We start from the raw sequence: 119,861 nt of genomic DNA, 5'->3' as shown, positions 1-119,861 counted from the left end.
TGCAGGAATCACTGAAGACAGTCTTCCAATCAAACTGTTCCATGTGCTCAGAGCTGAGTCAAATGGGATGTCAATAGGAACATCAGCCGCAGTTTACCAAAGTGGCGTTCCTAATGATAAATACCTGGCCATACAATGATGATTATGAGAAACCAAAAAGTACCAGAAAGATTACAAATGCAACTGATGAGTAAGCTATGCCATCATAGCCAGTCAAACTGTGCACTAAACAATTTTAAAATTACATTATGAAACATTTCCTCCAGAAAGTGATAATCCAACGTGTGAGAAAGCCACTGTTAGCATTCATTGGAACAGTAAAATGGCTAAGACAGGTTTACATGTAACAGCTAACAGTAATATAAGGCAGATAACAGATGTGTGTGGATAATGACTCCTTGTTGATATTGGCAGATTGAAGATTTCGTGCTAGAAAAGTGTAATCTTAAGGCTTCTAAATCATTGAACAATTACAATCTGAGTGGAAATTTTACTAGCCTGCCATCCCCTTTTTTCAGACTGGGTTTAGTGCAAAAAAAACAAACAAAAAACAACTGAATGGGCACTGATTATTAACTGGAAACTCCAATTTAGTGTCCCATTTTGTAGTGCTGTCTCAAATAATACGATTTGAACATATGTAATGTACCACCATGCTTTGTGTGATAGTTGTTTCTTTATAGTGAATACGTTTCAGACACAGTGTTGGGCGACGTGGCCACTAACCTCCCATCTGAGGCCTTTTGTTGCCATTTCAACATTAATATTTAGAGGACTTTGGGGCTGCTTTAACCCAGCCCCGCTACACAACTGTGTCAGGTCAGACAGAGACAACCAACATATTGTGTTACGTGATCCTTTGATCTGTTCACAACCTCTCCCACCTTGCTCCCCCAGCTGCATGGATACAAACACTTTGATCAAACAAGACCATGACGCTTCAAGATGAGGAGACCAACAACACAGAACAAAGGAAGATGGCTTAAAATAAATACATCAGTAGTTCTACGGGGGAAAAAGAGAGAAAGACACTTCTTTCCAGTGGGTTAAAATACTTTAAACTAGACTCTGTGCCTGATTAACAATGTCAGTAATGGCTTTGAGGAGGAAAATCATCTTTCCTCACAAATTTATTGCAACAGCCATTAAGGCCAAGCGTTTTGGTCCCTTCACCAGTCATTCAAAAGAAAAGGGGTGTGGTGAATAAATACTTTAAACACAAGTGCATTTGGGAGACAGCATATACCTCATACACCTCTTCGCATATCCAACCATTTGGATATTTTTCAGTTTTTTCTCATTGGATTCAGCAGCTAGTATTTTAAGAATTTGAATTTTGTGTGCAATATGTCAGGACCACTCATGAAACAAGCTGACCAGATGAATCCAGGTGAACAGTAGGACCCCCTTACTGACTATATTGCAAAATATCTTCATTTTAATACATCACTTTGTATATTATTGAGCTATTCTTAAAATTATTATTTTTCTGCTGAGGGGTGAGATTATTTCACTTTTTTTCAATACAAAATACACTTCTTTTTTAATTTTCAAGAGATGCTAATGCAGCAACTGCTTTAAATTAGTCTTGCTTCAAGATAAATGCCTGAATTGTTAAGGGAAACTGCATTGGGAACAGGTGGAATTATCTCACCCCATTTGCATAATAAGACGTGAAGGCTGAATCCGAGATGAAATTACTTCAAACATTTCTTTTTTTTTTGCAGTGGGCTGCTTCAATCATGTATCGTGAATGAGACAACTTTGATATGGTATTGAAAAGTATACTTTTTTTTTTTTTTTTTTTACAAAGCATTCTGAAATCTTTGAACTTTTAAAAAGGAAAGGGGAAAGCTTACCTGGAGCAATGTTTAACTTAACAAGTGTCAAAAACAAAGTGATTAAATTAAAGTCATATTTGATACCTTTTACATATTTCCAACAAAATGGCTTACACTGACACTGGTTTTAACAAGGCTGGCAAAAACTATTAGTGTCTGTCATGGCAATTTGATGTGCACAGATGCTTTCCAAGGTCTCATTAGTGACTTTTTGGTTTTTTGCCTTTCCCTTGGACTTTTCACATCAACAAGACATCTCTTAAGAAATGATAACTTCCAGAGTGAAATCTGCTATTGATGTACATCATTAGTGCTCACAGAATCATCCGTGGTCCCAGCAGAAGCAGTCCGTGTTGACGTCTGCATGCAGTTTCATCCAAAACCTTTGATATCAATCTCAATGAAAACGCTTTGTTTGACACCTATGTTGTTTATGCATAAAAAAAAAATCTGATAAAGGGCAGAGCCGATGCTATGAAGAAGCCTGAGAGACATCATAGTCTATGATGAGCTGTTTGATGTAGGACAGTTTCTCGTGGAGATATTCGCAGCGTTTCTTCTCTTCCCGGTAGCCTGGGAACTTCTGTGGAGAGAGGACAAAGCATTTCAATAAAAAGGTCTCCTCATAAAGGACATTCCCTTATTCTCAACCAGCAACTGAACAGTTTGCCCTCAGCCAAGTGATGGATTATACCTGAGGATGAGAAATATGTGAAGTGATGATGCAGAGGTGGAAATAAATGGAACAAATGGACCATTGTGGAATTTACCCATTTCATTTGATCTCTTTCTAGTTCATTTTGTGCAAAAGAAGCATTTTTAATGAAGTATGTACTGACCACTGATGGTAACCCCCCCCCCCCGAAAAAACAACTACAACTTTGAATGATTTTTAAGTAGTCCTGGAGCAGTGTGTCTGGCTTTTCAAGCAGCTGATGAGCACTGATTAAAAAGAGGAGTTGTGTTTACGCTGTACTTAGGCTCAGTAGATGATTTGGTGCTGTATACAAATAGGCTTTGGCTCATCTATTATTGGGGTCTTGATGAAAGTAACTTTCCCTGTAAAACATATTTTAACATCAATCATCATGCAAAGCATGATAGATTGTATACTGGCAACCAATGTGAAGGAGGTGAGGATGTTGTCTGTACTTAAAAACATTGTGTAAATCCTTCTATAAAATAATTAATTGCAGTTAATTCAATAAATTGTTGTAATTTACTTATTTATGCAAAGGCAGTAATGACCTTTCCATCTGACCTGGGGCCATTATACATCATTAGCACGATCAATATACAAATATTGGTATAGGTTTTTAAAAACCCAGTATCACTCAGGGTTTCTGCTTAAATAAAATATAGGTCTCTTAACATGTTCCAGCACAGATGTGATATGTGTGTGATTTCTTTAAGGAGATGAAACAAATCCAGTAAACAACAAAATAACTTAAATCATTTAAATGTTTGACTTACCTTTCGATACTTGTTGTACTTTTCTAGTATTTGGTCTTCCATTATCTAAATGGTACAAAACACAAATCAATAAATGTAAATATTAAATGAGCTGCATAAAATAATCAGATCAGATCAGTTCAGATCTATTTGCATATATATACACCTTATATTGTTGCGTGCCAGGGGACAAGCTTTTGATCTTGGATCCTAGCTGAACAAACATGTGAGTTATGGTGGCGATCCGGGAGTGGAGGTCTTTGTATTCATCATACTCTGCACAGAAATCCTCTTGGTACCTCTGACGTTGCTCCAAACTCATGATGGTGCCGTATGTGCTACAAGGAGACACGCAGACAAAACACTTATAGGAGTTAATGATGATGTACCTGTGATGTTATACTGGCAAACATCACAGACAGCATTCATCCTTGCCATACTATTACTGTAACTGGTCTTATGCAACAGATTAAGTCATCAAGAACCTCCACCTGGATTTCATCCTGCAGATACATTTCAGTAGTCACATTTTTTCATGCACAATTACCGTTTAATATTTTTTAGCTTCCTAAAAGAGGCCATTTCCTCAAATCCTAATTTTATTTTATTTTGTGTAGTACCTCTTTTTGACACAAGATGGCAGCATAAGGCCAAACTGTCATGCTGTTAGGATACAGTGGTACCCCCATTCATCACCATTGGAGACTGTTCTTTATTGAATGTTTCAGCAGAACCAGTTATATATGTAAACAATAGCAATAAATATAAAGAAAAAAAGTAATGTCCGTCTACTATCTTGTTAAAAGACCAATGACTGATAGCTGAAAAGGTATGTTACATGTGCATGTTTAACCCCACAGTTTGTTCTTAATGCATATTTTAATAATTTAACCAATATATCTTTCATATGTTGAAAAGAAACTATGCCAAGTGATACCACATGGAACAATCACAGCAAATGATTTTAAAACATGTTCACACTCACAGCACATAATCTGGCTTTTCCTCAGAGGCCACAGCATTTGTGATGTCAGGATCTGGAATAAAAGCACCAGATAAAGAAAAGGACATTAGCTTGAGTCAGTACAGTCATCTACATGACACTTTATCATTGTCTGAATGTTAAGCAATGTGTTTTTGTTTTGCAAAGTGTGTGTGTGCCTGCCCGCCTCTGTGCAGACTAGCTAAAAGCTTGTGGGTATCAGGAGACATTTCAGCTTAGAGACCTAAAGCACTGCTCGAACTGTTGTTGAGTCAATCAGCCACATAACACACTGAGGACTCAAGAGAGTGAGCTTAAGGAAGCAAACACAGATAGGCTTATGATATAATAATATATAGATGCACCAGGGGGCTGTCTCTCCGAGAGACCTCCCTCACAATTACCAGTGGTCAACAGTTCAAAGTACGTGTGGTTAACCTGTTATTTTGTAGGCAACTGGAGATGGGTCCACTGCCATATAATAGATGTAATATTCAAACAAAAATAGTCCCAGAAGCAATAAAGTGATATCTCCAAACATTCTACAGGTCAGACTTTCACATGGAAGTCAAAATGACTCACAAAAGGAGGAAAGAGTTTATCCTGAAATAAAAAATGTGGTCAAAATCTATCAAGACTCACCCTCTTCTTCACTGTGTTCATTTAAGGATGTGATCAGTATAAGAGAAACAGAGGCTAATATCAGTCACAAGAAAAATCTATATAAAAAAGGGCCTTACTGTCAAGTTTGTCCGGGTTCTGCTTGAGATCAGGACTCGTCTCTAACCATGCACTGCCCTTGTTGTCTTTTAACCTCTCCCGCTCCTTGTCTTTGTGCTTTTTAGATTTCTTCTTCCTGTGCTGGCTGTTGGCGAGCTGCTGGTGAGCGCAGTCAGAGTCACCCTGCGGTGGCTGGTGGCTGCTTACTTTGGGTTCTTGCTCTCTGCTCTCTAAGACAGGTGTGTCAGAGGTGCTAGACATTTTGTGCATTAGAGGAAAGCCATTGTGGCCCCCCGGTAAGCCATTTTGGTTACCAGTATAGTTACTTGTAACTATACTGGTAACTTGAAACTCAGTCTTTGTGTGGAAAGTGGGGTTGAGGTTAGGAGCTGCAACGTCATGTCCTTTATTGTTTAAGAGTCCGTTTACTGCGGGCTGCTGTTGCAACCTCAGGTCTGCAGGTCTTTGTCTCTTAACAGCTAGCCTTTCCAGTGAGTCAAAAGGCACGGGACGTTTCTGGGAAAGGAAGAAGAAAAGGAGACAAATCAACCTTTATCACTAAAATCATGCATTAATATTTCCTTACAGAACCACAGAAATACCCTGCAACCTGTCAAACTACATACAAAATACCATTGACAACCTTTACCTTAACTTTACTGACTGACCCCTGTTAAAGTCAGCAGTCATCAAAAACCAAAGACAATGTATAATATATTACACACAATATAATAAAGAAGCACCAGGTTAAAAACAGATTAATCACTTTCACACATTCAGAGTTGAATGAAAAACAATATGGCCATTTACCACTGCAGGATTTTTCGCTGTGCTGTGATGTAGTGTCGTATCCTCTGAGGTCTTCGGCATCAACACATTTGCTTGAGGGTTCCTTGATTGGTGGCTGATGTGCGGCTGCAACTTCCTGTTGGACAGAAAGAACGAACGTGGCAATTTGCAGATGAAACAAAAAAAATGTGTCATGAAAATGACATAAATTTTTAGTGTAGCAGGTACAGGCAAGCTCTGTTTCTGAGTGTTGATTAGCACCTATAAAGACGTGTGGGACTGAGAGAAGAAGATGTGGAGGAGAGAGGAAAAGATGACAGAAAACGAATGGAGCCACTGCCTGCCTATAGCTGTGAAGTTTTTATGTCACAAACTGGACATGACCCCCCTTCGCATATTGAAAAGTGAAGAGCCACTTGTATGAATACACCAAGTCACAGAGAAATAGGCTGTATAACCAGAGAGGTAGATTTAATTTAATCATCAGCAGAGATGGCATCCCCACTTGGTTTAGCTTGTGTGTCTGACCCACCTGGCCAGCAGCCTGCTGATCAGCTGCCTCTCCTCCTCACTGTAGCCTGGCCAGTCCCTCTGCACGTACTTGTAGAAGTCATCCCTCAGCAGGTAGCTGCTGTCTTTGGGATTCACTTTTGCCACCTAAAATACAATTTACCATATGATGTTACTTTAAACTGCCATTAAAGTCTTTTAACGCCTGGGACTTACTACTAATGACCAGGGATCATACACATAAATTAAGAAACAGACAAAATGTATTTTCTTAACAGTGAACATATTGTGCTACCACTTTTCTTTCTCCAAGTGCCGTTTTAGGTAGCAAGATAGACTGATAAACACATTGTGTGGCACAATAATATATTAGAACTTGCTAAATATGCATCAGTTAGTAAATATTTTGAAGGTCCAGATATTTTGATAACAAATATCCAAAATGGTATCAAACCATTCATCAAAATAAGGTCAAAATGTTATTTAGCAATATAATTCCGATATAATAATCCCAATATAATAAAGTCCCGTTTTTCATTTCATGTACAATAAAATCCACACATATTATGTCCCAGCTTTTATTTTGTCAACCATCACATAAGGGCTGGTTCCAAACTTGTGTTATCAGAATAAATTGACCACCGCAATTATAGAAATTATAGTTGTGTCTTTTTAAAAAAAAGAGAAACACAATGTTTTTGTAATAAGTGAGTCAAATAGTAACACTGTCACTAACTGGAGTCCTGAAGTGCTGAAAATGGCACATTCCTGAAAAGTAAAACTCTTTTTCTGCGATTCTGTTCCCAACTGAGATTCTCAGGCTTCAACCTCCTCTCTAAATTCATCAGACTGCCTTTCTCAGAGGACATCTATCTTTCTGGGGCCTCCTGACAGAGCGGCCCCGCCCCACCGCAAACACAATCTCTGCAGATACAATTACTGCACCGACCTAATTACACACATGCACGGACACAAAAACTACATGCATGCACACACATCAACAAGCACAAGGGCAGTAAATACACAAACATACACACACACACATGCACACCAATGATGACAGTACAAACATACAAACATCATTTAGGAATTACTCAAAAATGTATACAGGAAAGTCGCATAAAGTAAACGTTTTTAAATTAGATTACAAGTTCAATTAAAGCACAGCTGGCCCCTGGTTTCTTTCAGTACGTGATTACATGTTTGCTCGTTGGAACGTAGACTTTTCAGATTCTGGGCCACATACACTTTAAAATCGTAATATTCAACCTTGCCAAAATGTGGCATTTTTTTGGTTTGTTGTTTTGAATGGAAAGGGTGGTGTGAAGCATTGGTACTAGTTGCTACTAACTTAGGAATGAATGCATTTCTTTGCATCCTCTCCAAGAACAATGAAAGCAATGATTTGTTTTTAATGATGCTTAATTGGGTTTTCACCCCAACACACCCACCAGAAAAGAAACGTGTGTATGTGTGTGTGCGCATGTAAACAAGTATGCTCTTATGTGTAAGGCAGTGTGCAAATGTATAGGTCAACTGTGCTCGAGCACACACACAAGCAACAGTGTCCACAATGTTTTTTTGTTTTGTTTTTTTACAAAACCTGTGTGCAAATAATTTGTGCACGGTGTGTTGTGTTATGGGTGTATATATCTATGCATGCAAGTGTTTATATATGTGTGCATGGATGCACACACACACACACACACACATTATTTCTGTGTACCTCCTCCAGTATGGCCCCCAGCTCGGCCTTGTCCTTGGGGCCGGCTCTGTCTCTTTCCAGCCACAGCAGAAGCTCTGGTTTCCTGTACGGCTTGAGAGCTAGCAGGTGGATGATACGCTCCCTCAAAGGCTTCTGGGTCGGCGTGGCCGTACTGCTGTTCCTCCGGTTGTTGGTAGACGCAGACAAAGGAGCTGGCCTCTTGTGGACCTTGACACATTTACCTGAACACACAAAAAAGTAGACAGAAAGAACAAGATTTATGTGATACTCTGTCATACAGAGTAATTCTTAAGTTGTATTTGTATTACATTGCCCCCAAACTGGTAAAAATAAATAAACATTTGTTGCTATTCATTTTACACCAAAAACACATTCTTTGCCTTCGAATGTGTCTCATTAAGTCACAAGAAATCCAATCTTAGGAATTTCCTAACATTTAGAGAGACTTAAACTCAGGCTCACTGGAACTACTTTGTAAGTGCTGAGCAAGGAAAATCTACAACAGGAACTCAGTGAAATGTGTCATGCAAGCATTTTTATGCAGGAGGTCAAACAAAAGCAGGGATATGACAAGAGTCAAAGGCAGCCAGATTTTACAACTCTCACCACTGCTTTTACCTGTTCAATGTGTGTCTATCTTGACAATTGGTTGAGTAATGGGGAAACAACCATTAAAATATCTTCTACTAACCTTTACCTCTAGATCACATGTACATGCTTGCAGGCCTGCAGCTTATTTGTCTTCAGATGTAAACACCCCATTGATCATTGCTTACATCTCCGCTGAAGACAGATGGGCATGTTAGAGCAGTGAAAGCTATCTGTGCTAATCCTGTTACAGGTTAATCTGCGCTTTGAAGGTCAGAGTTGGGCAGAGGTACAGGAAAAGAAGACTTTCCTTTCAACTGCAAAAGTATGTGCTGCCAAGTGATAATAACTCTCTGCATTATCATTACTCCACTAGCAGCCATTAATCATGATACAAATACACAGAATTATGTAACAATTATGGTGTAGGACATATGGAGTGTCAGATGCATGCTCTATAGGTTTTGGCATCCCTGATAATACGCACTGTGTTCACCTTCTGAGGCTGAAAAGGGAATATAGAGTGCAGTTATTAAATGTTTCCCTATGGGCATTTATGTTGCTAAGTCATCTTCACCTGAAGACCTGATATAACACAATCCACACAGTCTAAATTTGGTCTAAACCACCCAGAGTTTTAGCTTCCCTGGAGCTCCAGCGCTGATGCGGGGGTGTAGAATCATGTCAAGAAAGAATATTGCATAACCACGGCAAAGGTTGAAGAGAAAAAAGAGGGAAGAAAAAAAGACAGTAGCTCATGTCTCTTCTCATTTGATTAATAAGATATCCTTGATGGTTAAGATCTGAGAAAACACACACACACACACACACACACACCCACCCACCCACCCCCCTCTGGCACACGCTGCAAGAAATGCGCAACAACTTATCACCTGTGAATGTATGTATGCTTTTCAGTATCGTGGCAAACCTCTAGGTAACGTGTGGTACATTTGCAAAAACAGTGAGCTATTTCTACATAAATGTGTGGCACCACACTGCAGGAGAATTAGGTTGTTTGCTGAAAAAAATGAACTCGTTACAGCTCTATAGAGCTAATATTTCATCTTCGTAAGCAGAGTTATATAGATGCACTATAATCACTTCTTCCAAAACACTAGACTTTTCAATAGACTACACAGGAAGAACCTGGCTTGAATCTTCAAAGTGGCCTTCTACCTCCGAAAAGATGGTTAAAAGACTGATGCTGCTGACTTTGACCAATACCAAACTTCCATTTGGCCAACACTCTTTTCAAAGCCAGATGTGAGGGGAAAGACTATATAGGACAGAAGAATAAACTGGCCACCAAAAGCCAAAACAGAAAAATAGTATAAAAGAAGAAATATGAGGCACAAGAGTTAACTTTTAGTCTTATTTGTATAACCAAAAATGCGGCCTGCACATCTGGTTTCATTACACATCAAAATAGGAAAATATCTGGGTTTCAGCTTAAAGCAATGAATACAGCAATGTTTTCTCATATGAGGCAAATATTCCTATTACTTTTATAGGTGCTATTATATTTCTATTTTTGTTTTTATACGCCATCATTGTATCCACATTCAACTTGCGGATCCCTCTCCAAGCTTAAAGCTGTTTGGCCTTTCCCTGTGAAAATCTGCACATGTATCATCCTCTGATCCTCTGTTTTTGCTCCACAGAGACCTCTAGTCTGTTCTTACTTGGATGTGTGGCCCCAGGTTTTATCTCAATGGCAGAGCGGCTCCAGCTGTCCTTCTCCACCTGAGACATCCTCTCACGGGTCATCTGGTAGGAATCGTCGGTGGCACACACTGTGATCTTGTCCTGGATGATGCCTTGACCTTCCAGCTGCTCGCGGCCGTCACTGCAAAACAAAAACACAGAGCCATTACACTGCAGGGCTTTCTGCTGGCTGTACAGTCAACACTGTAAAGACATATGGTCCTATAAGCTAACTTAAAGCTGCATACCAACATGGACTCAATGCAGGATAAAGTGGCTTTGTGGTGGGAGCTGGCTAAGACAGGTCTATGGTTACTGTATATTATGTTGCAGGCCAGATATAGCTCTGCAGGCTGCTGCGTGTGAGAAAGCCACATATCCTGGGTCAAAGCAGGATAGAGCCCGTGGAAAACCACCAGGATTAGCTTGGCTCCAGCCAGCACACTTGCAAAACAAGGATCATCTTGGACAAAAGTAAAACGTTTTAATACATGAACCTGGGCTGCATTCATGCTGTAAATAAATCAAAGATTCACTGCGATGCCAAATTCATTGTTTTTAAATTTTAAAAATTAGAGCCCATTTCCCCTGATCCCATTTTCATTTTCACAACACAATTAATATATACGTGACAACCGATCATTTCTCCTCTTTATCCTCTGAATATCAAAACAAATGTGGGGGCAGAGAGAGCAGGATCTTGCCCTCTCGCTGTTACGCTATTTCTCTTGGCTCCAGCAGCTGACTGGAACCAGAACGAGTTGGAGTTCAGACCACAGTTAGCCATCTGGCAGCAGGAGGCAGCAACAGAGCATAACCCTCAGTTTCCAAGCATATCCACTCCATAAACAAGGCATCACAGGTCTCAGTAATGAGAGGGTCAGCCCAGAAATATACAGGAAATTGCCCCATCCTGTGTACAGCAAGCAGTGAGCTAACTGTCTCTCATGATGCCCTCGGAGACGTGGGCACACAGAGAGCTGAGGACTGAAAGGCCGATGACCTATGAAGAGCCACGACCAGTAGCTCAGATCAAACACTTGCATCTAAAATTGTTGTAACTGACAGATGTGGAACCTTAGCTAATTAAGCTTCACTTAAATCCTTTTTTTGCCAAAATCCTTTGCTGATCTATGTGGAAAAAAGATTTCTAAATAGTTTTCCCTGGATTTTTGAGACAGAATCTTGAATGAGGAAAACAGTAGAGTTTAGTGTCAAATTCTTAGAAGAAATAAATCAAATAGCACTTGAATAGCTCTTTAATGCAAGGACATACAGTATGCGAAAATATCAAGTTTTCGACTGATTAACTCCATACCTTGAAACATATTGATGGATGCAGTCGAAGCTGGCTTGAGGCTGGTCTTTGCTGTCACTGGATAAGTAGAAGGAGAAGACGCGGAGAGCAGAAGGTGACTCTGCTGTGGGAGCTGGGATCTTGATGTACTATGTAGAAAAACAGAAGAAAGATTTTACTAAAAACATACAGGCCAACAACCATACAGGCAGTTGACAAAAAACAACACACAAAAGTTAAATGCACCCACATATTGATGTACAGTGACTCACATGCCAAGTTTTCCAGTCTGTTTTTATAATGCTTTATGTTTGAACAGGTTGTGTGCATACGTGTGCACATAACACAAGACGTAAGAGAATGGTTATATTGTTTAACAGGCCTGGTACCAGCTAGTTGTTTCAACTTGTCAATGTTTTCCTAAGACCTCTTGAGTTCATTCATCTTTTGCTATCTTTCAAACTGTCATCTTATTGTAGGGAAAAGTAATTGTCTACTCAGCAGAATTTCAGAGACGATCTCTGATGCCAAATGCATTGTAGCCAAGAACACAGGGCCATCCAACATCAAGCTTTTGCAATCAACATAAATCAAAGTTTCTCTTTTTCACAACTTAACAGCCCACTGCAAATAACACTAAAAGTCTAAAAGTTTGCTAGTAGTTACTAGAGGCTGCACTGTTCATGACACCCGACAACACAGAAGCATTGAATGGAACAAGCAGCAGACTGGTCAAGAAAAGGTCACATGGCCACTGAAATTTAACTGATGTATCATCTTGGGAGCATGAATGTACTCAACAAAGTGAATGGCTGTTAGCCCAGTAGATTATGAGATATCTTTTGTGACGAGCTTACATTTTGGCCTGATGATGGCACGAGAGGAAAGCTCAGAGAGTTTCCAAAAACAAAAAGGGTTCATCCTCTGGGGAGCATGAATGTGCCCTTTACATTTTATGGCAATGGGACCATCAGATTTCCTGATTTCTTGGGTAGAAAGTTTGGAGATAGTTTGGACTGATGGTATCACAAGAGGAGAGGTTAATGTCCTTCTACTGAGGGACCTGAATGTCCACCGCAAAATTCATGAACATCGACACCTTGCTGTGGTCCAACGTGTTGGACTACCAGATATACCAACTGAATGAAAGCCCTCAATTGTTTATTCATCAAAGATGAGTATTGTCTGATGCTTCCCAGAGGTTTGGAAAAGCATACTGAATCCAGATGACATGCATGTGAGTCATCTATCAGAGCACAGGAAGAAAGTACACACATGACCTGATCATCGTCACTGGGGAAAATCTAGGAGATAATGACAACTTATGAATGTAGTAAAGCTGTAAGACAGGATTGGGGAACACTAACTGCAATCCACCACTTGCACATATTGTTTTCAGAGCATCTCAACGCAGTGAGTAATGCCGCATGTGTAAATACCATGTGTAACACACACACACACACACACTAAGGATCTAGAGTGAGACTTTGTGTCGCTCTGTAACTTAAAATAAATCTCCCTGGGTAAACAGTGTCCGCTCAAGAGTCCGCTCCACTGAGGCGTCCATGAGATCTCCTGGCAGACTCAGTGGAGCGCAGCAGAGCCAAGGCTACAACCTCCAGGGCAGACAAATGCACACACGAACACACACAGAGACATATAATAACAGATCAGGAAAAATGAGGATCAGAAAAAAGTCTGAATCTACGCTGATTTGACCACTGAAAAGGATGTAATTGCACGTTTAAGAAAGCAGAATTCTGAAATACTTCACTTCTTCACTTCACTACTGGTATTTTCATTTAGCTTTATGGGAAATTTGCACTACAGAAGCACTACAGGGGTTTTAGGGGACACATGAGCGAGAGAAAGAGAGAAATGGATACAGAGAGACACTCTTGCTAGTCAGGAGCTTCAGTAAATACAGTAAGTTACAGTCAGAGTGAAAAGACCCGTGCAGAGGAGATCCACACTGTCATCACAAGTATTCTTCACTGCCTCCTAACTGTTGTGGGGAGGTCAGCAGTTTCACAGCAATCCCATTCTTCATGCTGCAGGCAGCTGTGCCATCTTTTTTTGGGCTGGGAAGCAGCTTTAAGAGATAAGTTATCATGGGGGATTTCCTCGATTTTCTCCTGTTGTGTCACCTCTCCTACCACATGGCTCTGGTCTCCTTGTTTTTCAAACCCGGTCAACCATGTCCAGTATGATCTCAAATTTACCATAGCTACACAGTTTACAGTATGTTTGAATAAGACGGTGTAGTCCAGGAGTGTTCTATCGTAGAAAAGGTTTCAGTCATAGTCATCCGGAAGTCATTCTCCGGGAGAATTTTTCACAATTGAGAATGACTTCCGGATGGGAGCCGAAACGTCTTGATTCTGAAAACAGTGTCCAGATGTCTATCACTGAAACCTTTTCCACGACAGTATGTTTGAATATTTTACGGGTTGTCACTTGAAACCTTTTTTTTTTTTAAATCCCATTTTTGGGACTCAGCCTTGATACATGAGAATACATTTTTAAAAGGCTGTGAACTCAATCTGAACTCACAATTTAGTGAATGTGGGCTTGCTTCTGTGCTGTCTTTTAAAGTCACTGCAGATCGTCTGACACAAGCGTTCAACAAAGCAACACAGACAGTTGGCTCTATTCTCTTATCAGCCCGCTGCACATGTCTATACACGCAGGCTTTCACTACAGGAATTTACACAAACTATAGCCTATACGGCTGAGCTTTATAGCACTAAAATTTACAGCTTGCATGTAGCATGTTTGACGTAACCTATGTTTTAATGTGTCTAGTTCAGGATTATGTAATATTTGCCTGTGGGTAGTCCTTCAATGGTACGCTTAAAGCCTGTGAGCTAATACTGGATGTATTCATTATTTGTAAGAGACAGAGGTCAGAAAACATGTTGTGATCACACTGGAGAGCTCACCAGAGGGATTATTTCTTACCATGAGACAGTTTTGTTAACATTTCACAAGATGATACATGTACTTAATGACCACTTAGCCATACCCGTTAACTAAATGGTAAAAAAGTTTAAAGCCTTGTTATTTCAACAACCAATGTGGTGATACAAATAAAGATGGTGATATGTATACAAATGTCACAGGACAACTCCTTGCTCATCTTTGTCAATCCAAGCCATCTTACACCTACAAATCCGTCCAAGCAATCTCCCCTCTCTGATTGTGAAACTTTGAATTAGTTGTGAAACCAGAGAAACAGCTGTCAGAGCTTCATAAGCCAAGAGTTTCAGTTCTGTGCAACCTGAGGTTTGAGATAATCGAAGTGCTTAAATGATTACCCAACAGAAAATTAATCATAAACCATTTTGATAATCAATTATTCTTTTAAAGTTGCTCAAATGACTAGATGTAATGTAAAAGGTGGCGCTCATAGTGAAAGACCCACAGAGAATTATCACCAGAATGCTAGCATGCTAACAAGCTAAACTAAGATGGTGAACATTGTATACATACCTGCTAAACATCAGCATGTTAGCATTGTCATTGTGAGCATGTTAGCAGGTACAGCCTTACAGAGCTGCTGGTGTGGCTTTAGACTCATTTTGCAGTTCAGCCTCACTGCTTTAATCAGTGTTTTCAGCTGTAGCAGGCAGTAGTTTTCAGAACGTCCTAGACAGCCACTGTACGCTAGGCAGCACACAGGTACACAGACAAAATTAGCCACTAGCTTGTGAACATAGTGGAGCATTTACTAGCTAAAGAGAGATGGTGGACACCAAAAAACAGAGTTAAAAGGAGAGTGATTATTGAGCTTACATTTGTCGGGTCATCTCAAACTACGACTGCCAATGAATGCTAATGTTGCTCGATGTGTACTGTTTGCTAACAAGTTTGCCATATCTCAATGTTATGTTTACAGCTTGTTGTAAAATGTTGTTGGTCGAACAAAACAAGCAATCTGAAGAGATTACATTGACATCACCTTTATGTATAATAATAATAATAATAATAATTAGTTGTAGCTCTAATCCCCATAACAAAAGAGCACAGTATCTCATGAAGAGAAACAGGGCAAAGGCTAAGGTTGGTGTCTATTTGGCTGTTGTATTGAGAAAGAAGAAAGGTTCACTGTCCGCCTGGCAAATGCTGCTCACATGGATTACTTGAAACAGCCCAGACAGATGGTGAAGAGCCTTGTTGCTTGTTTTGAATTTCACTTCCAGTGAAATCCAACTTTCACATTAAGTGCGATTAGCATTTCCTGGCAGATATTCGGACAGCAGAAAGTTATGTATGGCTGAGTAATCTGTAAACAAGCCATTTCACAGGAACATAGTATGGGAGCCAATCTATAAAATGTAAGAACTCAACAAAGACATACAGCTGTACCGGTCTTGTTTAAACCCAACCTTGAAATCCTCTCTGAGTTTACACTAACTGAAAGTAGAAGTTATTTTTTTGCAGCAGCATTAGTTTTTGTCAGTGCTGGGAAGCCTGTGAGTTCACACATCGCTATTTGAGGATACCTGGAAGAGCTGCAGATGTAAAGGTGAAAATTCTAGGTGAAAATTAAATGATTTTTGATACAAAGCCTGTGCCACATTTCCTCCAATCTTCCTCCACACTAACATCAATGAATAATTTATGGACTCTGTGTTCACTGGATTGTGCTGTGTGCTGTCACAGGATTCCAGCTGTTGCAAATGCCCAGTCGTGCAGTGCACCCAGGAGCACTTGCTGGCATTTATCCAGCGATGGCTGCTCGTATGACCTCCACGGGCAGACTTCTAGACCCCCACTGTTCAAACTATAACAAGCACTCTCGTTCCCAGCCGCTGGGGCCCGCACCAAAGCCTAGCCCATTCTCCTGAGTGGCACACATGGCAATTCAAACCCAGAGAGGTGCTCTTACAAAGGACTTGGCACTTAAAGAATTCAACTGACCATGAATAATGAAATATTTATTGTCTTCCTTTCAAGTAAAATATTCAGGGAATCTGTGGATTGCTTCTGATCTTGAGCAAAAAGAAAACTCTACCAACAAAACAAGCGTAAATATAGTTACCAAGATGGTTAAGTATAAATACACTTGCTAGCAAGGGCCCATGCTTAAGAAATTAATGTAATACAAGTTGCCCTACACTTGGGAGTGACTTATGACCTCTGTAATGCTCAGAGACCCCCAGAGGCCAAAAGGCAAAGAGGCAAACCTAGAGAAGCCTGAATCTGACAAGTGTTTCAACATATAATTCATTCTTTTAACCCAAACCATGGCCCCTGATACCTACGAACTTCACATATTCACCCCCAGACAAACCAGTCTTATTCCTGAACCCACCTTTGTCACTCTCAACATTCTCCATTCTCATTAATATCAATAATTCCTCCTCTGTCTTTGTCAACAGAAAATATCAAGCCTTTCCCATTTTTTTCCCCGTGCTACATGTCCATCTGTCCGTCTGCCTCTGTCTCCATTAATCTCTCTTGAAGGCGTTACTCTTGGCGTATGCCTGTGTGTCCATCTGTTTTCTTCGTCTGCAAGCTTCACAACACTTTTTGCTTCAACACAGTTTTAGCCGTTTACTTGTTTCAGTTTGTCTGACAGACTCCTTTAAGTTTTATAATTTCCATCAGCATCAGCCTTTAGAGCAAAGCACATTTATCTGAACGTTGATTCTATATGCAGATGTTGGCGGTGCTCATAAAAAAAAAAAAAAATCAAGCAAATAACATAGCTCTAAACATGGAGTGAAAAAAGTATTTTTCCCCCCCTAGAAATTTCACACTTTCAAATGCTGGTGTGACCAGGCCATAAAACAATCATAAAGATGGAATTTGTCCCAACCTAACAGGTACAACCAAGCTCACAGGAGAGAGATGTCAATCAACTAAACAGTCCTGTGAAAAGGCCTAATCAGCCTAATTATGTGAGAATACCTGTGTGTGCACCTTTGCACCAACTTAAACAGTGTCCACAGTCCACAGAGGCAAATATAAGCCAAACAAAATCATACTGTCATAATAAATGGCCTACAATTTTCTTGTACAGTGGAATGTCATTTTTTGAACTTCTATTTCTCTCTATATTGACTGTGAACAGGACATCGATTCCCTCAGGCCTTCAACATTTTTGGTCATGATCTTGCTATATTAATCATGTTGGAAAATAGGAACAAATGTGAAAACATTTAAACTTTTCACCCCACCTGCTTATGTAAGAGAACACAGCAGCAGCAGCAACAGTTTAAGGTTTGGTGAGTCGTTACTTGCAGTTATTGGGTGTTTGAGCTCAATGGCACCTCTGTGCAAAAACCAGAAGTACCAGTATGCACAGTGATATCTGTGATTGTGTGTTTACACCTAATTCTGCAACTGCATGCCTGCATGCGGGTGTGTGTCCATGGTGTTGTAAATGCATTTGTATTTTGTTTTCTTTAACTCTAACCTCCCTAACAGAAGGAACAGGCAAAACAAAACAGTAAAGTAATAAAAAATCTTTCTTTGTCATCTTAACCATCCGTGTTATGTTTCAGTCTACCCAATGAATGCAGTATCATCCACTACTGTGGGAGAAACTTCATGCCAATGCTGTCATATCATGCCAACACTTGAATTTCTTAAAGATTTCTGTGATAGTCATGTCACTGCACATGTACACAATAATTGAATCTGTTTAAAGATGACAATTTAAGATACAGAGATGGAATAGTACATTTTATGAAGGCTGTGTAACCTACAGGAAACATCAGCACAACATATAAAAGAGAATGACAAGAGAAACTCAGTTAGTCTTTGTCCATTACTAGCAACTACTTGGCATCTGCCTCACTCTGACCTCTAATCACTTAATTGTTAATTTGAGTTATGGTTACGAAAACCTTGTTAATCTTTTTACATGACAGTTGCAATAATAATACATATTGCCTTAATATGGTTAAAACAAAGTATTATTGTGCATGTACGCACACTAAGTGATTGCAAATCTTACTCAATAGTAAGTCTGGACAATTTTTATTTAAAAAAAAAAAATCTCATTTCATATTACATTTACATTTATTATTCTTCTGATAAAACTGGTTCATTGTTTCTCTTCTGATCTTCCTCTTTTTTTATTATTATTTCTTATTAGACACACAAGCCTGTTGAGGTAACCTATAACCTTACAAAATAATATAGACGACGTTCGTTAGTCTATAATCACAAGACTACTCCACTGACCTGCAACAGATTTGAAATTTCCACCTGACAAGTACAAGTAACACACACAAAAAAACCACACTGCCATTTATAAAAACTTTCAGCAGCTAACATTTTGACACAATACGATTCAAGACAGTCAGTATGTGTGGCGACACTATCTTAACGAGCCACAGTTCACTCTCAACTGTCATAAATGTCTCCACACAGTGACGACGCAGGACGGGAGAGGCTCATTTTCCTGGCTTTATCAAACTATAAAGTTGATTGAACAAAAACTGTGAGAGACTGATGTCGGTGCACAGGGCTTATGTTTCCTGCTAGCTTTTGGTTGAATGTGGGGTCTGGGTGTAGATCTCATGCAGGCTATTGTTTCCACATCCTCTGCAGCCTGAGTAATGGCCTTCTGAAAACAGGCCGTCTTTTGTTCTGGCCTCCTCGGCTCCAGAGTGGGATGCCATGGCACTGCTTCCCCTTTCTGCTTGATAGGAGGAGAGGGAGGAGGTGGAGGAGGAGGAGGAGGAGGAGGAGGGAGTGAAACCTGTCGCCACCACTGCTGTCTGTTATCAGCAGGAGGCCAGTCACTCTGGGACGGGTGCTAATGCAAACTCTGTGGGTGTGTGTGTGTGTGTGTGTGTGTCTGTGTTAATCCAGCGTGAGCAATGAGAGGCTCAGCTCCAGCTCCTCTCACTACTGCCACTCATAAGGCTGAAGAGGAAGAAAGGCCAAAGTCTAGTAGCTAACACACACACACACACACACACACACAGACACACACACACAGCCAGCCACCACCCTCATCCTCCCCACACTTCAGTAAACACTACTTCTCATCATCTCATCGCAAACAAAAGAGCCGAAAATCGTTCCCAAGGCCACAAGTTGACACATGCCATTTAAGACGAGTCCCCTCCCCAATGGAGGACAGCGATACAAAATACAATGTGTGTCTGTGTCTCTGGACGAGTGGAAGAACAAAGGACGGGGGGCAGAGGGGCATACAAAGAGAGAAACTAGAGATTTTGCATGTTTTTGCGTGTGTTCATGATCCCACAGTCAATCAGTCATTGCTTGCAGCTACGCAGTGTCTTCTCTCTAGCTGAGTTCCACATGCTGGCACTGGGTGATTAATGTGGCTGCCTTGAGTAGGAGACAGTGCATGTAATCAAGCCCCAGCCTGTAATCACCTTCCACTCCTTTTCATTTGCAATTTCACAGAGGTTGCTGCCAGACCTGCAAGCTCCAGTATTGGGGGAGAGGAGGTTGGGTATGAAGGAGGAGGAGGAGGAGAGATGATAGGAAGGGTACTGTGTCACAAGCATCTCCCGAGGTTTCCCTCTCCAGTGCCAAGAACGATACGTCTCTGGCAGGTGCCTGAGGGCCAAACTGTCAACTTCAACAAATTGTGGGTCACTGTGTCTGACAAAAGCCCCTGCTTCTCTCCCCCTAGGTGGGATCTTCCACAGAGCGCCATGTTTCCAGACATGCAGAGCCATACCATGACGGGGGCTCATTAGCTCAGGGTGTGGATTTTCACATGAGGGAATTAGACGGGACACGTTCCTCAGCAAACCAAGATATGCTCCATATCTCCAAGCTGCTTAATCGGACAGAGAGCGCATTTTTCCAGATCTGCTGGATCTCAGAGGGCCGCTTGTCTTCGCCTTGCACACACACACGCGCGCGTTTGCTAAATAAATATGTAATCCGGTCGGTGCACAAGATTTTCATTCTTGGCTTTTTGGAAAAAGTAGCAAGCTATAACTACCAGCGTTTAAAACATCATAATCCCTCAACAATTTCAATTTCTTTGTAGGAACACACTGATTAATGTGATCTGAGATAAAACAACACACTTTTATATCAAGTGACATACACAACGTATACAGTATCCTGAAGAGAGAGATGACTGAAATGCAGTGAAAGCTCTTTTGCAAGGTGAAAGTACAGAGAGGCGAAGTCCCTCTCCTTCCATCCCATAAACCATTGCAAATTATACCTTTCTAACAACTTCCAACCTAACGATAGCAGTGCGCTTCTTATTGAAAAACTTTGTCATTATTATAGTGTTGTAGTGATTCTCTTAAACGCAGCACATCAGAAAGGGAAATCAGCTAGCTCCACCAATCAGAGACGTCACTATAAAACTTTAGGATTGCGGGTAGTGTAGTACTTCTCCATGGGATTGCAAATAAAACGTGTTTTTCTTAAAAGGTTATATTGATAACATTTGTATGTAGATGAATATTTAAAAGAAGTAACATAGCAACAGAGCTTTTAGAAAGGTGCAGAATTTAAAAAAAAAAAATCACTTTTCCTAAAAAAAAAAAAAAAAAAAAAAAAAGATTGTGAATGAATCATTTTATAAATTTTGACGGGTCCAAAATGAATGTTTTGTTTATCTCTTTGTGAGACGTCTGATGGTTGGTTCCTGCTTCTAACAAGGCTTGTGTGCCAATAGTATAACGACGTTGGTATCATGTGTTATAGTCAGTAGGCCAGTTAGTGTGGAAAAAGCACAGTCCGAACAACAATAACCCATAAAATTACAGTTCTGCATGTTTTATATATATATATATATATATATATATATATATATATATATATATATATATATATATATATATACAACAACAACAACAACAACTACCGACAGTTATAGTCTTAAAACCAAAAAAAAATCAGCGTCAATCCCTGAGGAGCTATGTTAGCATTAATGACAGTTGTGTCCTGTTACCTAACATTATAGTTCTCTCAAACAATGTAACGTTATAATGAAGATGCATATCAGAGGGGATTTAGAAGTGGGCCAGGGTCTGACAGAACCGATGGCCCGGGACCAGTACAAAGTTTGTGCAGGGCAACTTGATTGTGGCGGACTGGTCCGCTTATGAAAAGACGGTTGTTGTTCTTTAAAAATGGAATGGACATGGGATCCAAATATATTACTGATGTGTCATGTTGAAGGTAAATTAAAGTTCAGAACTACTGTAAATCTGCTCATTATAGTGTTTAGACCCAAAATGTGACTGTTATTAAGGGTGTCATCTCATATAGCAGTCTAACGTTAGCCCTATTATGAGACACTTTGCTGAGGATACTTGTGGCTAGCTAGCCATGTAGCCAGCTGTGTTGAGCTCCACAGCTAACTTTACAGTGCTCACGTTAATATAGAAATCTGGAAAATACTGACATGATCATACAGTCGTCCTAGTAGCCATGTGTGGCACTCAGCTGTTTTTTTTATAATCCGCTATGAGATTTGTTTTCAGCAAGAAAACACTTCAACTAGTGTTAGGTCATCACTACGCTAACACTAACGCTAGCTAACATCAACTTGTACTGTAGCTGTCTGTCTGATGTGGAGCACTGTGGGTTTTAATAGCATCCCTACAATGTACTGTACTGTACTATTTGATTGGATTAAAATGTAAATATTTACCTAATGACTTATAGTGTATGGATGATTGAAATGTCATTTTATGGTAAGTGTTGCAATATAGGGCCCCTATAATTATTAAATGATGGGGAAAAAAGGGTTACCTAAAGCTAGCTAGCCTTATCCTAAGATTACCATAGATAACGTTACATAAAACACCACCGCACAAAGTAACTAAATCTATAGCTAATGTATAGCTAGATGTTGCAAAATTAACTCATTACTCTATCACGAAAGATTCATCACTTGATATGACTGAGTCTGAGTCTCACTGCACTCGACCATGAAATATGCAGGTTGTGCAATGGACTGGCAACCACTGGAATGGAAGGGGGGAGGGGAGTGCGTCATCTAGTGGCTGGATGTTATCAATATCATCAATAGCACCTTTAAAACAAAGTTGATTTCATACAGACTTGTGGCTTCTACGGGCGCATATAACATTGTTTCACAATCTCATAGCTCATGGTAAGTCTACCTTGGATGGTTACGACATTATGGTAAATAATTAAAATCCTCCTGAATGGGATTTTCACTTCTGGAACCTCAATGTTGAGCTCTATTGCCCTACATTTTATTATTCTTACATTTTGTATTGAGCTATGTTACCTCATTTTGTTGTTTATTGTGTTTACTTTTCTATTGATATATTTTCTCTCTACTAGTGATATATATATATATATATATATATATATATATATATATATATATATATATATATATATATATATATATATATATATATATAGTGCATAGTGTAGTCCTTTACATAGTCGGACAGTTTTTATACCTATGTCTTTGATAATTCAGCTTCTACTGCAATGGAAGTAACATCAGTGTTTCCCATGTTAAAAAACCCACATATGTCAGATAAAAGTCTCGACTTTGGTCACTGTTAAATAACTAAATGTTTATGATGGAAGATGTTTGCAGTGTCCTCCATTTTAGTCTCCACTCCATTAGATCCACAGCAGGGAGGTTTCTATCATGTTGGGCACAAACAAGCCCTCAGGGCAGGCCACAACACATCTGGACTGACTGTACTCGATTCATTTTGGGTGATCCAAAGAGAGTGACAACACACAGCCTGCATTCCCCGCTCATTGTTATTCAAATCAGAGGAGACAACACACAATCAGAGGGAGACTCTGGGGATCTTAGCATAGGCAGCCTAAACACACAGACAGACAAAAAAACCTACACTCAAACATGCAGACCTTTATAGAAAAGCGAGTAATAAAAAAAATAAAAACAACAACAACAACAACAACAAAAAACACAGGCAAACCAACCAAATAAACACACACCACACACAGAGGGTCCTCAGGGGATCCACTCTGGTCCTGGCAGGCTAAAGACTGCTGCACAATGGGCAGAGGGGGCAGGACAGCAAAAAGGGAGGTGGGACATGAATAAATCATGCCTTTAGGCCACACAGGACAGTGCATAAACACACAAACATACATAAAAACAACCATTCACACCCACGTCATAGCAAACAAATATAAGCATTTAACACATTAAAATGCACAGTATATGACTCACACACACACACACACCACTTCAGCATGCAAGGTGTGTTCTCTCTCTTTCATTACACACACACACACACACACACACAAGAAGCGGGACTCCAACCTGGGAATGGGACGGGAAAATTAGCGGGCCAGAGTTCATGTCATCTGCCTAGCTATTACTGCAGCTAAAGTGTGCCAGCACTACACACACTCACACATACGAAAACACACATTCATGAATGTCTTAGTCAGGCAGACAGGGAAAGCTAATGCAAACTGAAGTCATGATGCCTTATGCTGTAATCAAGAGCATTATGGCTCCTGTAATTACCTCTAAACATTCATTTGGCTAATAACTTAAGCTCTCTGTGCCACAATACAGGGAGGGGTGTGAACTTCCCTGCAATACCTCAGCCATCACAATGACAGCAGTGGTCCAAAGATGGACTGTCATGGTGCAAAACCTCAGATACATGTTTCTAACAGTATTCAATACACCACTCTGCTACATTAAATCTCACAAGCATGAATCCAGGCTGAGAAAAACGACACTATAATCAATGTAATACAAAATCTGTTTAATTTCCTTTTTTTTTTTTTTTAAACAGGTGGTATTTCCCTCTTGCACTGGGTACAGGAGACAGCCAGTAAACCACCTATCCTAAGTGTGTCCATTTAAAAACACTTTATTTTACAGGTATTCTGGTAAAATGGGACTGAATCCAACCATAAAGCAAACTTTTGTGGCTAACTATGTCTCAGCACAAAACTCCCACAGCTTAGTGTGAGCCATGAAGCTGTGGATTGGATTTGCAGCTTTTCTTTTCCACACATATTTCTGTCAATGCCTTGTTAGGGTTGCAGTTGGGATCAACAGAGCCAGAAAAAAAAACACAAGCAAATGACCAACTGACCCCTAACCTCCAACACTTGACCCCGAGCAGAGAACTGCTTCTCAGACAGACAGTCCTACAAACTACTACAAAAACTACTAGTAATGATGGACAGAAAGTACAAATTAATTTGACTGCCCTCAATCCCTCGAGGAAAGAAAAAAGATTTCTGATTAAAAAAAGGTGCAACACACTTTCAGTTAAAACTAACTTTTAAAATGTGGCTCAAATTCAGTCTCAGTAGGAGCAACACACACTCCAACAGCACGCACGCTTACAGGTTTAATCCAGTTTGTTAACCACACAAGCCCCCTTACAAAACTAACCAACACTCAGCTTGTCATGACAGGAAGGGGGTTGCAAATCTTTCCAACCAGCCCATACAATTAGAATTGACTGAAAAGTAAAGTATTCTCCAAGGACACAGCTGCTCCTGACTTTAGTCAAAACACACATAGTTCAGGCTACATCCTGCAGATTATGGTTCACTCTCAAAAGCATAAGAGTATTACTGATGTATTAGTGTCCAAATGTATTACATACAGGGAATACACACATACTGTATATAGTATTAAAGTGTATTTTCCCAAATGAGGTCAAGGCGCACAAGGCTAATCTCTGTCACTGAAGGCTCCTCATTTGACTTATGATAACTCCTCTCCCCGCTGCTGACTCTGGCTCTGCCCATGTGTGTGTGCGCACTTCTCCCTCCCTCCCCGTCCTTTTCCCAGCGCAGATCCCTGACCTAACAAAGCCTCTCCACAGTCACCAGCCTGACCCAGTAACCTGCATGCCTCATATCTGCTGGAAACGACCAGCTATAAGCTCCCATCTGAGCTGCAGTATGGTGGGACGTGTGAGTCAACAGCAACGTGTGATGAACAAAAGCTTCTAGGTAGAATTTCAGAAGATATTTGACATGCATTCTTGTTTTAAAATATGTCACAGTGATATGTTGCCTTCTTTCCTCTTATCACTGTTGTCATCCCATTAGGCTGTTTCATCCACAACTGAGCTAAAACCTTGTGGCATGCAGATGAATATCACTTGGTGTGTTAACAGATAGGGTTTAAATAGTGATTCAGCAATCGGCAACTGTATCTGCTTATTAACATAAATGTTTAACAAGATTACACTAATGTAACACTTTAAAGTAACTTACCCCTTGGTTTCCCTTGAAACAAATCGATGGTTCACTTGGTAGAGATCCCTGAGGTTAGAGAAAGAAAGAAACAAAGAAAGACAGAAAGAAAAATAGGCATTTATTGTGGCATAGTTTGACATATTTTGAGATATCTGTAATCTAAATTAGTCCAGTAAACACAACTATGCTGTAATGTGTTTAAATGTAAGTTACACAATAAATAAATAAATATCAAAGCCTGTGTGCTGGTCTCCACTGGAGCTTTTTATGAGACAAATTAGCCTATTTGTCAATTAGATAATTAGGCAGACTGCAGGTTATCTGTTTTACTTTGAAGCAAGGGGAAGGTTTCCCAGCAAACAGCTGACGGGCTCGTCTTTCCCGACAATCAGAGGCTTCAGTCCTGGTATGCTATGCAGCCATGTAGCCAACTGATTCAGGGGTAACGCAGTTACAAGTAACTGTAAACGAGTTTGAGCGACTCTCATGTATTAATTTATACTACACAAAGACGGACTACAAGTTATTTTTTTTAAATAGAATAAGCTTTAAAAAAAAGCAATTCAATAAAGAAAACAGTGAATTTAAAAAATACAAATAAAAGCTCAGGCGACAACTTTGACAAGAGTGAATTAATCTCCAAACGCGCGCACACACACACGAGGAAAAGGTACCTTGAGGTTTTGGTAAGCCTCCAGCGCCCTGATAGCCGTGTCCGTGAGCTTGACATGGTACAGCGACCTGTTGAAGCTGTTTTTGTTATTTTTTCCAGAGGAGAGCCCATAGTGGTGCTCCTGCCTGAGCGAAGCCATCGCTGGCTTTTCTCTCTGCCCTGCAATTAAAGCTGCTTTCCTCTCAACTTAACACTCTCCCTGCTACGTCACGGTGTGGGCGGAGCCACGGTGACAACTGCACCGTGAACTGGAGGCTGTGTGAGCAAAGACTGCACACTGTATTTCTACATGGGATTTAATCTTATTAGTATAAGAGCCTATATGATTCTTTCATACTTTTTTCTTTATAATCTTCATATTTGTTTCTTCTGTAGGATTATTGTATAGGATTTATATCTGCTGTCTTTTCATGTTATAGCTGCACCAATATTTTTGTTTATATAAACAATGGGTCAAATGAATGTGTAATGTGAAAGGGCTCACTCATAAGGACAAACCGGAGCTAACAAATGCTAATTTTGCAAAGTGTTTGCTCAATGTGTAAACAGACAACTATTTGCCAACATTTGTGTTTGCCACATCAACTTTGTAAGGTGATAATATATCTATACAATAATAACAACGAGAAATGATAATATAGCTACATTGCAGCTTCTGCTGTCTGTGGCATAATTGGCAAAAAAAAAAAAAATATTATGGGTGTTATTTACACAATAAAGTTTGACAAATGTTTCATCCTATTATATAAATTCATACAGAGTACATAGCAATTATAATAACAGCTGTCTGGGTTAACTGTCAAAGGTACTTTTAAGCTGAAACCCACACTTTCCCCACGTTTTCTTCATCTACAGTGCAAACGGTCCATAGCAAAGATGTGTGTCTGGCACAGATGTGAGGCCTGCCATTTATTTGAATCTCCTTGTACAAAACCTGGAAAATACAACCAACAGATTCTGACGCATGTAGACACAAACATGGTAAGAAATGTTTCACCATATTGTGCAGGCTTTGTTTTGAACTGACTTTACTGGCAGTCACCCAGGTCAGGAACGACCTAACAAGCTGATCAACATAGCAGTGTATGTTGAATGTGCCAACCGTAATAAATGCGCCAGCTTGTGTGTTTATTACACCAACACATAATTGGACAATGAGTTATTAATTAAACAAGACTAGGCAAGGCTAGCTTTGCCAGCCTGCAAATGTGGCCTGTTAGTGAGATTGTTTATATCTTAAAGCCAAAAGAGCATTACTATGTCATTGTGTAAGTGTTACGCTCCACCAGTAGGATGGGATTACTTTTTCACATAAGCTAAATTAAATGATAAAAAAGGTTGAAGGTTGTAGGTTGAAGCAACAGAAACAGGAGCAGCTAAAACTGATACAGGACCCACTTGCTGGGTAGACATGGTTATCTGTTAAAGGTTATCTGTTACGCGAAAGGCCCTATCTAGAGCCAGTGTTTGGTTTGTCTGTTCTTGGATACTGTAGAAACATGGTGGTGCAACATGACGGCATTCGTGGAAGTGGACCCGCTCCCTATGTAGATAAAAATGGCTTATTCTAAGGTAACAAAAACACAACAATTCATATTTTCAGGCAATTATACACTAATGAAAACATACTTATAAATATAATATTCCATTTCTGCCAATAGCTCCTCCTAAATGTTACACACTGGACCTTTAAGAAAGTACATGTGTTGAATTTATGTGTCTCACAGCCCAGCAAACATGACCAAGCTGAATGACAGCAAATCTAAGCAACGCAAGTGTTAACTGTGAGAAAGCGCACAAGTGATGGTGGAAGTTTGCAAAGCAGATGAGTCTGACAAGTAAGCCTCCTTAGTTAAATTGCTAAGCTACTCCCTGAATGAAAGTACATGACAGGAGGGGTGGGATGGGTGGGGGGTGGTTACTGGAGGTCAACAGAGAACAGGTGGTTCTGAATCTTCACGTTATGCAATTCCATGAATGTGAGCTTTGGGAAAACCTTGTATCTCTATAATCCATTAAACCTTGTATTTTAACAATATATATATTAAAATTCAGCTCCTGAGATGACATACTGTGTAATAGTACTTAAAACCGCAGTTCTTCCCCCCACCCACTGATGCATGTAGGTTGCTCTTCCCTTCCAACACCCAAGCAGTGGGAGATTAATCCATTTCAGCCCCTCCCTCTTCTTTACCTGGCTCGTCTGTCTTATCTACTCATTGCCTTTGGTTTGCCATCTGCTGCATGGGAAACTGCTAATGCATACCAACCCCCTAGGAGGGACATTTCACACCTGAGGTCAGTGACTCCCAGGACACCTGTAACTGGTAAGAAGCAGTTTGTTCACATTGTATTATTGTCCCTCATGATTCCCTTTCTTTAGTGCAGAGCAGTGTGTGTAATTGGTCCATAACATCAGGTTAAAAAGTACAGATTACGTCACTGCCTCATGGAGAGAACATAATGGCCTATGGAAAATAATATGCCCTTACATGTGTACATATGGCTCTTTTTTAAGACTGTGCATATACAGTAGAACCACTTATTTGTTACCCAGTTTATTAAGGCTACAATTAATGTACACATGTTTTAAGGTATATCAATGAATCACATCCAAAAGAGAAGAACAGAGTATTGGTCTAAGATTATGCGCCGAAAGAGTTCCAAGTGAGGTTTAGCTACTTTAGTTTACTTAATTAACAAAAACTGGATGAAATAAGCTGCAGTTTGCTGCAACTGTAAAACCATTATGTGTAGAATGTGATTATAGCTAATTATTCCGATGGCACAAGTTTTTGTTAGTGGTAAAATTAGAAAATCCTAGTGAAAACTGCTGCATGTCTATGTTTTACTTTCAACCCATCTCAGCGTCTCCAGGTCGGCTCTGGAGAGGCCGGTTAGCATCATACTTTGCTCTCTGCAGCAGTGTCTTTTTTGATACCAGTACGAGTGGTCAGATACAGGAATTTTACACATACAGGCTTTAATAAGTCTTGAATGTACATAATATCAGGCACTATTTTAAAAGAATATTCCACCAATTTAGCATTGCACCCCTATAACATTGTCGGACTCATGATGGACAGTCTATAAAAAAGTATCAAAATCGATGCAGCAGAACCAGCCTACATTTCCCACAATGCATCTCAGTCGCCAACAGTTCCGTCAGAGATTCCGGTGTGTTATGCTAGTAGTGGCTAATGTAGCCTTGAGCCGCTAGCCTCAAGCAGAGATGAGGAGCAGGCTACAGAGGTCTGGTAAGCTCACTTCTTTCTAACTCCCTTTTTTAAAATTTTCAAACTTATAGTCTTAAGACCAAACCGCTTTATACAAATTTTTTCAAATATCCAGTAGTAGGTGTGACCTGACAAACCTGATCAGCATTTCTCATTAGTAGACTGTGGTGAGTATCTCCAACCACAGTAAATGTGCCGTTCCCATCACTCTCCACCAAATGCATTTAAGAATAATGTATTAGTTAAAAACATCACAGATTTCAGATTTAAAGTAGCTATATGTAAGAAGTTAGGTTTAAAACATTAAAAAAATACTACAATTATCAACAGAATGTGAAGAAATCACAGTTATGATGTTATGTCCAAGAGGTCTATCTATCATGTTGCAGAGATATCTACTGAAGTGAGCATGCTAACCAGCTAGCCCTGGCCCGTCCTGTCTCGTAATACCACTTTGTAGCTCAAGATGCGATAGTGAGTTACTGTAGCATCCAGTCTGCCCTCAGTACAACAACACCACAGTGTTTTATTTGCCGGGTTTGGCTCCTGGCACCCCTGGGGCTGAACCCGCCATAACCCCCGCTCAGGCCTCCAAAGCTCCTGTGCTAGCGGTGTAAACACCAAACACTCCCCAGCGCTCTGAACTCCCAGTCCGGGCAAGACAGCGAGCAATAAGACTGCTAGCTGCACAGCTAAATGACCTAACTAACGGCAGCTACAGTTAGCAGCAGTTAGCGGTTACTCTGGTGATATGCTGCCCCCTATTTGTCTGGAGTATGAATTCGACAGGTGGCCAATACTTACATACTATTCTTACATGTATCTTTAATGCCTTCTACATGGATTTGCTTCAGTCATTCATGTGTCATTAAGAGGAGGTAAACTTTTTCTACTTAAAATGTAAATTTATATTATAGAATATGTTGTCTTCACACATAAACATATATGACATGTGTTTTTCTGCATTCACTGATGCACATAAAAACACAAGCATGCACGCAGTACGCATCACTGAACATTTCAGAGTGAAAACCCAGTTAAATTTTCACAAACACAGTCCAAATGACTCAAAGGCTGAGGCTTATTATTATGAATTTGGGAACGGTATCAGGTTAGACACACTAACACCTTTTATGTGAGACGCTTCGCCTGGTGTCAAACTCAACAGCACATTTATGGTGTTCTGTCACAGGCTGAAAAATTAGAGTTTCTTTTTTGGGTGAGAATTTGAATGAGTAGAAATAATTGTTTTTAGTTGTGCAACATGAGGGTCAACATTACAAAGTCCAGAAAACACAGAAAACATACAGACAGTAAATATTTTGTTCACACCATTGTTGTAATAAAGAACAGAATCTCAATTCCAAGACTGAAGAAGACCAAGAATATTTAAGTTAACAATTGCATCATTCTGACCTTTAGCACATTAAAGTACTGAGGCAGCAAAAAGTTAGCATGTTCAAATAAGCTGACACATGTTATAAAGAGGGACAAGAAAAAATATTAAGTCAATGCCTCTACATGACCCTTGCACATGAATGTGCCCTCAAAGGTGAAACCCAAAGTGAAATGTTGGTTTAAGATAAAAGAAATACTATAAATCTATGTTTCTTTTTGAATTTTTACTGAACAGGTTAAAAAACATGACATAACTGATAACTGTGCTAGATGCAAATTTGTAATACTTCTGTATATGAGTAAAGTCTGAGAGTAAAAATCTGTTAGGAGTCCTAACATTGTTGCATCAAGCCACACTCAAGGCTTCTGTGTTTCAGAGGAAGAGGAATTTCAAGGCTGTGTGTTACTTGCGAGGCATGTTGGCAGTAGACGGGCCCTATGGCCTCTCCATCTCTCACTAAAAGCTGTTGTTAGTAGTCAGGGTGTCTTCCTGTGCGATCTCTATAGCCCACAGAACAAACACGAAAAATAAAGTTAATTGAAATTAACTTAATTAAGTTAATTGTTGTCTCAAGTTATAATATTTCAGCATTTTGGAAAATATAATATTTGCTTTCTTTCCAAGAGTTAGATGAGAAAATTGATGCAACTCTCATATCTGTACGATAAATATGAAGCTGGAGCCAGCAGCCTGTTAGCTTAGCTTAGCTTAGCGTAAAGACTGCAAGTCTGGCTCTGTCCAAAGGTAACAAAATCCCCCTACCAGCACCTCTGAATCTCAGTAATTATCACATTATATTTCGCTTGTTTAATGTGTACAAGAAAAACAACAATTTGCTGTTTTACCGGAGCTTATGTGCTAGGCTACCTGTTTCCCCCTGTTTCCTGTCTTTATGCTAAGCTAAGATAACTAGCTGCTTGCTCCAGCTTCATATTTACCGTACAGAAAGTGGTATCGATCCTCTCATCTAACCCTGGGCAAGAAAGAGAATAAGTGTATTTTCCAAAATATTAAACTATCACTTTAAGGAATGTGATGAGACCTTATCTTTTGCTCTGTTAAGCATAACAAAATTAGTATCATGTTTTCTTCAACTTGGGTCCAAGGACAAAGACTGCAAGTGTGCAGAAGAGACTCAAACTAGATTTAAAGCTGCTATGGTAACCCGGATCAGACTGAAAACCCACTGAAGCACCATGTAAGATAAGATTTAATCTAAACAATCTTCCTGATGATCGCACAGGCTGTAAAGTACAGTAGCTGAGCTAAAAACTGACTACTTCCTTCCTGCAAAAAGTTTGAAATAATGAATAAAAAATTCTGGATATGGTCATAGTCTACTGTAACCACAGAGATGCAGGCGTATTCAGCAAAGTCTGTGGATTATGTTCACATCTGAGATTTGCACATTTGTTTTCACTGTCTTTAAAGTGAAGGTGGGTGCAAACTTTCCCACAAAGAAACACAATCAGACTTTGAATTCAGCTTTTCATTCCCTCTGAATGTGTGTGTGTGTGTTCTTCTGTGTCATCACTCACACACATGCATGTATACACTCGTTGCTAAGCAGACCCAGGTGTTTGGTGTTTTATTGAGATCACAGGCCCTTTACAGCCACCGCTTTTACAGTGACTGTACAGGTGTGACTGATCACTCCACGCATGAAAAGAGACAGCAGTTAAACAAGAGCTGCTCTGCGTCGTCCTGACCTGGAAAACATGCTTATAACATCAGCGTTCTGCAGAGCTTTTGTGCCTCCACGTAGACAACACTTTTAAGGATTCAGACAGTTGCTGGCATCTGACAAGGTATTATTAATTGTTTGGTTTGAGCAATGGTCATGAAACAGATATTAAACCTCACAATGTCTACCTATCTATCACTTTCCTTCAACTTCCCATCCATATTCACTGTTTTTGTTCTTCAAACAGCTTTGTGCAAATGCAGTGAATACTAACCACACTTTGCTTACGGCAAAATCTCAGTAGTGGTGGGACAGTCTGTGTTTTTACAGCATAATTGGTATAATTGGACAATTTCTGATTAAAGCTTTGGCATAACCAGCTCTCTGCCACCACACACAATAGACAAAAATGAATGGCGCCTGCCACTGGAACAGGATTGTATAATTGGGAGCAGGAGCCGATTTCCCATAACCACATGGGCACAGTGACAGAGCGATCCAATAAAAGTCAGACACCAGCCTACTGAAGCATTTATATCAAGGGACCGGGAAGGGGCTGTGTCTTTGATGGAGCAGGGTAATGTAGTGACCAGACTTTTACACTCTGATGAATCTGATGTCTTTAAAATCCAAATAGGATGTGATATAACTTTAAAATGCATCTGCAGTATCCTTTTTGGTGTTTAAATGTCTCAAATGACTAATAAACTGGTTCAATCTTGGATCAGGCAAGATCTGAGCCACAATTACTTCTCATTTAAACACACGACTTGTGATTGGCTGAACTGAACTGAAACTTATCTGATTTTGAATTGTACACCAACAAGACAAAGAGTCTCAAGCCATGCTTGCAGCTCTGTGGGGCTGTACTTAGGCACAGTGGTGCTTTGAGCTAAATGCTAACATCAGCATGCTAACATGCTCACAATGACAATGCTTACGCACTGATGTTTAGTAAGTAGAGTAAAAAGGACTGCAAGACTGTGGAAGTACTGAAAACTGATCTGAGACTTTACAACAGGAATAAAAACCAATGCTACATCCATGTCATGAGTAATTTTCACTCTATGTTGATCAATAGTAATGAAGAGATGAGTATATCTAGTTATAAGACCTTGTACACCACTTGGTCAACAGCTCATGTTTCAGTACTCTTGACTCCATACCTGTCAGTATGCTTCTGAGCAAAGCCTTCTGGCTTACCGTTTCTGTGCTTTTCAACAACAAGAAAAAACAGATCAGTGTGTTCTTCTTTTGTGTGTTTGTGTTTGTGTGTTTGTGTGTGTGTAGACTCCACATGATGCCGTTCCCTTTGAAGCTTGATTAAAGTCATCACCTTGTCAAGAGCTGTATTATGTATTACGACCAGGTAATCACACTTGAAAGTCAAAGGACTAGAAACGTACAAAAGAGTTGCACAGTGTCTTATCTCAGAGTTTAATGCTACTCATTTTGTGCCTGTTGTTCAGCTGGATGATTGGAGCTGCCTCTTCCTGAGCTTTATGGGGGAAGGGGGAAGGAGGGTACAGTCATTCAGCCCTGCTATAGTTTCCTCACAGCTCTTTAGGATCTCGATGACTCACTCAGGCCACAGACGTCATCTTATTCAGGGCAGGTGCCACAGCTGCATGGCACTTCCAAAAAGGAGTGAGAGAGGGAGAGTAAAGGAGGCTAGATCGAATGTGCAAAAAAATGAAAAAGACAGTGGAAGAAAGAGGGCTGATAGAAAAAATTGTCATCCTTATATATTGCAAACATATTTCCTGCTGCTGATGAGCTAGCCAATATGCCACCAAGCACACTGGACATCATGCAGCACAACTTCATTATGTCTGCGGCTGACTGACAGCTAAAGGCTGAGGCTGAGGCTGGATGGAGCAGACACTATCTTGCCCAGGGACAACCTCTTCTTCCACAGTCAGTCAGGGACACAAATGAGCAGAAGCAGTCAAGGTTGACTTGTTTTGCACCTGAATTACAATTAAATATTGACATCAGTTCAGACAGTAAATGGTAACGTCAGGATACCGGCTTAAAAAGACAATGATAAAAGCAGACATTTTACTGTAATGGATTAATGTGCATTTCATCCATCATTAAAATAAAACTGTAGATTCCTAGAAAGTAAGAAAACTGATCCAGAAACTTAAAGCATCATGGTGTATGCTTTGGCAAGTGGTCAGCAATACAGTCAGGTATGTGTAAATGGAACTAAAAGAGCTAAATTAAAGCTGCAATAATCAATATGTTTATATTAACTGTAGGTCAACTGACTATGTGCAATGTGAAAACCGTCCCTTGTAGTGATGAACCCACAGAGAATAATCACCTGACTCTGCAGTTCACCTCCACTCTAGAGAGCGTTTTAGTGTCTGTCAGCTCATTGTTTTGGTTTTATGCCCTGCAACTTTACTGTTTTGGTTCACTCTCATCAGCAATGTTTCTAATCTTTTTCAGTGAAAAAGCTCTGAAAACCGTCTGTGCTCTACCTGCTCAGCACCAAACAACAGAGAGACTAAGTTAGCAGCTAGCTGGTGAACAAAGCTGAGCATTAAGCAGCTAAAGAGATTTTTCTTAGGAGCTGGTGAAGACCAAAATAAAGCTGAAAGGCCTAAATTTCATAATTGTCATGGGATGCAGCCAAGGTCTGGTCTGTTTAACAAAGCAATTCAAACATTACCTGTCAACTGTGAGTTGGCATTTTTATTGTTTCTTGGTGGAGAAAAAAAAACATTGCAACGGTAAATAATTTTCTTTGTTCTTTCTTTGTTGTCCCAGGCTAAATATTCTCTGTATGAATTAAAATGTATTGATAGTATATTTTTGCACTTAGGCAGGCGCATTCATGTATGTGCGTGTATGTCTAAGTACCTCCCAACCCCCACTCCTGAAAAATAGGACTCCCCGAAAGCCCGGTGTAATTCGACACTGGTTAAAGATACTATGTGCAGTTTTTAATTCATTCAACGTTTCACATCAAAATGTATTTTGTCATTAATATACTTGTAGCTTTTTCATGCCTAACATCTGCTTTGTACAATTCAAATTATGACAGTTAAAATGGCATGAAATAATCTACTCCCACACAACACAGACTGTGTTAAGTATTCATCATTATCCCCATTACACAGGCTTTTATAGCAGAAGAGCCCTGGGAGCAGGAGCAAGACTGAAGGAGCAAGCTACATCTAATACCACCCTTCATAATATTTGTCTCCATGTGTCCTCTCAGGGAAAAGGCACTGTGGATATTTGTTACACCTCGGACCAACAATAATGGGCTTTACTGTACAGAGCCCGTCTGCTGTACTCACTTCCCTCTGCTCTGGTCTCAGGAGCCCTGTCTCGAGATGGGTAAGGGGTTCCCATGTGTCCTGCCACTTAGCTGATTGAGGCCTGGTAAAGGCAAGTTGCCATGGAGGAGACTCCCACATATGGGATGCTACTTTTAGTGTCCCTCTTTTGGGAACACTGGTAAGTTCGTGCTGAACATTTTATTTCTATTTTGTGCATAGAGGAACAGTAGAAATGTTCCATTTGTTGTCTGAATGATTTCCTTTACATTATTCGCATTTTTCTTAGTACAACTAGAGAAATGCATTAAAGTTAAGAATTCTAACTTTCCACTTGTCCAAACAAATCTGTGATGACGACCATTTACCAAAAGAACAGACTAAGAAAAATCTGGACATGAATAGTATACAACCTTTTGTTTAAAAACTAAATTCTAAACAATGTTATCAATATATTGAAGACGCGTGCAACACTGTGAATGCCTTCCAGGAGAGACACTTCTCTATGACGGCTGACTTTTCACCCCACCTTCAAGTGTGGCAGATTGGAACAGCTATAAACACTTTTGCCTTCCGACTTAGTCGGACAACACGTTATACGAACTAGTTTTTTCTAGCATAATCTGCCCTTTAAGCACAGTATTGGTTTGAGCTAAATGCTAATGTCAGCATGTTAACATGCACACAATGACAATGCTAACACACGGATGCTTGGCAGGTATAATGTTTGCAATGTTTACCATCTTAGTTTAATGTGTTAGCATGCTAACATTTGCTAAGTAGCACTAAACAGGAAGTAGATCTGAAGCTGGTGAGAATGTAGTATTAGTTTTGCAGATTTTTGATCATAAACCTGACCAAAAAAATTTGGAATGATTTACCAAATTTCATGGCAATCCATCCAATAGATGTTGAGCCATTTTATTCAAAACCAGAAATGTCAACCTCATGGTGGCGCTAGAGAAAAAGTCAGGGGATCACTACAATCATGAAGGTTTATTATCTGGTAACCATGAATGTCTATACAAAATTTCATGGCAATCTAGCCAACAGTGGTTGAGATATTTCAGTTGAACCAAAGTGGTGGACTGACCAAGCAACATTTCCATCCATAGAGCCACACTGCTAGAAAACTTTGTCCCATGGAGTCTTCTGCCCAGTACAGCCACTGCCACTGGAGCAGCTGACAGTATGACAAAGCAAACTGTCAAAGCTTCGTGTGACAAGCCTGACGTCACATGCTTTTGTGTACTGCTTTTGTAGCTACTGTACAACATGTATTGGATTGGACATTAAACACATTTTGTTATGTATTCTTATAAGTTACATTCTGTCACATCACGTCCACCTAGCATATGTACTGAATACTGTGTTGGCCACAACAATTTGTTGTGGGAGACACACTGATGAGCTCAGTGGAATCAGTAACATCTCATGCATACAGAGTGTTTTCAGTGAGTCTGCACTGCACGCCTTTCAGATTTCGCAGAGATGGAATAATTCTCTGTACTTTACATGCAGAGTGGGGAGCCGTCAGTCAGATCGTCTGTTGCTGGAACCAACCAAGATGAGTCAGCCAGGAGACAGTAGTGAGCTCATCCACAGCAGCAGGATGAAGAGACAGCAATGAAAACAGAGACATCTGCAAGCAAATATGTTTTTAAAAATAAAGGAGGATGTGAACCATATTTTAACAGTTGAGGATGTTTGTGTGTGTCTACATTTGTGTCAACTGTAGTTCTGGTGCAATTATCCTATTTCCAAAATCAATTTGAAGTTGGACCCATCAACCTTGTCAGAGGCACTTGAAATGATCCAGCACACCATCCACTGTTATCTAGTCATCCATATACTCTAGGCATCATGCATTAGCTGAGAAATGGCTGTTACCTTGGCAACCATTTGAAAACACATCATCTGGACAATGTCATGATTTCATTTCATTTCATTATGAGAGCAGTCTTGACGTAAGCCCATTTTTTTCAGCATACTGACAAGAAAATCCATAAAATGGCATTATGGATTTGTCTGGAGGCTTTGTTCTTTTTAGTCAAATGCTATAAATGTAGTTCAGATTCAGTGTGCCAAGTCCCAATGTTGAGGACTTTTTAACAACAGCCTGTTGTATCTACAGCTGATTTAACACATTCCTTCATTTAATGCTTACAAACACAAGACAAACACAGTAGAAGACAGAGTGTGTGTCTGGTGTAAATGTAGAAAAATAAAGCCATAATTTTCTCTTTGGATGACTGCTATTGTTGCGTGGCAAGTGAAAGAACATTCAATTATGCTGTATCAGACAACAGGTTGTCATGTTCAGCTGCACACTACAATGTAGCTGTGCAAAATCTGAAGTTTATACGAGGAATGCCAAGTTGTGAATCAGCAGATTAAATTGAATTTGATATTTTTTTCCTGATAACCTGTCAGTGTTCACTTGGTGTCACAGCTCCTATCATGGGCTTTGTGTTTGTGACAGCACTGATTCTCAGAGAGGAGTAAAAGGGTAAGGTCCCCATTCACACCACAAAAACCTGAATATATTCATTCAAAATATTGATGATTCTCCGTGTTGCAACTCGGTCAGACAGTATCAAGCTGACAGATCAGTGCATTGCACATTAGTTCAACTCATTTGTGTTAAATGTCAAACCTTGTGCAACCACATATCTTTTAACTCTCATTGTTAAAAAAATGCGAGATTCTTTTGCTTTTTGCGGGAGCCTTTTTCACGTATTCAATTTGTTCTCCTGCACCTGACTTGACTTCTAGGAAAGAAGTCAAGTCAAGTTTCTTGACTTCTAGGAAAGAAGTCAAGAAACATTTTCTCGGTGCTTTCAGAAAGTTACATCCATAGTCCTGTCAGTGAAATTCAACCCAGCCTAATCTCCACCCCTGCTGGATTGTGTTTAGTGTTTCCACGACACAGGGTCAACCGGTGCAACATCTGCACTCCAGGAGAAATTACCTTGACGCTCACGTGCCTTCTTTTGTCCCCAAATAACTTTTGATCAAGTAGACTAGTTCCCCTCAGGCAAGACAGTTAGACCTCAGAGACAAGGTGAAACAATGGGTCTACCGAAATGGCCTCTAAATAAGGTGAGACGGGAGTGGGAATACTAAAGAGGAATGGGAGAAGGTAATTTTGTCTGGCTCCATCGCCTCAAAACAGCAAAGTCTCCCTTTTTAATCTGTGCAATTAACAGGTGGACTCTAAAGCTTCTTTGTGGTTCTGACTCGCCCAAATGAATATTTTAATGTTAATAATAGTGATGTTTGTGGCACCCGGTAGCTCACCTGGTAGAGCGCACCCACATTTCCTGTCTCTCTTCAGCTGTTCCTATCAAAATAAAGGCAAACAGTCTTAAAAAAAAGTAATAGTGATGTTTCAGTTAGGTCTTAGCCGGAAAGAGAAGAAAAGGAAAGGATTGTGTCTTGAGTTATCTAAAAGCCTAAAAGTAGATCACATGATCAAACTAAAGTATGAGAGGGTTAAATACATTCTTCTATGTAATAAGGAACTCCTTCCCTTCAGGCTGCACACCCTACACCAGCCTATCGCTATCTTGTCAACTTCCCTCATTTTGGCAGAGAAGACAACACACATGCAAACATCCCCTATTTCCCCCAACAATGTGACAAATTAACCCATTTTAAGGTTCTTTTTCAACAATGTAAACGGTATGTTGAAAGTTTTATGTTCGGTGGAGAGGAGAATAAAGGTGCGGGTGAAATGAATCACTGCATTAGAGGGTGATACCCATGAGAGCTGTACATATAACAAAATTTTTTCTGAACTCAAAAAACATCAAGTTTGAAAACCTCTTTGCGGTGACTGAACTCAGAATATGTTGTATGTAGATTATTTATTTCGTTTTGTCATATATGTGCCTATCTACAGCTTGATTACTGAGGGAGAGGAACCTAGCCAAAAAAACTGACCTATGTCTGCAACTTATGAGTTTCTTGACCCCCCCCCCCAGGATGAACTGTAGTTACTTTGTTGATCCTTAACTTTTCATCTAGCGCCACCTAGAGCTAATTAGCAAATGTTAGCATGCTAACATGCTAAACTAAGATGGTGAACATGCTAAACATTATACCTGCTAAACATCAGCATGTTAGCATCATAATTGTAAGCATGTTAGCATGCTGATGTTAGTATTTAGCTCAAAGCACTCTTAGTGTTGTTCTATCTAGCAAGTAGGTTCTTTTTCAATGACAGTATTTTGGAATGCAGAATACACAAAATATATTTTGGGATAAAAGTAATACCACCTACATTACAATTTAAATCAACATTTTAAAGGAAATGTTCACGAATGTTCACGAAAATGCTCACAGCCATGCACTTATTTTTTAACACAAAATGTTTACAAAAATCAAAATTCTGAGAACAAAGTAAGAACACTTATATTAAAGTCAGTGTTTAGAGATTAAAGTCATGTAACAATTTGGAAAGTAACACATTAGCTTGGTTAAAAAAATGCAGTAAATAATGCATGTCAAAATCAAATACAACTATACATTTGAAAAAATATGGGCACACATACCTTTCAGTTTACATAAACACAAATAAGTTCTAACAGTCAGAAAACAGGTTTTCAGTAGAGAAGAAAAATGCATGTACAGTAGTTTGCAATACAGCACGAACAACATAATAATTTCATAGGATCATGTCAAAATTAGCTCCAACAATCAGTACATGAGGGACATTAAGGCAATGCAGAAGATGGGATCAGCAAGTCCCATCAATCATTCATGACAGCAGGCAGGACTCTGGCAGCGTGATGGATGACAGCGGTGAAATGAGACAGAGAGGAATGCACCATACGTCCAGCTTGTCACACTAAGTTTATATTGCCACACATCAGTGCTTCCACCACTTCATGATCAGCGTTAACAAAGACCGCTCCAAACAGTGCAGTGTAGCCTGTGCATGAAGATGGGGCAATCAAATGTTGTTGGAGAAATGAATGGTGGTTCTCCTCACATCACAGCTTATGCATCTCACAATTCCATGATTTCATGAATCATCTATTACCTGTTTAGACTGGATAAAAAAAAAATCAGCAGTACAAACACAATTAGCCCTAAAACAGCAAATCCCGTTGCTTTTGACTCAGTACTTGTACATAATTATCCCACAGCACATACTTAATAGTCAAACATGCACGCACACATGCTGTAGGCCCAAACTGAACAGTTTACTTGCATGTAATCATGTGAAAGGGTGTCTGTCACTAAGAAGTCAGTATGGAAAAGTGCTCGAGGTAATGAGAGGGCAAGGACTCTTACTGTTAAAATTAGTATGAAATGAATGGAAAACAAAGTTTTTCCTTCCCATCATCTCCATTTGATTAAACTGGAGGCGCGACTAGCAACACGAGGAGCTGCTGAGCTGAAGCAGCAGTCACACAAGGAAAGCATGAACATTTAGAGGCTTTGTAAAGGCAGGAGCAGTCAACATTGTCAAAATTACCAGGTGGTGATGATTGCACTGGGAGACAAAAATAGTTTGCTTTAAGCAGGATGCTGTCACTGAAAGCAGCTGTGGGGAAAACAAGTCAGAGGCAGACATCCTGGGCTGTCCTGTGTCGCCAGCAGCCCAATAAACTGACCACAGTGTTCGACATGCTGTTCTACACGCTGTTAGAGTCTTCATGCTCCAGCACGTGGCATGAAAAAGCCATTGCTCTTTATCTGCTAGATTCTCTGTAGGTTTAATTTTTCTGCTAAATTCACAAAATGATGCAATTTTCATGGGTCAATCCATAAACAATCGCATTCCCAGGATGCACAAACTAAATCTTTAAAGAAAACTGAGACTATACTATACAAAAACACTTTCTCCCCTTCATTCCACTACTCTCATGCATACATGCTGGACACGAAGCCTGCCCTGCACTCCCTGTTCCCCGCTCACATGCCCCCAGACACACCTGGCAGAGAGAGATCTGCACTCTACTGAGCGCACTCGTCTAGTTAGCACGTTATGCATGCTAACACGCTAAACTAAGATGGCGAACATGGTAAACATTATACGTGCTAAACATCAGAATGTTAGCATTGGCATGGTGAGCATGTTAGCCTGCTGATGTTAGCATTTAGCTCAAAGCACAGCTGTGTCTAACAAACCCTCCAAATTAAAAGACAAAAAAAAATGTTGTTTGTAACTGCCCTTTAGAACCACACAGAGCGGGTGTAGTCCTTCAAATAATTTGGGGAACTTGTGTCAGTTGATGACTATTATTTTTATCCCTCTCAAATGAACACATAAATACTATGGCTGCTAATACGCAACTGCATTCATTACTTTTTACAACAATTTGAGCTGCATGCTCTTTGTCAGGTCAAACTTGTGTAAAATATACTGCACTTGTAGCCTACAGTAAAAGTCTGTTCACTGACAATGTGTTTATAGTGTATTCCTGTCAGTGATTTGTGACCACCTGTCACAAGGTCATGTGATAATGACCTCAAGGCTTTGATGAGAGACATGACAAAGAAAGTGTTTGGGCTCTATTTTATCAGTTAAAGCAGGTTTTTAGCCAAACATCCATCAAGAAATAATATGCAGAGAGCTGCAGACCAGAACAAACTTACAGCTTATAATTAAATTCAAAGAAGACCTTATTCTTCACCCAAATAGACTGTTGGCTAGACAATCACAGCAGTAGTTTGATGGCTCATTGTATTCAAACAGTAATTATGTCCTTAAAATACAGTATTTGTCTTTCAGCAAGAAACCCAGCCCTGTTTTCATTCTCCTCCAACAAGCTCACTTCCACCGCTATGAACACATTTTAAGATTTCTGTTCCAGATACAATATACAGTATAGCTGTTATCATCTCGACAACTATGAACTTAAGTTTCCGGTTCTTCTTTAAAACATACAACAATTCGTTTTTTTCCCCCAAAATGATCTTGTTTTAAACTTTAGAAGTTTCCCTTGAAGTAAAACAGATGCACTAACTTGGAAAATACTCCTGATGCAGTTGCTTGACAGTGACATGACCTATGGTGCATTAGGCACATGCAGGTTTAGCTGCTGTAAGTTGTCTTCTTCTATTCATAGATTCAATGTCTGGGTAGAAGTTCAGTTCTGGGCAGACATGACTCATATGTCATACCGTCATATAGCCTATTTAAATGCCAGACAGTCAATAAAATCACCCTATCAAAACTGCAAGGAAAACATTGTGTGGTTCGTGTTGGAGAAGAGAAATAAAACTTCCAATTACTATTAAGAAGATTCCATTTTGCACATTAACCCAAGGTTTTTATTATCACTGGAATCACACTGTGACGATATGATCAGATTGTTATACAAAATACTGTTGTCCAATTAATGAGTCCAAGCAATTTGTATTTCAAAGTAAGAAAATCAGTTATTCTGGTTTTTTGTTTTACATGGGAGAGTTTTGTCCACTGGAACACAGTGCGCTGATCATCTTAATCAACTTAAGTATTTTGCATGTGATCTATCTATTTAAGTATTTGATACTTTTATCATCTTACTCTAAAAATATATTTGAATGACTGGAAGCCTTTGTAGATTTCTTAATGGTCTGAGTGCCTTCATTTCCAAATTTACTTTAGCATAGTCTGCCACCTGCTGGCTCTTTTGTAGTAGGCTTTTAAGGAGATAGCTGCAGTTGTGATTGAAGTAAAGTCTCATTGAACTGAGATTACATTGCAAATGTAAGTAAAATGAGCCAAATGTACATCAGTAACTGAAGAGACACCCATGGATATCTAAAGTACATGAACTGAACCAAATTGAATGCAAATCAAATTCATTTTAAGTACATTTAAACACTAGATACAAAGCAACTGTGTGGATGATGGAAGAGGAGAAGAAAAGTCACTCTAGGACAGTGCCAGGCTCCATGCCCTTCAATCAAAGCCTCAGACTGTGGACTCTTAATAACAAAGTTGGATAAAACCTTGCTGGAGCCATGCAACACTACCAAATAAACTGCAAAACAAAACAAAGCTACCATACTGTAATTATGACAGCAGTTACTGTCATACATAATATGTAGCATAATATTTTTATTAATAAAATAGCTGAGCTTAAAGGGACAGTTCACCCCAAACTTAAAAATACATATTTTTCCTTTTACCTGTAGTGCTATTTATCCATCTAGATTGTTTCAGTGTGAGTTGCCGAGTTTTGGAGATATCAGCTGTAGAGATGTCTGCATTTTTGTAATATAATGGGACTATATGGCACTCGGCTTGTGGTGCTCAAAGCGCCAAAAATCAAAGCGTAGACATCTCTACGGCCGATATCTCCAAAACTCGGCAACTCACACCAAAACAGTCTAGATGGATAAATAGCACTAAAGGCAAGAGGAAAATATAATAATTTTAATTTTGGGGTGAACTGTCCCTTCAAAGGTTCATTCTTGAGTTGCTCAGTTGTCTAGGGTTTAGTTTGGAAGTATGTAAAATGTATTAATTCTGAATACCTATTTCGGTAAAGAAATATATTGTAGTAATATTATATTATAGCCTATTACTAATTCAATTAATATAATAAAGTGAGATAATAATAATATAATAATAAACTATTTATATAGCATCTTTCATACAAAACATGCAGCTCAAAGTGCTTTACATTTAAAAAGGGAATAAAAACAGGAAACACAAATTAAATTGAAAAAAAGCAAAAGTAAAGATAAGGTGCTTACTGTTGCAGAGAAAGCACGCCATTTGAAAGATCAAAGAAGGACATTTAAAGTCAATTAAAAACAGCATGTAGGACTCCATGTGAAACATGCACATTGTAAGAAGTGGTGCTACAATAAGGCTAGGTTTAAAAGATATGTTTTTAAGTGCCACTTCATTTCAACAGAGCCTGCCTCTCTAATATCTTTGGTCAAGCTGTTCCTCAAGTTGGGAGCATAGCTGAAGAAAGCTGCATCTCTAAATTTCTTTTTGGTGGGGTTTTGATTAACTAAAAAACCAGCATTAGGGGATTGAGGGCTCATGAAGGAACATAAAACAACAGGGAATCTGTGATGTAGGCTGGGGTTAAGCCATTGATTCAATCTTATTCTTGAATCTGAACATTGAGTCATATGGAGGACATGTTAAACACTGAGAAACACATGTCATGTCATCTCAGCATCTTTTTATGATTGAATAAAATATATTTTATCCGCATTTCACCCCTAAAATGTCAGGCCCTGTTACAGAAAAATTTGTATATGTTAGAATGGTTTCCTAATGAATTTCTTTGAAGAGTCCTAGGGTCCTAGTAGCCAGAGGATAGAAGCTCTTCCTGAGCCTTTCAGTGCTGGCCTGATGTATCCGGTACCTTCTTCCTGACCACAGCAGGGAGAAAAAGCCGTTATCTGGGTGGTTGGGATCCTCAATGATTCTCCTAGCTTTATTCTTGCAGCACCTGGTGTAAATATCCTTTAGTGGGCAGAGCACTGCTTATTGTATGTTCAGCCGAACAAACCACTCTTTGCAGGGCCTTGCGGTCCTGTTCGGTACTGTTTCCGGACCAGGCATTGATGTTCCCTGCCAGGACTCTCTCAATGGCGCAGAGGTAGAAATTCCTCAGTATTTGAGGGGATACCTGGAATTTCCTCAAGCATCTGAGATGAAACAGTCTCTGCCTTGCCTTTTTCACCACTGAGTCAGTATGCAGCACCCAGGTCAGGTCCTCTGTGATGTGGACACCAAGGTACTTGAAGCTGTCCACCATGTGTGCTGTACACCCTTCGGCCATATACTCTGGCTCGAATAAATACAGCTGAATATCTGAGTCAGCCAAAACATTGTAAAATGTATCCTCGTCCATAACATCCTCTGTACTCATATTCTGGGATGCCATTTTTGCTGTTGGAAACGTAGCTACTTTGCAATACAAGCAAAGACAACAAGTAAGTTTTGTTTTTGAGCCGCATCTAGAGCACGCCCCCTGGCTACCCAGAGGTGGAAGAAGAAGAAATCCAAGAAATCCAAGCTGAAATTGCCTGTAGTTCTTCCTTGCCTTAAAATACGTCACTGTCACATGAAATGACAGCGCTGGATAGAACTACTTGGCGAAGTCAGCTTTCTCGGTCAATATAACATGCACTGAGGAATGAATTTTCCCTTTAATGGGGGTAAGGGTTCCCTGCTTCTTCCCAAAGTCCACTATCAGCTCCTTAGTCTTGCTGACATTCAGGAGTAGGTTGTTGACAATGTCCTGACAGCAGTGGGTCAGTTCCTCTACTTCCTTCAGGTAGGCCTTTTCATTGTTATCTGTGATCAGACCCACCACAGCTGTGTCGTCAGCAAACTTGATGATGGTTTTGGAGTTGAAAGTAGTTACACAGTCATGTGTGTACAGGAAACACAGCCCTGAGGTGCTCTGGTGTTAAGGATGAGGGTGGAAGAGGTGTATCCGCCCACCCTCACTACCTGTCCATCAGGAAGTCAAGGATCCACATGCACAGTTAGGTGTTTAATCCCAGGTCCTTGAGCTTTGTGATGAGCCTGGAGGGGACTATGATGTTAAACTCTGAAGTGTAGTCAATGAACAGCAAATTAAGTTTAGCCAAGGACATATAACCCTAACTTGAGCCATCTAACTGCAGTCTGTATTAATTGAAATAATTACAGTCATTATTAATAAAAGCTAATATAAATTAGAATTATATTTATATATGTATTAAAATATCATTAATATACAAAGTGCAACCTGAAAAGCAGTGCTACACTGGCCTAGGTAAAAGAGGGACCAAATTCAAAACTTTTGTCTATGAGCATAAAAAGCTTTACAGTATAATATTTATTTATTCAAATTTTTTTATAATGGCGTTTGTTAAATACATATTATATGCAATAAAGGTAATAAAAAGGAACAATGCCATTCATTTTTAAGCCCCTGTCACAGGGCTGATGTGTCAGAGCCTGAGGTGGGCCATTATAACTGCATTTGCTCAGGGCTTGACCCTTTAGCTCGTCCTCTGCAAAGAAACATGAAAAAACAAGCTTAAAATCATACAATTCAATGACAGACCTCACCCTTGATCAGTGTCAACTCAGGGTCAACTGATGCCTCGTTCTCTGAGTCATAACCTTAAAGGTGTATTGCACACTTTTTATGTAGTGTTTATTTGTAGAATGTATGTATAATTTCATGTTTTTAATCAACTGAAATGAATGATAACAACTTATTAATTTATTAATGGTGTTTTTTTTTAGCATAACAAAACTATGAAAGATGTAGCTCCAATTTGGCTCTTTTTAAAAGTGCTTTTAATTAAGAAAAAATGATCTGAGTCAGTTTTAGACATTTTTGGATTATAGCCTACTTTTTATTCACTAACAATTCCAGGACAGATGATGTACGTTTCTGGTAGAATGTCCCATGTACACAAGTAGAAGGACTTTAAAATCAATTATAGAAGCTACAGGGAGCCGGTGCAGTGATCTGTTCTCTCTTCTTTGTTTCTGTTAGCAGTTTAGCAGCAGTTCTGGATAATACTTTTGAGCGCATGACTTTCCGTTTAATGGCTAAGTTTTACACTTAATGAGGTATTACTGCTTTTACTTATGTAAAGCATTTGAATGACCTAATCTCCATCATAGTCTTTGTTACTGTGCTGCAATCATGAATTGATCTTTCGCATTTGTGCTCTTGAATTGGTTGATTGCGTGCGCATGCGCAGTGCAATCAAGGGGAGAGACGGAATGTTCTGGTTCTCGCAGTCTCGCGCATATTTGGCAGCCACAGTGAGGCGCAATCAAAGCAGAAACAGCGACTGGAGAGACGAGAGGGGAACCAACGGCCCTTTGGCTGAGCTGATTTGGATTTTGGTCGAAAGAAGCGTCGATTAATAAAATGACCAGTGGGTATCGACATGTATTTTGACTGTAAGGCATTCATGTACTTGAGTCGATTGCATGTAGTCTGTGGTCGTTGTTTTCGCCACTCGTTAGCCTTGGCCACCGCCGACCCGGGTTCCGTCTATTTGCTGATATAGACGTAACATGTTTTTTTCCACGGAATTCATGCCACTATTGTCGCCTTGGTTTGGTAAATCACGCACACCACTGGCTTAGTAGTTGAAATGGAGTAGACGGGCGCATGCTACAGTGTGTGCCACGTAGCTGTGTGTTACATTATGTTCGTTGTACGTTTGTAAACATCGATAGGCCTGTGGATCGTTTTGTTGTCCAGCTTTTAGTCCAAGCCTGGCCTACTGTAAAGCCATTGCTATCAGACATAACACGGATATTTGGGTATCAACGCTGCTTGTAGCAGACATAATGTCAAACTCGTTGCCAGTAATTATTTGTATGTCCTCAAACGTGGCTCTGCCTTTGCATGTCTTTAATTACTCGACTGGTGTGACAATCCGCACTACGATGGAAGACGCTGTGCTGCCCTCCGTGCTGTTCAGGGCATGAAGCTGCTCCGGAGCGCCTCCCTGCCACGTCGGCCGCTTTCATATTTTGCACCATTTTATCCATGCCATCTTACAGTCGTACTTAATATGATCGGACCGTCTGTCATTTTAAAATATGACTTGTAAATACTTAGAAAATACCTCTAAATTGGTAATTCTCCCTGTTAGTTTTTTTTCTTGTAGGAGCTTATTTGGTATAACGTTAAAGGTGTAACGTTAGCTCACATACCTGACGGGTTGCTCATTAAAGTGCTATTTGTTGTGTTACATCGTTGTTTTGTCTTTGGTCTGACATGCAGGAGGAAACCAACGTGAGCTAGCACGCCAGAAGAATGCCAAAAAAAACAACGACCAGTGTAAAGGGAAGAGGAGCGACGATGGGCTGTCTGCTGCTGCTCGGAAGCAGAGGTAGGCAGCAGTCTGCATGAGTTTAAAGAAATGGGATGCACACAAACTTGCAAATAGTGCTGCAATGGCACTATAACCACAGTGTGACTTGAATGTGGGGCTCTGTGGACTATTTCACTCCTGGCTGATCATGCAGTTATGTATTTTCTGTCATGTAGAAATTAATCCCTAAAACCTTGACATGATACAGTTCAGGGGTGATTCTAGGATCAGACCTTTAGGGTGGCTCAGCCCCTAATGAGAACGTGACATAACAATCTTGATTTCACTATATGTCCATTTAGCGCTTTGTTCTTCCTGTTCTCGCTCTCTCTCCATCCTCCTCTCTTTGCACTGACAATCACACAGACATTGTATGCAGCTAGAAAATGACATATATAATCTGATAATAAATAAAGCAAACAGTATTTATGATGTAAGTAAATGTCAGAGGAGGTTGGGGAGAATCCACATTTGATAACAGTATATCAATACACCACTTAGTAATGTGAAATCATTGTGCAGTCCACTGCAATGAATGTGGGCAAAACAACAGCTGACTTGGCATTACAACTATGTGGTCTTGACTACCTGTCCACTGGCCGACTCCATCCTGCTCTCTCTCCCTCTTTGTTCTGTCAACCAAAAGGCAAACATAACTAAACAGAGTAAGATTGGGGAGAATCCATATCAATTTATAACATTATTCTAATTGAATATTGGGTTGCTGTGGGCAGTGCAGTCAGGTAACATCATTTTGACCTTACTCTCACCAGAACATTACTGTTTTGCTGAGGAAAAAATGTGTATATCCATCTATGGAAAAACAGACATTCCTTTAGGGTCATATGTGATTGGAAAAGGGCTTCAGCATAGCCAACTTCTTTACTGCCTCTGGCTGCAGCTTAAACAGAACAAAACAGAGAAATATGTGTAAGGTTCCAGCGCTTCAATTCACTGCCCATAAATGTACTGTGAATATAACATAAGGCCCAATTCTCAGAATAAGAAACATTGTGACTACTTTAACTAGAATAATAAAGTGCATCGGTTAGCTCGTTAGCTGGCAAGTGTGTAGAGCAAGCAGACTCGCTCAGAGAGCGAACATTAGCCAATCATATCTGAGCAAACAGTTAACCTTCTTTGACACAACTCACACCGTGGAACTATAACCAGAGACTTTCTAAGTCTTAAATCGACGTTGCTATAATTCTATGACCCACACAAACAACGTTAACTAACTCTAACAGTACCCACACAAGGAAGTGTAGAATGGTGCTGATTTTCAATTTACAAGCATTTAAGCCCTCAGACTGGTTCGATTCCAGCCCGGTCCCCCCCATCTCTTTTCAGCTGATCTAATAATAAAGCCAAAAAGTCACAAAAAAACCTATTTCAGTTAATTACTAATGTCTTGTGTGTGCTGCATATGTGGGGGGCATATTAGGTCTGTGTTACAGTAGAGTCTGCCCAAAAAAAGTCTATTCTCTCTTTTAAATGTTACTTTTTCTCCCCAAGGGATGCCGAGATAATGCAACAGAAGCAGAAAAAGGCAGATGGAGGGGAGAAAGGAGGCACCAAGACCAAGTAAAGAATGAAGTCGGGAGACGAATTCAACTCAGTGTTAATAACCTCCCATGTTCAGCATTCTTCCTGATGTTTATGAGAACGGATCTGTCATTTTGGTCTAGCCTCGAGAATCTAGAATCCTACATTCTTCCCTACGGCAAATGACATTGCTTGTTGGATTTGTTATTTTACTCGGTGAAATTATGTCTGAGCAAGTTAGCAGTTGTCCCACGCTGATGCTGCATGCAGAGGAGCATCAGTGGTGTAAGCAGCAGGAGAAAGATGAACAATTCTTGACACAAAGCATCCACGTAACAGTTGTGTATTTTTGTACAAAAACGTCCCCTGCTGGTTTTAAATAAAGTATCTTTTTAGTTCATGCTTGCTTGAGTTACTTAATGTTGGTGAAGACAGTTTGTGTAATATTTCACATGATCTGTATTTCTGTTGTGGGAGCACTGGTTGGCAAACATTTACTTTTTAATATGTTAGTTACATCTTGTAGCATCTTTTTGAATGGCCTCACATTCAGATGAGGAATCATCAGTAAATAAACTATTACTAGCTATTTTCCCGTGTATTCTGGTATTTGGATAATTTGACTTTGCTTTAATTCAGTTTCTCTGAATCAAATTTGGTCAAAGTCTTTGGGGGGGAAATAGGATCACAAATACACTGTGTGTGTGTGTGTGTGTGTATATATGTATATATATATATATATATATATATATATATTTTTTTTTTTTTTTCTACAAACAAAACTAAAGTGAATAATAATCCAGTGATGGAAGATAAAATATAATTTCACCCAGGCCTTTGAAACCAGTTATACCTTCCTGATGATTGTTTGCTCTTGTGGTATTTAACACACAAAATATGCAAAGTTATTACTAATCCACTAATACTGTTCCTGCTAGTATTACTGAGTAATCTAATTTTTCCTTGATTAACATGCCAGTTTCTATTAAGTGCATCATTGTCAGCTTTTATCACACAGTTTGTGGCGATGCACTCAACAACTGGACAGAAGTCAATTAACTTAAAGCCAACAACTTGTCTGTTTTATTATCTATCTTTGAGAATCCAGATATATAGTCAGGCAAATGAAGAATAATCATTTAACAGGGATTGCCACTGCATTTTGTCAGCCTTACTGTGACAGGATGCAGATACAGTCCATCAAGACTGGTATATCAGGCTCTGCAATGTGTGCATCCCAGAAAAATACAGTAAGCTATTATGGGCACAGTACTATAAACATATTCATGCCTATAAACAAATAGATATACCATGTATTCTTCCAGTATTGGGGTCAGAAGGCCAGCAAGACAACCTACAAAGTTAACCAGGCTATCAAAGATTAGTCTGCAACAGTGCCACACAACTGTACATAGTCACATTCAACAGTATTCCCTAAATGGCTACATACTGATATTATTAGCACAGAACAGCTCTTTATAGAAGTCCCATTTTCCACAAATAACACCAGATACACCATCCTGCCCACATAACTTGTGGTTAAGGAAAGCCTACATCTGTGTCCTGTCTCTGCTCTTTATTTGTTGTGTAACACTGGAGTCTGCCAAATTTACTGTAATTAAACCAAGTGTGCCAGCAGACCGAATAATACTGTAGTGGCATTCTGACCACTAGGTGGAGGCATACACCAAGGCATCTTTTCATCTGTATTCTTACGGGTGAATATTGAATTTGTCAGAATGGTAAAACAGCTACATTGTGTTTAGTAATGGTGTATTATGTGCTCTCTTTGTTTAAGCCAGTTACAAGAACACATACCGTTTGGGGTGGGGGGTTATGGGCCAATTCAAGATTTAAAACGTCTTTTGAGGTGAAAAAAGGCTTTTGATTAACACGTTATTTATACTATTTAAATGAAGCAAACGCACACACAAACATAACCTGCTCGAGTACCGCTATTGCAGAGCATTTGCATTACGGCTGCCGTCCTCCAACATACGCACAAAGTGCACATTGCTGATATTTTATAGTGTTCACCGAGCCAGAAGCTACAGCTCAGCTTATTTATAGTCAATAAACTGTGTGTCTACTTACTGAAATCCAGTGAGTTTGTACCCTCAGTTCTCAGATTACAGGGCGTATAATTAAGTCACCAGTTTAGCTTTTTTCCATCTCAGATAGCAGGGGAAGTAGCTGAAGAGCTGAATAGTGATGAGGAACAAATGCAGAATCAGCAAGTTGCTTAAATTCGAGAAAATTCTAACCTTATCCGCCATTATCCATGATACTCTGCTTACATCTTTGGGTAGATCTCACTTAAATTCAAGCATAAGGCCCGACAGCCTGAGTGTGGGTTCTGGCAAGTTTTCTTAAAACAGACCAAGAGAGGACCTCAGTGGTAATGAGAGATGCATAATGCAAAGAAAAGACGGGAGTCAGCTCATCTAATTAAATTCATACAAGAAGCCTCATCTCTTTATGCCTTCCCTGCTGAATTTGTTGAGATAGGGGAGCACTGGGTAAAATTTATTGTTGTAGCAGAGCCGTTGCTCTGCTATTTACGATGTTGAATAGTCCAGTGTCAAAGTACAAATTGGGGAGAAGATGGACAGCAATGTACTGTAGCTGCTTGGCTTTACATTAAATATGGCCTAAAAATTACCCACAGCAAAGACAAGTGTAGTCATTTAGTCTAAGTAAAGTCAAACCCTATTTATACACTAAATCCAGCCAGCTTCAGCTACGCACTGTGTGTGGGTAATGATAAAATATAGATATTATAACTTCACTGTTCTCTTCAAGATCCACTGCTTTACAGCACACAAGATCTGGTCTAGACAGGCTACCCCCTAATTACTAGGTCAGTAGCCAACAACCTAATGCTAAGGTTGTACTGGGGAGCTTAAGTGTGAGTCTCTGGATGTCAACTGTTAGAAAAAATGGCACCTGGGCTGCCCAAATACTTACCGAGTGTCCCCAGATTATACCTCCTCCAAACTGCTGCTGTGGATTTAGTTCTTTAGGGAGTCCTGTGTGGCTCAGTTAGCAAAGGTACTTACAGTAACACTATCGTTCTGGGTTTGGGACCTTTGTCACATTTCATCATCCCATTTTTATCATCATCTCAATCAAACTTAAACTTTAAAGTATCTAATAAAGCCAGACTTACCGGCTTGCCAGCTACATGCAACATTATTTTACAATGAAAGGAAGTGTATACAAGATTCTCCTTTGAGGAAATATGTAACTTTCATGTGCATCATGTGGTTGATAAATACAGCCACGGACAGGTACTCCTCTTGTTTTATTATGCCGAGGGTGAAGGCAGCACAGTGTTTTAATAATGCCTGTTTTCTGAAAAGAATAAATCTTTGACACGGCTGCAACCACTTAGATAATGACTGCACAATGAATGATGGATGTTATAAATCATGTAACTGGTTGATAGCCCCAGCATGTACACAATGCCTTATCACAGAAACTGTCTCTTCATAGTTATAATACTCTAAATAATGATGGGGCAGGAGATACATACATCAACTATAAACTATTAGATTGCTGTAATTCTCCTAAGGTATGTCTCATGCTGCTGCATTATGAATGAGTGTCACCCAACACTAATTAAACTTGATATGTCTGTAATAGTTTAATAATACAATTGTAATTTTAATATCACAGGACTACATAATTCTATAATGACACTAAAGGTTTAATAGAACAGTAGAAAGCAAACACATTTACAGTAAGTTGCTTCCATCGATTGATGTGGACAAATGGAGAAAATGTACTTTTGCTGCATTGCTTTACTTTTTTTAATGGCACCTCTTAACCCATGCACACATGACTGCTTCTTATGATGGAAATCCAGAAATGGAAGCTCATTTTACTGCTGTATGTATTTTTCTCAAACTAGAGAGTCAGCTGAGCTCCTGGACAGTAAATGCAAAAATGTCTGCATGCATGCAAACATGCAGGCGTGTATGCATGTACCATACATGTGTGTATTTGTCCACATGAAAAGTGTCATTGATCACTGATCTTTGGAGCTAAATGATTGGTCTCTGATTGGCTGAGACACGGTAGGAGATTAATAAAAAAACATACACTCAGTGGCCACTTTATTAGGTACATCTAATCTATTGCAATTCAATACAACAGCTTTGCCATAAATTCTACCTTTATGACGTTTTGATGACCTGTGTGTGAAAGTTCATACCAAAACTGTATGAGCGACCAAACAATACATTTTTCTTAATATAAATGTGTGTGTTCTTATTTTATTTCTCATCAGAGCTGAATCAGTATTTTAGTGAAAAGGATTTCTCAGCCTGTTCAGGAACGGCTCTTAACCACCCAATGTACTTTAATTTGTGAATGCATAAAGTACTTCACTAGAGTGATGATACAGCAATCAGAAATGTGTAAATTCAATTATATGTTTATTATTGAGGTCATAGTTAAAGGTGGTGTTGTCTTGGCCCACATTATATTGAGAGGTGTTTCTAATTTTACCCTCTAATAAAACTCAACATTACAGGCATCATAAAAGTAGACTTCATGGCAGAACAGTTGTTTTGGATTATGTACAGGTGTACCTAATAAAGTGGCAAATGACACACAATGCTTATAATCGTAGAGTTCATAGAATATTTAGTAACCTTCTTGCAAAACAAGAAACTAAAGTGTCTGAATTTACAATGATGGGGGTATGGATTATATGAGTGATATATTTTTGAGCTTGTAAGTGAATTTGAGCTCCATTTATCATTACATTTTAAACAGGAATTTCAACTACACTAACATTTTCAGTATATTGACACAAGCTTGTGCTTGTGTATCAAGCACACAATACTTGTGCTTGAGACACGCTGTGAAAACATATCCCCCCTCCCCCCGGAAAATAAAGTCTCCTATCCTACCATGTGACACTATACTATAACACTATACATAAACACACAAATTCCTCTTTCATTTCAGTGTGTCCACAAAATCAGTGTCCCATTCACTGAAATCAAAACTGAACCAAACTCAATGGGACCAAAGGAAACATTTTCTATTCTATTTCTGGATGAAGTTTCTCTTTAATTAGGAGATGTTTTGGGTTGTTACCAGATGAGTTCAAATCATCATCTATTCAACAATATTAACTATCATGTGTGATGTGTGACCTGGGAAGTTGGGTCTGGACTGATTTCAAAGATCTTCCAGTTCTTTTCATTGACTGTGAAAAGTAAATCTGCTTTTCAATTTTACCAACAACGAAGCGTTGCCATGAAATATGCAATGCAATCACAGCTGAAATACAAGCTGACTGTAATTGTTTTCAAGGCTGAGGCAAACAAAAGGCACTTTTCACAGCGCAGTGATTTGTTAATAATGAATAGCAAATTACCGTCTTTGCTCTTCATCAAATGGTGGGTGACAGCAGATGAGCGGCTGGTATTGAAAGTAAATGGGATGTGTCACAGAGCATCAAAAGAGAGAGAATACGTTGAGATGTAGTGGGATTCAGAGAAACAGAAAGACAGACAGACATGGGCTGAAAGTGAAAGAAAAAAGATGAGAATGGACAGGCTTCTTTTTGTCTTTATTAACCCAGAGTCATTCTGAGGAAAGATGCTGGATGAGAGTCCTCTGGACAGTCACAGTCAGCTCTATCCATGTGACCATCAGAGCTTTCACACACATGGGCAGTCTGTGAGGGAAGAGGCCTATTATCCCCGCTGGCAGCTGATCTCTGTCTCAGCAGGGGTGTTAGGACATCAATAAGGTGAGATTTATTCACAGTGCACCGTCCTGTCTGAGCAGAATTTCCTGCAGAATATTTTGTCTAGGTTTTGGGTCTGAGGCTTAACAGAATACTGACTCTGGGGTCAATTTTGGCATGTCCATGAACATGCACTTTCTCATTAGTGCATATGGTGAAATAACTTCGAATTAAATGTCCTGATGCAAGCACATAAAGGACAGACAAAGGGCTCAGTCGACATGCTTTGCGTTGTCATTTCGTAATTTCGCAGGCTTGAGTCACTACTTAGAGCCATCTTTGTAGTCAAAGTCAAAAACAAGATGGAAACTGATCTTGATGTACAATTTGACAGTGTTATTAGATATGCTTACACGGGTAAGGATATAATATTACATTTGGTGGATGCGAAAAGTGGTATCTATCATAGGGTTAAACATTTAAAATTGGATAGACAGACACTAGTCACTAGACATCTGGATGTAAATAGGAGCGGCCGTCATTTCTGATCTTTGTAAGGCGTGATTAACCCCCAGTGGTACTTTATTGGCTTATTTGCTTTCACTTTTATGTTTGTCTACTTATATTAGATGTGATCAGTGCAACTTGGTATTGTAGGTTTTGATTAATGCCCCAATCACAAAGCAGATGTGTGTAAATCCCATAGACTGTATAAAATAGGTAAATCCATACCTGTGTGTATTAATATAACTTCTGGCTGGTCTTTGAAACTTGACATTAACCACTGGAAAGACATCTATTATAAGATATAATCTGAACTTAATGCTGAATCAATTGTCCATCCGCTGTATTAAATTAAGAGACCCTATACTGAAGATTATTTGACATCCCACATTAAACCAGGATGATCTTAGTTCCCTGTTTATAGGTGTAGCAGTGCGCAGAATGATGTCCCACATGCTCAAGCTGTTGCTACACATTTAATAAAGATTTTCTGTATCTGTAAAAGTATCAACATATAAACATAAAGAAAAAACATAGAAAACTCTCTTAACTTCAGGAAATTACTTTGTTCAATAATCAGCATGTGACTTATCTCACCATGTAGGCACAGACAAAGAGAGTCTTTAGTTATGTATGTCGCATACCTGCCTGCAAATGTTGCAACATGACCATGTTGTTGGGTAATTTTATAAATGTGACAAAACTGTATTGTGTGTGGAATATTGTTTTGACCTAATGTTTTTATGTGATCATGTTTTATATAATTGCCCTTTGATTCTTAAGTCAACTAACTAACTGTTCTGTTTTCAGGGTATGTTTGTATAGGCTTTGACTGCAGCATTATTCTCGTTGCTTATAGATGATTAGTGATTATGACATTAGTAACTAATTGACACATGGGGCATTATGTGTCAATCAGTTACTAATTAATTATTATATTTAGTTTTCAATCCAATTCAATTTTATTTTAATTATATAGCGGCAATTCATAAAAGAAGTTATCTCATTGTACTTTTCCTATAGAGCAGGTCTAGACCGTACGTATATTATTATTTACAGAGACCCAACAATTCCCACCAAGAACAAGCACTTGGAGAGACAGAGAGAGAGAGAGAGCATACAGTAGCACAATGCAAATTCGACACCATTGCCCAAATGATGGGCAATGGTGTCGAATGCAGCACTAAGATCTAACAAGACAAGTACAGAGACAAGTCCATGGTCTGATGCCATTAGAAGATCATTTGTAACTTTCACCAGCGCTGTCTCTGTGATGTGATGCACTCTAAATCCTGACTGAAAATCCTCAAAAAAATTGTTGTTCTGTAGAAAGTCACACAATTGATTGGCGACTGTTTTTCTCAAGGGTCTTAGAGAGAAAGGGAAGGTTAGATATAGGTCTATAGTTCGCTAAAACCCCTGGAATAGGCTTTTTAGGAAGAGGTTTAATTACAGCTACTTAAAAAGACTATGGTACTGCCGAATCAGCGATTCCCAGCTAGTCTGGCCAGTTGTCTCATTTGCTGATTGTTGTTGACACACAGTATGTTTAGAAATTAGTGGGTCATCTTTTTTTAAACAGTGTTTTGATTATTTGTCTATGATGTCTTGGGGGATTGTATGTAATAAAATCATGTTGGTCTCATCAGCAAACAACATGGGAAAGGGAGATTGTCAAACTAATGAAAAATCATTAATATATGTAAGAAAATAGTAAAGGTCCTAAAGGAGATCCTAGTGGTATACAACATAATATATGAATTATGTTAAAATGTCAACCATTTGTTATTACATAGTGCTCCCTTTCACTCATATAGCTAGTGAAATCCCTAATCTGTTTGACAGTTCAAATTTAAAATCTTAAATGTAGCACCCAGCTATAACTCTAGAAGACTAGGTATACGCACATGTTGCTGCCACAGGAAACAGCACAATACACTAATGTATTGCATTTGACTGCATGTGTAAATATCTGTGAACAATGAGTAATAAACCTGGTTTTGATATTCTCAGGAATAGAGAATATGTTCCAATGAGAGTCTGATGTTTGTTAATGTGGCCAGATGGTCAAAATTTACAAAAACTATTCTGGTTTCTTTTAAGCACTTTGATCTGACCATTGCCTGAATGGTCAGATCACATCTGTCATTACACAACAATGACAGATGATACATTTTTCCCTCTCTCAGAAGACACCATCTGTAATGTGGCCTTAATATAATACAATAAACTGTGAGTCATCCAAACAGGCTGGATGTTTGCAGATGTCTTGTGCAAATGATGGTCAGTGATATGCAGTACACAAGTGCTGGAGGATGTGAAGAGTTGCTTAATGTTTGCAGCAGCTGTGGTCAAGAACAGATGAGGAAAACTAAATAACTGAATGTGTTTAAATGTTCCTGAAAGAATATATTTAAAGATGCACTGATGAACGTCTTGTGCTCCCGGGTTGTGAGAAAGGGCATGTACAGATCTTGTAGAGTGACCTCTTTTATGGCAAGGTCCTTGATATTCAAGTAATCGTGAAGAAATGACCCAAGAATAAGATGAAGTCTGGTTTGATAAGAGCTGCTGATGGAGAGTCCAGAGTGATTCCAGTGAGAGTCCACAGAAGAGAGACAAACTGGAAAGAAAACCAAACCCAGTATTTAGCTGTGCTGTACCTCAATCAAACAAAGCACACAGCGTCCCTGTGTCATCATCTCTCTGTCCCTACTGAGTAAACATCATTCAGTACTGGGTGGGAGCTACAGTGTCCAAAAATAACTTTATGTATTGATTCAAAAAGCTGACATTTATGACAGGGCTGCCCTCTGAAACTGTGTGTATCCATGACCAGTGTGCAGCATTAATACACTGTAACTGGGAGTGAGGAGCTCTGGCCTTGTGCATAGCCATCATTTTCAGTGCTGTGAGGAAGAGGCTCCCTCATCAGCTGGAATCAGAACTTTAGATTTTTGGTGTGACTGCATTTCAGTCAAAAACACTTAAATCCCCCACTAATAAACACATACATAAAAATTAAATCTTAGTTAAATCAACAATACAAAAAAATCTAGCACAGTGTTGGCATGAGTAGTGCCAGTAAGTGTCAGGTTTTAATAGCCACCATGTACACCTGCACGAATATGGTTGGATATTACAAGTCAGCTTAAGAATGAACCAGTTTGGCAAAAGATAAATGAAGCAGCTGATGCCAATCAGCTAATGCCAGCACGACTTCAGCGCTGAAATACAATTAATTGCCAAATTAAATGATTTAATGATTTTTTTTACAAACTTTTACGAACAAATTTTGTATACCATAATTTAAATATAAATGTACTTAATCACTTAATAATTGATTAAATTAACCACAAAATACGTAGAATTACTGAGGTGATATATATATATATATATATAGTACATCTGTATCAGTGCATGTTTCTTTTAAAAAGTGAGTTATTTTCTGAAAAAAGATGCACTGTGAGTTTTGGTTATGTTTAGTCCATATGCAATTATAATGTTTTTTTATACTCCAGCTTTGTTTTCACATCTAAAATTATATGCAAATTTGGTATTAAAGTGAGCCATTATCCCCTTCTCTCTCTCAAACATGCCATCTATGCAAAAGTCCAGGACTAAAAAGCAATTTACAGCATAAAATGGACTCACACATACATGTGTCAAAACATGTATTTTATTCATTTATCTTAAAAAATTAAAATAAAGTGCTTTTTATGTACAATATAATAAAAACAACAGTCACAATCTCAATGATACAAAAAATACAGTTCACAATGTTATTTGTACACAACAAATAAAAAAAAGAAATCATGCAGGCAAGACCACATTTGTCTAATAGTTATTCAGTCAACTAAGCTTATGGTGTTCAGTATGCTGAGGCAAAGCTGTTGCTGTGTCTCATGGCTGAGCCGATATGGAGGATTTGGAGCTGTGCTTGCATCTTACTGCAGTACTACATCGTACAGCACAAATGATTAATTACTTCTATTGTGCTGTTTCTTTGTAATATGACCGTTTAAACAAAATCCTGAAAAGATGTTGCAATGCATTGCCTATTTAAGCCGTTTTTTAGGAAAATAGACTGCTGTAGATGTTCTACAAAATGTGATATAGTTGGCTACATTCATGTCCAGTACAGTATGTTGCATTACTGAGGAGCCACTCAAAATGAAGCATCAATCACCATGGTATTATTGGCTTTTTTAGTGAAAAGCGCGTCATTAATAAATATGCGTTTATGACACAGTATTTACCTTTTTGACATTGTTAACAGGTCAAATGGTATTGTAACTTCAGCTTTTCCATATGAGATTAAGTATTATTATTCTTAAATATTGACCACTTCAGAGAGATGTTTCCTATGTGCACAGTATCACTTTTGACACATGCAAAAGCAGCAGAATGGTACAAGATTCTGAGCAGCTCCCAGTCTTATTGTTTGTAGGTTAAGTTAATGGTGGCTTGGGTGAATCTGTAAATCTACTGTTGACCCGTGTTGCATTGTGGAGTTAAGTGTGCCCACGGAGGGCTACAATCACACCATTCACCACATTTCTGTTGGTGAGGTCACTGGTGGGTGATGTACAATGTGGCACATGGCTAAAGGCAGAACAACTTGACATCTAAAAGGCATTTTGAAAATATGTTGTGAGGTTATCCACCAAGCATCTCAAAGCAGGGTATTCAGCCACCAGAGAGACATTTTACAGTTTAAAAAATCTGTCTTGGCATTGGTGACAAACAATGCTCTGTGCCAAGGCTTTTACAATCTGATTTGTTCTTGTTATACATCTGTTGGCAAGTGTTATACTCTGGTTTATTTGGTCAGTCTCAGCTTGCAAGTAAGCAAACACAATTAAAGGAATAGGTAGACCTTTTGGGAAATACACTTATTTGTTTTCTTTTCAAGAGTTAGATGAGAAGATAGATACCACTCTCATGTCTGTACTGTAAATATGAAGCTACAGCCAGCAGTTGGTTAGCTTAGCATAGACTAGAAAAAGGAGAAAAACAGTCAGGGCTCTGTCCAAAGGTAACAAAATATGCCTACCAACACCTCTAAAGCTCACTAATGAAAACGTTGCAACTTGATTTATTTTTTTATTTTTTTACTATGTACAAAAACCAAAGTGTAAAAATGCGGTTTAATGGGGGGTAATGTGCTGGACTATTAGCTTGGAGCACTGACTTCCTGGTGTTGCTGTTGGTTTCCTGGTAACCTCAAGCCGATGACAAGACCCTAGGGTGTTAGTGCACAGGTTTTGTTACATTTGATCAGAGCCAGGCTAGATTTTTCCCTGTTTTCTGTCTTTATGTTAACCTAAGATAACCAGTTGCTGGTGGTAGGTTCATATTTAGCGTGTGGACATGAGAGTGGTATTGATCTTCTTGTCTAAGTCTCGGCATGAAATTGAATAAGCCTATTTCCTACAATATCAAAATACCCCTTTAATTCAGTATGGCATGAAAATAAAAAACTGATACCTCTTCTGCTTTGACATGCTTGATAAAAACCAGCCCAGGTGCTGAACTAACAGCATGGTGAGAAATGTGCAGTATTCTGTGCAAGAGTTGAAATGTATGCTGAAGTAGGCAGTAAAGCACTATGAAAACAAAATATCAGCAGTGTTCACTCTCTAGTTTCAAGACTATCTCTACAACACATCTTGCACAAGGTCCCTTAAAAACACACAATATTAAGCACAGATACTGTATATACACAACCAAAACTAAAGAAAAAAAGGAAACACTGACCACTGTTGCGCAGTATGCTGTGCAATTACTTTGTCACCTTGTAGCAGTTACATAGCATTTCGTCATCCGCTCAGTGTTCGAAATAGCAAAATGTTTATTCTGTATGATACTGGAATATATACTGTAGGCTTATTTTATCAATACAGTGAATTGATGTATTCTAAGACATGTGGTGCCATATTGTCCCTATGGCCGCGTAAATGTTTCTCATTCAGATTTACACAACACCATCAGTGCCCTACATCTTTGGAAAATTCTGCTTGTTAAGTCTCAAAAGCCTAAGCAATGTGGGTGCAAGTGTGTTCGTAATGGCTGCACTGGTCCCTGTAATAACTGATTTCTAAAAATCATTTTCCTTAGCAGCCACACCTTCTGTCTCTCAGTAGTTGCATTTCTTAGAATTTGCTCCAATTTTACTGACATGTGCAAACCTGTGAGTATTCAAGTGCCTGATTACTTGTGCTTTCACATTAACGTCGCCTTGACATCAGAATGAGTGTGGTGAATGCCATGTATGTAAGAAATGTAACCTGGTGTGGGGGCTTATATTGAGCTAATACAGCGCTCTGTGCATCTACATCACTACATAGTGCAGCTGCAGTCTGGACAAAAGACCACTAAATATTATCTCTCCACTACAATGACAGTTGTTATTAGGTGACTTTTCATTTTGAGTGGTTTATTAGCACTTAAATTAATCAAAAGCTCAATAGTCTCAAACTAGTTGTACTTGTATGTTTCAGTGTATACTAAGAAGGCATATAACTCCTTTATGGGTAGCTGAAGGAAAACTGGAATATCTTCTCACCTGACAACCACAAGTTTTCACATGAAGTCATCTCCATGCCATATCCTTTGGCCCCAGTTCAGATTTTACACGAAAGTCAACACAGTCTGAAAAGTTCATTATGAGCTAACAGTCTTAGAGAAATTTCCAACCTTGCACTACACATTTGTTTTTTATTAGTGCCACTTTACTTTTTGTGAAACCCAACTCTGGTTCTATCACCATGTGCTCTTCGACAGTGATCAATGACAACACAAAACATGGAAGTGGTCATAACAGAATGGCACTATTGCATTTCGAGAAGACAATAAAGTTACTTTTTGTTTTTTGGCACAGTGCACATGATGACTTCAGTGCTGCCCTGAACAAGTTGTGGACGTCGCCTCTTTTTCCTTGCGTCAGTAATGTCCGCTTCGACTGACAACAATGTCAGGTCTCTTTTCCATATTCGCCTCAAAAACAGGGTATCTGTGTCAGTTTATGAGCCCATCATGGTACCTGCAGACCAATAGTGAAGAACAGGGCTGTCTCAGATGAGCGGAGATGCAGAGCAACGAGTTCCCTAAATTGTCCATGGTGCAGTGATGTGTGAGTGGAAACAGACCACCTTTGAACAACAACATACATTCAGGAGGTAAATGTCAGTATTTAGGCCCTGGAACATCATTTATGATCACATTTTTTGTTAAAAGGGCTCGATTTAACCAAGGTGTGGTGTACTCTCCTGGTCTGCCTCATCTTTCATTGTCTTTATCCTCTCATGACATTTATTCAGCAAAAGGGAACAAATGTGCTTCTGACTTGCTTCCATAATGTGTGGATCATAATGAATAGGCAATTTATGTATTATATTCTCCTAAACCTGAACTCTTGGTAACCATGTAGCTGTGGCTTGGTTCTAATGTGCATAATAACAGAAGTGTACTCTGTGGCAGCCATCTTCTGCAGAGCATGTGGAAGGTTACACATACTAAAATAGGGCTGGGCAACATATCAGTACTGATTATTTATTGTCTACTCTTTTTAGTATATCATGTGATGGAGATCAAAAGGAGATCAAAAAGAGAATTTAATGTTGGATTTTGCATACCTAAAGAGATACTGTGATACATACTGACATTGGAAGAATTCCTTCTGTTTATTGTGTTATTTTTTCTTCTCCATATTGCCCAGCTCTACTCTCGCACACATTAGTGGCCATGAGAATAACTCAAAAAAACCCCAAAAAACTGTTATAACTTTTCTTAGCAGCGGCCATGGTTCGTGAGCTTCCTCTTCCTGCCCTATGCAGCAAACCAGACCAACCTCTGGCTTCGGAGTGGAAATGATTAAACGAAATGACCTCCGCACTGATCACAGAACAAATATGACTAAAATAAAAGATGCGCTGTGATGTAGAAGGATGTCAGGGTCTCCTCTCCTTTGCTCGGTGGCCTGTATCCTTCAATGGCATCTTTTAGAGAATACTGTGCTCTCACACGATGGAGTCTTTGATCTCCGAGCCTAGCCTCACTCTGGGCCGAGGGCAGGTCGGGGAATATTCCACGTGGCTCTCCTTCAAGTTAAGCGGCCGCCTGTCGGAGGACTCTGAGAAGCTCTTGCTGTTGTCTGGCGAGGACTCATGGGTGGGTGTGCTGCAGATGTAGTTGTCATTTAACGTCTGGTAGCCCTTGTGGTCAGAAGTGGAAACTGGGATGGTGTTACCGTTTAGGGGTAAGCTCTCAGCAGGCTTTCCCACTATCCTCGGCTTCTTCTGCTGCATGTTAGGGCACTCGCCCTGCTTCAGCATGGACTTCATATGATCCCGGTTCCTGTAGATGACGAACAAGGAGAACACCACGAAGGAGAACGCCAGCAGGGCGCACACTACAATCAGTTCGTTCCAGTATGTCTTCGTGTGGACCTGCTCAGAACGAGACTCGCCGGGCAGGATGATGGTCTCTTCTCGCTCAATGTGCGGTGTGCGTGAGTGGCCAATCAGAGTGGTGCTTTCCTGGCGGGGCTCCGCCCTCACACAGTAGTTAGCCAACAGCTGGTGGAAACCCTCCTCCTCTGACCAGCACTCGTAGGTCTCGATCCTGTCGGCCTGAGCCACAACTACCAGGTTTCCCTCGGGAGTAGCGTAGAGGAACTGGCTGGCGCTGTCACTGTAACGCCACCTCCTCTGTGCCAGGTTGGACCGCAGTTTACAGGGCAGCACTCTGAATGTGTTGGCTGGGATTGTAATGAGCTGGCAATGGGAGCCACCTATATAATAAAAAAAACAAAAAACAAGAACAATGTTGCTTCAAAACACTTAAGATTCCAGTTAATGAATATTTTACTAATTGCATATATGTACATAAGTCTAACTGAAAGGGATAGTTCAATATTTTGAGAAGATTGATCACACTCACATCTGTCCTTTAAATATGACGCTACAGCCAGCTGATGGTTATCTTAGCTTAGCATAAAGACTGGAAACGGGGGGAAACAGCTAGCCTTGCTCTGTCCAGAGGTAACAAAATCTGCCTATCAGCAGATTGAGTTGAGGTTTTACAGGGGTAGAGGTGCTGGTAAGCAGATTTGTTTTAACCTTTGGACAGAGCCAGGCAAGCGGTTTCCCCCTGCTTCCTCCTGCTTCCTGTCTTTATGCTAAGCTAACTGTATCCTGGCTGTAGCTTCATATTTACCAGACACATATAAGAGCGCTATTGATCTTCTCATCTACTGTAACTCTTGGCAAGAAAGCGACTTCCCCAAAATGTTGAACTATTGCTTTAAGTCATTTGTAAGTGTAAAACAGTAACTATAACAGTATTGAGTAGCTCCAAATTCTTATACATAGAACTGCTCAGTGTTTTCTACCATCAAAACAATCTGCAACAACACGTGACAGCTTCTTCTCTGACATCTCTGTGTACATGTTTGTTATGGTGTCCACGAGGTGCCAACACTTTAATAAAAGACCATTATACAAAGAGAACACACTCACGAGAAGCTGCTGGTCTGGTAGATCTGGTGCTGGGAAACGTCCTGTTACAAATAGCTGATGTATCAGCCTCCTCCACATCCTGCTGCCAGTGACTGAGACAAAACATACCAAACAAACAACAGGGTGAGGGTCAGCAGCTGTAATGAGAGGCACCTTGTATGGATGCACCCATTTCTCCCTCCAAGCCTTTCATTTAAAACCTATGACTGTGGGACTTCAGTAGTTTGATGGAGAGAACAATCCTCTTTTAAAAGCTACTTGTTCAAGCACATGCCTATGAGCTTTTGCATGCTTATTTTATGAGTTTGTTTGGGTGCATGTTCACATCTAACACAGCAAAAACACAAGTCTGAAAATATAGCCGCAAGTGGCAATTCCGGGGTTCAAGCCAACACAGACAGCTTTTGATCTGGACCTGTTCAAATGTGGCCTATACTTTTTTGCATTTTCACAAACAGAATGAAGAAAACAAACAATTTCTGATTCATAGTCTGATTCGTGTTATGCCATGCACATTCTTTGCCCTTGTAGCGCCTCCTAGTGGTCGATTTGAATGAAACTTTCAGGGTATGTTTCAGGTACTTATGTGGACATAAGTTTTGTGATGATTGGTTGTTGACTTTGGTCTATTTATGTGCTTAGCCACGCCCCTTTTAAAGTTAATTGGTCAATATCTTGAAAACTGAATAAGATATCAACAAGCTTTATACAATGTTTGATAAGCCAGTGATGATCCACTGAAAATGTGGTAGCAATCGGACCTACAGTGTAGGAGATGTCAAAAATGTGTTTTTCAAAAAATTCAAAATGGTGGGAAATCTAGTTAGGCTGACTTTAGTGGTCCAGGAGGCTTTTTTGTAGAGCATATTGAGCTGGACTTGTGTGAGAAATTTCAAGTCATTCGGACCTTCGGTGTGTGGGGTGTGGCCTGTAAAAATTACATTTTTGGGCCTTAATTACAGCGCCAACATGTGGCCGATTGGGCTCATATTTCTGTGGAAGCATATGCACATCATTTCCAGTTATTGGGCCATGTATGTGAGCTCTCACCTGTCAGGTGGAGCCATCCTGACGTCCCGACACAGGCGCCCGGTCCAGGCGCAGTAGGGGTCTCTGGACAACACGCACTCTCCACAGCTCAGGTAGTTGGAGCAGTTGGCCACAGGAACCTCCACCAGCCCAGAGTTGGATGACACAAACAACAGACCCTGCAGTAGAGAAAAACATGTGTGAGTCTGTGTGATACAAATCTCTCATCAAAAGGAGAACGCATGGCAGAACAGAACTTCTGCTTTTGCTTACGGATTTCAGATTTCAGATTTCAGAAAGGGAAACCATGCTAAAACAATTACTTAAGATAAACAGAAGAATATAACTAAAGGGCTAACTCTGGCCAGCTGTTCTCTTACTTGATGCCAGCCAAGTAATTTGTTTGTGCTGAAAAACACATGGCAACACGTGGCTGCTACACAGCATTGTCTTCATTTTTATTTATTATTTTTGCATTTTCAACACTTTTCAGACTAAGTACTATTATCCAGAAATGCATTTTCACCATGAATGTGACGTATCGACATACAGCGGATCCCTGTGTTCCCAAAAGTGCAGTCTATATTTAGGCCATCTTATCCACAAGTATATTAGATAGACATCATGTGGATTCGGTCTGTCTTTCATACCCTTTTTGGAGCTAAGAATATACTCACAAAAATCTCACAAAAATCTTGGACTTAGAATTACATAATCTTAGATAAGACTGCTGTTTGGCTGCTTTTGCCCAAAGAGAGGCCATTATGTAATAAAGAGAGAAAGGTAATGAAATTTCGCTCCGGGTAAAATGCCAAAGAGGATCATAAACTCTGTTCCAGATGGTGCTATAACTTAAAGGAAAACTCAATGGAACGGCCACTTTGGAAAGAAAACGTCTGTAGCCAGATTGTGCTTGAGTAAATCTAGCTCTTCCACATTTTTATTACTTGAAAATAAATTTGAGTATGAAATGGGTAAACATGATGAAACATTAAATATAAACTGACACAAACCAGTATGACAGTATGAGTATTAAGTCATTGTTTCTGCATTAAACGTTGTTAGTGATGATAGAGTTGTGATTTACCCTCTGAGGATCGAGTTCGATGTGTTGCACAGGCTGAGGCTCAGGAAAAAGAATCATTTCCTCTATGATGTGCATCTTATCGTTGGCATTGATGGCCTTGTGGAGCTTTCCATCATCTGGAAAACACAGAGGACGAGTGTAAGTGACTTATATTGAAGGCAGCATTTTTTCCCCTTTTAAAGATTTTCCCCTAAAAATTATGGAAATAACCACAAAATAACCCATGAACACTTGCTGTTGTGTAATGATCTGTACCCGTTCCAATGAAGAGCACGTCGTAGGCCCTCTCCATGCCTTGGATCTTGTGCACAGCGATCTGTGTGTAGCGCACGCTGCGTTTCAGCAGCAGGGGAGCGCTGCGGATCACGCTGTCCATCAGGAAATGGTCCTTGACGAAGTTGAGCACTTTATCAGGCATGTGCAAGGACGACTGAATACCCATTTGCCTGGCGTGGTTGGTCACGCACTGTGGGGGAGTAAATTAGAAATGAAAAATGAATCTCTGCTTATTCGAGTAGACCTGGAAGTACAAACAAAAATAAGACTAGTTATTGTATTGACCTGTATGTAGGACTATGACCCTGGCTTTACTTATGAAGTATGCAGTTTGGGGTGAGGTATCACTGGAAACAAATACAGAATACAATGGCTATATACAATAGCAGACCTTGAAACTGCTGGATTGGCTGATATTATTAACCATGGGTTTTAAGCTAATATCTACTAGTTTAAGTTTTTAGGCATTTGTTTTGCTCCAGGGACTCCAGGGAAGAGTTAAGCAGAACATCAGCAGGACAATATTTTTGGATTCTGTCATTAATCAGGCAAAGCAAATAAAAGGAGAACATCTGCTTTACATCAAGATCACTTGTTGAACAGCCCAAAAATCTGTCTACAACAGGTACAACTGGATCTTTTGCTGCAGACTGTTGCTTACATTGTTTTTGTAAGCGCAATAACAAAATTTGGCATAGTAAAAAAACAAACATTTCTGGGGTTTTTTTTAACTGTTAATTTGCATTCTTCTGACTGAATAGAGACAGATGCTACTTGAATGAACAGATGCACAGACTGAACTAAAAGAAGTTGAATTGTATTGTTTGTCACAGGATATTGCCTGCACCACTCACCGCCCCGGGCCGTGGTTCTGGCACTGGGTGGTTGTAGGTGTACCACTGCTGCGTCTCCCTGTTGACCTCTCGGTAGCGCCCGCTGAAGGCTCTTTCCACCTGTGCCATGGTGAAAGCGCACACCGCTGAGCTGCCTGACGCTCCTTTATACCTGTGAACACATTAAGGGTTTATATGTTTTCCCTGTTTGAATTTGTGTGTTATGCTTGCATGAACTACTAGACTCCATAAGTCTTTGCCATGAAAAACTGGAGCCATTTAAAGATTTAGTGTCACACTACCATTTTTTACCCAATCCATCCTTTCCTCAGTTGTCATTTTATTCAGGAAACTGGAGCAGCAACTTCTCACTGGAGAACTGTTGTAGAGTGGGCACTTGAACGATTTCCATATTAAAACCTTTATTTTGTTGATACATTAATTAGACATTGGGGTTGCATGGGCTTGTGTTTCTGTTTAAGCCCATTACAGCTGCTCTATATTCAGAGGCGCCAAATAGGAAAAGGCAACTTGCCAAGTTTGAGTGCAGATATTAAATAAAAACTGTCTCAAGATGGTGTGTGTGAGCTGTGTAGATTCTCTCTCTGTGTGTGTTTGTGCATAAACATAAACTGCAACAGTGCCGTAAATTAGATTCATTAAAGTGCCTGTGTGTCAGTTACATGGTCAGAACAAACCCCTCCATTAGTCTCTTACCACTGGGAGGTGAAGACGCCATAGAAGACGGTGCTCTCCCAGCTGTCTCCCATGGGCTTCAGGACAAACATGTCCTGAATGATGTTAAAGGGGAAGCCGTCGTCAGGGAGGGAACACAGCAGCTGTGCCTTCAGGAAGGTGGTCCATTTCTTCTGCAGTACCCGCTCACCGCCTTTATCCCCCTGCAAACAGTTAAAGTACGTTATAGTAGTAGTAGTCTGTCCCCAATTTCTCTTTCTGACTGTGCGGTCATTAAGAGAATGACCGCACAGTCATTAGAGCAGACCTGAACAACAATTCTGGAGATGGAGGGGAAAGAATATTAGAAGATAGCAACCAATTTAGACCTGGGCTATATATTAACTTAGATAGATCCCCTCCAGACATGTTTTAAGTCATTTAAAAAACACTCTAATAATTTGTGTCTGACAGGGTTTTCCCACAAAAAAGTTTGATCAATTTTTTACAAATTAATTCTTAAATAACATCACAATCAATTAACATGCAAATATTTTAAATTTTAAAAGTAGTTGAGATGTCACCAAATCATGGTTGTAATTTAAAGTGAGCACAGAAAAACTTTCCTCCTTCCGTAAATTAACGTGAAAACAGCCTTCTAGTGTCAAACTCTGCACAGACATCATTCTGCACAGTGAAGCTCAAACACATTTTTGAGTGAAGGGGGACTTTAAAATATGCTGCAGTTCTTTTCTAACCTTCCTGAGTCCTTGTGTTGTATCAAAGCTGCAATCCCTCCCATTTGCTTTAGAGGGTGCTATTGAGCTCAAATAAGTGGTTCCTGTGACAGTTATTGTCCCTTTTTTAGGAAATAAACTGGACAAATAATCACAACCAACCAGGATTTTAATGTTCTGATGCGATTCCAAATGCTGAAATCATGTCCTGTGGTGCAGCATATGTGTGGTGCATTTATAGTGAATTACAAAGGATATTTTGACAATAAAATGCGGGAGACAAAAAAGCTCATAAAAAGATGCCTTAGCACAAAAGACCAGTTGCTCTTTGAAGGAGAGGAGATGGTGAAATGGAAAACAAACAATGGTTACTTATTAATTACAGCTTTGAAATCAACATCAGTGGTTCACGCCTCACTTCTCCTCCAAGATACAGAGGAGGCATTCACTCTCCTTTTAAGCCATCGCAAAATATTCACATAAACAGTTATCAGACGACTTTGCTATGACTAGCAATTATCAAAGAGCTTGTAAACACAAACCAAAAGAAACTCCTCCCAAATACAGCTAGCAAGCTGGAAAACACAGGAGGAGCAGGAGGAGGAGGAAGAGGAAGAACATGACTAAAACAAGTGGTCTCGCCCAATCTCAAGACAGTTTTCCTGCCTCAGATCCAAACTATCCCATCAGCACGACCTCCAAAACCCTGAACAACTCCTACATAACAGCACAAGGAGTGAATCACCCTTGAGGAGATAATAAAATGCAAAACTATAACTTCCTCTGTTTCTTCCTCTATGTGCTGTTATGCACAAACAATCATGTTGCTCAATGGTGAGGTGAAACCTTGTGGGACTGATGCACGGCCTGGGAGCCAATTACTAGGCTGTGGTAGTAGCCTGTCCACATAATGAGGAGACCACATTCCTGCTCTCTCAGCTGTCCACCGCCGTTGTTGCTGTGCTCCGCTGCGCAGCTTGTACTTTCGACCACTCCCCCCGATAGCTGCCCTCCAAAAATATACTCGCTTCTTTGTGCTGTATTACACCACTCTAACATTTTATCTGAACGTCACATTTCAGATTCCTCATGTTTGTCAACCTGAGAAGTAGAAGAAGTAAAGAAAATTGTGCCACACAATGTTCATAATCTGCCTGCTTTCCACAGTCCCTCAGTGTGCACACCTGAATAAACAAAAGAAAGAGGGAGTGGAAGAAGGGAGGGGGACAGATAGGAAAGAGGGGGAGAAAAAACAACTCGGAAGCAGAATTACTTGGCAAACCCAAGTAAAAACAGTAGTTAGAACACCATGACAAAGCTGAAGAGGCTTTGATTTATCTTACGTGAAACATGTCCTCTATAATGTAGAAAAACGTCTGCCAAGATGAACCAACACAGATTTTAAAATAAAAGCACATTTAAACATATTTGGCCTTGGCCTGGTACACAGAGGGAAAAGGGAGTGCGTGCTTTCTGTCAGACTGCAAAAAAGTGTGTTACAGATACTGAGCCTGCTAACAGGGAGGGGCCTTCATACCTCGGTGTTACCTAACTCTAATCTGAGTTCAACACTTTCTGCTCACTGAAGGAGTACACAGGGCGTTTGTTGAGATGTGATACACTATAAAATATAGTTCAGGATGTTAGCGTGCTGCAATTCAGCGGCTGGTTTTCTCAAAGATATTTTAGACTGGTCTGTAGCGTTAGCCTAGTCTTAACTTTGCTCTTAAAATTGTCTAATGCAGAGGTGAAAACTGTGAGGGGGGGGGGGCATGGGAGAGTTGCTAAAGGTGGCGAGAAGGGAGGGACGTGAGGTGTGAGAGGTGGACAGGTGCATGCCGATGTTCTGGAAACAACAGGAAGTTAGTTATTGTGGTTTAGCCCGCTGATTTAGCCCACTCACTAACACGGTCAGCAGAAGCAGCAGCAGACAGCACATGGAAGCAATTAAGTTGTTTAAAACCCTTACGGCCGATTGCCACAATTTGCGTTAACATTGTACTCCTCGGAGTCAAAACTCAGTCAAATCTGAACACACAGACATGATACGCATATTTTTCGATTCAGTGTAACTTACACTTCCAGAGGGTATAATTGTCATGCCCGCCACACATAAACGTACATAAATAAAAGCATCCTCCTTAGTTTTCTTCAGTATCAAAGTAATCCAGTGATAGTTGTCTGTACATGGGCAGACTGCAAACAGGAACTGCTCAGAGCTAATTTGGCATACTTTTAATGATACCAATTTGTCAAAATGTAAACAAAAGCTTTAAAATAAACGGGGTTGTAGCCTACAATGTAACTTACTGAATCCATGGCAACATTATACTACCTGTTAACATCTCCCAAAGCATCATAGGTACTGTAGTTCCAGGGTGGAGGTGGGGTACAGTTGTCTCAATTTTGTGTGTGTGTGTGTGTGTGTATGTGTGTGTGTGTGTGTGAGGGGGTGGGGGGGCACAGTGTCAGACTTTAGGACTGACTTATTTTAAGCCTAAAACAGTTTGCCACCCAGACACCTGCTTTTTTGTACTGCCACTGAATTTTCACAGTAAAATGTTCTTGTAAATGTTGAATTTTTGCAGAAGTCAAACATTTTCTGCCGGAGTGAAGGGAGCTGAGAGGCTTGACGCAGTTACTCAGTCAGTTTTTTTTTTTCTTTTTCTTTGAAAAAAGTCTTAATTTACCCAGAATTCGAGGAAAATCACTCCCACTTTAGATCAAGAACTAGACAGCTTTGTGCAACAGATGAATTTAGACATCTATCTGAAGTCGATTGGTTAGACGATTGGTTAGATCTAAAGCATTTCTTTCAGTCGAAACTGGACAGGAGGTGGAATTCCTATGCATCATCTCAATAGATTGATTTGTTAATGTTCTTGAGCATGTACCCCATACACTGGAGATTAAACCTGCATCACTACTGTACTGGCTCAGAACAGCATCTGAAAAGATGGCAGTCAGGAAAAAGAGGGCTGCCGCATTCCACTGAAATAAAGGCGCTTTATAGAGCAGAGAAAGCCATTCTCCTGTCTCTATTGCACAGCTCATCTGCAGCAAGTTGCCACAGTCTGGGGGCCTTTCTGTCAATGATTTCCATATATAGAACCCAGGAGGTGCTCCGCCGGCTGCGAGAGGTGTCGCAGCACCGAGTGCCAGAGCCTAGCAGGGCTAAGTCATTAAGCTGTCACTTAAGATTACATGCTGTCCTGGCGATTACTCACATTACTGCCTCCATGAACAAGAGGCATCAGTCAGGGAGAGATGCTGAGTGCATGTATATCAGGCAGCTTCATAGCAGTTTAATTGATCTGATGACAGGTGAAAAGGGATAAAGTCTAGCGTTGATTATTTAGGGTGATCGACGAAACTCAACTCTCGAGGAGGGAGGAGGGGAACGACGTCGACGGTTTTAATGATGCGAGTGAGTTCTGCAGTTGCTAGAATTTGCGTGCTTTGCCTGCAACAAAAACAGGCCACATAGTAGAGTGGAAAAAGCATTTCATATTGCTGCGAAACACCCTTGAATACTAATAATGCCTGCAAAGCTCAAAGCGCTGGTGGAGAAAGGCAAAGAGCTGGAGGGATGGACGAGTGCAGCTGACATTGTGAGGGAGATGGAAGGAGAGGGGGAGATGACATTGCAGAGAAAAGGGGAGGGCGGCGTGGTGAGGAGGAGAAGATGATTCAGGCGAGGGGATACCAAAACTGTTGAAAACATGTTTGCACAGTCAAATAGAAAAAGCTTTAATGCACCAGTGACATATTTCCATTGCTTCTACACAGGCACGATGTTAAATGTTAAATTAAAGTTAAATGTTACCAAGCCTGCTTTGACGTGGGAGCGTCCCGCCTTGTTTTGAGGTAATTGTATCAGGATTAAGGAGAGGAAGGGTGAGCTCTTATTTTTGCATGGCTGTCTTGCGTGATGACCTCACCCCAACCCCAGGTGTCTTACCTTACACACGCGAGCGATCCTCGACACAATGGTGTTGTCAAAGAAGTCGAATTCTTTTCCCGCCTCGCTAAAGAAGAAGTAAATCTTGTCATCGTCTCCCACGGGGTTGCCTATTGGCTGACTCTCCTCAATATAAGCCGACCCAACAAAGACTGGATCTGTTAAAAATAGAAAAGCACAAAGGAAACATGTGGTTACAGAGACATGTTGTTTCTTTATCTCTACGCAAGGGAGCTAGTTTTTCCAGCCGTTTCATCACTTTTGTGTCATCGTAAATTTGGAAAGAAGTCAGAGCTTACACAGGAAAGCTGTGTTTTGATGTGCACGTGCAGCGACTGATAGGACCGGGCGCCCGCAATCTAAGAGAGCTTGTCTTTCCTCGGTCTGCATGCATTAGCGACCGTGCCTCGCTAATGATTGCTACTTTTTGGAGCTTATCTGCTCTATTGGGTTCATAATGGAAGATGTGACGGGAAAAAAACTGTCTGCCATCTGATGGGGTAAATGGAGTTTACCTTGCAGCCATTTTAAAGAGTTTTCAGTCTTAAGAGCAGTTCCCTGACCCAGACTCTTGTAAATGACTGGTTCATTCCCTTGGAAGTTGCTGACAGTACCAGTGTACAATTCACCATCTGGAAGAAAACAAAGGAAAAGATTGTAAGATGTTAAATTAAGAACTTGATTTGCTAATAATTAAACATAATAAATTACAAAGAAATGATCAGCTGGGGGGCTTTCTTTACTGCAATAGATGAATAGATGAGGGATTAGACAAATCTTTTCTTCAACTCATATCCAGCTCAATTATTCACTCATTGCTTGTTAAAGTTGAACACAAACAGTGTCTGTTGGTGCCCGGCTATTTATCAGAAGGACTAATGCAGACAAACAACATTAGCAGGCACATCATGACTCATTACTGAATCAAAGTGGTAGTTAACATCAAAGTAGCTTCGGAAAACAGCTGAGTCTTTTTTCAGAGTCTCTTCCCAGCAAGAAGCCACTCACCTCATCATACCATGTTCCTCGCATGCCAAACGTTTCAAGTGACATGAAGAGAAAACAATCAAATCTGTGTATTACAACATACCAACAATGATGGCGGTGGATTTGTACTCTGGATTAAAGGGGCAGCGACTGCGCCCATCTTCCATCATGACCTCACCCACGTCGTCTCTCTCCAGCGTGAATGTTGACGTGTTCTGGAGACAAGACACAAACAGCAAATGTCCCTCAGGCACAGTCCAATTAAATTCTACTTACAGTGAAAAGAGTGAGCTAAAGTGAGCTCAGCAACCTCAAGCTCATTCTCTCCACTTCTTCACTACAATACACACAGTGCGCTGGCATTCAGGGAGTTTGGTCACTTTGAACATACAGTAGCTTCTGTCTAATGAATAAGCCAAGACTTTAGGATACTGTATGTCACAGGCAACTATATTATTTCTATAGTGAGAAAATGAAAACTTATAGCAGATCTAAGGCTGGTTCATTGTAATGACATACTTCTGAACCTACTATGCTTGTTGATCTGGTACAACAGATATTAAAAAAGGATAAGTCTAGTGATATTCTATATTTTCTTATTGTCAACAATCCAATGAATGAATGAATTGATCCATTAACAAGTATTGTCTGCGTAGCCAAATCCTGATCTAGTTTATTCTTCTGTGCCATAGAGCTGTTGTTCAGAAACACAAAAACACATCACTGAGCAGAGCAGCACTACTGCACTGGGTGACATGTTCCTTCATTACTATGTACACAGCTACTGTAGTTTGCTGTTGCCATAAATGCTCGCTAATGTGTATTAATCCCTTCCTCAAAATAGTCCCCAAAATGCAATCTTTACTCCTGTTTATGTGACATTTGCTAAAAACTACAGTGACCAGCTGTTTCAGGAAATTACTGAGCCTTTTAAAAAAATAAATGAAATTATACATTTGTGAGACGTTTTTAAAGATTTATGTCTAATGTGGGAACAAATAGACTTCTGGCTGAGTGAGACACATGGAGGAATATTAATATCAATATAATTTTTTTGTTAACAATACGAAAACTATAGAATGACACCACCCTTATCCTTTAAATGTGCCTGTTTCAAAAGGTCTGTCTTCAGGCAGTTTGTATGGTTTAAACACAGGAAGAAAGCGTGATTCACAATAGGACTTTACTGATAATAATAATAATTATAATAATAATAATGGCTGGTTAATATATACAGTATATAATATAGTTTGCTCAAGTGTATATACCAGGCAGAACCACAATAAGTATGTAGGTCAATATTCAGGCTCTGAAAACAGTTGTATATTGCACTGGAGGAGCTTTGTCAAGTCTGAGGAAAAATGACATCACTTGAGTAATCTCAGGGTTGGCCTTTTTAACAGAAAGCCTTTACAAGCCATTACAAAACAGTGGGCAGGGAGTTTGAAAGATGTTGGCATTTACCAGGCAGGGAGGGTCTAACAAAAGACGCTATCGTGTTGCATTATGGTAAGTGTGGGTGACGCCTACTTGTTTTGTCCGACCAACAGTCCAAACCCCAAAGATATTCAATTTACACAGAGATAAAATCAGAGAGAAGCAGCAAAATCTCATGTTTGAGAAGCTGGAACCTGCAAATGTTTGGCATTTTTGACTAAAAGTCACAAGTATGGGTCAAGCCTTTAAAAAATTTGTTAAGATACACTTGTAAAAATATTAACCTAGCAGTGTTCATATTTTTTCAAGGGTATCTTAACAAACCTGACAGGCCTATATGTACAATGAAACAGCAGAGACACATAATTTGTCTGACTGAGATTGCTAATATTAGCTTCAGCTAAGCTCAGTGCATTTTTGCACGGAACAAAGACAGTAGATTTGTCCCCCATCACTTGCATTGCAATTGCTTTAAGAAGGGATCTCTTTGCAGCCAGTACAGAGAGGAGGAACAATTACAGTGACCAAATAATTCAATGTATTAAGATAGACATGAAAAAATGTATGCGGGCCATTTGCAGTAATAGTAATAACTTGTTTCATTTATTAATAATCAAATCAAACAGGACAGTGTAGAGTGCCTCCATTGCCAGGAAAATCTTCCCATGCTTCATCATTATGGAGTTGTTGTTATACTCTGGGTTTGTTTTAATTCATGTCTGTCATTTGATTGTTTAGTGTATGTTCTTGGCTTCAGCCCGTAAAACCCTCTGCGACTGTTTTGAGAACAGCTATAAAAATAAAACATTTATTAATGTTAATATTATGCATCTCGGAGAGTGTCTGGCCGGTAGGAATGCTCTGGGTGACTGACACACACAGTTCTGGACTCCGTCAACATGACGAGTGTTCATCCAGACCAACCGTGCTCAGAGTTGCTTGGAATCCCAGTTCAAGGCCTAAAGTCCTGCCAAGTCATCTTCAGTCTGAGACGTCCCGTGTTTTTCTTTCACTCTGACGTCAAAGAGGGGAGTTTAACCCCCCGCTTTAAGAGCCGAGCTGTCGCCAAGCTCGACTGCTCCCCTATCACTGAAATCAGTGTCATCCTGCTGCCGGTTACCATCACTTCAGATTTACTCCTCCACTAGATAAACAGATCTACTGCTTCCCTCTCGCTGGAAACCACACGGCTCGTGTACCCTGTGTTGACTTGTCTGGCTAAAGTTCCTCAGCAGCATTTGGTTACGCTTGGATAACAAAAGATCCATTACTGACATGGTGGATAAAAGAGCTCGATTCCTCATGAACACCAGAGAAATATATCAAAATTCAAAGATGTGCTAGTGAGAGAAGTGCAGAGAAGTAAAAATCAAGACTTGTTACTCTTGAAGGTGAACAATGGGGAGACAGAGATCATTACTTACTATGTAGGCGCAAATAGGACTGAAGGCATAGGTGCCACACACATAGAGATGAGTGCTGTTCAGCCGCAGGAGAATTTTGATGTAATTGAAGCAATCAGTCTGGATGGGGAACAAATGGAGAAAGTGTGAAGTCTGTGAATCCACAAGAAATTCTTGAATGTGTTTTTCTTGAGAGCTCCTTAAAATCTGTGCCTGAAATATTGGAGCTCGTTATCATAAGTAAATCTTTCAGAGCAAAAAAAATACACACACAAAAAAGACACAAATACGTCAGAAACTGTTGGATAGAAATTGTTAGAAACATAACAAATGTTCCCGTTTCTCAAACGCTGATGGGAAAAACCTTCCAGCATCACACAGCAGTTGCCTGGTGGGCTTTCTGTAATACACAGACCAGAGTTGTACACTGCAGTACAAAGATTACCAAGGTTTGTCGCCTAGGGATACAACAGCTGGCATGACAACAAGGTAAGAGACAGACAGGGAGAGAGAGAAGCAGTGCACAAAAAAAAGAGCAATTCCCTGGCGAGCCTGCACACTTGATGAATCTATTTGTAACTGGTGGAAAGGTTTGTCAACACAGAACTCAATGCTCATTTTATCGTCTCACAACACTAGTGACAAGATTTAAAGAAGACTCCAAGGAAAGAACACACAACCCGTACAAGAAAATCCATGCTTTCTCATTATAGAACAATTTTCCTGAGGTATTTTCATTATTTGGTGTTTTGCTGGAGCAGTAAAAGATGCCTCTCACCTCCAGGTTCTTCCCTTTGAAGCTGCATTCCTCTCTTTTTCCAGCAGGAGTGCCCCACGTCAGCTGAAGATGAAAAAGAAACCCTGAATAAGCCATGTGAAATACAGGGAACCATTTCAATTCTACTGAGGACTGCTGTAATATCAAAATGTATAAAAACAACTGGTGTGTCTGGAAATAAACAAAAATCACATCTTCTGATGCAACAAATAACATATGGAGTCAGGTAAGCTGCTAGATATTGCATTTCACAAGTATTTAACTCTGAATATTTGTATTTAAAAACCACATTATTAACTCAGATAAAACTATTAGCTAAATTAGTCTCAAAATGCCATTTATAACCCCACTTCTTCTGCAGTTTTAACAATCCACTTGGCATTTGGACATGCTCACGTTCTTCTGCAGCTTGGTCTTGCTGATGTCCGAGAGGCTGAGGGCAAACAGCGCTTCCCTGGCTCCAACGTACAGCATGTCGTCCTCCTGGCTGAGCAGCAAAGAGGTGTAATTGAAGACGCTGTCCACAGAGAATCTCTTGGCCGACCTCTCCTTTGCATCTGGGTAACGGCAGGGGAAAAAAAGACACACTGGAGATTATCATCACATAGCAGGACAGAGCAGAGAGGAACAGACTGATACAGAACATGTCCTGATGCTGGAAGAACAAGAACAAGCATAAATGTGCTCACAAGTACATATATAGGTCCCCAATTACAACGCTCACAATACCGCCAAGACAAGCCTTCTGCAGGGAGAAAAACAATGAATGATTTCCATATCACAGTGCTGGAATTTAAAATGCATGTTGAGGAGTGTTTAAGAGCTTCAAACCGGTTCCAAAATTTCATCTCAGTATCAGAAATATAAACGTTTTATTCCCTGTTATTAGATACATAACACTTGACAAAATGATTGGTTTTGTGATGATGCACAAAACATCACATGTATGAATGTGATTAGTTTTTCATATCCAACCAGACAGTAACTGTACATGCTAAAAGTGGTAACGCTAAAAACTAATTTAATCTGGTTACTGGCATAAACTAATTTCCAAGCTCTTCTCAGGTAAAAACCTAGAAAAAGAGCATTTTATTTTAAAGGTTAAGTAGAGGTGACATCATTAAAATCATCAGAAGTCTTGCATGTACAGAAAAGTACAAAAATTTTCGAGTTCCTTCTACATTCAGGTCCACGTGCAACCTCAAATAACACCGGGAGATTGTCCAATGCAGAGATATGAGAACCAATAACAATAGACTGTAACTTAAGTATTAGTGTCTGACTTGTTGGGCCAATTAGACAATCAGCTAATAAACATAGCATTAAATAAAGAATGTGCATTATAAAGAGAATGCAAGTCCCTGCTCAACAATAATCAGGCCACAAGTTAAACTGAAAACATAAAATTTCAGGGGGTTCAGAGGGTAACTCCTTATTGCATTATTACACACACACACACACACACACACACACACACACCTGTTAAACCCCAAAACCACCACTGACTACCCCATATCCACACACTCCTACAGTATGTGTTGGCCAAACACCAATGTACGATCCGAGAGGCAACAACACCGGAACTCCTGTTTTACTATTTCCCGGTACTCCTAGGAAATCTGGGAATCTCCATCAAGGCTTCACAGAGAGCCACACATTTAGCAGGAAACAAGAATAAGTGGACAGATGTCACATTACATTACAAATGTCACTACAGCAGTCAAATCAATTTATGATACAAAAGGGGAAAACGCTCATTGAGCATGTTGTCGTCTCTGTACCCTTCACTCCTAGAGGAGGCTGTCCTCTCTGTGTATCCCTCTCGCACGGTGGCAGCCAGCAGCTACTGTAGCTCCATGAGAACATGTCACATGTACGCCAGTGAGCCACGTCCACACTTTCCTGTGCTGGCCAGCTCTCTCTTTGCTCTGTACTGGCAGCAGGGTAAATGCCTCTTCTACTCAACACCAGTCTAAATCTCCTTCATTCTGCTGCTCGCCAACTCTCTTCAAATGGATCTCTTTAGAGAGTGGGCCACAAGTCAAATGAGTTACTTTTTCCCCACATCGCTCCCTTTCTTACAGCCTCAAATACCTCTTGTGATGAAGTAAAGATTCAATGTACACATTGCTACTTTTATAGCATTTCCTTTTCCATTGCAAACGACTCGGGATCCTCCACAGTGGTATCAGCAGCAGCTTTTTTTTAAAAATTGTTTTTTAACTGCTTTCCACTGTGAAAGTGGCGTTTCAAGAGGTTTGGATTGATTTTTGCAGCCAGTTTTTGTAACAGGCAATGAGCCGGACAATTGATCACTTTTCAGTTTGACTTGCTGTGTAATAAACTGCTCAAACTACCCAATATAAATGGCAGAAACGGGTCCAGGAAGTCATGAAAAATTGTTTATTCAAGACTTTCAAGCATTGTGGTCCCTAGAGAAACAACAGCTGAGTTGGGGTCACTGTATCTGGATGGGTGGATGTTATCACTTGATTAACCTAACAATCTTCACCAAAGAGATAGGATATATGCAATCAAATATTTGTGCATCCATTGCTTACATACTTCTTACCCTTTGCAAATTTTGACCATCTTTGTAAATGTTTGTCTATTGCCTCCCATTCCAAACATATTAAACACACTCGATGTGCTCTCCAAGCCAAAACGCTGGGGATCACGGTCTCCATTTGCTTGGCCAAATAAGATTACTGGCTCATATCTGGAGTAGTCAACACTAATATTTGCTGCAGTTAAACCATTTACAGCTTTTCCCCCGTTGAAAACCAGCAAACTGAATTCAAATTTAGACACTTCTGGCAGTAAGAAAAAGACACCAGCAGTACATTTATCTCCGCCACTCCAGGTGGTGCACTAGACCATAATGCAAATGGAGCCAGTAAACAGCAATAAATGTTTACAACCCCACGACTTAAACTTTTCAGTATGCTTGCAAACAAATGGTTCATCTAACACTCGAGGCCCTTTGGCAGATGATCGTCTTCCCCTTATGGGAGTGAAAACCAGCTGCACAAGCCACATCTCGTCCAAAATCAAATCTTAGGCCCTTTCCAGATCAACAGCCCTCATCTGTTTAAAACATTGTGACATCTGGAGTCAATGAAGAGAGGGGCCTGTCATTAAAATCCAGGGAGGGGATAAAAAAAAGACTTCCTATTGTCATCCTTAGGTCACTTGGAACAGGAAAAAATAGTTTTCCTATGTAGAGAATGGGAAAAATGGTTTGATTTCAAGGTAAATGAAGTCTGTTAAAAAAAGTCCTAAATGCTCATAAAGAGAGCTATCCTCAGTCCCACTGGACCCTGCCGTAGGCAGACAAAGGACTGCCATCTCTCCTCTCAACAGGGGGACATATCATAGCTTGACTGTCACGGCTCCCCTGAGTTTTGGCCATTCACTGGAACCAAAAACAGCCTTCCCTCAGCATATTAAAACTCTCTGACATAAATCACAGTGACATCCTCTTAGACAGACAATGGAATAACGAGCAGAGGAGAGCAAACTCATGAAACTTTTAGTCACAGAGCAGTCCAGGGCTACTTAGCGGGCGAGATGTGGGAGGTTTGAGGTCGGGGTACTGCGTGGGAGTTGTGGTAACCAGGAAGATTGGATTGAGATGTTGACCTATGAAGAAACATGCAAACGGGGGGAGGAAATGTCATTTTCAAAGCACTCAGAGATGGATTTTTGATAAGAGCAGAAGGTCAAGCCGGTAACAAACGTCAGTGCTATGTCAAGCTGCGGTGATTTCAAACTGAAACTCAAGGCTTTCTATCTCTCTCTCTTTCTCTTCAGAGGTTGGTTCTTTGGGAGATTTTTTTGTGCTTTCTGATGCAGCAGATCAGTTGTGTGTGTTTTGACATGCTTGCAGCAGAATGCCAGGCATCTGCAGGCCATTTCACAGCCAGGCTACAGGTTCATTCATCACCTGCCTGTTTAATCAGCTGGCTGTCACCAAGCCGGACCCTCAACCTCTGCTAATGCTCATCACATCACACCTACCATCAATATGGCTGCTTTATTGCCGGTGCTAACATGCTGAATTAGTTAGTACCATAGGGTCTTTGAATTTCAGCCTGGAAATCAAACTGTGTACATTTGCCTCAATTCTCCACAGTTATGAAAGCCTACAAGCTGCAAAAGAAATTGGCCAATGAGTGCAGTGGCATAGTTCAAAAGATGAATCATTTGAAGACAGTTTACAGCTGGAAGAACAGGGTCTGCATGCAATACTAACAACATTCAAGAACTGAATGTCTTTTCTCCACTGGCACGTAATAACCTCTCAGCAATTAATTAGCTGAAATTCAATTTTGGCAGTGTATTCATTCATTGTGATTTTTTTTTTGTTTTTTGTTTTTAAATCAATGGAGGTAAAGATGGCAGGAACAAATCTCATCACAGAGGATTTCAGAGAGCAGCTGCTCTGTGATCACAGAAATGTTTGCTTTATAGTGAGAGAATCTGATTCTGTGCACAATGAACAGCTACAAACATTGTGAATTAAAACAGAGATACATGAAGGGAACGTATTTGATCTGTGCCTTAAAAAGATTTTAAAATCTCCAATTCACAGTGAATATTGCAATATGTGCATCATACACTGGCTCACATAGGTGCTTGTCTGCTGGGAGACAATGTTTTTGCAGGCTGAAGAAAGCAAGAAAGACACATAACCCCTATAAAACCACAAACTGTTATTTTTACACTTAAAATAGATATAACATCTCGATTAATGAGCTTTAGAGGTGCTGGTAGGCAAATTTTGTTACCTTTGGACAGAGCCAGGCTAGCTGTTTAACTTTAGGCAGAAAGCAAATAAGCAACTTTCCCAAAATGTTATACTATACCTTTAACAGAAGCTCAAAGACTTTGAGACAAATATAAGTGGCTGTATAGTGTAATGTGTGTAGATATGCTCTTGAGGGAAAACGCTTATAAAATCATCAACAAAAATTCATGTTCCTGTTGACATCGATTAAGATTTGCATGTCTCTGAATCCCTTCATTCACATCACAGCTGAGTATGTTCAGTGTGTACTTACTCTCCACTGAGGTAAGAAAGATATCATCAGAGGGTGCCAGCTTGCAGACAGTGTCGCTGAGTAATAAAATACATGCTAGCACTTTGGAAGGCATCATATTTCACAGAAAAGTGAGCAGGATCAACCTATTTTTCTAAGGTTTAATAGTACTCCAAGGGTGGGGCGATTGATTGGCTGCTTGGTAGGCATACGCCTGCCAAGACACTCCTAAAAGCCCTGACTGTAAACATGCCCCAGATTTACTAAAGCAGCATGAGCCAAGTCACAAGGCAAGGGGGCAACGGGGACAAAGGGGTTCACTTGCAGCCGGGCAGAGAAAACCCAAAGGAGAGGAGAGTGTAGCACAGCTGATATTAATCTCACACCGAGCTCTGCTTATCTTACACGCAAGACAAAAATGTATCCAAAAAACCCCCCAACTATTTATCTCTGCCCTCTGCCAAAGCTACACAACAGCGCACAGCTTCAAGGCTCTCTGTTTGACATGATTTGACAATGGACTTGATAGCGGCGCTGGAGCTCCCTGACAGAAGTCACTTCAAGGTCATCGCAGCACTGCTCCTCCTGATATTTGGGCAAAGTGATGGTTATTTATTGGTCGGTGACTATTGGCAACCAACAACAGCCCCGCTGTAGTATGCCAGCCAAGTCAGCACAGAAACACGGTTTGTCTGCACAGCTAGAGGACACGGACCTCTGATGAGGAGGCAGACTGGTTTGGAGGAGTTGGGGTAAACTTTAAACAGACTTCACATATTTTCTTTCCATCATAACATGAATAGTTTACTCGTCTTTATTGAAATCACTTGGGTTACATGAGGATTCTGTTATATTTAAAAAGGGAAAATTTGCAAATGAATCCTCAGTGAATTAAAAAAAAAAGAAAAAGAGAAATTGGGGCAGAGGAAAATCACACTTTACTGGACTGTAAATAAAAGCTGACAACACTGAATATGAATCAGAAAGAGTGTGACACCTACAGTATCTGTAAGGCCAGGCAGTAAGGCTCACAGATGTGTTGTTTATAATCACTGGGAATAATTGTGTGGCTTTACTGCAATTTTGTGTGTATATGCTGTGTATTATGTTCATATTTTGGTGTGTGTGAGAGTGTGTACACGTCGTCCTGAGAGATGGCTGCGCCTTGCAGATAATAACCACAGCCTGACAGTGTGTAAGGCCAGTGTTTCCTGTGTGTGTGAGGATTACGCAGCAAAGGTGTTAATTGTGCCACAGGGTTACATGTGCAGACTCAGAATCAGGGCAGCAATAGAAAACCATGAAATGAATGAATATTTGTTGGAAACAGTTGTGTGTACTGTACAAGCCCTGAAATACTGAAAAATGCCCCCTTTGTCCTCTGAAAGAAAAACAACATCTCCCCGACACACATGTACCAAGGATGAGGTCAGTACACGAAACACTGCAAACCTCTAAAAGCAGAGAACAAGGGGCTGACACAGACATGATGCTCTGCTCTGTAATTATTGGCTCTTAGGTGTCATCCTGATGCACTCTGGAGTGGCACGCATCCAACCAACACTCAAAGCAGCGGAGCAATGGGGCGCAATGGTCTATCACGGCTGAAAGCTTACAAAATCCTGGATATTAGTTCGGTGAGACAGAGACACTCTGTTTGAATAACTCACTCAGATACCTCATAGACAGAGAGAGGGAGACAGATAGTTGGTATAATTTCCTCACACACACATACACACAATTCAAAAACAGACATGCCTGTGCTTGTCATGTGTGGGATGCCTCTTCAACCTCCTCCTACCCTCTCTCTCTCTACGGGCAAAAGACAGTAGATGTCACTGGAATCTGACACACACAGATTCGGCAATCTCGCTGATTGTTTTGTGCTCAAGTGGAATTCGCTCAAAACCAAAGAAAAGAAAGAGCAACATGGTTTTAGGGTTCAAATGGAATGGCTAACAACCAATGTAGTTGGTAAATGTAACTATACTTACTATGATTTTTTAAAATCAAAAAGTAGACAAAAAATTTTTATGTTTAGGATATTTTAAGAAATGCAATTTTTCACCTCTGAAAGGAAAAAAACAAAACAAAAATCAGCTAAGCTTTGTTCAGACTTCCTAATATGAAACTTATCATTACAAAGTGTTAATGGGGTTCAAGTTATAATCCTTCCTAATTTTCATGACAGCAACCCCTGTGTCTTTTTTAATTTATAGTCAAAATGTTCATTATTCTGTAATTACCTCTGTATAGAGTAGTTTTCACAGTTAATGGTGGGGTCTGCCATTTCCACGTGGGATTCAAATGCGAATTGCATTCCCACGCATGAGGGATTCACAGGAAACGATGCATGCATGTGATCCAGTGTTATTGTTTGTACTTCTAATGCAAACTCAACATTTCCTACATGGAGTGGCTTTCATTGTGAAGCAGTCACAGGAAATGCAATGAGTTTGAGGTTAGCACTGTCAGCGATTGCTCAGCAAAAATGCATCTTTTTTTAACAGATACACCAGTTGTTCTTCTGTTCGCTGCTCGACAAGTGTTTGCTGTGGCATTAAACTGCAATTGCTGTTAGGCAATTGTCACCTTAGGTGTCAAAAATCAACCAGGACTGAAATCTTAAGAACTGTAACTTTAATGAGATATTGGGCAGCTTCTGATGCTCCATATCCTAATCCACCTTCCACTCCTTCAAATGTTTTCTTTATTTGGATAGCTGCTTATGTCCTTGGACACACACACAGAAAAAAAACACATGCAAGAAAGATTGACGAATTGATGCTTGATGAATGACATGATATCTATATCTTAGCCAAGTGGAGTTGAAGAGAAAAAATGTAATGTGTTGGCATAGTAAACACCCAGATCCAGCTGGCTGCCTGTGGCTGGTTTCTGCGATAGCTAGAAGCAAGAATCCACACTTCAATACATCTTTTCTGCCATTTTCTAGCTTGCACACTTCGATTTTTAGGGCACTCGTGGAGCTGTGTGCAGTTTACTAAGTGGGCTCACTTTGGACTGGCATGTGTTGAAGGTCTGTAAGTGCTACCACGGCATGCAGAGGTTGTGTGTGTGTCTCGGGAGAGGCCCTTGATGAGAAGAGCAGGCTGGAGTCGCAACTGAGTGTCCTGCTCTCTACTCATCCACCACAAAGTAACTGAGGACAAGAAGTGGTCAGGCACATTGGTTTACGCCCCTTGCTAATGGCTTTTCTTACACACACACACACACACACACACACACACACACACCCCTCTTCACTGTCACATTTGTTTCCTGTAGTCATGCTGCAGTCAGGAGCCTGGTGAGCTCAGGATCTCCACACCTGCTGCATTAGCCTCTGTATTCTGGCCCATAAGAGTTTTTCTACCCTGTGGTTTTTTTTTTTTTTTTTTTTTTTTTTTTTAATTCTACTACCTCTGTCAACAGGTGTCATTTATATTTATAAGGACGATGCTTCCTCTCAGTCTGCTGTGCGTGCAGGTGTAGCACTCATGGATTCATGTCAGCTGTCTTTAGTGATCAAGTCAATTAAAAAATGAAGTTTTTTTTTTTTTTTTTTTTTTTTTTTTTTTTTTTTTTTTAAATCAGACAGATAGGATTTCTATAAGACATTTTAACAGGATCCTTCAGCTCTGTCTATATCATATAGAGTCAGCCAGGCCTCACAGGGACACACACATCTCACACTCTCTTTTTATATATACCCACAAGTTGGAATAAGAGGCATGTGGAGCATATTAACATACTGGAACTGAATCAGGAAAGTTCTGACTTTTAATGAAAGATACATGAGACGACTGCTTTTAACCATTTAAGTTCTGCCTCAACTCAAATATAAAAGGTTTCCTGAGCACATGCTTATTTCTGTAGTGTGTTGTTGTCTTTAGATAATATGGTTGAGTCTTACAAATTAACAAATCAATGTAGTCACTTAAATCTGTTTATCAAAATAACAAAATTAGCCAACTTTTAACTCTATTTAGTCCAGCATTACCACTTCTGCAAAGAAAGAACCTTTTCAGAGTTTGAAATGCATTATTGCAGAAAAATATTGTGACTATCCAGCTGACAGTGAGTTGTTTTCCACAGCCTGCTTACTGACATAGTTACACAATGGGAGGAGTAAAGATTACATATGCGTCTTTGAGAGAAGGATGCATTTACACCGTTACAACCTCTGGAGGTGGTTTGAGCAATCTGTTTTCAATCCGTCTTGAATGCTGCTTGGATGCATTTACACTCTCAGATTATCTTCCTACAAGAGTGGCATTAAAGCTCCCTGTGATACATGCAGTGTATTTATTCCACACCTTTCTCATGCAGAATTTTTTTAGAAACAAAAAGAAAATGCTTTTTTTACAGCAATGATACTGAAGTGTGACAAAAAGCATTTGTTTGTGTGTCAGAAAATAAAATGTTATGCTGTGTGACTTCAATTTAAGAGCTGTCCAGAGTGATTTACAGCCAGCGCCACAGAAACCATATAAATGCTTCATCAAGTAATGAAAAGTAAAATTCAGTCAATAAAAAGGTGGGGTATTTTGTGTCACAGTAACTGTGAAACTATGAAAATCACTGCTGCAAGATGTTAATAGTGATGAGACCAACCACATTTTTGTTTTGGACAAATCTCCACTGCATCTCAGCGATTCAAAAAAAAAAAAAAACACCTAATGACTCTCTAGAACCTCACATTCCTCTCTGTCCATCTTAATTAACAGCTACACCATTATTTCTTGCTGCTTGCCATTTTCTTCAAATCAAATGTTCCTGATATAAATCTGCAAAGACTGAACTTTTCTGTACATTCCCTGGAGCGTGCAAGTGATGAAGCTATTAAAACGTCTGAAACAGACGAAGTTGATGTGCTGTAATTATGCTCCATTGTTGTGGCTGTTACGGCGTTACATGCAGGCACTTGTGAGTGCCACCTCTGCTGGAAGCCACAGACCGCTTTTCTTTCGGGATCAGTGGGCGTATCCATGCCGGGTTTTAGATAGGCATCGGAGCATGTCGTGGGTATTTTGCCTGACCCTCCTCTCGCTGCCCCTCCTCTGTTTCTGCACTGCGATCCGCACACTGCCAAGGTCACTGGATTAGCATGCATGAGAGAAAGTGCACAATATTCGCCGAACATAAACCAAACGTAAACGGGAAAGGACACTGTGTACACTGAGCATACACAGCATGCTCGGTAGCTTGGGCTTAAAAAGGGGCATTTTGATTTGCTTCTCTGCTAGCAGCCTGTGTGAAAGTATTAAGACTGAAAATGTTCCATTCTGATCTGAATGTTTCCTTTGTCATACATACAAACCTTATATATAAAACAGTAAACACAAGTACTCACAATTAGGAGAAAGAGCATATATTAATTAAATATAAGATTCTAATCACAATTACCTACAAAAAGACACAGGACGACTTATGACCATCAACACATATTTGTCCAAACTCCCTTTCATGGAAAAAAGGGCATGCAGCACATACATGATAACCAAAACGTTTATGCTGCATCTAACCCCAAACTTTTCAAGAAAACGTACCCCTAAACACCAGATTGGAGTAATTCTAAATACACAAGATAAGCTATACTGATTACAACTTAATGAGATTATAATTTTTATAATATTAAACTAAACTGGGGTTAGTGTAGATTAGTAAATAATTAAAAGGAATACTTTGTTTTATTTTGGGAAATATGCTTTCTTGCCAAGTGAGAAGCCTGATCACTCTCGTATCTACATGGTAAATATAAAGCTACAACCAGCAGCCTGTTAGCTTAGCTTAGCATAAAGACTGGAATCAAGAGGAGCTTAATGAGCCTGGCTACGACCAAAAGGTAACAAGGTCCGCCTACCAGCATTTGTAAAGTTCACTAATGAACACGTATCTTTTTTTCATCCACACAAATACATAAGTGAAAAAGTCTGTACACTGATTTTGTTACCTTAAGACAGAGCCAGGCTAGCTGTTTCCAGTCTTTATGCTAAGCTAAGCTAACCAGCTGCTGGCTGTAGTTTCATATTTAACGGACAGAATGTGAGCATCCTATCTACCGCATCTAATGCTCTGCAAGAAAGCAAATAATCATATTTCCAAAAATTTTGAACTGTTGCTTTAAGAGGAACCAGAATCACAGCAAAAACGGGGTGACATACAATACAGTTCATGCACTCGAGCCAGACGTTAAAAAAAAAAAGATCAAGTGGTTGCCAAACGCCCTAACCAGCTCATTAATGTAAACCGTTCTTATTAAGTGCACAACTTGAATTTCTTCTTCTTGTGCCAAGTTAAAAAAAAAGAAGAAAAGGGGATAAATAAATCATCTCCTCAACTCATCTCTGAAGAAAGACAGTAACATCCTGCCTAAGAAGTTTCTGATAACTAGCAGTGATACACGCTGCATGCTTAACCGATGCTTACTGCTTTAAGTCCCATGATCCTTTCTGCTGTCTCTCTGCACAAGAGCCGTAATGAAAAACAGACAAGCTCTCCCACTGCAGCGACCACAAAAACCTCCACTCACTACACATGAGAGATTAGCCTGCTCATTAGGAGAGAAGGAAGGAACGAGCGGAGAGGGAAGAAGGACAAAAAGAGAAGGGGCGCCTTTCCAGGAAGAAGGCCATGTTAAGGCAAGGGTCCTCTCTCGAGAAAACAGCCCGGGTCCCCCTTTTCTTACAGACTATACAAATTAGAATGGAGGTTTAAAGCGGTGACCTGCTTTACATGTTTTGCATCAATGATGCGGGTTGAATTGAGGCTAGTTTATATACGAAACGTTTAGCATGTCAGTGATGCTGCCGACCCTGTTTATGCAAAGCTGTACTCTTAATGAATAGGTTACAATCAGTGCCAGTGACGTTTAAATACGATTTTCAACACCTTATTATCAGCTGAAAAGCATGTTGTCTCACACTACTACTTATGCTCTCCAGTTGAAAGAATCTCAGTCACTAACTGCTGTTGTCAGAATACATGAAATTTAGATTATGAATGCTGAGTGGAGGAAAGCAAAGTGGGGGGGAAAAAAAGAAACATCAGTGGTTTGCAAAACACTCATTTGATGGGAACCAGCCTTGGGCCAATTTAATCCATTTAGTTCTTTTGAGAAACAAGTTAAATGGCTCAAGTATTTGAAAGGCTGTTCTTGGGTATAAGCAATTTGAGATGGTGTTTGTGAATTGAGTTGAACTGAGCTGGCTGAGGAGTGAAGAAAACAAGCATCAGACTGCTGTTTTCAGAGGGAGGAACACAGGTAGTGTAAACCGAAGCCAACGCACCCCTACATCCATATAAGCCTATACTTTAGTTGCTGCTGGATCGGCATCTTTGCCTGTATGAGCAGTGTTGCAAAACAGAGACATGGACAGAATAAAAATACATAGTAGGAACCAGGGAGCTAATTTTAAGGATAAACTAGTTAGCTATGTAGAACTGTCCTTTTCCAACATCCACACCACGGGATGTTAAACAACAAGTGTTAAGTGACACTTCCCAGAAAAGCAATTTCTCCTGTGAGCCACATCCAAACAGCAACCTTATTTCTCTTTTCCCTCATTTGTCACAAGCTCCCGTAATGCATCAATCAATTAACAAAAAGCTGTTAGCTGAACAAATAGTAAAAAAACAGCACCATGTTTTTACATTATAAAAGTTTAAGCCACTGTTATTATAATAAGAGGAGTGCTGCAGTGTGTGTGTGTGTGTGTGTGTGGAGTAATTACATGCAATGATGAAGTCAGGTGCAAAAAGGTCTCCCATTCAATCAGTGGATTTGCCAGGAGAGACATTAAGTTTATATTTGTGAGATAAATTGTTGCATTCAGCTGAACATTACCAAAAGGTCAATTAGTAGCAAAAAGGGAGGAAGAGCTAAGTGCTTTTGAAGGTACGAAGCCAGACTGCATGTGCTGCAGAATATTTACTAGGCCCCAAACTGTTGCACTTTATTTGTTCTTCACCTGAGTAACACTCTGAGGAGTCACAAGGTACGCCATGCATATTTCACCCCGTTGTTCTGTCAAGGCTCAGGGTGAGAAAAACAACACACACAGTGATTTTTGTGCAAAGTGACATCTAATCTTAAAAAAGACCTATAGGGGACAGACCTATAATTGCACGAGTTTAAAAGAAGTGATGTTTGTAGTGCAGGCGTTTTCAAGTTGGCAAGTGTGCATCTGGGCCTGCAGGCACTTGTGGTCTCTAACATGTTTCTGTGAATCCACTGTTGCAAAGGCTGCTTCACTGCACACTTGTTGCAGCTTGGTGTGTTGTGTTTGTTCACCATTGACCTAAATTATGTTATTTTGTGTGGAACTGACAGATCGTTACACTCAGCCCCCCTCTGACATAGTAGCATCCAGGACCAGCTTCCACACAGTGGAACTATACAGTGGATGTGCTAGTCATGAAAGTATCCTGTAGCCCTACAGAATAATGTGGTATAAAATGCCACTGGCCTTGGAAGTACTGCTGAGTTAGGTTACTAGTAGGTAGTAAGCTAGTTAGCTGGACATGCCAATGTTTGCAGCTTACATTAAAGCAGATAAACACACAGTTGAATCCATTCCTTACACTTTCGCTCTTTTGGTTTTTGAAAGGGAAAAAAAAAAAAAACATCATCCAAACTCTTTATATACAGTGTATCACTCATACTACAGACCCATGCTCACCACTTCAGCATGTTACAAATCCAAAGCTTGACCTGCCGTGTCTAGTTACGGTTGCAAAGCTATAATTGGACAATGGCTGTTCAGGGGTTTAGTGAACAGTCACTTATTTTTTGAAAAACTGTAATAACACTGAAATTCCGTGTTTCGGCAATGCTTACAATAGTCATGACTGAACAGAAGTGCGTCAGGTAATGGTTTCGACTTACTGTAAGGGAAACTGATGCGCGGTGTGACATCATCCTCAGTGGCCATCAGCGATTGGAGGCAGCTAGCCAATAGTAGTGCAGCGGCCAGAAAACAGTGGACAGTCGCAGCTAATGTCCACATGGTTGCCTGATCCTCTCACACAGACATACACAAATGCACACTTTGTTTTAAGATGCCTTGGAATTCATTAAGCTCCTCTTGACTCCGCAGAGCTTTATTTTCTCACTCCCATCTTCCTGCAGGCTGAGGGGGAGTAAACGTGTCCTTGACTTGATTCTTGTACTCCCAGTGGTCCTTACACACGGTTAGCAGACTCTTAGCACAGAGAAGAGGAATCCTTTCTGGATTAAAGGCTGCTTGTTGTCATGTACTCATAGTGCTCTACGATGGATCAGCACTAAGCTCCGACCAGCGCCCATTTGGTAAAAGTCATATTGGATCTGTGGAGAGAAGAGAGAGAAGCCATTTCTTTATGTCTGATCCAAGAACATGTTGAAAAAAAGATGAAACACAAGCTAGAATAACAGATCCATATCCAACTTCTGACGCTATATAACCAACAACTACAAAGGCAAAAGAACTGATACATTTGGCTGCGGTTCATTCTGGAGGATGGTGTGGATTTTACTGCAAACAATGAATCAAGAATTCAAGAGTTACGGTTTTAAATCAGCTTTGACAGCAAACAATGGCATCACCCAAAAATCACCTGCGTCATCTCTCTGTCCTGAGACTTTAATATTTAACTGTAGCACACGGATGGTTGCAGCTAAAGCCTTGTATAATTGTATATACTTGTATACTTCTACTGTTTACTCTGTCACCACTCTGCCAAAGAAAATCTCAACTAATCAAATCATTCAGACCACCAGCCAGCTACCATGGACACACACACACATCATATGGTAGCTTAAAGGGTTTTACAAACTTTAAAGTCTAAGTGAATGTCCAATTTTCTGCAGCCCACAAAGTTTCACTGCAAGATAAAATGCATTTTTTTTTTTAATTACTGTATTTAATTATGCTGTCATCAACAATCGGTGAGAGATCCCCAAGAAGATAATATGGCAGCTTGGCTCTAATCTTGTGGCTATGAGGGGAAATAAATGAAAGAACAGTGACTCCCAAGACAACTCTGTAATTTGTCTCAAAGAGACGCAATGAACACAGCTGCTATCTGACTTTTATTGGCTTCAGTGTTAGTGCGCAGATATGTGTGCCTGTTATGTAGATGTATGCTTAGTAGGGGGTCGGCTTTCTTGGAAAACACTCGAGATAGGCACTACTCCCATCTGTTTTATCCCTCTTTGCTAAACAAAACACAGGACATACGTTGTATAGCTTTATGATTATAATAAATTAGAAAAATTGTGTCCTAGTAGTTCTTAAACTGGCAATGACATTTGTTGGTCACCTTTTTTGTGCAACGGAAACAAGCTAAAGTGGTGGACCTACCAACACTGCCATTCTCAGAGCTGCTAACATGGCTAAAAAAAGATTATACACATGAAACAGCTGCAGATGAAATACTCGGTAAGGTCTTCCAAATCTAAACAAGAGGAGTGCCAACTGTTATTTGATCCTCATGATTTTACCAATATCCTGGGAAGAGTACAGACACCTAAATCAGTGAACACAGCAAAGCCTGTTCCTGTGATAGAACACAACTCACTACTTCTTATTGCCTGACAGCGCTGGATGTCTCCCCCCCGAGCTGAGCTCCCACATAGGTGGTGACGTTCAGAAAGTAAACACTGGAGATCGCATGACGTCTCTGGTTGAGCGCTTGCGTCACTGCAACAACTCCCAGAAGACCTCGTTCAAATATTTATGGTAGCTAATAAATCCAACAACAGTACAAGACTGGGGGTCAGTTAGTGGCCCCTGGTTGTCTGAGCAGACAATGCCCTGCTGGGGAACCACCATTTTAAACTTCTGATCTCCCCAATACCTACCAGTGCAATGACTGAACAAGGACTAGTCGGCTGACAGACTTACTGACATTAGGCAAAATTAGCAGCTTGCTGACCGAATGGCTTGTTGGATAACGATAGCAGACTGCAACAGATTGTAGCTGTTTGTCTTGCAAAATGACTGGGTTTCTGGCATTTTTGTAGGTGGTTGGAGGGTCATCGTCTCACCTTTGCAATGGCAGGAGACATTACACTAGTTTTACTGAATAAAACCCTTTTCCCTTATCTCTGCATCTGTCTCACTGTCACAACCCCATCTCTGTCCGTCCCCTGGGTCTCGACCAGTGATCCAATAAGTCTGTGCCACTCTTCATGTCCCTACCAGCCTGCTTTGGTTCATGCTGCTCCACTGAAGCTAGCTGAGTCACAGGAGGCTTAAACATCTCCCACCTCCTCGGCTGGTCCCTCTCATGCCTGCTGAGACTGCAACACCAAGCATGGCAGCCCTGCATGTGTCGCACACCCCAGGTCTCCATGTTCCCAGGGCACATCCTTATGCAACTCTAGAGGTCTTTTAAATTTTAATGAAAAGAGAAGGGGTGCTGTTAGGAGGGTTTCCTGGCACTCTGATAAATTAGGACACTTTTTGGCTAATTCTGTGGGGCAGTAATGCATAAATAAATATCTCAACAATCTAGCATAGACCTTTCAGTGCCCAGAAATATTGTTCCATGTCCAGCAAAAATTATCCTGGTGGTCGCTATGTTCAGTCACACTGTCTAGAAGATAGATTATAAAAAAAAATAAAAGAATTGTTGGTGTGCCCATAAATGACTTATGTCAATATGAAGACACCCATGCAGTTTACTAGGGAACTTAAGGTATCTGGGGAATAAAAAATACAGGGTGACTCATGGGTGTGATGCCTAAAATGTTTATATAATTGAGTCCAGCACCTGAGGAGGACCATATGGATGTTCCACACCCCACATACAGATTCCCTGAGGCTTACCAAGGGCACCAAGGGCAAGTAAACTGATGTAATGACGCACTTGTCCTGTTTTCTTTTACATATTCTTTATGCTTGAAAACCATGTCATGCGTTTTAATCAAATTAATCATGTAGTGTCCTAATCCATTCTGAAGAACATCGAGGCATGGATCTGAAGTAAAAGTATAAAATATTAATAAGCATTAAATCATATTTGAGAGCAAGTACTCGACCAAACAAAGGGATCTTATTAGAAGCAAGTATTATAGGACTTATCGGATTAGAGTTCTATTCAACTGGAGCAGTTACAGTACAGGCAACCCGCTATACTCAGTGCCACAGGACCCATCTGCTCGTCTAGGAGAAGGTCTGCCGCTTCCTGTATCTATGAAGGGTGAATCTGGTGCCATATTGCTTAAGGCTACAGATTCATTAACCTTTCGAACCTCGAACGAGGCTCCCTATTAATACCTGCATCTGTTGAGAGAGAGAAAAAGGATGTGACAGACACATTGGACGATACACTCGGCCAGGTCATTGCAAGTTCACTGGATAGGGAGCAGCATGAATGCTAACCATTTGGCTAGCTTTGTATTAATGACTGGGCTTTGTGCTCGACAACCAGCACCCAATAACTCATCCCTGCAAAGTGACTTGTCTCTCATTTAGTCTTTGGCAAGGACGAGGCACTTATGGAGATAATCAGCGGCCGGGCAGGACCCTGTGATGAGAGCGCTATCACAGAGCTCGACATGAGGCTAGATTAGGCCACCGTCCAAACCATTAACAGTATCATGAGTACATCTAAGTCCAAAGTGAAAGACAACTATAAAAGCATTTGCATTAATTGCCCAGCTGCAATCAAATTTGAAACTTTAGTGTTTGAGTTTTTGCAAGGTTTAAGGGTGACTTTGTGAGACTGCAACTGAAAATATATCAGTAACTACTCCGATCGATCTTTATATCTATATCTAGATAGACAGATAGAATTTTTTATTTTTTTAAATTAAACAGTTTTAATAATTTTTGTAGGGTCAAATATCTGTCCTTGTCTTGGAATAATGTTAAACTTTATTTTTTTTCAATGTCAGACCTTAAAAACAACATGGCCTTGGGTGCAGATTACTATTCAGGAAGATTTATGGAGCCATTATAATGGGCTGAAAAGACCTCAGTAGGTGACTGACAAGACAGAGACTCCTTGCTGTGTCTGCCATTATAACTCTCACTTACAGCCGTCTGCTTAGCTGAGTGGGCAGTGCATGATTGGTTTAAATTCAACCAAGGGATGGTAGAGGGATTGTGATTGGCTATTCGATGACTGAGATGTTTGTTAATTTTATTGCTAGGAAAAAGCTGTAAAGCCATTATCTTTTCTCTAAAGTATAATTTCAATAACATCAGCTTGTTGATGTCCCTGTCCATTTACTGGTTCCAAAGAAAGAGCTCTTGTACTGAATTTGTATCACTGGTACATAATATAGTATATTAAAAGCAGTGTTGGCCACGTCACTTGTCACTTAGACCAGCTTCATCTCAGCTACCTTTAAACAACTCGAAAGCCTCCAGGCCCATGACACATCTACTGTAGCTATTTAACATATCATCAACAGCTAGCTTACCCCTGGTGGATAAATGCAGCAGCACTTCAGAAGTCCCATCCTCACAGGCGTTCACATACCCTCCAACTCTGAACAAAACCAGGTACTAAATGTGGGTTTACCAGTGGATAGCGTATATTGTGCACAACACTAATGTACAGTATATAAAGGCAAAGACTCTGGCCTTTTTATCTGTCGGAGGGGGCAACGGCCGACCCTGATTAACCCAAGCAGAGATCCGAAAAGGAGAGATAAAAAATAAATAAAAATATCTCTCTCTCTCGCCACGTTTTACTACTTCAAGCACTTGAAATGCTCTTACTTGCACATGAGATACAATTCATTCCCACGTTTTGATTCATTTGTGCACACAAGGTAAGTATATCTACAGAGAGCCAGCACAACAGACCAGCCTTTCTCCCCGAAGCATGAAGAGCAGAGCACCTGCTTCCTCTAGTAAACAAAATTATGTTAATAAGGTTTACTAGAGTAAACCTTATTAACAGCTAATTGGCTTTAAGGGTTTACATCATGGTACATTCTTTAAATTCACAGGCCTAATAATGCGAGGTATGTTTTGTGCGCACACATATTATTACACACGGATGCAGTGAGGTACAAAGTGCACCAACTGTAACTGACAATTAAGAACTAAACTATAAAATCAACCTTAACTTGGCATCAATTTCTTCACCATAATAAAGCCTATGTTGAACGCATAGGTAGGCCATCAACACGGAACTACGATACGTCTTAATCCAAGTGTACCACCGTCCGTAAAGACGCACACAACTCATTTATTCATTTATCTTGTGTCCCCGACTTAATCAAAAGCATGGGAACAAATTGTATCTTGTCTGCACTCAATAGCATTTGGAATGCTCGATGTAATAAAACGTGGCCTTGATATATATTTTTTCTCTCTATGGCCACTCCAGGGCTCTGTACTGCTGCTTTCACTGTCAGTGTAAATGTGTAGTACCGCAATAATGCCAACGGTGCTTGAGTGCGACACTCAAATCAGCTGCTGGAGTTGTCTATATAGTTTCAGCATCTACATCATACACACATATGTAATAGTCAGACTTTAAGTGGATTCCTCAGTCAGGGGTGGAAGGTAAAGTACTGTAATTTTCCTACCGCCTATGAGGTACTACTATGTACAGTACTTTGTGTGAACATGAGGTACCACATTTCCTCTCATCCAGCCCACCTGGGAATGGGACAGGGGGAAGTAAAAAGGAGGGTTTCAGCTGAGCAGACTGCTCCCAGCACCCAGAAAGCAGACTCCTAAATAAATCACAACTGGGTTAAAAATAAACTGTAACTGTAAAATCTTGAATATGTCTACACTGGTGTTAAAATGAATTGCTTTCTTAGGAATGTACAGCAGTTTACGGGTAATACGTCTATCACAGACAAATCTCCAAGATATCCTCTCACAGAGGCCTTTGACTAGTTTTTAAACATGGACAACCTTGTCATAATTCATAAAAGGCCGAACACAATACAGGCCTTACAAAAACATCTTTACATCCAGATATTCTTTTCTTTTCAATTCTTAAAGGAAATTCCTATCGAGTAGGAAATTAAATGCTGATTAAATATCAATATTTTAAATAGAGATTAAAAAAAGTCAACAGAAGTAGAGGAATCAATAGGAGGTCAACTATAAAAATTGAGCAAAAGCAGCTACAGTTACAGAAAAATGTTCTAATAGTGTCTCTCCAATATCGTTTCTATCCTGCAGGTAACATGATTTTCTGTCAGCTCTGAAACCAACCAGGGCCTCTGTGTCAGTACACAACAGAAGAGACATTAACCCGGGATAAAATTAAAACCTTTATGCACGCTCCAACTTTTAGGTCTATAATATGGGAGGACTGCACACTAAAGATTCAAGATCCTGATGCCTGAAGGCAAACTTTCCGTGAAAGAGACAAATTTGTACAAATGCCACAAGAAAACAGATCTGGCTGCTAATCAAGAGCCATTCATTTAACTTATCCCTCTCCATTTCCTCTATCCAAATGTGGTTCTCTTAATGAAAGCAAGCAGCTGATAGTGTATGTAAGTTGCAACACGGTACATCAATCTGACACTTTTCCAATCCTTTATAAATGGTGTGTTATAAAAAGATGAAAATAAATGCAAAGTAAAAATATTTATAAATTATTACATGCACTGTTTTCCATCTGTTTCTGTTTGTATGTTTTTCAGTCCTGTTTATCTTTTCTGTTAGCTGAATATCTCAAAAACTACTCGACAGGTTTCAGACTCACTGTTTATTTTGATGCAAATAAAAAATGAAATAAAAACATCCTATGTTACAATAGTGGACATTATTTCCTGGACACAACATTATCTGCCATCCTGACTTTATTTGACAGTAATAGGAATGTCTCAGAGAATTGAAACCAACAGCATTTACTGAATTATTGATACATGTGTGATCCCAGAGTGACAGTATGAGGATACTGACTTTTCCTGCATGTATTATAAATTATTCATATAAACATCTTTCTATTGATGACTGGCTGTAATGCATCCTGCTGTGGTATGTCCCTGATGCATTCAAATACACAATGATGATGCTTTTCAAACAACAAAGTAACAGGAAAATACTGTGCAACAAATGAGGATTTTACTCGAGCGACTTCAAATTTACTAGGAAACTAAAAGGCAATTCCGGTCACAGCCCAGTCAATTCCCATGACCCCAAAATGACTCACTCACTGGTGGTTCAAACTGCCATCGGGTAAAAATAAATATGGATCAAAGTTTCCTTTTAGCTTAACTGACACAAAGTATACTTACTAATCCAGAAAGCACTCAGTGATGGCATGTTCTGCCAGGGCTGCACAGTACTCATATAAACAAATGTGCTATTTTAGTAACAGACAATGTGTCGAATTTGTTAATCTGCTTCTGGATCCAGATCTGCATCACAACCCACAGTGACACGGTATTCAGCAAACCTTCTACTCTTGAACTAAATATACACTTAAATACTAACCATATCACTCAGTACATTTACATCCACACATAGCTTTGTCTACTTACAGTGCACAAGTTAATATTAAGATTTAGAAGTTTAAATGGTTCACAGGAACATAACTTTCACAGTAATCAGAAATACTTCCCTGAAGGGAAACTCTTTGTTACAGCAGCTCGCCCAATAATACTGTAGATTTAACATGATTGGTTTTGTGTAATTGAGTCAACGCCCAGAAAGATGCGTAATGTCTAGGCTAATGGGAAATACGAAAAATAAGGTTAGTAGACAAACTTTTGTGCTGGATTTTGTTGAATGTACAGACCACCTTACCGAAAGCTCTGTTACTTGCAGCGTAACATGAAAGCCATCATTGAAACAATAATTAATAGCTTTTACTGATTTGAAAGAATAATGAGTTAATAATTGTTTAGATACCAATCTTAATGTGTGTAAGATAACCTAGTTTAGGTGTGACATGACAATAATTGGAGTATTTCTTAATCTGCTCATAATCAAGTTATAATCAGGTAGTAGGCTGGGCATTGAATATGCCCTAATTGACTTTGCCTGACCCAAAGCTACCAGACAGGCCTGTGTTAATTGTTTAATTACAGTACGTGCACGGTTTCCATGATCTCACCACGGCCATGTCTCTGAGTGAAAGGTATTCATTAAAATGCAATGATGAACTCAGATCTTTACATCCCTCTGTGTTATCTTTAGGTTAGCAACGGGACTTGTCGTTCATCCATCCCAACATGCTACACGCACACATACAGCGTTGAAATGAAGAGTGACGAGGGCGGTGTGACACCACTTTAAGTGTGATCCTTAGCTCGAATAGGCTCTGAGGAATATTCAAAGTCCCTTTTACATTTGTGCACATACTGTTCAGCGTTGCCACGCAGGAAGGAGCAATTATCATTTCAAACGAGTGAGTGAAGCAGAACTGGCAGAGGAGATAAGTGCTTAAAGGAGAGTTGGGGTCACCTTATTCCCTCTGATACAGAGTTGCCCTTGCCTCGAATTATTCAAGCCTGACGGGGAACAGTGGGAGATCAGTTCTTGAAAAACTTGCATAGCGTCAATAATGAGCTGTGCGTGTCAGTCAGAATGCAGCGTGATAGGAGGCATCATTTCCCAGAGTCCCACTTGATCACAGACCTGTTATAGAAACTATGGGAACCTTTGCACAAGCCACTTATAAGGAAATCACTTTACTGCATTTAAAAATGGTTGCTGTTAGACTTCAAACTCACTGGAAAAACAGATTACGCTAATCTCCTTTTGTTTATTATGTGCTTCTGGGTTGAAAAGCTCTCCACACATTTAACCTGATGACCCATTTTGACTAATGAAGTGCACTGACCAATCAGGAAATCATCATTAGAGCTGCACATTTTGCTTCCAGTTGGAACATTAAAAAAAAGAGAGACAGAGGAATTTAGATTTGGGCTTTGGGCTCTAAAGCTTGACAGACTGAAATTTAATGATTGTCCAAAGACCTCAGCAGTGAGAGAAAAAAAAGAAAAGGCATTTCATTTATTTCCCTGCCACTCCGTCTCCTTGTGACTTTCTAGCTAAGATATATAGGGAACATTGTTGCTATCAAAGCTGCGAATGGCCACAACACAGGACAACATCTAATTCATCTGCTGGGTTGATGATGATGTCAGTCAAGTCTGTGAACAAACTCTGTGGCGTGACAAAGGAGAGTGGAAGATTTACAGTCATGTAATCACACAATAGAGGCCTTTGTGAGGTCTGGACCACGCTGAGTTTAGCATCACAGTTCATCTGCTAATTACACCATCAAATCCAAAGACTTGGCTATCCATAGTAGGCTATTCATCTCATGACTTAAACATCGAGTTGGGGGGGGGCACGATTAATCCCTGCAGTTAAACCGATGTGAGGACTCATTTCTTTACTCGATTTGACAAGCAGAGCAATAGGATTTAAAAGCACATCAGATGACAATATTCTGTTTCTGGCCCCTGCTTCACCTTGTCAGACCCACACCGCAATCACTTCAGCATGTTCAGGTACGAATGTGGAAGATTGTAATGACATGCCTTGACCACAAAACTGTTCACATTAGTCATCCCAAGTGGAAACATGACACAGTTTGTCTGAGTCGTTTGTCTGGTTTGCCGCCTCAAGGCTGTTGGTTGTTTATGCTCAGCAAACATGTCGACTTCAAAAGGAACAGCTGAAGCACTTCTGCTTTGTTTACTGTCAGGAGCTCCGTCTTTGTCTTTGCGAGCAGTCCCCACCAATAAAGGAAGTATTAAGTCAACAGTGTGGTCCTTCCTGGCAACAATCCTGCGGATAATAGCTAATACATGAGACATAAGGAATGGTATCGAAATTAGTTTTATAACAGTTAATCATGTTAAAAAAAAAAAATCTGGGAAATAATTAGAAATGAGAGACTGCTGACGTGATTAATTGACTTCCAATGCAAATGCAATAGAAGACAAAATCAGCCTATAAAGGGATTGTACAAAAATGTATTGGTGGGGAGGGGGCTGAATCTTATGTTTCTCTTACAAAAAAATAAAATATAAAAACCCCTACCCATCATTATTAAAATTTTCTTTGGACCTTTCTTTGGAATACTCCCCCTCCTCCAACATGTCATAATAACATGAAACAAAAACATTAATATCTTAATATAAGAAGAATATAATCCCTGATGCCACATTTAAGGCTCAACTGGAAACTGCAAAATGTATAACATAACATAACAAATTGGTGCATATAGCAAAGCGCAACTTTTTACACAGAATCTGTAACATTTGTAACTATGTAAGATGTAACTATTACTTATATATTGCAAGTGAAGGCTGAAATCAAATATAAATTCAGGGTGACAAAAAAATAAATGACCCTCCACTGCTCTCTCAAAAGAGAGAGAGACTATCCTGTCAGCCAAAAGAAAAATTACAAAACCTTCCCCCTTTTCTGACCTCCTTTTCCCACCTAATAAAGTGGTGTGCAACTGTTTGCCCCCTTCCTGATTTCTTATTTTTTTGCATGTTTGTCACACTTAAATGTTTCAGATCATCAAACTAATTGAAATATTAGTCAAAGATAACACAAGTAAACACAAAATGCAGTTTTTAAATGAAGGTTGTTATTATTAAGGGAAAACAAAATCCAAACCTACATGGCCCTGTGTGAAAAAGTGATTGCCCCCTAAACCTAATAACTGGTTGGGCCACCCTTAGCAGCAACAACTGCAATCAAGCGTTTGCGATAACTTGCCATGAGTCTTTTACAGCGCTGTGGAGGAATTTTGGCCCACTCATCTTTGCAGAATTGTTGTAATTCAGCCACATTGGAGAGTTTTCGAGCATGAACTGCCTTTTTAAAGTCAAGCAGCAGCATCTCAATAAGATTCACAAAACACTTTTGCACACCACTGTAATTTTCATACAGTCCCTAATATAAATTAGTTTTCTCTACTGAAGCATGCTTGAATCTATACATGCTTGTAGCTTTAAATCGCATCACATAAAATGGCCTGATATCAGTGGAGAATCAAAGTGGAAACTGGACTCATGGATGGAAGCAGTACACTATGTACTGACACGGTCTGTTAATGTGTTAGAATAGAAGCTTTCAGAGGGATGTTTAAAAAGAAATAAAACTGCAGTATTTCCTTCAGTAAAAGGCTTGCTTGTCTATTTTAAGCAATACAGGACACTATTTATTTAACTGCAAGTGCCTGATAATGTTCCCCTCCTGCCTACAAATAAGAATAAAAGTTCATTGTTTTCATAGCAAAATAATATGGTTCTATTTTGTAATTTCCCATGTAAATACTGAATCTCCAGATGATCATCAGGCAAAATAAAAACACAACGACTGTATCCATATCACGGCAACTGTAATATAAGACATGGTTATCAGTGGATTCACACGGAAAACATTGCAGGCACACAGAAAGTCTGTTTTCCATTACAAAGTCACAGTTTATCTTTTTCTCTACATTTCTTTCAAAACAAGAGAAGGAAAATGGGGAAGACATTAAATTTCTCTCTGGAGAGGAACATATTACAGAATAAATTTCCATCCAAAGACAGCCACCTCAGTTAAGGGCTCATCCAAGTTGATGCAGAGGGCACTTCTGACAAACACAAAACACTTGTCAGATGGACACAGTGAAGTGATATAAACATGCCTTTATAATACACCTGAACGGGTCAACGTGTGTTAACCAGCCTGGTTTTGCAGGCTGCTCCCAACCACAGTTAAACATGTCACTGCTCAACTTTAATATTGGGGGTGTGAACACCCTTTTCTATAACTATAGGATTACTATAGGGTTAATATGGAAATATTATAGCACTAATCTAAGTTTATAATTGATATTCTTCTCGCCCTCTCAAACATTACTTCTCTGCTCAATCTCAGACGTACATGAAAACAATTCGACTGTCCGATATTGCTTTAACCTTTCATAAGGTGACCAAATATAGAACAGAAATGCTGCAAAGATACATGACATGTTGAATCTCCAGTGTAAACACAGCAGAAACCACATTTAATGAATGAAAGCATTCTCTCTCTATATACACTGTAAATTTGCTAAACAGTGTTTCACAAACAGTGTTAAGCAAATATACAATGTGTCTGGCGTAATTCTGTGGAGTAGTCATATGTATGGACTTGCTGCTACAGACTCAGGTCCTGTGTGAACGGTGATGACCAGGCATGACAGCTGCCTGATATGACTGGGTCAAATGCAAGTCGAACATGTTTTTACTATCAAAAACAGATTTGGTTGTGAGAGTAATACCAGAGTGAGCAAAGAGCAAGCAACAGGAGAAGGTAGAAAAGTCAAATTAGGGAAATTAATTTCAGGTTCATCTGCATGGCCCCCAGAGGGACATCACCTGCATTCACAGCCCTCCTGTGGCCCAACATCTAAACCCCTGCAGGGCCTGGCCAGCCTTTCTACAGGACCTGCAGGTCATACTGAATATGAATGGTATTGTAACCGGTAGACAGAGCAGAGACAGTCAGCAAGTGGGGCTGCAGCAGGTTTTAGTGAATGCAAATGTGAACCATTAAACCTTATCGCCCATGTGTGACGGCAAAGTGTGACTTTTCACACTTTAGGTTGCAATAATGCTACAAGAATTTGTGCAGATTCCTCAAATGTATGCGTCCCCTCTGCCAAATGTTCTAGCTGCAGGAAAACCTCAGAGAAAACAAAACCTGCATGGGATTTTAACACGTTGCTCTTTTTATTTGGGATGGACAATACACCCTTTTTGAACTCATCTACACTAACTCAACTCAGCTGATGAAATGACTGGCTTCATGCCTGCTCCGTCTTGGGTGCAATCTGGCTTCAACCCAGTGAAATGACTGTTTTCCCACATCGCAGTACTGCACGGGAGGGGACCCTGAACATGCAAGTTCCCATCAGTTTGTTCACTGTTCACTGTTGTTTGAGCACTTCCAGTCCCTCTGGACACTGTATGGGATATTTCTAACCTTTTGGGGGTTAAAAGCAGAAGATTGTCTCCCCTCCCCAGTTTCCACTTCCCTTCCAACTCTTTACCACAACCTCTCCACATGCTGACCATTCTTCTGAAGTTGTTACAGTGGGTGGAGTGTTGGGTGGAGTCTGTGTGTTTGTTTTGAGTGTTTGAATGTGTGTGTGATTGTGTGGGTGGGGGTCATGCATATGTGTGTGTTTTTCAGAGAAAGACAGGGAGGATGGGGGGGCACACAAGATGCTTTTGCAAATGCTTTCAGAAAAAAGGTTTCTGCAGCATTGTTTACAGTAAAAGAGCCAGAGACTTTCAGTGTTATTAGTGTTACTGATACAGTATCACACACTGGTAAGAGGGGCAGCAGAGGCACAAAGGGGAAAGACTGCTCCACTGGTCATTTACAGTCTGATTCCAACAAAGCATATGAGCACCATCAAAAAACACAACTAGGCTTTGGCTCTCACACGCATCATAACCTGCACATTTGGCCCATCAGTTCAGGATAAAGTACAAGTTTTAGAAGCACTTGTGGTTTGGGCTTCCCTTGTTGAAGACCTACAAAGACAAAAAAGGGATGCTTTATCCAGGGTCAAACTGTTTGTTTCATAGAAATGCAGAGTGATATGGGAGGTATGTCAACACATTCTACAAAATGTCAGCAGAGATAAGGAGGCGGCTGTTTGGACGAGAACAGCAGAAAAACAAGCGAGGTGTCATTAAGCAAGTGTAAAGTTTAACAGAATCAATTCCAAAAGGCTCCACATGGTGTTAACAGACCTGTATGATCAATCAGGGCTTAGCATTGGCTACTTTTCCAATGTGTCTTTAAGCCTGGCGAAAATAAAGCACAGCCAATGCAACAGAAGTCTTTCTTGTTTGTTGTTTCTTTGGGCTAAATGCGAATAGCAGCTGTTGACCCACATGGGTATATAGAAAACAGAGGGGCCAGTCCATCAGGCTGCCTCCCCAACTACATATACTTATTTTACAACAGTGCTGCAAACCATTGCCAAAGCTGCAATTAAATTATTTTTAATTCAAATGTATAAATTGATAATTTGGGGGTTTTGCTCAAGAGCAAGCAGCCAATGTGCGCATGAGACCCTCACCAAGCACACCCTGATGGAAACGACATGAATGCAGCTCTGTGATGAGACCACAAAGACCACAAACTATATGCAGGAATACATTCAAAGTCTGGTTCAGTATCGATTATCACAAGGCAAAACACCACCAATCCAAGCAGTTTCTCAGAAAACCTTCATTGACGCTTAAAAGATACCATTTTAGAATAAATTATCTCAGCTTAATACTTAAAATTTACATTTATTTAAGGCTAAAGAGGTCCATAAAGTATTCTTCCCCCCCGAAAACATAAATGTACTAGATTTAGATGAGATTCCGTCTCATCTGTCCCCGTTATAAAGGTGTTTAACCTGAAAACCAAAGAACACCAAGCAGGCACAAAAAGAGACCTTACCATCCACGAGCTGCAGCGCAAAGAAAACAAAAACTCGGTCACAGGTCAGACTCGTTGGGAAAACTGTCGAAAAATGGACCGAAATACCATTTAAATCCGCAAAGTGCACTTAAGCTCGTGTATGTTAGAGTCCATTATAGTGTCCGTGAAGTGCAGTCCATCCTCCGTTTGAAGACGAGCCTCCTCTACTACATACTGAGGGCTGGACGCTTTCAAGCTTGTAAACTTTGGCTCCTCCCACAGCACACGCTGGCTGCCTGCAGCCACAGACTGGAAAGAGCCTGCAACACGTTTATCTCCCATTTCCTCAAGAAATCACTCCTAGTTAACGAAAGCAAGAAGGTATCACCTAAATTTAGCCTAGTTCCCCCCCCCTCTGTCGGAGGGAAAAGGCCTTAAAGTAGCCTACAAGTGTTTGTCAACTATGCAAAAGCAGGTCAAAATACAGAAATGTATTTTTAATAGAGAATAAAACATGATGCACACATACAACTCCTATGCAATGTGACAATTTCTTACTGAAAACGCCAAAAGATTTTGACGTTTGTCAGACCTGTGGGAACTTGGAAAATAGTATTTGGACATTCAAATTCTGCTTTTGTTTGTTTGTTTTTGTTTTTCATTTGTTTATGGCAGCATACTTGTTTTACACTATATGAAAGAGTGTAAAAACTCCCCAAATTGCTGTGGGGCACAAAGGGTTATATGTCCCCCCACAATAAAAGCCTAAAGCAAGTCTGTACAGATGTAAGTTGTCAAAAATGTATAGGAGTAGTGGAATAATTCGTCTCTTTGAAACAAATTCTGAAGTATATATCAAATGTGTTTTGTAGTATATGGCCTAAGAGGCTCAAATATCTTCTCTCAGATTCTGACAGCGACAGATTTCTTCACTGAGAGAAAGTTTTCCTGCTCTGTTGTCTTGGGTGTCAGAGTTCCTCTTTCTCTCTCTTCTCAGGGCTACCCTGCAGCCGTCAAACAATGAATGACAACTGAAAGCGTCCACCACAAAGAGAATTACAGGGGATTATATACAAAGGCAAAGACCTGAACACAACTAGATTCAGCCATTCATGTAATCTCTATTTTGCCTCTAGAAAAGAGTGTGGACTGTGGATCTAGTTTTCCTTTAAAAGCGAGGTTGCACCTTCTGCTCAGCTCAGGATGTCCAATCAAAACCATGCATAACACAAAACCACACCTGCAGGGGAGAAGATAACATTAATAATTAGTCTGCAGCTCCTTGCTTTCAGTGACGTGTGACAATGTGAGAATTTGTCAGATATTTTGACTGTTAACACCAAGAAATGTGATGACAGTAACCAAGCCAGAATGCCTGAGGCTGCATCCTGATAGCCCAGTCTGACAGAAGCCCGACACTTGTGGAAATGTTGTCACTCTCTGGCTGGATTTGCGTGACTGTGCCACAGATAAAGCAAAGACCGACCGACCCCCCCCCCCCACGCACTATAAAAATATGTGGCAGGGTGGGGTTAAACCTATGGCAAAGTCTCTGTTTCTCTCTCGCTTTCTGTCCCCGTCGTTCTTTTTTCTTTGACTATTTGTAGGTCTCTCTCTGTTGTTCGTTCTCTGATAGACAGACGCCAAATCAGAGTTGCTCTCCTTTATCTGCCGGGCCCTCAGTAATCCCTAAAATTCAATCAGGGATTACTTCTGAGAAGATTAAAACCATCCAAGACATGCAAAAGTCAGGCTTGCAACAACAGGGGGTGGATGGACTACTCAGCAGTATGAATTCCTCTGAAAATGGGTGGAAATTGTCTTTATTACTTTTCTATTTGCTCTGCAGTGACATACTGAATGGTGCAATAATATATAAACGCATTAAGATGTGAGTCCCCCAAAAACAAATGGATAAAAAAAGTATGAGAGCAAATGACCCTCTAGCTCACACTGAAAAAAGGAGAAAAAATGAAAGAGCCAAGCCATCCTCAGACGCTGGCCCTCCCAAACAGAAGACGCAATAACAAGATGCTGAGTAGCTCTGCAGCTTTGGGTGAAGCACTTTGATAAGAATTAAGTGGCCTCCTGGTAATGAGCATGCCAGGGTTTATTTGGAGCTATTTACACTTTGAAGAAATTATTTCTGACTTTGAAAAAAAAAAACCCATCAATCAGGGCAGTTTTTAAGACCTGAAGGTTGTATTTCACAAACGCTCAATTGTTGACTACATCACCCTTAATCTGTTGCTGCACTCAATTGCGTGCAATTGTCATGGCACGCAAACGCACCGGGGAGCATACAGAAGCCATTCATATTAAGGTCATGGCCACCCGTGGAGTTTTTATTGGGGTCAAGTATATGACAGACTCTTTCAGTAATACACAACACCAGATTTGGAGACTCGCCTAAATGTTTTGTGAATTACCCACCCAACAAGCTCTTAAATAGTAGCAGCTCACAGCAGAGCCAAGCTTATGTCAATGAGATCAACTAATTTTATTTTTCTTTGATAAACTCATGCTCAAATGCACTCTCAGTTTAGATGTTTGTAACTTTATTCTATTGTGTGTATTGATTAGTGGTACCTATATAGTCAACAAAAATAAAAACTTGCAAAAGTAAAAAAAAAGATTGAGAGGTTTTAAAAATTACCACAAGATTATTTTTAGCCATTCTAGTGGCATGGCTTTAGGGATGGAAATAGCTATGTCTGTTGGTACAGACATTCATGATCCCTTGAGGATAAATTCTAATGTCTTTGTTGATCCTCTGACGTTTCATCTAGCGCCATCATCTAGTCAAAATTTCGATTTGCTTTTGGTTTATACCTGCAAAACTAATGACATTCTCATTTGCCTAAGCTACTTTGCGTTGAGTGATAATAAGAAATGTTAGCATGTGCTAACACGCTAAACTAAAATGGTGAAGACGGTAAACATTATACCTGCTAAACATCAACATGTTAGCATGCTGACGTTAGCATTTAGCTCACTGTGCAGAAGTCCACAAATCCAGCCTCACAGAGCCGCTAGCACTCTTAGGCTTGTCACTAGATTACTGGCTTAGTGGTAAACTGAATGGTGACAGACAGATTTTATCCCTTTGTACCTACAATGAAATGCAGGCTATCGTACAAAAAATATATATTTATATATATGTTTATTTATATAGTTAAATTGTCTGTAATATGAGTAGTATCTGTTAGAGGGGATGAAGACAAGAGTTGTTGACATGTCAACAAGGTCGAACTCTTGACTCCTTCATTACAAGGTGTGCTCCCCCGGACCAGTAAGCTTCACCCCTGCAGGCCGTGATGAAGTCAGAGCAACCCGGTGCAGGTGCCTCCTGCAGAGCTAACAGTACTATGACTCATCCCCGTGTCCTCACCTTGTCCCACTCTGACAGTCCCCAAAATGCCCCCACATCTCACTCACCCTCTTTCTCTACACAGGAGACCTTCTCTCTTCACACTGATGATTCATGACTATTCAACTGATGCAGCACTCTGGTCTGAAAGTGTCCCATTTGCTTCCCCTATAAATGATCCTGAGTTGAGTTGTTTTGACAAGTTGGTCATATATCATGGATATGAATGACTTATAGTGTTTAATAGTTTTTGCTCAATTCTTTTCTAATGGCAACCCACCATAACAGCCAATGAACTGCTTTGGACACAGAAACAGTTTAAAGAGTCAGCTCATTGAAATTACAAAGAATCATATTTACTTACCCCTAGTATCTAGTCATGCAGTAAGTTGGAGGTGAAGGACAGCAACACAGCAACAAAAGATGACATTTCAACAAGATGACTCCACAGCCATGCTAGCAGCTCTGTAAGGCTGTATTTAGACACAGTGGTGCTTTGAGTTTATGCTAACGCTGGCATACTAACATGCTCACACTGACAATGCTAACATGTTGATGTTAAGCAGGTGTTATCATTTCTAATCATTTCATCACTTTCTAATTAGCACAAAACACAAATGCTGTTGTCCCAAATCCATACTACATAATTCTGATTCTAAGCAGGTTTTTAGTATGGAGTGTGTTCACACTGGAAAAGTGACAAAGTACTGTATACTCAAAGCAGACAATATGAAGACTAAATAAATTTAATTGTTGAGTGTGCTGTTGATGCACACTATTCTCCCACAATGCAATTCACAAGGGAAATGGAGGAGCAGCTCACAGATGAAACTTAAAAACTTAAATGAATTGTAACAATGACATTTGTTGCAGTTTGATTGACATCCAACATCACACATATTGTATAATTTCCTGTTAGTATAAAATATATTTTGTTTTACTAACTTCTATAACAGTATACTATGACAATCAGTATGTAGCACACACTGAATAAAATGTGTATAGTATGGATTTGGGACACAGTTAATGCACAGCTAAGGCTGATGGGAATGTCATTAGTTTTGCAGGTATTCACTCATAAATCAAAATTTTGCCCTGATGATGGTGCAAGATGAAAAGTCAGAGGATCACCAAAGTTATTAGGATTCATCCTGGGGCCCACAAATGTCTGTACAAAATTTCATGACAATCCATCCAATAATTGCTGAGATATTTCAGCTGGGACAGACTGACATTGCCATCCCTATAGAGCCACTATAGCTAAAAAAAAACCCTGAACCACAGAAACAATGACCTGGTTACTCTAGACAATCTTCAGTTTACGCTGGAACTATTTTCTACCTAAGTAACAGTCCCTATAAAAATTGTCAACACAGATGCTGTGACCTGTGGATTTTATGGAAATGTTACATATCAGGTCAGTCATTTTTCAATGCTGTGAGCACCACAAACAGAATTCCATTCACCTCTTTTGTATTGGGGTCAAGGCAGAAATCTCATGGACAAATATCCCAAATCTGTGCACATAAAAGCAAAACTATCTGCATGACTAGATAGTGAGAGAATACGTTTTATTTTTTTGTAATTTGGATGAACTGACCCTGTAAGAAACCAGGGACTGCACTCATGTCCATGTAGGTTGTTTGTAATAGTCAGTGAGACTGAACAGCATCAGTGAGAAAGTGAGGAAATCACTCTGTTACCGCAGATGGCAGCTCATGTCCATGTCAAAGACAAGAGAGGTGGCTTCCCCTGTTTGTAACACTTCCATCCTTCCCTGTGGCTCACAGCCATCTCGCTCTCTCTCTGATGCACACACATGTCAGAAGTAGACCTGTGTTTATAGTGACAGGGAAAATAATTAAACAGGAGATGCAAATCATGTCATCCACTTTAATTGGCTCTTACTTTCATTCCTGACATGTTCAATCATCCCAGAGTGAGTTTTTAAGGCTTTTTGGTTCCCCCACATAGTGAAAGCTTAGAGGTTTACCAGCTAATTTGTCAATGCAGCTCATCATAGAAATTAGGAAGAGTTGAAGACTGGATGATTGAAACTACTAATGTAAAAAGTCTTGATTTTACCTTCAAGGTTCTGAGGTGTGTTATAATTTATGTTGTGACCAATTTCTTAGATTTTTCTTGAGGGTTACGTGCTTGATAAAACTTCACAAAAGAAAAACTTAAACTCAATTAATCTGAAAGGTGTGTCGGGAAAGAAGGATGCAAGCTGCCTGTCTTTTGGATTGGCTTCATAGCATTTGTGCTCCACGGAGCAGTAAACAGTAAAGTTACAGAACGAATACACACAAAGCAAGACAAATAGAAAACCAGAGTCTGACATGTGGCTTCAAGATTATGAAATGTACTTGAACCCTTGATGCCACAAGCACATACTGAAGCTAGTTGAACTGTTTGGATGCTTCTTTATCTTCCATAATGAGTAGGAACCAATATCTGCTATTTGACAGCTTCTTTGCACACACCGGGGGAAGGGCTGACATGTGGTGTTAATATGAATTCTATAGGATGTTATGAGATTAATGCGTTACCTTATGTTAATGTGGTCTGGTTTTCCCCTGAGTGCTTGAAGGGAAGTGACGTGAATGACGGCCAGTGCAGTATAAATGAAGATGTCTGTGTGTGAGTGTGTTTGCTCGATGCATAGATTTTCTTTGTCTGGCTCTTTCTTCGTGGTGTTTGAAGCTGGGAGGCTGTGGATGCCGCAGTAGGAGGGCATAGGTGAAGGTCCTGCACAGCTGCACAGCGGGGTGGGGGAGAAAGCCATGGAAGAAAGCCTCCAGGCACTCGGAATGAATTAATGAGCTTCTGATTTTTTATGAATTTTTCAGCGTAAATTTATTAATCTTGACATTAAATATAATACAGCGTTTAAGGGGACTATCATTAAATGTAAGAAATTGCCTTTGTGTTTCTCAGGTCTAATGGCAGGTTTATCAATTACATTTTTTTTGTGATCCTTTCCTGAAATTAAAGAGCAGAAAATCTAAACTTGGAGCTGCTCCAATTTTAGTAAAGCTCTGTAGTGGTTTGTAACATGTCATGAAAAACAGCTGATTGAAAACAAGATGAAATGTCCATCAGCTGCTTGGATAGCAATGCAAGATATTAGTAATCTAACACATTTTTAAGCAAGTATTTAGGTGTTTTAGTAGTGAGTAGTGACCTAGATTTTCAACTGTTAGGATCCTCCATATATTTCTTTGCTTTCACACTTCTGTTCTGAGTTTAGTCTCTGTTGAACCACTGTGAAGGTATCCTTATGCTCTACACTGTGTCCATTTGCAGACACTCAGCTCTTCACTTTGGAAGTATTCATTGTTTTTTTCAATGCATTATATTCACATTTGGTGAGCAGTTTGGGTAAAAGAACACTTCAGTGTTTGCAGGCTGGAAGAACCAGAACAGATGTCCTGGGTCTGTTTTTTCCATAAGTAAGCCCCACATCGTCACACGTTTTATTCTTAGGAATACTTTTGGTGTCTCTGTTTATAGCCAAAGGGAAAAAACTCAAACTGACAGCTGACAGTGCTCACGAAGCCAGTATATAGACCAAACAGGACAGTGCAATAAAACAGTGACTAGCAGAAGTCCTCAAGAAGATGAAAGGTATGCGAATCCTTTTCTGTGCTGTATTCAAGATCGAAATTGGTTACGCAGTTGGCAGAGCCCATGTAATATCGATTGAATAGACCTTTTCACTTTCATAGTCTTTCACTATTCTACCTTGAGTTAATTCAAATATTCATATTCCCTTCAGTTGACTGGTTTGATGTCAGTATGCACCCAGTGAAGGGAAGATGCAAAATTAACAGGTTCAGTCAGCATGTAATTGTGGAACATAAAATATACGAACAGCACAAGTTCTGCATCCTCAACTTCACTTCACAAGAAGCTCCAAAGTCAGAAATTTGAGATGGAGAAGAGGATGATCTGATAACAGAAGAACTGCTTCAGGGACAATGTTAACATTTAGATTTTCTGCCAGGTTCACAAAGTGCTGCGTGTGAGTGCAATATTAGATCCTGGTCTTACTAAAGGTCTTTCAGGCAGTGGGGAGACACAATGTCTGTTGTCGGCTGTAACAGGATTCAAACAGCAAGAAATCAATAAACTATCTCAGTATGACCACCCGCTAACCTTTTAAGGACCCAAATAATGCTTTACCAGCCAATGGGAACTGACTATGCACTGCACTTCCTCATTGCCTGTTGGTTTATTACTTTGTTGTTAGACCATCATCCTAATTACTTTCCATTTATGCCTACAGAGTGTATGTCAGCGTTAAATAGCCTCGAGGAAGAGCTGTTTCATGTGCTAATCATCGATTAAAAAATCCGGCAACATATTTGTACACATTGTTCCGTCAGGGACTGCGGAGAATTTGAACAAGGCCAGCTGACTTCCAAAATATCTTTGTGGGTTACTTCCTTTCTATGTGGTTATAGCTGCAATCATTGATAATAATGAGCGAGTTGAAGAGCATAGCAAAGCTAATTTGTTTGTTGGTTAATTGAAGAACGGCATGCAGATTATCTAGCATGGAAAATATATTGTTTGGTTTGCTGCCAGTGAGCTGGTGGCGTATGATTGATTACACTTCCTTCCAGATTTACTACATATTTATTTGAATTATGGATCTCACCAGTGCCCTAATCTTCTAAACAGGATGGAGATGCTTAAAAAATGAACCAATTTTAGGCATTTATATTTAAATGGAAAAGCAGTGAATCATGTCTGTTTTTTTTGTCAGCTCCATGTGACATAGAAATGGAAAGAAACATCTGGATGAATTAGTTATGAGTGTCCACATGTGAAGTAGACCAACCATTATAAAATATTAACATTTCAACACACTGGATGTAAAAGGTGAGGTTGCAGTGCATTGCTACACAAAATGCAGTTTGGTCAACCTCGGCCCAGAAAGAAAAATGCACCAGTGACTTCATTCCTCATTTCCATTATCATTACTGTGCCATTTAGCAGTCAAAAGCCCAGGCAATAATAGAATTACTTTTCCTATTAGATTCAATGTCATTGAGCCTTACAGTGAAAGAGCCCAGTGCACATAATGGGGAAGGAGAAGACAGAGAGCATTGCAATTGTCCAAATGTCACAGGCGCAAGAGTTCACACCACATGCACACACCCTGTTTTGTCAGTGACAAAACAGGAACAATCTATATGTACATAATGAGGCTGTCAGGGCTTTATTGTAGCCACTATATCCTCCCTGTCCAGCGAGAAGAACTCAGAACAAACCATCACAGGAACTTAATGCAGTAGCAGCTTTGGTTTACATTAATGTGATTAAGCTTCAGCAACATTTTTTTCCCTTCCCTGCGTTATCTCAGAGCAAGGTGACTGACATTTTTCAAAGAGGAAACCAGATAACACACAACACCCTGGAGCATATTTAGGCTTCCTAATTCAGGCTGCACATGCACACATATGCATACAAACATATTTCTCATCACACACACACACACACACACACACACACACACACACACACACACACACACACACACACACACACACACACGTGCACCTCACCACGGTTTCCAGCACCTTACTAGGACACAGACACACAATGAGCCAAGACCCTGACTGAATGCAATCTATTGCCATGGCACCCAGCGGCTAGACGACCGGTATCTGTAGTAACTGAGCAACCTCACACCACTTCATTACTCCAAAGCACAAACTCAGCTGTGAGCCTCTCCTCCCTGGCTGCAGTGGCAGCATTGCCCCTCGGTGTTTGTTTGCCACGCTCTGCAGATAAAAAACAATGTCCTTTCATCCTTTTGTCTTATTGTGAACCAATATCGCCTGCTGTCATAAGAGAAAGGAGGGACTCACCGTGCTTGGCGGAAGACAGAAGCCAGGTGGAGCGAGCAGAGGCTGCAGTGGCGGAGGAATCCCCCTGGTAGTGTATGTGTAAGAGTGTGTGTTAGGGAGTGTGGAAGTGTGTGTGCGTGAGTACGTGTGTGTGTGTGTGTGAGAGAGAGTGTGTGCATGCAAGTGTGTGTGAGTGTGGTGTGTGCAGGGAGTCAGAGCTGATCCAGCAGATGCAGGCGGGAGCCACCAATAGAATGAGGAGAAGGAGAGAGAGAGGAGTGTGTGAGAGACGGAGGGAGGGAGAGACAGCAGAGGAGGGGTCTGATAGCATTACATCATGGACTAGGGAACGGCAGGTTTGCAGGGGGTGGGCTACGGGTGGGGGAGGTGTGTGTGTGTGTGCATGTGTGTGTGTGTCCTTGTGTTTGTGTTTGTGTTTGTGTCTGCATCACCATCACTGTAAATTCTCCCTCTGCAGCGGACCACAGGATGCTTAAAGATCCTGTCCATGCTGCATGCAATGCAGTGTCGTTATGGTGCATGCACCTGTGTGTGTGTCTGTGTCTGTGTCTGTGATTTGTGTGTGTGGTTGTGTACATAAAAGCAGAACATAAACAACAGCTGTAATCAAGAAGCTATAACAATCACACCACATTTCATAGATCATGTACCCAAACCTCCTGGTAACTATAAATACATATTCCCACAGCTTCTTTTTTCTATTACATGGATGCCATACAGGCTAACAGTTTGCTGCATATGGAGAAAAAATCTCAATCCCGCCCCTTTCCACCACAGAAAACACACTCAGAGCTACTGTCTAATGGCTCCCTTGTCAGTTTAAAAAACACTGATGGACACCTTGTTAGGAAGTCACTGACATTTCAGGTGAGTGATTCCAAACACTTTCTTCTGGCTTTGACATAGCACGTTTCCAAATGGAAAAGGAGAAAAAAACACACCCTTTCTTTTTTTAACCTATAGCAGCAGCAATCACCTGTCTTTGTGCAGCCTGCCATCCCTAAAAAGGAACAGAGAGGGGGTGAGAAGGAAGGGCGTTAGTAGGAAAACAATGACAGCTCAGGGTCATACCTTGCACCTCTGCTCTGTCTGTACCAATCTGGCACCAGACAGGCAGAAAACGAGATAAGAGGGATGCAGGTGGCAGAAACACGTAGATAAGGTATTTCCTCCCAGCTCTCTTCATTCATTTTCATACATTATGTCTGTGTTTAGCCCCACAGGCTTTGTGTGACTTGTAGCATGTTTTTATGTTGCACTCTCATTCAGGATGCAACTATATCCACCTCATGTCTCGCTCCTCCACACAAAACAGGTGGGGCCTGAAGCTTGGTGGTGTAGCAGCAGGTTTTTTATAGAAAAAACACCATGCATCACTGTATTACAGCTCACATTAATATTAAAACCAACACTTGCCATTTTCCTCCACACATCTTTAGACCTCTGGCATTTTAAAAGTAAATGTTCAATATTTTCATCTTCATCACAGTTGTCAATAGGGCACCTTTTAGTTTTAGGAAAGCAGCTCTACTTAACCACTGCTCGGACTGCTAGTCTGCCAATTGATACAAGACCCATAATCTGTTCTCTTTACTTCCCCCTGGCATTTTGTTCACCACTGCACACCATTTCGTTTAATAAAACGTTTCTGTGGAGGGAACATAAAGCCCGTTGAGCTACCGAGCTTGCTAACGGTTAGTTAGCAAATTTGTTAGCTTGTTAGCCCAGCTTGGTCACTAACAGAACAATTAGTTCACACAGTTTATTCAAAAGACTTATTTATACAATCAACTCCTGCCTCATTACTGTCTGTAAACCATGTCTCTTTTGTGGAACAGTTTTTACTCCAACAGAGAAGGTTAAAGAAATGGTGCAACAAAACTAATAAGCTATGTTAGCTTCTTCCGTTTTGGCACTCCGTCCCCTCAGAGGTCAGTGCTGTCAAGATGGTTTGCTATTGGTCAACGGTGAGAAATGGTATGTCAGAGCTGAACCAAAGCTGAACAATTCCAATTCCATTGGAATGAAATGATTTCACCACGACATTTCGCCATTTTAAATCCTGGTGTGTCTTTTAGAGATTTCTGACCAAAGATGATGTTCATTATTTGTGATACTACAGGCCTGTCAACAGGGCTTTGTTTGAAAGATAACAAGCACAACAATTTAGCAGTGACATGGGTTAATGCAACACTAATGCAGGTATTATACCTTAAAGTACAGGGGGAAATCTCAGTGGGGAAACAAACAAGAAAGCTTCTACTGAGACAGAATGATTGATGATTGTTCTCTATTTACAATATTTCTGGCACGTTTGCTGTTATACCAGCTTTTAGAAGTGCTGCCACTCAAGCTTCTCCTGCCAATGTAATTTTATGAGGTATTGGATATTCACACACACACACACACACACACACACACACACACACACACACACACACACACACACACACACACCTTCACCTAACGATTCTTGCTGCTGTCTCAAGTTAAGGCAGATTTTGGCCATAATCTAAAGAATGGCTTCCTTTTATATCTTTGTCCGCTCATCTCCCGCATAGGAATTGCTGACTGGGAATGCTCCATCCATCTTCTGTGAGGTGGGCTGTCAAAGATCAGAAAATTGCCTCATTTCAGCTCATTTCAAGGTATTTGTTGGGTAATGTGGCTGGAATGTTACCAAAAAAAAAAAAAAAAATAAAATCACAGCTGTGGTCATAAGTTCACCATTATGTGTCTATTCAGAGGTAATGCTGCCGTTTTTTCAATTCAGCTCAACTAAACTTCTGCACTTCTTCTTTTGTAACCTGTTCTAAATAGGTCTGACCTTTTATTTGTCACAAGTCATTAGAGATCCTCT

At 40.1% G+C, this 119,861-nt stretch overlaps 3 protein-coding genes and 1 long non-coding RNA gene across 12 annotated transcripts in view; 2 read left to right on the top strand and 2 right to left on the bottom strand.

The window, feature by feature from the left end:
* The window catches only part of LOC122877780 (RNA polymerase II elongation factor ELL2-like), a 27,126-nt gene extending 482 nt beyond the window's left edge, over nt 1-26,644 (bottom strand). The window contains exons 1-12 of the mRNA XM_044199819.1: nt 26,456-26,644; nt 25,800-25,847; nt 11,634-11,761; nt 10,294-10,457; nt 8,021-8,241; nt 6,317-6,441; nt 5,806-5,920; nt 5,016-5,511; nt 4,279-4,330; nt 3,460-3,631; nt 3,315-3,359; nt 1-2,424 (exon numbers count right to left, since the gene is read on the bottom strand). The exon at nt 1-2,424 is cut by the window's left edge and continues 482 nt beyond it. Of these exons, the coding sequence (XP_044055754.1) occupies nt 2,314-2,424; nt 3,315-3,359; nt 3,460-3,631; nt 4,279-4,330; nt 5,016-5,511; nt 5,806-5,920; nt 6,317-6,441; nt 8,021-8,241; nt 10,294-10,457; nt 11,634-11,761; nt 25,800-25,847; nt 26,456-26,593 (1,815 nt within the window). The 5' untranslated portion in view covers nt 26,594-26,644 and the 3' untranslated portion in view covers nt 1-2,313. The remainder of the gene's footprint in view (nt 2,425-3,314; nt 3,360-3,459; nt 3,632-4,278; nt 4,331-5,015; nt 5,512-5,805; nt 5,921-6,316; nt 6,442-8,020; nt 8,242-10,293; nt 10,458-11,633; nt 11,762-25,799; nt 25,848-26,455) is intronic.
* Nucleotides 26,645-28,683: 2,039 nt separating this feature from the next.
* Nucleotides 28,684-37,754, top strand: LOC122877787. 8 transcript variants are annotated; one of them, XR_006378331.1, is made up of 4 exons: nt 28,684-28,781; nt 34,064-34,142; nt 36,109-36,247; nt 37,588-37,754. It is a non-coding gene; the product is annotated as an uncharacterized LOC122877787 (long non-coding RNA). The 8 variants fall into 8 exon arrangements; XR_006378329.1 differs by having other exon boundaries at nt 36,006-36,247; XR_006378343.1 differs by lacking the exon at nt 28,684-28,781 and adding an exon at nt 29,666-29,711.
* Nucleotides 37,755-47,770: 10,016 nt separating this feature from the next.
* serf2b (small EDRK-rich factor 2b) lies at nt 47,771-50,824 on the top strand. The gene is made up of 3 exons (XM_044198110.1): nt 47,771-47,928; nt 48,789-48,897; nt 50,395-50,824. Exons 1-3 carry the CDS (start codon nt 47,922-47,924, stop codon nt 50,465-50,467), a joined length of 189 nt encoding a protein of 62 aa, XP_044054045.1. The 5' UTR covers nt 47,771-47,921; the 3' UTR covers nt 50,468-50,824.
* Nucleotides 50,825-60,417: 9,593 nt separating this feature from the next.
* Nucleotides 60,418-117,200, bottom strand: sema4bb (sema domain, immunoglobulin domain (Ig), transmembrane domain (TM) and short cytoplasmic domain, (semaphorin) 4Bb). 2 transcript variants are annotated; one of them, XM_044191773.1, is made up of 15 exons: nt 117,002-117,200; nt 93,292-93,732; nt 79,756-79,916; nt 79,360-79,422; nt 78,603-78,701; nt 75,845-75,956; nt 75,270-75,386; nt 74,755-74,912; nt 70,099-70,280; nt 69,403-69,553; nt 68,528-68,738; nt 68,273-68,388; nt 67,207-67,364; nt 66,157-66,248; nt 60,418-65,429 (listed from the first exon to the last, which is right to left on the bottom strand). In XM_044191773.1, the coding sequence occupies exons 2-15, from the start codon at nt 93,410-93,412 to the stop codon at nt 64,657-64,659; spliced, it is 2,514 nt and encodes an 837-aa protein (XP_044047708.1). In that variant the 5' UTR covers nt 93,413-93,732; nt 117,002-117,200; the 3' UTR covers nt 60,418-64,656. The 2 variants fall into 2 exon arrangements, with proteins under 2 accessions (XP_044047708.1, XP_044047704.1); XM_044191769.1 differs by lacking the exon at nt 117,002-117,200 and adding an exon at nt 107,789-107,989.
* Between the last annotated feature and the right edge of the window lie 2,661 nt (nt 117,201-119,861).

The sequence above is a fragment of the Siniperca chuatsi genome, linkage group LG1 (assembly GCF_020085105.1).
Source record: "Siniperca chuatsi isolate FFG_IHB_CAS linkage group LG1, ASM2008510v1, whole genome shotgun sequence".
NCBI lineage: Eukaryota > Metazoa > Chordata > Actinopteri > Centrarchiformes > Sinipercidae > Siniperca > Siniperca chuatsi.
The sequence above is the reverse complement of the archived record's forward strand: the minus strand, read 5'-3'. Positions and strand labels throughout refer to the sequence as shown.

Excerpts from the sequence above, each read along its gene's own strand:
- serf2b (XM_044198110.1), top strand. Across the intron at positions 48,898-50,394 it reads GCTGCTGCTCGGAAGCAGAG|GGATGCCGAGATAATGCAAC; the intron begins GTAGGCAGCAGT and ends TTTCTCCCCAAG.
- sema4bb (XM_044191773.1), bottom strand. The coding sequence starts at position 93,412 with ATGTGGACATTAGCTGCGACTGTCCACTGTTTTCTGGCCGCTGCACTA. Across the intron at positions 79,917-93,291 it reads GCGCATCAGTTTCCCTTACA|ATGCAAAGGAGAGGTCGGCC; the intron begins GTAAGTCGAAAC and ends GCCGTTACCCAG. Across the intron at positions 75,387-75,844 it reads ATCCACCGCCATCATTGTTG|ATGGTGAATTGTACACTGGT; the intron begins GTATGTTGTAAT and ends GTTTTCTTCCAG.